General features: G+C 28.7%; 7 protein-coding genes and 1 non-coding gene across 8 annotated transcripts; 2 read left to right on the forward strand and 6 right to left on the reverse strand.

Annotated features, from left to right (window-relative positions):
* Positions 1 to 781: 781 nt before the first annotated feature.
* LOC100208395 (flagellar calcium-binding protein TB-44A) lies at positions 782 to 1,923 on the reverse strand. Its single transcript, XM_065818518.1, has 2 exons — positions 1,777 to 1,923; positions 782 to 1,385 (listed from the first exon to the last, which is right to left on the reverse strand). The coding sequence occupies exon 2, from the start codon at positions 1,374 to 1,376 to the stop codon at positions 849 to 851; it is 528 nt and encodes a 175-aa protein (XP_065674590.1). The 5' UTR covers positions 1,377 to 1,385; positions 1,777 to 1,923; the 3' UTR covers positions 782 to 848.
* A 5,375-nt stretch (positions 1,924 to 7,298) lies between these two features.
* Positions 7,299 to 22,990, reverse strand: LOC100198714 (uncharacterized). Its single transcript, XM_065818517.1, has 7 exons — positions 22,845 to 22,990; positions 22,201 to 22,450; positions 17,955 to 18,039; positions 15,338 to 15,412; positions 15,172 to 15,266; positions 14,906 to 15,017; positions 7,299 to 7,493 (listed from the first exon to the last, which is right to left on the reverse strand). Exons 1-7 carry the CDS (start codon positions 22,897 to 22,899, stop codon positions 7,356 to 7,358), a joined length of 810 nt encoding a protein of 269 aa, XP_065674589.1. The 5' UTR covers positions 22,900 to 22,990; the 3' UTR covers positions 7,299 to 7,355.
* A 4,498-nt stretch (positions 22,991 to 27,488) lies between these two features.
* LOC100202278 (putative deoxyribonuclease TATDN2) lies at positions 27,489 to 28,824 on the reverse strand. The gene has a single exon (XM_065817295.1). It carries the CDS (start codon positions 28,671 to 28,673, stop codon positions 27,729 to 27,731), a length of 945 nt encoding a protein of 314 aa, XP_065673367.1. The 5' UTR covers positions 28,674 to 28,824; the 3' UTR covers positions 27,489 to 27,728.
* A 4,191-nt stretch (positions 28,825 to 33,015) lies between these two features.
* LOC100201228 (zinc finger protein 208) lies at positions 33,016 to 58,517 on the reverse strand. Its single transcript, XM_065817726.1, has 8 exons — positions 58,200 to 58,517; positions 50,530 to 50,794; positions 50,078 to 50,296; positions 49,215 to 49,517; positions 43,725 to 44,000; positions 42,831 to 43,451; positions 34,071 to 34,297; positions 33,016 to 33,962 (listed from the first exon to the last, which is right to left on the reverse strand). The coding sequence occupies exons 1-8, from the start codon at positions 58,317 to 58,319 to the stop codon at positions 33,294 to 33,296; spliced, it is 2,700 nt and encodes an 899-aa protein (XP_065673798.1). The 5' UTR covers positions 58,320 to 58,517; the 3' UTR covers positions 33,016 to 33,293.
* A 12,414-nt stretch (positions 58,518 to 70,931) lies between these two features.
* LOC136090965 (uncharacterized) lies at positions 70,932 to 71,510 on the reverse strand. Its single transcript, XM_065817944.1, has one exon. The coding sequence runs from the start codon at positions 71,508 to 71,510 to the stop codon at positions 70,932 to 70,934; it is 579 nt and encodes a 192-aa protein (XP_065674016.1).
* A 21,052-nt stretch (positions 71,511 to 92,562) lies between these two features.
* LOC100198581 (small nuclear ribonucleoprotein F) lies at positions 92,563 to 101,283 on the reverse strand. The gene is made up of 4 exons (XM_065818593.1): positions 101,003 to 101,283; positions 98,730 to 98,855; positions 93,469 to 93,533; positions 92,563 to 92,817 (listed from the first exon to the last, which is right to left on the reverse strand). The coding sequence occupies exons 1-4, from the start codon at positions 101,006 to 101,008 to the stop codon at positions 92,745 to 92,747; spliced, it is 270 nt and encodes an 89-aa protein (XP_065674665.1). The 5' UTR covers positions 101,009 to 101,283; the 3' UTR covers positions 92,563 to 92,744.
* An 850-nt stretch (positions 101,284 to 102,133) lies between these two features.
* Positions 102,134 to 106,459, forward strand: LOC100203461 (mitochondrial intermembrane space import and assembly protein 40). The gene is made up of 2 exons (XM_065817146.1): positions 102,134 to 102,226; positions 105,914 to 106,459. The coding sequence occupies exons 1-2, from the start codon at positions 102,205 to 102,207 to the stop codon at positions 106,315 to 106,317; spliced, it is 426 nt and encodes a 141-aa protein (XP_065673218.1). The 5' UTR covers positions 102,134 to 102,204; the 3' UTR covers positions 106,318 to 106,459.
* A 29,372-nt stretch (positions 106,460 to 135,831) lies between these two features.
* trnai-uau (transfer RNA isoleucine (anticodon UAU)) lies at positions 135,832 to 135,924 on the forward strand. Its single transcript is given in 2 exon segments — positions 135,832 to 135,869; positions 135,889 to 135,924. It is a non-coding gene; the product is annotated as a tRNA-Ile (tRNA).
* Positions 135,925 to 144,179: the final 8,255 nt, after the last annotated feature.

Below are 144,179 nucleotides of genomic sequence, written 5' to 3' on the forward strand. Positions count from 1 at the left end.
AGACAAAGCCTAATTTGTAAATGGATTTAGAGAACAACAAATTCAACAAACGTTTTTGGCCCATTAAATTTTTTTGAGACTTAACTTAAAACCTAAACTTAAATTGTTTGTAACTATGATTGAAGCTGATTTACTACAGGTTCAGTATAACATACTAGTTAACTGCGTATTAATGTGGGTGGTCTATTGGCAAGCCGCAGAAAACTAAGAACACAAAAATGCAATAACATAAAATGTTTCAGACAATATTTTGGTAGAAAATGTCATAACAAAAGAAAAATAAAAAAGTAAAATGTTTGCAGTGCTCGCCACGCTGAACAACTATCTCTTGTACTAAGATTTGCTAATAAAAAACAAGAAATACGCATTTTTACGAGTTTTTAGAATTTTTTAAGTTAGTTTTTGAGAGTGTTTTATTTAAAATGTTTTTACACTAACAAGATTTTTTGTTTAATTTATAAACGTAATTAACTTATACTTAAAACCCAGGTAGTATGCTAGCCGGATCTTAAGTATTAGTTAATCACCTTTATAAATTGTGCGATATTATAGCTATATATGACAGGTAATAAAAACTGTATTAAATATATAATAATTGCACTCTACATTACAACTTTTTATGTGTACGTTACAGATTTTATTTAACATTGATACACACTATAGAGATTTATATACATAAAGACAAATTTTCTTTAAGCAAATATCTTATTACCGAATAAAAGTTTTTGAACCCCTTTAGGTTAAGATAAAAAGAAAAATTATAACAGAAACAACAAGGATATCCTAGATTAATTATCGTGCACAAAATTAATTTAACAAATTTTCGTAAAAATTACAACACATTTTACTTAATCAACGTCATCTTCAAGATCAAGACTCTTCTTGATTGCCCAATCACAGAATTCATCAAACAAAATTGATCCCCCTCCATTCTTGTCAATGGCATTAAACTCATCCTCGGGTGAAATTGGACCAACCCATTTCTCAATTTTTTCTTGCGCTTGTTTAAATTCTGTTAAAGAAATTTGGTGATTCGAGTCGCTGTCAATGCGTTCGAAAGCTTCGTAATACTCGAGGTACTGTCGAAGAGAAAGAAGAAAATATCTAAACTCACACCATTCAATAAAGTCGTCACCTGACTTTTTATTAGACTTTACCACACTCTTTGCTAATTGAAATGCCCTCATTATAGCTGGCTTAATATCAAACACATCATCTAACTGAAGCAAGTTTCCGATAGATTTATCAATTTCTGCTAACGATAAAAATCCATTACCATTATCAAATTGTTTGAACAGCGCTAATCGTTGTTCTTTCTCTTCTTCACTTCTGCCAATAGGTAGTTTAGAATTAATTGCTGCCCAATCAATTGACATTTTAAAAATCTAAATTTTAAAATTAAAATATTGTGAAAAATTTATTTTTACCATATTTTTGCAATAAGTTGCTATTTTGTTAATAAAACCATTTTTAAAATTTTCGAAACTTCTGTTTAAATATTTCTAATTAGAAAAATATAAATTTTTAGTATCATTTATATTTTTTTTGTTAAAACCTTTTTAGTAGTGTAACACATATATATACGAAGAATAGTATTCTTTTTAGTAGTGTAATACATACACAATGTGTACTTTGTCATACGAATAATAATGTTCTTATGTTCGTATGTGCTTTATGTGTATGTATTACTTACACATAAATGACATACGAACATAAGAATAGTGCTTATTTTCAATAAGAGCCTATCATTGATGCTTTTTTACACAAAATAAATACCTTTATTGCTCCTCTTTAGTAACTCTTGCTTTGCTATTTCACCGACCTCCTCTGCAACTTTTTCGTAATAAAATATTCAGTTCATATACTTTCTTTGATCTGCATATGAATACTTGCCTGCTAAATAATATACGTATACTGTTAAATAGAAGATTTTTTAGCTTCTTTTTTGATACATTGCTTCAATTATGTAACAACCAGATAAGATTAAATTTAAATGCGCATTAAATATTGATATGCAATTTGAATTAGTTAATACTTTTTGTCGTTTGCAATAAATAATAAATAGTTTTTAGAGCATTAAGACACTATCAGACGCGGATATCGCTGTTGTAACAATTCATTCTTTTCATCACTTGACTTGATAGAATTACCATTTAAAAACTTATCGTATATCGATATACCGTGTAAAAACCTACATCAAATAATCAGCCTGGCTAAGATATAAAAATAAGTTATCTTTCTTTTATATCTTTTATAGTAAATATCTTTTATAGTAAACTTGCCTCTGGCAAGTTTACTATAAAAGAAAGCCAGAGGCAGCCTTGGCTATTTCATAAACTGTTACTATATATATAAGATATAGCTTATAGGTATAAGCATAGAGCCTATAGATTATAGCTTATTGCATCTATAGCTATATCATAATGAGGCGAAGAACTCTTTTGTATTTACGTTATAAGGGCTGTTTAAAACAACTTCTTGTACTTTTAAGCGTTATATTTTATATTATAAACCTTTGGAGCGGTATCTACAAAACGTTATAAAGAATCTTTGGAGCTGTATCTACAAACAGTATGTTATAAAGCGAATTCAGTTCTATACTAATTTTACAAACATTTCTTGCACATTAAAAATAAAGATAAAAAAAGCGCTCGATGATGGGCAAAAAATTTTTTTAATCTTTAAGAAATAGTATTAAAAATATTGACGAATCCTTTTTTAATTATCATTTGAAATTTACGTAAAACTTTATTAAATTATTCAACTATTACTATTACTAATAAAACACGCGTAACAGATTTCAAACTTTTATCAGTTTCATCCATTTTTAATATTTACGCCATTTAAACGCAATTAAAATACAATTTTAACGGGATCGATTGTTAGTAAAATCCTTTTATTAGTAACAACTAAGGGGTCGTCCATAAAGTACGTACGTTCATAGGGGGGAGGTCTTCAAAAAGCGTACGAAAGCGTATGGGAAGGGGGGGAGAGGGTTCAATTTAAAAGTACGTACTTCGATTTTCTAATTTATCACAATTAACCAGCTAATCAATAGAAAAGTTACATTCTGACTAAAGATTCTAGTTTGCCAACATAAAAAGATGTATGGTATATGGAGTAGAGGGTATAGTTTTCCTCTATGCACACTAGGCCGGATCATAAAAATTAATTTTTTTTAGAATTTGTGAAAAGTGGCGTGATATAGTGTTGTTTAATATTTACAAAAAAAATATTTCTAAAGAATTGATTATACTTTGCATTTTTAAGTTTTAAGGTTTTATATGCTAAGTATATTTACTTTAGTACATGCATTAACTGAAACATGCATTTAACCCTAATACTAGATATAATCCCAAGTTTATGAAATTGAACCAAACCTATACCTACCTAACTAAATTAACCCTAATGATATGATTAACTCCAACGCTATTATAACTTTATATTATTATTATATTATTCCATTTTTATATGATTGTTTATTAATTTCTGCTTTTATCAACTGATTGCAGAATTTATCCGTCTCATCTTGTATTTTTAGAAATTAACTGAAATTCTGATATGTTATAAAATTGTAAAACAATAATGATTTCAAGATCTAAAGCTTCAAAGAATCGTCATATACTTTTTGGAGAAGGTCGTGAATTACCCAATTTTTGCTTGCCAACCCACAAGCAAGTAGGCAAAGCATACTTGTCTGAGAAGAATTATGAAACTGAACCACTACGGTCTGTTTGTAAGAGACTAGCAGAGAAACTTTCTCAGATATGGATTAAAGCATCAGTTCCTACTATAAGTCTTCGAGGCATAGAATTACAGCTGGAGAAGTACATAGGTAATGTTCAAAAAGTGATTCGATCAAAGTCTGCAACAGTCAAACAAGATGAAATAGAAAAAGATCTTGACACATTGTTTGACATTTGTTCGTGTAAATGCAAAGAACTTTCGTCTTGTTGCTGTCCAATGGTTCTGAAGCAATTGAGCATGACTTCCTAACTAATCAACGCACTATACGTGTTGGCAGAATAGCTGGAATCGACAAGAAAGAATCCGCACGTGCTGAGAGGGGTTTAAAACGAAAATCTGTTTCATTATCAAAGGAAGAGACTGCAGTTAAGTGTGCCAGAGTCATTGAAGCATCTGATAATGAATCAGATAATGAAACAGACAACAATTCTGACACCGAAACTTATTCCCCTTCCGTATCAGATGTCGATACCGAAGTCACATCTACGCGTCTGAAAAACCGTTGTTTAAAAAATATTGCTCTACAAGCAGATGGTTTTGGCATATCAGATAGAGCAGTTGCCGCGATTGTATCAGCAACTCTGGTTGATTTTGGTATAGAACATATGGGGCCAGTGGATCGGAATAAAATTCGCAGAGAACGAAAACTACTGAGAATATCCTGTAAAAATGCTAATTGTAGAATTACTGGACTGTATTTTGATGGAAGGAAAGATCAGACTTTAAAACTTGAGGGGGATAGGCAGACTGTGATTTCTGAGGAACATATTTCCATTTTATCAGAGCCAAATTCGCCAAAATGTTGATCATTGTACGCCAACAAGTGGATCAGCCAAATCCATTGCAGATTCAATAATTGATACTGTTGACTGCACGAACCTTGTTTGTATTGGTTCTGATTCAACTAACGTTAATACTGGTTTAAACAATGGAGTTATACGCAGAATGGAAATTGAACTTGGTCGACCACTGCACTGGTCCATTTGTCTTTTACATCTGAACGAGCTTCCTTTGCGACATCTTTTTCACTCCTTAGATGGTGCAACAACTGGACCCCATTCATTTAATGGACCAATTGGCAAGTCTATTTTAATGTCTGTTCAGAAACCCATAGTCAGCTTTGCCATATTTGTTGGTGAACCTATTATATGCAATAAGCAGTTGTTAAGCAGTGATCAACTGTACTTTTTCGAAATTGTTAATGCGGTGAAGACAGGTGTTGTACCAGATAGCTTTAATTCTAGAACACCTGGGCGACTAAACCATGCAAGGTGGTTGACACTAGCAAACCGTGTTCTACGCCTCTATATATCTACTGAAGATCCATCAAATGAACTAATACTTTTGGCTAAATTTATTGTGAATTCATATGCGGTTGTTTGGTTTGACATTAACAAACATTCAAACTGCTGGAATGCTGCTCCACACTATTATAAAATGATAGAAACATCACGATTTCTTCCTGTGCGTTATCGAATTATTGTTCAGCAAGTTTTGAAGCGCAATAGCTACCCGGCTCATATCGAGAGCATTATTCTGGCTATGCTCAAAGACAACCGTCAAGTGATCCGTAAGCTTGCGTTGAAGAGAATTCTTCGTGCTCGTGAAGATGACATACCAAATCGAAAATTTCAACTCCCTGAGATACGATTTCAAGCGACTAGTTATGAAGAACTGATTGACTGGCAAACACAGCCCCGCTTGGAACCTGTTCTGACAAAACATATTCCAACTGTACAAATATTGGCATGGCTTTCGTTAGTTGAAGACATAGTTATTGACATTGAGCCATTTCCATGTCACAATCAAAGTGTTGAACGTGTGATTAAAATTGTGACTGAATCAGTATCCAAAGTTTATGGTCATGAAAATCGTGATGGCTATATTCGCGTTCAACTGGAGCGCCGCAAGTTGATGCCTCACTTTGACACAAAATCTGAATATAAGAACATTTAAGTATAGTTTCTAATCAACGTTTGCTAATGATATATTGTTTTGACTGTTCAAATAATTTGAATTTTATTATAAATTCAATCAATAAATTATGTAACAAATGAGCGTTTTTAAGTTAATTTATTTGAAAAATTCAAAGGTAAAAATACAAAGTATAGCAAAGTAGTAGCGAAAAACGGTTTGCAGCATTGCATTCAGCGTATTTGAGAGCCAATTACTGGAAATTCCCGAAGAAATTTTCCAAATTTTTTTAAGTTATGATCCGGCCTAATGCACACACATGTTTGGGCGCCCTCAGAGTTTTTTGATGTTCCAGATAGGACACTTTCACACATCGTGCAAACTCATAACTTAAGTTTTTTTATACCTATGCCAAATGAGGAGGCCTTGCAAAATATCGGGATGGCGGAGGCCTGTGAACAAAAAGCCTTAAAACGCTTACCCTCCCCTGCCCATATGTGAGGGCACTAATATAGTAAAATTTTCAACTTTGCTATCTAAAACTAAGTTTAAATTTATTGAAAGATTTTAATTTTTGTAGAAAAATATTGTAAATTACAAAAGTTATGACTATGCAAATTTTCCGACCCCCAAAATGAAAGGGGTGTAAATTTTGCATGGTCATAACTTTTTTGCAATTTACAATATTTTTCTACAAAAATTAAAATCTGTCGTTAAATTTAAATTTAGTTTTAGATGGTTAAGTTAAAAATTTTGCTACATATTTTCCTCACGTTTGGGCAGGGAAGGGGGGAGGCAAATGTTTTAGGGCTTTTTGTTCCCAGGCCTCCGCCATCCAAATTGCAAGGCCACCTCATTTGGCATATTAACAAACTTAAGTTTGAACGATGTGTGAAAGTGTTCTATCTGGAACATCAAAAAATCCTGAGGGGGCCCATGCACACATGCCATCCTTTATATACTGGCCTTGAGTAAGACCTGAGGGCCGTGGTTGATGGGACGGAGTCCCCCCCCCCCAAAAAAAAACAACACAAAATTTGCTGTTGCCCCCTTCCACTGGGTTTTACCCTTTGTTTTCAATATTACTGTTCTCACGTAAGACTCGCTTTTTACTTACTATAGAGGGGTGCCTGAAAAAAACGTCCACCTTAAAGTATAGATTATTTACATTTGATTTGTTATTAAAACAAAAAAATGGATTACATAGATTTCACCGGGAATCGAACCTGGAACTCCGTCGACTATTTCCGCCGCATTAACCTCTCGCCCAAATACACACTAACCTTCGAAGTATTTTCAATTTATTTAAATTATTATTTGCATATATACTTGAAGACGTTTTTAAAATGCGCAAACAAAGGGCTTTGGGGTCGTATAAAGTATCTAAGGTACCCTCCGTCTTTTTTTTATTTTAATAAACTTTTTTATTAAGAAAAAAAAATAAAGGAGGGATGAGGGGGGATATTTAGGGGGAATGGGTATTTGAGAAACGTACGTACTTTTAAGGGGGGGGGGGGGCATAAAAGTACGCATGGCAACAGGGGGAGGGGGGTGGCAAATTTCAAAATTTTTGGCGTACGTACTTTATGGACGACCCCTAACAGAAGCAGCTCATGAAAAGAACTAAGGACCATTAATAATCTAATTGGGCTTTATACTGTTATTTAATAACCAACTAATATAAACAAAATTGCCTAATAAAGTCCTCTAGTAGCAGGAGACTTAGATATCTTTGGCGGAATGGGTTGTCGAGGCATCTTGAAATTTTCAACACTCGAGTACCAATCAGCAAATTCTTCCCCACGAGTTTTGCGTGCATATTTAATTCGTTCCTATGATAAAATTGTTACACATTTTATATTAGCTCAATATTTATTTTAATCATATTTACTGTAAGCAAATAGAAAATGATTTTCACGTTAAATGAGTGTCTGCATTTAGGAGACACGTATTACACATTACATTAACCTATAATAGAAAAAGGTTTTCCTTTTCTCGCACACTATTCGGTAGTTTTTCTTTCCTCACACACCTTTTTTAAATCAGAAAGTTTGCAACATGTTCTCTCGTTTCTTTAAGAGAACATGCTGAAAACTTGGATGGAATTCACAAGGACAAAGTTTGTAGGTGAGAATAAGACATATTCTCATCTTTCTATTAAAAAAATGTTATATCAACTACAAGTACAACAAATAATCAACAAGGTGTCAATATTATGTTGCATTTTTGTAGATTAAATTTTGTAAATTTGTGCAAACTAGTTTTTGAAGTTGTTGAACTTATTACTTGAACATGTTTAAACATGTTAGATTGTAACATTTTGAAGTAATATGTTGAACTTATTACTTGAACATGATTAAACATGTTAGATTGTAACATTTTGAAGTAACATGTTGAACTTATTACTTGAACATGATTAAACATGTTAGATTGTAACATTTTGAAGTAATATGTTGAACTTATTACTTGAACATGTTTAAACATGTTAGATTGTAACATTTTGAAGTAATATGTTGAACTTATTACTTGAACATGTTTAAACATGTTAGATTGTAACATTTTGAAGTAATATGTTGAACTTATTACTTGAACATGTTTAAACATGTTAGATTGTAACATTTTATCGCCTTGAATAACTCAGTTATAATAGATTTTTCTTAATTAAAAATATTCTGAACAAGTTTTCAGTTTAATGCAGTAAATTAAAATCATTTATAATTGAAATTTCTCTTGTGCACCATAGATACGTAGTAGTAGGCTATTAGTAAAACATTTGGCTCACAATCACAGCGATATATACTGTAGGGCTTGCCAACGTGCAAACCACGTATCTGACTGGGGGCCTATTTTAAACTTTTTTTAACTTTAATTAATTAAAATATTATTATTGTTATAAAGGGTGTTTTTTTTAGAGGTATAGAACTTTAAATTGAAATAAAACAACGATGGATTATTCGATTGACAAGAATTTTTTTTTATTAGAAAGATAATCTTGTGGCATTACATTTTAAATATAATTTCTGGCATATGACTGCCACGGCTGGCTCGGATGTAGTCCAATCTGGACGTCCAATTTTCGATGACTTTTTCCAACATTTGTGGCCGTATATCGGCAATAACACGGCGAATGTTGTCTTCCAAATGGTCAAGCGTTTGTGGCTTATCCGCATAGACCAATGACTTTACATAGCCCCACAGAAAGTAGTCTAGCGGTGTTAAATCACAAGATCTTGGAGGCCAATTCACAGGTCCAAAACGTGAAATTAGGCGGTCACCAAACGTGTCTTTCAATAAATCGATTGTGGCACGAGCTGTGTGACATGTTGCGCCGTCTTGTTGAAACCACAGCTCCTGGACATCATGGTTGTTAAATTCAGGAATGAAAAAGTATGTAATCATGGCTCTATACCTATCACCATTGACTGTAACGTTCTGGCCATCATCATTTTTGAAGAAGTACGGACCAATGATTCCACCAGCCCATAAAGCGCACCAAACAGTTATTTTTTCTGGATGTAACGGTGTTTTGACACACACTTGAGGATTATCTTCACTCCAAATGCGACAGTTTTGTTTGTTGACTTAACCATTCAACCAGAAGTGCGCTTCATCGCTAAAGAAAATTCGCTTATGAAAATCGGGAACAACGGCAATCTCGTTTTGGGCCCATTCGACGAATCTACGCCTTGCTTGATGATCGTTTGGCTTCAATTCTTGCACGAGTTGGATTTTGTAAGCACGCATACCAAGATCCTTCCGCAAAATCTTCCATACAGTGGATGGACACAGATCCAATTCCTGTGTTCGATGGCGGATAGACTCATTCGGGTCTTCCGCAATGCTACGCTCTACAGTAGCAATAGCTTCTTCTGTACGCACTGTACGGCGTCTCTGGGGATGCAAGTTATCAATAAGAGTAAATGTGGTGCGAAAACGTTCCATGGTTAATCGAATTAACTGCTCTGATGGATGATTTTTTCGAGGATAAAATGGACGTAGAGCGCGATACGTATTCCGCACAGACCATTATTTTCGAAATAAAATTGAACTATTTGCAAGCGTTGTTCAGGCGTGAGTCTATTCATGATGAATTGCCAAACCAAATAAATCACTTGTCACCTGTTAAATCGGTTGCCATTTTGAACAGTAATGCCAACTTAAAGTTCTATACCTCTAAAAAAAACACCCTTTACTTTTTACCCATATTAAAATATTAATATACCCATTTTCTTTGCAAAGTCATCACAGATGGCGGTCGTGTTTTTTTAACCGTCGAAAAAAAAAAGGAACAAAAAAAAAAGAAAATCAAAAACTGAGTTAATTGTCAATTGTTAAAATAAAGAATTCAAAAATATCAAAAGAAAATGAAGAGTAAAATAAAAAGCAAATCATATTATAAACAAAGAAACACTTAAAAAGTAAATACTCAAAATTAACACTTAAAAAAACTAACAAAAGAAAATTCGAACATCAACTTGTATTCTTAATACAAATTGTAAACCAAATTGTATTTGTAATTCGAACATCAATTTTTATAAGTCGCTACCAACCTTTCCACACCTTTTTTTTTGTCGAAAATAACAATAAATTATTTTTTTTATTTTGTAAAAGTTTTTATGATTGCATTTGGACATGGTTTTATTATTATATTTTTTGTTTGTTTATTTTATTTAGGTGTCACTCCAATGACTAGTTTTTAACTATATGAGTGACACCTAACCTAATTTTATAAAATTATAAGAAAAACATATAATTTTTCAATTTTTGGTTGAATAAATGGATTAAAAAATATATATATATATATATGGGTAAAAAATGTTGCATTTATGGCTGCACTACAAACTTAAAAGTAACTAATGATACTGTAGTTTAAAAATTCAAAATAAAATTGTAGTTTATGAGTTGCATTGGCCGATAAATTTCGAAAAACAAATAGTTAGAGGAAAATATTGTCCTAAATTTCCACCATCTGTTTGGCCTGGCATACCGTCTTGTCAAATTACCAACCATCTTCCTCCATTACATTCAACAACTCGTTACTCGCTTCTTTGTGTTTTCAAAATTTCTCTCAAGATGAACTATCAACTTTTTGAGAAAAAGAGTAACTTTAGCTGAAATTCTTTTAAATAATGAAAGGTGTTTTATTAGTATGCTTTATGATTAATAACACTATTCATTTACAATCACAAGTTTATTCAAATTGAGTTCCATGTTTTTTAATTAAAAGTTTTATTTATTAAAAGTTTTATTTATTAAAACTATATTAAACTAGATATTTGACAATCTACAAGATCTTGAATCTCTTGATACAAATATGGCTATATATATATATATATATATATATATATATATATATATATATATATATATATATATATATATATATATATATATATATATATATATATATATATATATATATATATATATATATATAAACAACTTTAAAAAGTATCCTACACAATAGAGTGCTCAATGTTCTTAAAAGAACAGAGCAATTATATTAGTATTAGAAAATCACTTAACAAAAATTTTTTCCATTTAACACTGTGTTTCATCAACAAAGATTCATCAGAAATGGATGATCAAATTAATAAAACTTCAATTTATACCAAAATTAAATTACAGGAAGTTGCAAATGTCTTAACTACTGTAAATTTTCACACATTTGTGGAATTTGCTGACACTATTATAAAAAGAATTCTTTAGAAATGATTACTTATGCTATTTTTTTAAAATGTTTTTTTAAAAAGGGTAGTTAATGTAAATATAATGAGTTTAAATAATATTTACATTAACTACCCTTTTTAAAAAAACATTTTAAAAAAATAGCATAAGTAATCATTTCTAAAGAATTCTTTTTATAATAGTGTCAGCAAATTCCACAAATGTGTGAAAATTTACAGTAGTTAAGACATTTGCAACTTCCTGTAATTTAATTTTGGTATAAATTGAAGTTTTATTAATTTGATCATCCATTTCTGATGAATCTTTGTTGATGAAACACAGTGTTAAATGGAAAAAATTTTTGTTAAGTGATTTTCTACTACTAATATATATATATATATATATATATATATATATATATATATATATATATATATATATATATATATATATATATATACAGTGGTATTCATAAATTTAGACGCACATATTTGAGAATAGAAATTTTTAGTTTTTTAACAATAAAACAATAACGAAAAAAGATTTCGGTTTAGTTTTTTTTCTATTTATTAGATAAATACGTACAGAATACAAAATTTTAAAAAAATTTACAAAAAAAATACAAAGACTAAGTAATAATTAGGTACAACTACATGGTATTAAAAAAATATAACAAAAAAAATTATTCGTAAATTTAGACGCATGATACATTAGGAGGCATAATTTATGAACCAATCAATATTTTGTTTATCCGCCTTTTGCTTTAATACAACTAAGAACTTTTCTAGGCATAGACTCAACAAGATTTTTGCACATCGCTTCTGGGACCCTATACCAAGTCTCCTTAAGGACTTCCTTCAGCTGGCCAAGTGTGGAATTTTGAACCTTTGCCAATTCACGGTCAATCCAAGCCCAAATGTTTTCAATCAGGTTGTTATCCAGTACTTCTACGTATATTCTGGAGTTGATTCTTCCGGTGTATGTTTGGCACATACCAGCATCTTTGTAATTAAAGCATGACCAGATTCCTATCGAGCCTCCTCCACTTTGTACAGTTGGTCTAATGTACTTGGCGTAATACTTTTCATGAGCCATTCTTTTGACTGTTATGTTAGATTTGCGATTGATAAGCTCAAAGTTACTCTCATCACTCCAAATAATGTTTTTCCATTGCTCTATTGTCCAATACCTTAGTTCACGACACCATTTTAGTCTCCTTTGTTTATCATATGGACGCAGGAGCAGTTTCTACAAATAAGAGTAGACTCTAATCATGTATTTGATAAGTATTCGGCGGACTGTGCTTTGAGAAATAGATGTATTTCGCGTTGTATTAAATTCTGTAGTCAATTCTTTGTAACTAATTCTTGGATTAGCTCTGACAGCTCTAAAAAGGGCACTATCGTCCTTTCTGGTGGTTGACAAGGGTCTACCTGGCCTTGTTTTCTCGCTGGCACCACCAGTGTGAAGAAAGTTTTGCTTCGTTGTCCGAACGCATTTCTCAGAAACTCTAATTAACCTGGCAATTTCTCTATTACTTTTGGCTCCTTCTTTGATTAGAGCAATAATATAGAATTCACTGTGTATATATATATATATATATATATATATATATATATATATATATATATATATATATATATATATATCAGGGATGCGGAGTCCCAAAAAGGACTCTGGATTTAAAAGTCACAAAAAGATTACTTCATCCTAGTTTTTGGTATCCAGGAGCTCTAAAAATAAAAATAAGTTTATGGACTACTGATAGGAAAAAAATTAGGACTTTTAGGTTAGAGAAACAATCATTTTTTGAATCCAGAGTCCGTAGGTATAATGGCGGCAAGGACTCCAGGACTTTAGGACTTCGGGATTAAAAACAATAAGTTTCAAGTCATTAAATCTCATGAATTTTTTTCTTATAATAGATCATAAGTCAACAAACATGTTTAGAGCTTCTGGACACTACAGACTTGGAAAAAGTAGAGATATAAAGCCGGAGTCCTTTTGGGACTCCGCATCCCTGATATATATATATATATATATATATATATATATATATATATATATATATATGCATACAGGTATTTAACTCGTAAAGATAAAGAACTACCAGAAAATGAATTGTTAGATAAAACCATGTTTTACCACCAAAAGTATGGACAATATATAGACTCAATTGACCACTTAATATTTCCACAGATAGTACCTGTCAACAGGTAATATTTTCTTTTATAGTTTTCAATGTAATTAAGGATAGAGTATGCAGAGTATCATTAAGCAATATTCTAATGATGGTTTCAGAGTCTTACAACTTTGAAATGCCATGAACACCATGTAAATACTCTTTCAAATATTTTTTTTAACAAATTATGTAAACTTTTGACTCCATCTTCAAATAACCAGCTTAAAAAATAATGAAATTGTTATGAATTCTTTGACAACATAAGACAAAAAATGTATACATTTATTTAAAGTTTACTGACTTTTTTTATTTATAGTTTTTTAATATATTTATTTAAAGTTTTTTTTGTCGATTATATATATATATGTATGTATATATAGATATTTTTTGTTTTAATTTCAGTTTGTAATTATAAATTAAATCTTTTTGAGAGAAAAAAGTTTAATAAGTTATAATATAAAATTGTTAAACAGATTTTGTTTTGTTTTTGCTGTTCATAAAATAGACCCCCAGTCAGGGGGCCTATTTTATTTTATTTAACAGCGTATCAGATACAGCGTATCTAATACGCTATTTGCATGTTGGCAAGGCCTATATATATAGGCCTTGCCAACATGCAAATAGCGTATTTGAACCTTAATTTTTGATTGTGAACATGGCTATCTATATAGATAGCCATGTTCACAATCAAAAATTAAGGTTCAAATTCACCTTTGAAAAAACTCTGTTTTTCTGCAGAGTTTAAAATGTTACTGAGTTTAGGATTGAGAGAGAGTTGAAAATAAAACAAAAATATTTTTCAGAAAATAAGCTTCCCTGACTGTAAACAATGGAGCAAATGGGAAGTGAATTTATAAAATTAAAAAAAAAATACAGTATACACACAATAAAAATTTGGAATTACCAAACTTGAAAACTCAAAAATACCCATAAAAACCAATAAACCCCTGGTTTTTTTCCAACTCTAACAAATCAAGGTTTAGTAAGACAATAGCAAAACATTGGTTTCAATACTTTTGCAACAACCTCAAAATATTGCAAGATCGATCCAGATCTTACAGACCAATCAAATTTAACTAGCTAATTGAAAGCAATTCAAGAAGCTAGTTAAATTTGTCAATTATGCCAAATAAATAATAATAAACATTTATTTTAAAAAACACTTTTAACTTTCAAGCCAATAATTCGATCAATTCGAATCAATAAAATCTAAAACTACAACAACGTTACAGATACATACATTTTGTGCTTATTATTGCAGATAATTCTTTATTATTATTGCTAATCAACATATAAAATTATTTTTAAAATATCTACAAAAAAAAAAGTTCCATATTTTACAAAACTTATTTACAACATAAAATTAAATTATTAAAAAATTAGTAAATACAATACCAAGCGTTGCAAATCATAATGCATTCTTCGCTTCATCAATGACATAGCATCAAATACAGATTTTTCAGCTTCTATCATCTCAATTTGTTCCTTGCTGAGTGGAATACATTGCCTAAAAATTAATATTTTTAAATATACTCCTAAAACAAATAATGTATGCAAGGCCGGCAAACATGTTCTGCGGAATGGCAAACGTGTTCTGCTGGACGGAAAACACAATCAACAATATTAAAAAAAAATAATAATAAATAAAACATGAACAAAACCTAATAGTTTCTGGCTTTACTTTAAACAAGCAAGCCAGAGCTTTTACATTCCATGTTTTAGGGCATGAGTTTCTTAATTCATCAGCTTCTGAAATCTAAAAAGCAGACTAATAAGTCAACAAGTATTTGAAAAAAATTTAAATAATCTAATTTTTTATATAAAAACCTGTTCTTTAGTGATCTCATATGAAAATGTGTCAAATAAATCTGATCCGGATTTAAACAGGTGCTCACCAATGGACTAATATTAAAATTAATAAAAATAAAGTTACTTTCACATTTAATAAAAACCTAAGTTTAAGGCAGAAAATGTAAAAAAAAACATTATGGTTCAATACAACACATCAATTTATCAAAAAAATTTTTACAAACTCAAAAGTAAAATTTTTTATAAATTACATATGAATAAAAGTGTTTAAAACGTTAGCTTTGGGGATTATTGTAGTCCACAAGCTTTCAATATGTATAGAAGACTTTTTCATTACCTGGCAGCACCACAACTTTAAAGTTTCTTGAAAAAATCTTTCAGAATAAAAACTCACCAAATGTGATGGAGCTGTAGTTTTGTTTTTGATGAAACTTCTTTAAAGATTAAAGACATTTCATCATTGATTGTGACATAAACAATGACAAGGCTATTGAAACTCAATCTAATGGGAAACCAGTGAACCAAGTTCTTGTATTAATGGTCTGCATCTCATCAACAAAATGGATCCATATTAAACAGAATTAGCTTGTTTGTGATCAAAGGTCTATTAATAATAGGGCTCTCGATTTTCTAGAACTTTATTACATTCAAATCATTATTAAATCAACAAATTACACATCCAACTAAAAGAGCAAAGTATATATAATACTGCATATATTTATATATATATATATTCACCATAACATTTTATCAGATTGTAAAATAACCTCATGAAAACATCTACAAGAAATCTTTAATTACGACAAGATTAATAATGTCTGATTTGCTCCAAAATTGACTAATCATCCTACAGATCCAAGATCAATATTGCCATGTGAGTAAAACTATTAACTCAAATACTTTGCAGTCTACATGATGTGACTTTTTTTATTCAAAATATTGATATTTTCTTTGACATACATTTTCGGCTACATTTGTGAAAATATTTTTTTCAATTTAATTAGGACTGAGTCTGTATTAATGAAAAAACATTTTGCATTAATGCAAACAAAAGATGTTGAAATGACAGACCAACAATTTTGAAATGACAGACCAACAATTTTGAAATGACAGACCAACAATGAAATGTATTCAAAAATTAATCTCTACGAATAAACAATTTCCATTTTCATTATTTATGAAAAAAAATTACAACCTTGTGCATTAAAAAATTCATCTTTAAACAATAAGTAACATGTTGGTAAGAACGTTTTTGTAAAAATTTTTCTCAACTGTAAAAAAAAATTCTACGTAAAAAGCTCTAAAAAGCAAAAAAATGACTTAAAAATATAAAACCTTGATAGATACTTTTTTTTACAAATCTGTCCTCTCAGATCTAATGGGGGGATGATCCATTGATGACGAATAATAAAGAAAGTTCTAATTTATTTTAGTAAAAAATTTTTAATTTATTTTATGAAAAAAGTTCTAATTTATCTAAAATGAGTTCAAACTTATTCAAGTGTGAAAGTGAAAGCATTTAATACTTATTGCTTACAGAACTTCATGAAATAAAAACTGATTTTAAATGAAAATAAAACTTTTTTTCAACTAAAAGAAATATTACACAAAAAAACTACCAAGATCTTTTTCCCTATCAGAGGTTGTTATTTTGTTACCTAGGTTATAAATATAGCAATGGCTATTTTTTCAAAAGTGCATGATGTTTCTCATTTCTCAGCATTAAATTTTAATTGCCAGAGCTCAGACCATTTAAAGGCTTGGTAATTTCATTTTGAAGCAATTTATCAGAATTAACTATTTTTCAAATAACTTGGTGTCATTTTTAAATTTAAATAAAATATTTTTTTCCTCCCTTCACAAAATAACCGATTTATGTAGCCTTTACATTGATTTTAACATACCTGAAGATTTTGCTCGAAAATATAAAAAAAGTAAATTTTAAATAAATCTTTAAAAACAAAATTTTTAAAGTAAACATTTTTTAGTTTTTATTGAATTAGAAAAATTTGAAAACTAGGGGTAGTTATAGGTGCTTGAAGTGCGTGACCACTGTGGGTTTAGACTTTTTGAGTTTAGACTTTATGACATTTATTAGACATTTGTGGGTTTAGACTTTATCATTTAACAACTTAGACATGTGAGTCTCAAACTATTTATAACTAAAAATTATGTTCACATGTCTATCAATCACCAATCATGTCAAGATTTTCAACAGTTTAAGTTTTAGGACTTTGAAATCTGCTTTTTAACAAACATTTTTTAAATCTCTCTTAATTATTTCATAAGTAACACCCAACCAATTAAATAGTAATTAACAACTTGTTTACTTTTAACTTCCTTTTTTTTAAATTCTACAAGATAAAGTGGAAGTCATAACTATGGGGAAGACAAGGTACGCCATAACTATGAAGAAGACAAGGTGGAAGCCATAACTATTGAAAAGACAAGATAGGCCACTACTCTTACTATTAGAAAGGTTACATAAAAAATTTATTTGAATAAAGTGGTTACAATATTTTATATATGAAGAAACTCTTTAGAAATATTATTCAGAACATATAAATTTTGATAAGAATATAACATAAAACATTAATAAAATATTAACAAAAAAAATCTAAAGAAAATGATTTACTTTTGTATACTCTTGTGGATAAATATGAGGTGGTGGGTGATAACATACGATTGTGTGACGATCTTTAGAAAGAAAAACTTCAGGTCTGAATTAAAAATAAAAAATAAAAATAAAATAAAAAAAGCTAAATAATAACAAACATATATAATTATATATGAAGAACATTTATTATGGCAAAAAAAATAACCAATTTTTTATAAAATGTACAACAGTGTATATATATATATATATATATATATATATATATATATATATATATATATATATATATATATATATATATATATATATATATATATATATACATATATGTATGTATGTATGTATGTATGTATGTATGTATGTATGTATGTATGTATGTATGTATGTATATATGTATGTATGTATATATATATATATATATATATATAAATGCAGTAGTGGTATAGTGGTAGAGTACTCGCTTCACAAGCGAGAGGTTCCGAGTCCAATCCCCACCACATTTTGACAAAAATAAAAAGTTAAATAAAAAAAGTGAAAAGTCATTTCTGAACTACAGACATTTTTCCTTTGAACATTGTGGGGACACTAGACCCTTTATATTGACCAAACTTTGTTTCACATTGTTGCAGGAAAACAGTCTTTATACCTATGTAGATACTGAAAAACTAAAGAGGTCTCAAAAACTGGATAACCGACCTTTGTCTTCTGAGGTACAGATATTAAAATTTAAAGTTTATTTTAGTTTTTTGGTTTAGTTTATAGTTAGTTTTAGTTTAGTTTTTATTAGTTTTAGCTTCAGTTATCTTTTTTCTTACTTTAGACAATTTCATGGAAGAAATGAGGGGAATAGGTAAAAAAAATTATAGTTATATATTTATTTATATGTAAATATAATTCTATCAATTATTCTGAGGTATATTTTGTCTTTAGTGTCTGGTAGAAGCATAACTGGTAGGCCTGTGTTTTAAATTTTATATATTTTTTACGGAGAAATATGTGCAATAGGTGAAAGAATTATTTAATATAAATATGACATTTTTAAACTGTTTGCATTTTACTCATATTTTTATTAAAATTAAATTTCTCACAAGTTTAACTCTTTTTAATTTACTTTTTTTTAATTTATTTTTAGCATCCTCTTCATCCTGTGAAAATGGTGAGGTTATGCTTTATATTTTGATTTAAAAAAATTGTAAATATTTTTAAATTTTATTATATCTTTTTATTTGTAATTTTAGAGTCATTAACATTTGAGGAATACCAAAGATATCGCTCCCAACACCCAGGGCCTCTCTCGAAGAGGTCCTTCAATAAGTGGCAAAGTAATGGCGGTATGGATGAGCCATCCTTCAAATGGAGGGCTCATCCATACCAGGGTGTTGGGAGACACCAAAGAAAAAACAGCAACCAAAAGGTTGTAAATGTCTTCTATCAGTGATGATATTTATAACTTTTTTGTTGCCGTTTTTTCTTCGGTGACTTATTTTTATTTTTTTTAATTTTGTAATTTTTTTTTTTAAATTTGTAATTTCTTTTTATAATATATTGTTGTATATTTGGTTTGTTTTTGTCTTTTTTAATTGAAATTTTATTTGTTTTTCACCAATTAAACTTAAATATAGTTAAATTGATTCACTACCCAATCATCATAATATGATGCTACATTCTATTTGTTAAAAATAATTAATTGGTAGTTTAATTTATTGAAAAGCCAAGACTATTTAGCTATATAAATGCAATTTATTTATATCTATTTGATTTTTTATCTTTAATGTTTTTAGTTTAACTCTTTGAAGCATTTGTTTTTTTGCTTTTTTTTAAAATATTTTAAATCTATTGTTATGTCTTTTAAATTTAACTAAAGTTTACAAAAAGCCAACGTGAAATAACGTTGTAAAACAACACCGACAAGTTACATCATGACAGCAGTTTAAGTATGACAACAGGCTACCGAAAAGCAGGTAAATTGTATTCCAGTTGTTTTTTTTGTTTTATTTTGTTTTTCTTTTATGTCTACTTATCTGTTACAATTTTTATTTTAGGTTTGTCATATGATGCATTAATGCAATATAAAAGATCAAAGTTTACATATTTTTTACACTTTGTTATACACATGTTTGATTGTAAATCAACTTTTTTTTGTTTGAAAGGTATTTGTACTCAATTGCTTAGTTATTTATAATAAATTTATTTAGTTGTGTGCATTTATCGTTTTAAAGACAATTTCCTTTTTTAAAGAAACATGTATCAAGGGGATACCAAAAAATTAATAGCTCATAAATAATTTACGTTCACTTCATATTAATCTTATTAATTAAAGTTCATGTTATAAAAAATATAACAAGAATTTAGTTTTAATCTTTCGTCAATTTAAGGCATGATCAAGTGTTATTATTTTGTGTCAGTAACTAAAAACGTATTGTGTTGAACTTAGTAATGTCTAGGAAAATGGTTCTGCCATACACTGATATGACCTATGTCGGTTGTAAATTACTCAAATAACGTTAAATAATTGGTAAATTAATTTATTTTAATTTTACAGATGGTTTAATTTTTTAATTTGAAGGCATTTTTCTTACAGGGTATTAGTTAAGGTTTCGCAACTTTAAATTGTGGAAAACAATCACTATAAATTAAGTAACAGACCAACCGTAACCCGTATTACGGGTTGCTTTCTGCTAGTATCTATAAAAAGTCTAAAAATGCACAATATAAGTCCCCCAGCAGAAAAAGTAAGCCAAAACAACACTGATTACTATTCTATTTTCCTTATATCATCCCAACAATTTATCACAACTCAAAATAAAATTTAATAATTTTAGGACAAAAATTACAAATTAATTTAATAACAATAAAAAAAGTCTATAAACACACAAATATGGTAAAATAAGGTCCTTTAGCAACAAATGAAGACAAAAATAAGTTTATTTTTTTACTTTTTATTATTATATAAATTATTCACACAAAAGATGTTAACTCATAACACTATTATTTTTTTAAAGTTCTTGTTGGTTAGTCTGCTGTACATACATAAAAGATTTATGCTAGTAGTCTATATTATATTATTTAAATGTTTATACCAGAGGTCAGCAACCTGCAGCTTGCAAGCCACATGTGGATCTTTCGATGTCAAGATGCAGCTCTCTAGCTCTATGCACAAATATTAATATAATATTGAAATAAAGATGTTGAAAGCTCTTTAAAAGCTAAAATTTTTAAAATTGTAACTTTTGGCTTTTGTCTCAAAAGGATCCCTGGTTTATGCAATTAGTAAAATATATTTTTTGTTATTGACACGGATTGTGACTCTGCACAGTTAATAAATTATGATAAATATGTAACACCATCATCACAACTGATTCATTCAGGTGGTGATAGTGGTGGTGGTGGTAGGGGGTGGGGGTGTCTCTGGAATTTGGACAAGTTGTAAATATATACATATATATATATATATATATATATATATATATATATATATATATATATATATATATATATATATATATATATATATATATATATATATATATATAAATATATATATATATATATATATATATATATATATATATAAATATATATATATATATATAACAGCCCTTGGATTTAGAGCCTGACCTGTCTGAGGTGGGCAAAAAAAGTTGCCAACCTAAAGAATGTTTAAAACTTTAATATATTTGCTATTTTAAACAAACAAAAAAAGGTAAAACAAATATTTTATTGAAATTCTAATTAAAATAACTAGAATAAAAACAGTTTTATTTTAATTCTAAATAAAATAATCAAATTAAAAACAGAATAAAGAACGTTTTAATTTCTAAATAAAATATTACAAAATACCAACAGAAAAGTTTTATTTAAATTCTCAACAAAATAATCAAAATAAAAATGGTAAAACAAATGTTTTAACTCAATTCTAAACATGAACTATATTTAAATAGTAAACAAAACAAATGAAATAATAATGTAAACACAAAAGTTATATTAATTCTTCATAAAATAATAATAACAAAATTGTTTGCAGACCTATAACAGTTTTAGGTAATAAATGCATCAAGGATTTATGTCAAAAGGAAATTATCTCATACAATGATTTATTTGATTGTAAAAATTTTTTTAACTTTTCCATTATGTCATATTTAAATTAAAAAATGGCATCATAGAAACTGTTCCAATTGCTCAAATATAAAACTATGGATATTAAACTTAAAAAAACACATAAATAAAGGTATATGCATACACAAGAATAATTTAGTTGACTTACTTTACAAGCAGTTTATGCATTACACTCTCATTTAAATTGTCATTAAGACGACCAGTTGTAAGAAACTCAACTTGAGGTTCTTGTCTTGCCAAAATCTCTTCTTTTTGTAACATGAATTCTGACTTACTTTCCAATTTCATCTTTTGCTCTAAATATTTCCGCCTTTCTGCTGCACGAACCCATGACTTTTTTCCAATTGTATGAGGGGTTTTCTTATTCAGAGGTGAACTTGTGCTCATAAGTCGTATTGCTAAATGTTAATATTATAAATAAATTAAGCTATTAAACAAAACTAATCAAAACTGTTAAAAAAAGGCACTGCTTTTAAAAAGATCTTTAAAATTAAGTTTGGACTAACAAATAAAATTAATGTTTGTTTTCACTATATATTTAAATAGTTTTTAACAGTTTTATTTTCAGTTTATATTTAACAGTTTTATACTTGAAAATGATTATTGTATAATCAAAACATGTTGTTGAAACTCAGAAAAATTTATATATATGTGTGTGTGTGTGTGTGTGTGTGTGTGTGTGTGTGTGTGTGTGTGTGTGTGTGTGTGTGTGTGTGTGTGTGTGTGTGTGTGTGTATAAACTACTTAAGAAATAGATTTATAAAAAATATTTTATAAAAAATGAAGGAAAACCTTGAATAACAGAAGTAAGTTTGTTGAAGTCAAACTTGTTGCGTAATTCCATCATTATTATCTTTTAACTAGACAATCATGCCAACCAAACTCATTTATATTCTAATAAGAAAATGTTCTACATATATATACATACTTCTATATAAAAAAAAAGTGAGAGATATTTGATAGAAAAATCAAACAAATGTTTTGAAAATTAGAAAGATTCTATATTTAATGAATCTTTGAGTGAAAGCAGTTGTAAATATTACAAATAATTTAATATTTTTTCATATAAGATACTTCTAGCTCTTTGATCATTAGGGAACACCAGAACTGTATAAAAAATTTATATTTGATTTTCAATCTGGGTTTCAATTTTTGTTAAATTTGAAAGATATAGTGCATATAGTATGTTTGCAGTAAAAGACATCTTGTGAGAGATGTGAGATTGTGTTAATTGAAGGATATAGTGTCTAAAATGTGATTCATGATTCATTAGGTTATGTGTGAAGCATTTTTTGCTTTACACATAACCTAATGAGCAAAATTTCACTTTTAATCACAAGATAGCAACAAGACTTTCACTTTTTATCACAAGATCATTCATATTTGACAGATCCTAAAAATATGACATCATATTAGGTCTAAAAATTATGGCAGATTAAAAAAATAATGGTTGATAAAATAATAATTTCAATAATAACAAACAAGCTTTTTTTATTTATATTTTTTCAACTGTAAAAAAAGTGCATTTAAGTGGTCTAAATTAAATTAACAGCAAGATTACTGTAAAATGCATCTATAAGATAAATTTATTGAATTGCTATTATTTATGGTCTTATATATATATATATATTATATATTATATATATATATATAAAAGTGAGATATAGATATATCTCACTTTTTTTTATGTATGTATGTATATATGTATACACACATATATCGTACACCCAGATCAAGGGTACCACAAGTCAAAAAGTCTCGAACTGAGAAAATCAGGGTTGAAGTTTTAAGTTTTTAATACTTTTTCCAACTAAGAGTGCCTTTGTACCTGTCATTTTGTAAACATTCATTTTAGACTTGTTGCATTTTGTCACCATGTACAACACATAACATACTATCAAATGACATTCATAACTCAATAACTCAAAATGTATACATATCGTACACCCAGATCAAAGGTGCCACAAGTCAAAAATTATGGATACATAATTTTTGACTTGTGGCACCTTTGATCTGGGTGTACGATATGTATACACATACACACACACACACACACACACACACACACACACACACACACACACACACACATATATATATATATTAGTAAAAAATCACTTAACAAAAATTTTTTTTTTTAAGTGATTTTCTACTAATTTTTTGTTAAGTGATTTTCTACTAATATATAATTGCTCTGTTCTTTTAAGAACATTGAGCACTCTATTGTGTAGAATACTTTTTAAAGTTGTTTAAATATATATATATATATATATATATATATATATATATATATATATATATATATATATATATATATATATATATATACACACACACACATATATATACATATAAATATATATTTTTTATTTGTAATCTTGATAATATTGAGCATTGTAGTACTTACAAAAGTCTTCATATTATTACACCAAAATACTTAACCTCAAATATATTTTATATACTTATATCTGTATAAATATTTATGTGTGTTTCTGTGTGTATATATTGCTTACTAGTTTTGCTTACCTTTATAGAATAAGGCTTATTTGGAAAAAGAAGAAAAAAACAAAGAATAATGAAAGAACAGATTGCTGCCCCATCTCAAACCCTCAGTCAATATAGTATATTACAAGAATATTTTTGGAAGGGACAATCCAAATAGTACAACTTAACTCAAAGCAAAAACCTTGTAAGAAAACAAACAAACAAAATTATAATCTTATGGTAAAAGTTAAGGAAAAAAAAAATTATACAAATTTTTTATATATATTTATACAATTATACAAAATTTAAAATATATATATATATATATATATATATATATATATATATATATTATATATATATATATATATGATAATATAGACCTTGAATTCAAAGATAGTAAACTACAAATTTTGAATTCAAGTTTTCCGTTTTTATCAAGTGGGTGAGATAGTTCCACTCATTGGTGCATTAATGCTTTATAGAGTTTTTGCCATACTTGAGCAACTGTGTTCAACAAATATATTTTTGCATGATGAAAATCTAAAGTGATTTTTACTATTTTGGAAGAAGAAGAAAGTGAAAGCATATGGGAGACCACAATGCAAGTAATTCCATACTAAGGTACAATTCATAAGTTTGATGTTTCATGTTGTTTTAAAACATGTAATAATTTATATAACAAAGAAACATTGTCAAAATGATCATTCTGAAAGTAGGTAATTTTAATGGCTTTATTTTGAAGTGAAATTTAAAAGGATTGATTTTTAGTTTGTCCACTGATCTGAAATGCATATTGTATGTAAGAGTAGCGTATGACATGATAAATCCTGGTTACAGTTTCTAATTGACTAACTTTGGCCAATATAATAATAGATGAACTTAATTTTGACTGTAAATAAGAGTGATGGAATTTAAAAGAAAGATTTTCATACCACATAATTCCAAAATAGATTACTGATTTTAAAGGAGTTAATATTTACCTATTAATAAAAAATTTAATTACATATCAATTTTTGATTTTTGATTTCAAAAAATACAATTTGGTTTTTTTAGCATTGAGTGAGATTTTATTAGCACCCAGTTAGTCAAGAACTGACGATATCATCAGCAAAATATATACATTAATAAAGCATGTGTTTAATTCATTGATGTATACCAAAAGTAGAAGAGACCCAAGGATAGATCCTTGAGAGATTCCTGAATTGATAGGTTGGATTGAGATGGTAATTTCATTTATAGTTACAAATTGGAGTCTAAAATTTAAATAAGATTCAAACCAGTTCAGAGGAACTCCAAACTCCATAATATGCTAAATTGGCGAGAAGGATATAATGGTTTACTGTGTCAAAAGCTTTCTGCAAGTCAATAAACACACCATAAGCAAATTTGTTTTCATCTAGTGCTTTTTGAATAACCTCTGTAAAGTCAATAAGAGCATAGGTAGTTGAATGTCTAAACCCATATTGTAATTTATAAAAAAAAAAAGTATCAAAAAACTTGTATAGTCTTTTGTGTTCATCATTTTCTCAAATATTTTTTCTATATTAGACAATAATGATCTGTAGTTAACAAGTTCAAGTTTGGGGCCATCCTTGTAAATAAGGATAACCTTTGCAATTTTGAAAGAGTCTGGGAAGACTTCTTTTTGCATTGCATTGAAGTGAGGGGAAAAAAACAAAATAAATAAAACTATTTAGAGCATGAAGGGACAGATATAGTAAAAACGATGTGACTTTACTGAACAAGTCAAATGAGAATGAGTTTTGGTTGATGGAGCTAGAGATGAATGCTCATTTTAGCAGCGACCATGATATTATTTGCAGAAAAGAAAAAGAAATGCAACCTTACAATGATGGGAGAATGGCTCAAGCTTGGCAGTTAGAGTAGGTTCAACTATGTTCACAATGCATTTGGACCTAGTCTAGAAGAGAAAGAGCATCATTAGAAGAACCAGCCCAAATATGACAAGAGTATTCCATACAGGGATGAATAATAGAGACTAGTAGGTAGAGAAAGGAATCAGTAGTAAGTTATGGTAAGTAAATTAAAGAGAGGCAACCTTAGCAGATGTCAACTTTGGAAAGGGTTGTATATATGGTTTCCATGAGAGGACTTAGATTGTTTTGTGTATGTGTGTATGTGATAGTTGAAAGGGTCAGAATGTTCTGTGTATGTGTACACATTAATATAGATTAAGTTATTAATACCTTTATTTATCATCTATTATTAATCATTATTTTTGCTTATTATCATTATGATGTACTAAATGATACATTAAAATCTCAAATATTGATTTTATTAAAAACAATTTTTAAACTTCAAATTACCATTTTTTTCAGACTACCCATATTTTTGAGTTATCAACTAATTTACAAGGCTTAAAGGAACTCTAAAATTTGATGGTTGGATGATACTTTGATCATTTTGACCACTTAAACAACATGGAACTTCAGACAACTCAATCAGAATTATACTTTTATGTAAAAGTTTACTGTCATAGTTTTGTTAAATTATTAGGATAAAATAACATATAGAATCATATAATACTTGATGTGCCGCATACCACCACACAGGATTGTATACAAAACAACATTTTTTGTTTTTACTCTAAATTGGAATAAATTTAGAAGAATTAAATTTTAGTTCTTAGATAGGAATTAAAATATGCTCTATTTTTTGGAACCAAAATTATTCATATAAAACTTCTATATTTATAAAATTGTTGTGCTTAACATTATTTTAAACAAAATTATTATTAAATGTATTTTGTGATTTTTTTTTTTTAATTAATTCATAAAGTTTATTGTAGTGTATAAAATTAAGGAGAAAATAGTAACAAAATATAATTTTACAGTATTAATGTGTAAAAACAAATTTTATATTATAAGGAAACATCTATATACTTTATAAAACTACCCTTAAACTAAAATATGTACAAATGATAAGATATACAATTAATAACTATCAATTAATAATATATACACAAATAAGTATCAATTTCTAATTACATTATGTTACATCTACAATTTAAAATTTTCTAATCAAGTAAAATAATATTATTTTTACAAAATATAAAATTTGTAATTGGTAAAAAAAAAATAATAATATAATTAATAAAAACAAAAATTGAGCAATAATGAAGCCAGTTTTATAAATTATTTTGTCATATAAATAATCATTTTTTTAATCTTATATTTTAAAAAGCTTTTCAACATTTCTGAGGCAATTATCCAATATGATATGAATATCTTTGTTTTTAATTTGCGCAATTTCCTCAGCCACGAATAAAACATAACCTGGGTGACTGAATCTACATTTATTTTTAAGCTTTTTGGGAACAAAATAGGGAGCATCAGTTTCTAATAATATTCTGTCCAATGGAACACATTTAACAACTTCATGTGTAACTTTTGCTGTAGAATAAGAAATTAGATTTGTAAAACCAAAAAACATGTTTGGAAACTCGTTTACAAAACGATGCAGGTGTGTACAGTTTCCTGTAAAGCAATGTATATGAATTGGCCATTCTCTCATATCCTCATCACATAAAATTTGGTACACATGGTCTTCAGCATCCCGTGAATGTACAACAATAGGTTTATTAGTCTGCTTTGCTATTTGAAGTTGTTTTATAAAAACTGATTTCTGATCAGAATAAGTTGATAATGGATTACATCGTGATAAATCTAAACCACACTCACCAACAGCAACAGCTTTAGGATGCTTTAAACATTGAAGCATAGTTTCATGAATGTGATCTGTAAAATACTTTGCTTGGTGCGGATGTAAACCAAACGACCCCCAAATGCCATCTTGACAGAGTAGATCTAACCATGCACTACAGTTGTTATAAACAGAAACATCACTAAATGACCCTATACAACCTTTAAAATTCGATGGGAAGAAATAAGATTCCTTAAAGTCCTTAAAACATAAATTATGATGCTTTAATCTCTTAAACACATAATCAATATGACAATGAGTATCATAGATAGGGATATCATAGTTACTCATATTCTTTTTGGATTCATTATCAGAATTGGCAAATTTTGAAGTAACTTTAAAGAATGGGCAATCTTGTATTTCATGATTTTGTGATTGACACTGAGAACATGCAGAATGCATACTTGCCATGTGAAGTTATTTTAAATTTTTCTATCGTTTTTGAATAGTCATAGTTGATAATCATTTAATTCTAAAAATATTAATAAATTAAATAAGCTATTTCGAGCATTTTTGCGATTCGTGATTTATCGTCGTGAACATGCTCGCGCACGACACACACATCGTCGCGTATAACAAAAACTTTATTAACTTACGATGTCCGGACATCATAAATTAATAAAGTTTTTGTTATACGCGACGATGTGTGTGCGCGAGCATGTTCACGACGATAAATCACGAATCGCAAAAATCACATTTTTACAACTATAATTGTAGAAATAATTTTTTAAAATTAACGTAGTTAGTGTGCGAATATTATGCTATATTTCTACAATTATAGCTGTAAAAATGTTTTTTTAGCATAAAATATGTTTAGTGTGCAAAACATAGTTGCACAGCAACTACGTTTTAAATTGATAACTGAATAATAACTTATAAAAATAGCGCTTCTGCTAAAAAAATTATTTTTTTTTAAATCAAAAACTATCTTCTAAGTTTATTACAAGACACTGTTTAATTGACCTATAAATTAGTCTTGTTATTGACTTCGACCAAATCGACTGAAAGTCGACTAGTCAAAAGTCAAAATTAGTTGACTGAGAAAAAACGAATAGTTGAGATAATCGACTATAGACTTCCTACTAATCAACTAAAAGTCGATTTAGTCGAGCAAAAATCTCAAAGTCTTTTTAGTTTTTTATTCGGTCTAGCTTTTCAATCTTTTATTTTTGTTTGTTCGTTCAAAAACAAAAGTATGTACAATTACAACTTGATATAACTAGTGTTATAACTGACACGGATAGTGGCTTTGCCGAATACCGAATATTCTGCTAGACGCTCCACCGAAGCACCAAAAATTGGCATCGTTAAGTCAAAAATTGGCAGTTTTGACTTAACCCCTATACATACTGGGTCGCGCCTTGAAGGCGCGACATAAATTTAATTGATTATAACTAAATTTTACAGCTTCTTGAACACACTTTTTATTGCAATCTTTATTCCCATTGTTTTGTTCAGAATTAATAGAAAAACAGAATATAATAAAAAATATACTGAGAAAATATGAGCAAATTAACGTGTATTTCTGCTGAAGATGCTATAGCTAATATTCTCAAATTTGTTGAGAACTCTGATAATGAAAGAAATGATTTGGTTGAATTGGATGGAGAATCAGGTATACAAAATTTCGATAATTATTCCATTTGTATCAAAAACCCGTTTAGTTTTAAAATTTGTTTAAAACTAAACGGGTTTTTGATACAAATTAAAGTTTATTTAGCTTATGAGAACAATGTTTGCATATAATATAAGTACAAGTTTCATTTTTAACATTTTGAAAAGTCTAGAGGTTACCTGGTAATTTCTTGTCAAGTTGATCAAAACTTCTTTTGGCAATGTTCTATCTGTGACTTTCTAGCCATTAAAAAATTGTTAATGTTGAACATAAATAGACAAATATGATTTAATTTAGGTTACTAAAGTTTTCAAAATTTTAAGTTCAATCGCTTTGTTGTTCCCAAGATATAGGCTTTGCGCTCCTAGAGCGCGACCCAGTATAAACTTGACCTCCACGACCTAGTATGAATAGGGTTAATGATACAGTATTGTAAAGTTTATAACCCTCTACAAACTGGCAAAATACAAGTCAAACTAAACATCTTTAAAGATGTTTAAATGTATTTTCATAACCAGAGAAATGCTTTTCTCTGGTTATAAAATTACATTTAACGTTAACTTATAAAACGGGTGTTTTATTTAGGCTAAAAGCTTTTAAATTAAAAAAAAAAAAGCTTTAACATCTTCTTTAATAAACACTTAACATTATGGCGTACTTAAATGTCAACACCAAATACAGTTAAATAAGATTATAAAAGTTTCAAATTGGAAGAAAACTTAAATGATTAATTTTACTTAACAAGGATTTTTGATTTTGTTTTTTTTGTTTTTTGTCAGAATACCCACAATATGTTGTGAGTATTCTGTCAAAAAAACTCTATTTGATTTAACTATAGTTATGTATAAACGTATCATACTCTTCAAACCACTCAAAAAGATTACAAAAACAACTCAGCTCAGGTATGCATTTCAGAGGTAATTTCAGAAGTTAATATAGATAGATTTTCACTACAACCTGAGCTTTAAAGATCATATAACGTTAATGGGAATGTCAACTATACAGTTGCGATAAATCGATGCGATAAATTCTTCTCAGTAAATGGCTGCTTGACACCGATAAATTATCACCGGCGACTAGTAGCACCGGTGACAATTCAGCTCTACTTCGTAAGAAAAAAAAATGTAAATGAATACGATCAAACAAATCTCTACTAAAAAATGTACACATATAAAGATGCGAGAAAGTATGATTCCAATTGGAAATGATATTAGTTTTTACATGAAACTGTACGCTTAAGGTGGCTACCCACTATTTAAATAAAATCTTTAAATGAACCTTTTTATCCCCCCATATTTAAACGTTTCAATTGCATTGGAATCAAATAAGACAAAAATATACAAAAAATTTATAATTTTAATATGACGTCATTAATTATACGCATAGTTAACTCAAAAATAGCATATTTTCTAACAAGGATAACTAGTTGCAGAGTTTTCCAAATTAAGTGAAACTTTTCAAAAACCTTGCTTCTTATATGAACTGTGTGCTGAGTCAAAAATAAAACTGTTACTTTTATTTAATTTTCTGAAATTTACAATTTAGTATAAATCCCTAAAAAATGGCCCCATTGACCCAAATTTTAGTTTGAATGGGATACCGTAGTATATATATTTTTGACTCAGCACATTCATCTAAGTTTTATTTCTGTAAAAAAATTCAAAGAAAAATATTGAACAAAACCAAAGTTATTTTTGTTAGAAGGTAGAAAATCTTTAAATAGAAAAACGCATTGGAAAAAGTAGAAAAACGCATTGGAAAAAATATTAAGCTACAAATTCAAATATGGTCTGATTTTAGTACTTTTGACAAATGTCATTTAGCTCGGGAATAACTTAACAGTGTAGATAAGAACTTGGTTAAGGTACAGTAAAAGTATGGAGAAAAAGTGCATATTAGTTCTGGAGAAAAAATGTTTCAACTGTCACTAAGGCCGTTGTTGAGGAACTTTTGGATGTTTATCCCTTTTTAAGGAACAAATTTAAGGCAAACTTTTAAATTTTTCTTCCATTGTTATATATTTTATTGTTTATAAAGGTTAAAACTTCCAAAAAATAGAAAGAAAAAATTTTTTTTTAAAGACTTTTAATAGTGGGTAGCCGCCTTAAATTGGGCAGCAAACCCTTACAAGTGTAGGTCAGCAAACGGAAAACATTATCCTAACAGAACTTGCTAAAAAAAATTTATTATTTGCCAGTGGCAGCGTGCACAGTGAATGGCTATTTTAGGAAGTATGACATCTCTAATTATAATTGTTACTTATTTTTTGTTTGCTCTTATAAAGTTTTATCTAATTCATAGCATATTAGCATTATTTAGGTTCTTTCCGGTGCTCTGTAATAAGATTGTAAGGACTTCTGGGAGCACCTTAATAACTACATAAAAAAAGGAAAACAGTTATACCTAATTAAACAGTCAGTTAAGTACTTCATTAATTTTTTTTTCTAAAAAAATTTTTTCTATACAATCATATTGTAAATATGATTGCAAAAACTTTGATATATAGCAAGTACTCAAGGCAGTCCCTAAATCATTGGGGTCTGGGAATAAATTGTCCAGTTGTCGGAGCGCCCGTTCTCTTATATTGTTTTGCTCTATAAACATTTAAATGATATGACGTTAAAAAAATAGAAAGCGAAAATAAATTACATTATTTATATGAGGATTTCAAAAAAATAAATTATTCTCATATTTCGACTAAATCTCGACTTTTAGTCGACGTAATCAATTTTTAAAATCTATTAATCAATTTTAGTCGACTAAGAAAATATATTAGTCGACAGTCGAATTATTTAACTGTCGTAACAACGCAATTAACAATACTTATTTTATTTCTACGCTTCATTATTATTTACAGGTACTCAGAATGAATGTCATTAGAGTTTTTTCTTTCTGCAATTGAAAACAAAAGAAAATAATTTAGCATCTTAAACTCCTTGGCAAAATATAGCATAAAATTCAAATAAATAATAATAATATCAAGCCTCTCCTGTAAAAAAGGAATTATTTATTTATTTGGATATAAGGTTTACAAGATAAGCCATGACACGTTTTATTTTATATTCGGATTTATATCAAGCTGAGTATAAACAACTTTTACCTATTTTAAATGAGCATACGAATAACGAGAAAAATATATAAAAAACTTTTATGAAAATTTATTCATTAATAATTTATTATACATTTATAATGGCTAAAAATATATTCAAACAATTCTTTACTAAAACGCAATCAACTAAATCATAAAATAAACTTCACGAGATAAATAGATTTATTTTATGAGAGGGAAGGGGAGTAATGACAGCGGTAATGTACTATCGAAATTTATATAACATATTAATGCACTACCGATGTTAAAAACAAAAATACCAACTGAAAAGTGAAACACAACTTTTTTTGCAAAATTTTCAGACGAATTACTGAGTTGGTCCATATCTTTGTTGAAATATTGGCATTCCGTTTTGACTTCGTATAACAGTATCACCAATGGCTACTAAATCACTATTAAGTAAAGTTGTAAATTGAAGATTTCCCGGGAGAACACCTTGTGTAAATAATTGCAGCCCGCGATTTGAAACTGGTATATTTCCTTCCGCTTCCACTGTGATGCCATGCGGTAGATCTTGCTGGTGTTGCGCAGCATCAATCTGTCGTCGAAGGCTTTCACTATTTAATTGCGTAGACTCAAGCTGTCTATCCAATGTTTCTTGGAGATGATTGGTCTCTTCAGTAGTTAATTGACGAATAACACTTTGTGAACTTTCTCGTAAATTGGATTCTCGGGCTAAACTTTCTCTAAGAATACTTTCGTTTATTTGTCTCACAACACTTTCAGGTACCTGTCTTGCAATTTGAAACTGAGGAGAATTGCCTGAATGTTGGTTGATTGTGTAAAGTGTTTCAAGCGTAGTACGGGTTTGTTGTTGATCACCACTTCCATCTTGAGAATTAGGCGAGGTTAAGTAAGTGGATCCGTTAACTGTTTGTAGCGCGAGGTTACTCATTGTGGCTAATGTAATGTGATGTTGACTTGGATCAATACAATCTTGTGAATCTATGTCATCTTTTCGATATTTATGTTGATCCTATGTCAAATCAAAAAATTTTTTAAAGACTTTATTTATTTTAAAACTTTAATAGTAGAAACAAAAAAATTTACAACAAAAAATATGAAAAAATAGAACTAAATATACCTTCTCTCTTTCCTTTTTTAAATTTGAAGCAGCTCTGGCTAATCTTGCAGCAGTCTCAGCTTCAACTACAGCTTTGTGCTGTTGAATAAGCGGTTCAGGAGCAAGTTCTTCAAAAGGCTTCGGTATTTCAGGATTTTCGACATTATGTTGCTTGTACATATGCTGAATGAATTTTTTTGGACCTGGCTGCCCTTTTCCACAAACAGTACAGTAATAGCGAAAAACACCTGATAAAAATATTAAATTATAAAAATCTGCTATTACTTTAAAAGTTCAATTTATCTTATTTTAAGATTATTTGAAAAAAAAAAATGCTAGGTACAAATCTTCTACAGCTTTATATTATACTACCTAATAATAAATGTGCACAATTTTTATACAAAGTACACAAAACATATACATATAATCATATATAATATTTTGATTATATTATTATAAATTTATATAAATTATTACCTGTTAGTGGGGCAAAACACAAGAAAATGGAATCTCAATATAAAAATGGAAGGTATCTCAATATTGTCATATTTTAAATCAAAATTTTGACTACATCTTTTCAAGATATTATTAAGAACATGAAAGTAGTAATTAAGAAATCATAACTAAGAAACAATTGAGAAACACATCACGTAATTTAGAATTAGTAATATGTAATTGGGAAACAAATCAAATCAAATGTATTCTGAAATAGATTTTACATTTCATGGAATATTTACATATAGTACAAGTATTAATTTTAAGTAAACACCATAATAAGAAACTAAAACACCAAATTAAAAAACCCTAAACAAAATAAAACGTAAAACAGTACAATACTTAAACGAAAAACTTTATGGAATAATAAAGTAAGAATTTTTGATAAATTTAGGACAAAATTCAAATTACTTTTATACATCTATCTAGTATAAAAGACTTTTATATACCTAACTAAAATTTTTTATAACCAGTTATTGGTAATAATAATCAAAATAATAATACTATGATAAAAATAACAATTATATTAATAATAATAATAATAATAATAATAATAATAATAATAATAATAATAATAATACTATTATTATTAGTTATAATAACAACAATAGCAACAACAATAATAATAACAATAATAAAAAATAGCAATATTTATAATAGTGAGAGTTGGAAACAGAATAGTGATATTAATTTGAGAAAAAGTTAAGAAAGAGCAAGTATTATTAGTAATAAATCAGCATTAAAATGAAGAAAGTAGTAGAAAAGAATTTTAGAAAAGATGTATTAGTAGTCATAGACTAGCATTGAAGTGAATAAGGTTAAGATGGATATTAGATAGTCAGCATAGAGTAGAGTAGCATAGAAACTAGGAAGAATACTTGTTTAATAAAAAATTAAATAGAATGTTTTTGAATTTGGAAAATGTAGAGTAAACACAACATATAATTTAGAATGCATAGCATGTAATTAAGAAACACAATATGTAATTAAGATTTTGTAATATGTAATTTAGAAAAAAAAAACATGTAATTTAAAAATTGTTATATGTAATTAAGAAACATAACATGTAATTAACAATTCGTAATATGAAATTAAGATACATAAATTGTAGTTGTGAATGCATAATGTGAGCTTTATATGTTGTTATAAAAGGTCTTCTATAAAAGGACAATTCCAATTGAGTGTGGTAATGCCCGTATATATAAACCAAACAAAAAATATATCCATATGACAGCGGGTTTTAGGCTACAGAAAACGTCACTAAAGCCACATTATATTAGAAAAAGTACAGTTTTTTGCTAAAAGATACACAGATAGGCTACACCGTTTTCTAATATAGTGTGGTCCTAATCTTCCATCGGTCATAGTGAGTGTATATATATATATATATATATATATATATATATATATATATATATATATATATATATATATATATATATATATATATATATATGTATATATATATATATGTATATATATATATATATATATATATATATATATATATATATATATATATATATATATATATATATATATATATATATATATATATATAATGCGGTGGTGGGGTACGGTAGAGCGCTAGTCTCATAAGCAAGAAGTTCTGAGTTTGATCCTCACTACAACCCTGGTAGTACTGCGCTCAAATTATTTCTCTGCACAGTAGCCTTTTTCATCAAGGTTTGTGTTTCGAAGTTATAGAGTTGAGAGAGGGTTTTAACCACAACTAAAGTAGCTTTCTCAACTGTATATATGTGTATATATATATATATATATATATATATATATATATATATATATATATATATATATATATATATATATATATATATATATATATATACACTAATATATATATATATACAACTAAAGTAGCTTTCTCAACTGTATATATGTGTATATATATATATATATATATATATATATATATATATATATATATATATATATATATATATATATATATATATATATATATACATATACACATATATACACAAATAATTTTAAATGTATTCTACAAAAGAGTGCTCAATGCTCTTAAAAGAACAGAGCAATAATAAATTAGTAAAAAATTTTATACGTCGTTTTATCTATAAAGAATTCTGATGAGTCTAGATAAATAAAACAGTGTAAAATCAAAAAAAAACTAATTTATATATATATATATATATATACACACATGCATACACACACACATACTTATATATACACATATTTATTAGGGTGCATCAAACCCCCCCATGGGTTAAATTCTTAATGGTCCTACAATAAACATGTTCCTTTGGTGTTAAGTAGTTTTTGTGTGAAATATTATAAAAATATAACTATTCCTAATGGGTCCACATGAAGCACAAAATACTATGGCATTATTATGGTATTATTGCAAAATTGTATCTCTAACTTAGCATGAATGAAGAGTTTTATAATTCATATCTCCTTACTTACTGTAGAATGTTTCAAACTCTACTTGTGTTTTCAGGAGCTAGCAACCACTGTAACAATAGCATGGCACAATCCGCTGTGAAGTTTATGCCAAAAAAGACTCGTTAGAAAAGTTCAGTGTTTGGAATAGGAACTGGTATTACAGAAGCAGATGCGGAGATAACTGGTTGCAGATTACCAACAAGTGAACAAGTGCAAGTACATGTTTCAACAACAAACTGGCCTGTCTATAAAACGATCAAATTGTGACAATGGCAAAATTTTGTTGAAGCAGGTCATTCCTTTCTTCAAGAAAGCAAATGTTCCTATAATAACAAAAAAGAAGGCCTGTGAAAAAATCATTGCACCGTCTGAAAAGAATGCAAAACATCCTTTCAAGACTTCTGAAAAGAAACTGGTAAAAATGGACCATCAAACCACTTGCACTGGAATGGCAGCTCATATACCTTATAATATTCTCAAATCTCCAAGAATTGTGGCTTTGACAACAAGAATGAAAATTTTTCCTGCACAAGTCTGCACTCACTGAAGCCATTATTGAAGAATCAGGAGTTGATGCTAGCAAAATTGCTGTATCATATGCCACAGCAGACAGGTCTAGGTGTATGGTGAATGAAAAAATTGCTTCTGAAGTTAGGAAGTCATGGGTTCCAGTAAAGTATGCTTCCCTGCACTGGGATTCTAAACTGATGAAGAGCCAGGCAACACATGTCTTACAGGAAAGACTTGTGGTTGCTGTTGGCAACAACACAAATGTCAAAATTCTTGGCGTACCTGTTTATCAATCTGGAACATATCAACGATCTGGAGATATCATCACTAATGCTACAATGCAGTTGTTGCAGTTATGGAACTGTGCTGAGTCAATAGTAAACATGACTTTTGACACTACGGCCAGCAATACTGGACCTGTCAGTGCCACGAGTGTGGCCATGCTGCAAAGAATTGGCTGTGCATAGCTCTGGTCTGCATGCCGTCATCATGTTGGAGAAGTTATTTTAACACACCTTTTTAATGAATGGCACATTGAAGCATCAAAACCACCAGAAGTTACTGTATTTAGCACATTTAAGAAGCATTTTGACACAGTTCCTTGTGGAAGCGATGAGATACTCAGTCCATTCATCCTCTATCTTTTTCGAACGATTCACAAACTGTTTCTCAGGTTACTATGGAACATCAGTGAGAAGACTATAACGAATTTAGTAAATTGTTTGCTATACCTTGATCCAGAAAACACAAAATTTCATCGACCGGGTGCAGTCCACAAGCACGGTGGATGTCCAAAATATTGTACTCCATCAAAATGGTCCTTCTTGAAGAGCAGATCCATTTGTTACCAGCAGGAACAATTACCACTGCTGCACAGCAGAAGAAGTTATGCAGCTTCACCACCTCTATGTGTCTGATATACAGTGCCTGGTAGACAACATGTAGATCTCCAGTTGACGCCCCATGGCATCTCTGCCTTTATCAGAACCTTCTGAAGTACACGCAAGTGAGTTCTGAAAAATCTGAAAGCGCTATAAAAGCACTGAAGCGTCATCTGTGTTATCTATGTTCTGAAATGGTGCTCCTTGCTCTATTAAGTGACATTGTTTCAAAGCCTGAATTGCAGTACTTAGCCTAGAAGCTTCTGGTAGCAAGGCCTAGTGATGGAATGGCTCTGCCTCATGATCGCTACGGTCGATCGAACTACGATCTACTGGCTACTGACTACTACGATCGAACTGGCTTCAGAAAACCTAAGTTCCTAACTGAAATCACTGCCACAATAAGACTTGGAGATTTGGTTACTGCAGATTCATGATACATTTTCAGCCTTTAAGAGATAAACCTGGATTTTCTTAACAATAACGTTCACTGGCCAGTTCAACCTTTGTTTCTGTCATCAAAGATGAAGACAATTTCTGTCAATGTTATCAATGACAGTGCAGATCGCGGCGTGAAATTAAGTGCAGACTTTCTAGATGCAGCCGAAACCCAGCCAAGGTGAATTATCAGAACATTCTGCAAGTTGTTGAGGCTAACAGAAAGTTCCAAGTCTGTGCAGCTGTAAGAAGAAACAAGCAGCACCAACAGTCAAAGATCACAAAGATGACAACTAACAATATTTAACTATATACCCATAGTCCCAGCAGCTAAAAGCTACCTATTTACTGTGCTCTGTTCGATAATGTAAATTTTGTCATACTTGTTTGGAATATTTGAGTATTCTTTTGCCCATTTGACAGTCTTTGCAGTAATTTCAGGAACTATAAGTAATTTTGTGTATATTCATTGTTTAAATGTAACCAATGCCAATAATAGTATAAATTACAGTTTATTGCAAAAAATACAGATATTTGTGTTCGTTGTGGACCCATTAAATTGCCACAGAAAAATCTAAAATTTTTCTGTGGCAATTTAGTGGCAATTTAATGGCAATTTTGTCCTAATTTATGAAGTGGAACACAGGAATCATAGGGCCGAAACTGAAGTAAATAGTTCAAAAAAATTGTTAGGGGTTTGATGCACCCGATTATTTATTATACAACTTTTATGTAATTATATAACATAAATAATTATATAACAATTATATAATTATATAATATATATAATATATATATATATATATAATATATATATACTTTATGTAATTAAATGAATAAAAACAACTAGATAGCGGGACTTTAAGTTTCATGCCCGAAGGCAATCATCAGCCGTGAATACGTGGTATTTTTCAATGAGCAAAAAATATATAATTTGTTTTACTTAAATCCAGATTATCTCACTAAACGAGGTAATGTGAGTCGATTAACATTGAAAACTACAGTTAAAAGCTTTAAACTTAAAGGTTGTAACAACCGATTGAAAAATTTCTTAACAATATAAAAATTATAAAAATATATTCAAAACCTATAAATAAAAAAAAGATCAACAATAGATATCAACAAAATTAAAATTCCTGTGTCATTGTGCCATTCCTGTGTCTACTCTTGCTTCAGAGTCTGCCTTTAGTACAGGAGATCGTGTCCTTGACTCCTTCCGTACTTCATTGACTCCAAGAATGGTGGAAGCTTTAATCTGTGCACAAGATAGGCTAGTACATCTAATTAATATTGAGCACTTTCATACGAACAAGAGTTTTTGTATTTTACACCGCAATACTAACCTCACTTATATATATATATATATATATATATATATATATATATATATATATATATATATATATATTTATATATATATATATATATATATATATATATATATATATATATATATATATATATATATATATATATATATATATATATATATATATATATATATATATATACATATATACATATATACATATACATTTGTTTGTTTATTTATTAAAATGATGTGTCATAACAACTACATCCAAAAAAGGATATTTGAAGAATGCTGTTACAGAAATCATTTAAAAGGTAAGAGAAAACTAAAACAAAAAAAGCATCAACCGAGCTGGTAAAGGACATTAACACAGCAACTGGGAAAAATGTCAGTTCTTTTATTCGGCGGCACCTACTTAAATCGGGATTAAGGTGTGTTGCAATTAGAAAACCATTATTACGGTGTGGCAATAAAGAAAAACGATTTATATATGCAAAACAACACAAAGATTGGGCTCAGGAAATGTTTAATCGGGTTCTGTACACCGATTAGTCCAAATTCGAAATTTTTGGAACGAAAGGACTTTAATATGTTTGAAGAAGAATTGAAGAAGCCTATCAGCCTGAGTGTTTAAACCCTACTATTAAACACATAGGAGGCTCTTTACAAGTTTGGGGCTGTTTATCTTCATCTGGAGGAGGTGATTTGATCAAAATAGGGGGTGACTCACCGGGGAACGTTATGTGGATATCCTAAGACATCATGCTGTATCATCCGGAATGAGACTAATAGGTCATAATTTTATTCTGCAGCAGGACAATGACCCAAAACATTGTTCCCGAGTGGCAAATAATTATTTAAATGAAATGGGAGAGGAAGGAGTATTGGAATTGATGACCTGGCCTCCCCAGAGTCTAGTTTTGAATATAATTCAGCATATTTGGGATTAATTGGACAGAAAGAAGGTGGAACATGCTCCCTGAAATGTTGAAGAATGTTTTGAAGTACTTAGAAGAGAATGGCACAACATATCCCAGGATTTTATAACTAACTTGTATCTGTTCCCCGGCAAATATTGGCTGGGATTGAGGCAAAAGGAGGACATAGTAAATATTAAGAGTTTTTTATGAAGTTTGACATTAAAAAGTTCCATATTTTGTGTGAAATACATGTTTGACATTAAAAATGAAGTTTGACATTAAAAAGTTCCATATTTTGTGTGAAATACAATGTGTTTTAATAAGTTTATAATTTAGAATTATAAACTTAAATATTAGAGAATTCTCCGGGATTTTTTGAAAAAATGTAAGTGGTCTAAAAATTATTCACAGTACTGTGTATATATATGTGTGTGAGTGTATATATATGTATGTATATATATATATATATATATATATATATATATATATATATATATATATATATATATATATAATATAATTATTTTGAAATGCCACAAGGATAAACACTCTGTCAGTTAAATCTATATCAACAATTTTTCTTAGTATTTGACATTTTTTTCAACAAAATTAAATTTTTTTTGTTATAATTGTACAACTCAATTCGTCAATATATGATTAATTTTGATGCCTATATTTATTGTGTTTTAGCTATAGAGTTTTTTTTCAAAAAAATTTTACTTTTTGATATTTTTTTATAAATTCGGAGCAGAAACTTTTATATTTCATTTTTGTATGCAAGATGTACAATTCAAAGCAATTATGACACTTATAATGTAAGTATTGATTTATTCATAATATTTTTATTATATATTATATAGAAAAAATGTAAACGTAATCCAACCATTTACCATTTAGAGCCAATAAGATTAAAAAAACAAAAAAAAAAACACTGAAAATTACAAAAAGATAATCAAAGAACGAAGACAAAAGTAATGGTAACTTTAAACTTGTTTACTTGAAAAAATTAGATATTTTTTTTTTGTAATTCATCTACCCAAGGCTGAGAAGGCTACTGCAGATGAGGAGGCTACTTGTGGTTATAACCCTCTCTCAACTCTAACTTTGAAACACAAACTTTAACAAATAAGGCTGCTGCGCAGAGAAACAAGTTGAGTGCTGTACTACCAGGGACATGGAGGGAATCGAACTCAGAACCTCTCGCTTATGAAGCGAGCGCTCTACTACTACTGCATATTACTTAAAAAATCAGTAAAACAAATGAATTCTGAAGCACAGTTTCATGCTAGTATTTAATTAAATATAAAAAGTAAAAGACTATAGGATTTAAAGTTTTTCTACAAACTCACAGTTAAAATTCTATGTGTCAAAAAATTTATGTGTCATAAAATTTGATGTCGTAAAATTTTAACAGTGAGCATGTGAATCTTATGCAAAACATATTGACTCTTCTAATGATGCAAAAGTAGTCTAGAAACAGTATTCCACACAAGTATAGATAAAAGATTTATAAAGGTAAATGAGAACATGCATTAGATTACAACAAGCACTAATAAATTAATAAGTAAAACTACCAAGAAGATAATTATTCATAGATTCCCATAACTTTTTGCTATGACAACAAATATCAAATCTTTTATTTAATACTTAAATCATTCAAAATAATATTAAACATTTACAACTAAATTTTGAAAAATCGTTAAATATTTATTGTTAGTAAAATATTACTAACATAAATAATATATTTCAAAAGGAAAAAAAAACGTCAACAAAAAGAATATCAATAAGAAACCTGTGTGAGAACGAATGTGCTCTCTCAAATTATCAGTCCTTGCAAAACTCTTGTCACATTGTTCACACTTGAATGGCTTAACTTTTGAGTGAGAGTACAAATGGCGTGTCAATTTATCTTTGCGATAAAAGGTTTTTTCACATCCTACATGGTTTTTAAAAGGACATGGAAATATAGGTCTGTCAGGGGCATGAATCATTAAATGTCGTTTCAGCTTTTCTCTCCTTGAAAAACCTTTACCACAAACTTCACACAGAAAGTCTTGTGTAGCACTATGCATACCTAACATGTGATTTTTTAAATCGCGTGGTGTTTTGAATGATTTGGCACACAGCTCACATTTTTGTTCTTTATCGCTATGCAAGAGCTTGTGACGGACAAGTGCTGCTTTGTTAGTAAAAAGTCTTTCACATTGATCACAAGGATAGCTATGTGTTTCTTTTGTACTATGTCTCTCTAATTTGTCCTCAGTATAAAATCCTTCATTGCAAATTTTACATTTAAATAATTTAGTATGTTTACGCCTGTGTTCCATCATAGTTGTGCGACTGGGAAAAAGAAGCTGGCAAATTGGACAGCGATGCAAGGGATGCCGTGATCTACCTCTTCCTCTACCACGTCCTAATGGTTATAAAATAAACTTATAAAAAAAGTATTTAAACTATAAAAACAACTTGAAATTGAATCAAATAAAAAAGTACTTTAAAAAAAATTGTTCTTTACAAAATAAAAATCTCACAAACTAGCACAATCTCTGGACCTTTTTTCTGACTTGTCATAACAAATTACAATTAATAATAAAATTACAACAAGTTTTATAAGAATACTAAACTTCAATATTAAAGATCCCTTTAAACATCTAAACAAATTTAACCAAAGAAAAAATTTTCTCACCTTTGCTAAGTGAAAAAAACTTATGTATATTTTCAACCGTTGGTAATCCAGAAACATCATCTATTGTTGATAACATAACAGACTCTTGTTGTGTTAAGTTACTTGAATGAGGTGATGGGTCCGGATTATGACGACGCGGTGGGCGTGATTTTCGCTTAGCTTTAGGTGGCATACTCCCTCCCTCTTCCATTTCTTGCATACTATCAACAGCAGTTATTTTGTCTTTATTTGTTTCAAAATGCAAGTATGATTTTCCTGGTGGGCGCCCTCGACCACCTAAAAATTTTACAGAAATTAAATTAAAAAAATTAAACCAGTTTAAATTCTAAGTTTATTAATTAATTTATATAATTACATAATTAAGTTTGAAAAAAGGCTCAATTTCACTAAATTTTTATTCTGGGGGAAGTGGGGCTCATAAATAAATAAAAATTAACCTTATTAAAAAAACTGTTATTATAAAATTGTTTGATTAAAACAAGGTTTAACACTTAAATTTATAATTTAAGAATATTCTTTGAAATCAGCAGCTATTATAATCTTTTTCACTATGCTACACACTATGCAAGAATTCTATAAGATTATATATAGGATTATAAGATATTTATATATCTTCTTGCTTATTCATATTGGATTTGTCCCACCCTATATGAAGTTCCTTTAATTTTTAATTCAATTTTGTTATCGGCACAATCCAATGTCGAAAAGCATTACTGTAATTATTAAAACATTTTTCTTTTGAGTGAAGGAAGATATATATATATATATATATATATATATATATATATATATATATATATATATATATATATATATATATATATATATATATATATATATAAATCTTATATACAGGGTGATTTAATCAAAAGTATAAACTTTAAAATTGAACAAAAATTGTAGATCAAATCGGATTATTAAATCCGATACACCATTTTAAAGATAAATTAAAAGGAAATTGGGTGATAAGAATTTATTTTTTATTAATATGACCTCCATTTTTTTCAATTAATAAATGTCATCTTTTTGTAAAATTCAAAAACGTTGATTCCAAAGCCAAAGTGTTTATTTTTTGGATTTCTCTCGTGATGTTCTCTTTTAAATCATCCAAAGTCTTCGGTAATGGCTTATAAACTTTAGACTTAAGATAACCCCATAGGAAATAATCACATGGATTGAGGTCTGGTGATCGTGGAGGCCATTGTTGCTTGGTAATGAATTTCTCCCCAAATTTACTTTGTAACCACTCTTGAACCTTATTAGCCATATGCGGAGTAGCCCCATCTTGTTGAAAGTAGTATTTTTTGTGACTCTCAACTCTATAGTGCTTAGGCCAGAAAAAAATTTTAAGCATATCCAGGTAATTGTGCTGATTTACCGTTCCTTCGAAAAAGTAGGGTCCGTAGATTTTTCGGCAGGAAATGGCACACCAAATCAAAACTTTCGCATCGTGCAACAGTTTCTCTATCCAATCCTCAGGTCTCTCATTCAGCCACATTCTGTTATTTTGCTTGTTGAGCGACTCAGTAAGGTAAAAATAGGCTTCATCTGTAGTGATCAACCATTTGTGAACATCCTTTTCCAAGTCCAGCCACCATTGAGCAAAAAGCCTTTTTTCATAATCAAGTGGCAATAGTTGATGAGCACTCTGATATTTATACGGTTTGAGTTGTAAATCTTTGAGAAGAATATCATGGCAAATGCTGTATAAAATTTCAACATCAACTGAGGCTTTTCTGATCGACAATGTAGGATCTTCGAAGAAGAGTACTTTCAGCTTATTTCTGGCATTAATTCGAATGTCTCGCTCATTCCTCGGTTTTGGTGGCAAATCAAGTATTGTTCCGGTTGTATCAAATTTTTTAGATAATTTTGTGATAGCTGTTGCCATTGGACATGGTCTGTTCTTAAATTTACTTCTATAAGCTCTCTGAACCAGACTTACGCTCTTCAACTCGACCAATTCTTTTGTTAAAAATATGCGTTTTTGAATATCGTATCTCATGGCAATGCTGTTATTTTAATTTTTTTGAAATTATTAACATTAAATTTCCTTTTTAATGAGCTTTAAAATGTACTATCGCATGTAATGTATTTGCAATCAAAAAATTAATTATGTTAATTTAAAGTTTATACTTTTGATTAAATCACCCTGTATATCTTTTATATATATACAGCGGAGAAAATAAAATTAGCCTCACCTTTATTTTTCGTTCTAATTTAACAAAAATGGCAATCAAACAATTATTAAATCTACCCTATTTCTTATTATCTTTTACTACAATTAAAAAGTTTACTACAATTAAAAATTGGTATGTTTAATTTATTACAAGTGGAAAAAAAATTAAAAGTATTCGATTTGTGGAGAAAATAGAATTTATATACAAGAAAATACAAAAAGTATTTTGTTTTATGCTCATTTAATATTTAGTATTGCTTCCTTAATTTTTAATGACTTCAAATATGCAACTTGACATACTAGTCACAAGATTTTGGATAGTTTCTATAGATATTTCATTCCAAGCTTCTCAAAGCCCCCCAAACCATAACAGTTCCACCACCAAAGTTACAACTCATTCAAGTTTCTTTTTCTTTTCGAAGATCGCGCCAGTAATATTGATAGCCATCAGGACCATCTAAATTGAACTTTTTTCATCACTAAAGAGAACTTGATGCCACTCTTTCTGCAAAGACATGTGTTCTTTTGCAAATTGTAATCTAACTTCTTTATGACAACAGTAAGTTTTGGTCTTGGTTTACACTTTTCTGAACTGTGTTTGGATCTTCATGTAAAATTTGTCTCACACGTTGAACAGTTACTGGTAATTGTAAATCAACACGAATTTGAGATGTCATGTGCTGAGCAGCAACACGACATACAATGACTCATTTAGTACGATTATCAATTTTACGTTTGCCACCACTTTCCTTATAAGCTCCATAATTAATGCCAATCTTGAAGTAATGATTAACCACTTTGTAGATCTTTTAATTTTCTTTGTAATTTCCCAATTAGATAAGTCTGTATCTTTATATGCTTTGATTACTGCTTATACTTCATTCATTAGGCGCTTACCACGTCCCATTTCAAATTCAGGTATCAAAAATCAAATGTTAAAAACTTTATGAGCCATAATTTCAAAGTCTATGTTTAACTTACAAATAATAATAAAAAATTAAGTCAAAAATGCGTATCACCAGATCAAAATATGCAAGTAAACTGAAAATAGTTATTGATGAGGCTAATTCTATTTGCTACCGCAAATATTAAGTATTACACATTTTATGGTTTAATCAAATGTACCACAATTTAATTATGTTATATTATAATTTAAAAAGTTGTTGTTTGTAACAATAATTATATAAGTATGGATGCAAAAGATGCACCGCACAAGTTTGCTTAGAGATTTACAAAATATTGGATCAGTACATGGTGAGACTAATTCTATTTTCTTCACTGTGTGTGTGTGTGTGTGTGTGTGTGTGTGTGTGTGTGTGTGTGTGTGTGTGTGTGTGTATGTGTGTGTGTTTATATATATATATATATATATATATATATATATATATATATATATATATATATATATAATATTAATAATATATAAAGACTTCTCTAAATCATCGATCATTCAGGTCATGTTTTAAAAATCCGGAAAACTGTTTGGATAAAATATCCGGAAAAATCTGGAATATGTTTTCCCTTATTTTTCTTTTAATTTTGCTTTTAGCTGAGTTGTTTTCAAATTTTTTTCAAACTTTTCATAATTTTTCTATGAGTGATAAGTGAAAAAGCTTAAAAAACAAATATATTACAAAAATATATACCTAAACTTGTATGTATAGAAAATATTTTGGATATCCAGAAAAAATAAAAGTTAAAAAAAAAATCTGTAGAAAGATAATCCTGCTAAATTTAATTGTTAAAATTATCATAAAATTTTTAATGTTTTTATCATGTTAGGGCCACAGTTTAGAACTTCATTACTCCAAAGTCACCTTTAAAGAAAAATACAAAAAGATAAAAGTTTAGCATAAGCAGTTTATAACTAATCGATATTTATTTTTATACAGTGAACATAGAGCACAGTATGAATCAAGGTTTTTAACCATACTATTTATAAAAATAATAATGAATTCTTAACATGTTTGTAACATTTGGCAAAATATTAGTTTCTGTTACAGTAAACACCATCATTTCCATGAAACTACATCATTTCCATCAATACATGTTTCTTAAACTAATAAGTTTAAGAAACATGTATTGATGTGTATTTTATTCTACCCGTACATTTAGGGAGAATGAAATATGCAAGTTGATATTTAACTAAAAGAATACTTAATTAAAAAAGCAATCCAATAATAACAATTAAAAAGCAAAAGAATGATAAAAAATCTTTTGATCTTCTAGTGATGAAGTTGTGTCATTGAGAGTTTTTGGAGGTCGAGTTGAGTTGTCACTTGTGTTTGTACAAACTCATGGTATTTTGAAACCCAGTGACAACTTGGGTGTGTGTGAAAACTTCACCAAATCTAAAAAATTTTGCTTGCAGTTGACTAAAGCATTTTTTTTGATTAATTGCTGAACTTTGTTTGCATGAAACAAAACACAAGATGTTTATTACCAGCACAATTAAAACTTTTAAAACTGTACAACTGATTTTTTTATTGTTGTAACAATGAAAAAATTGCAACTACCATTCAGTACCAAAATTGTAATTGCATTAATCATCAGAGGAATTTCCTCAAAATTCTGAATGACATAAAAAGTCTATTTTAATTTTACTTCATTGAGTTAACTATGCAGTATCTTGAAATAGTTTGCTACTATTTCTTGGATGAAAGAAGCCGCTCTGAGTGATGAAAGACTATGACGTACCATTGGAAAACAGATATGATTGGCCATAGTATTGCAAATAGTTGGTAACAAGTGTAATGCCACCATCGTAAATTCTACCAGTGTCATAATTGGATTTAATTTGTTGAGCATATCTATTGTTAATTACTAAATATTATTGTTAATTGTTAGTTAATTTAAGGTTGCAGCAACCCCATGTTTGAACTACTGCAAGTTGTTTCACCTATGCCATGGACAATTTATAGAAATTGATTGATCAGTTTAGACATAATTATTTAACAAAAATTACATTTACTAAGTTAACAATTGGGTCATTCCAGGCTAACTCAATTTATGCTCGTCACCATACCATCTCAGATTTTGATGATTTTTGGAATACAAGCTTAAATTAAAGAAAGAAGACTTCACTCCAAATTTTAGTGTCTGACACCTTATGGTTTCCACAAAGGTTGCTTTTATGAACATTAATAATCCACCATAATAGACTTGTATTTAGAACGAGACTTAATATACATTTTTAATTAAGCAAACATACAAAAAAAAAATCAATTGGTGACAGTCAAACAACAAAAATCTGTAGAATAATAGAATAAAAACTAGTGTATTAAACAACAACATCTTTAAAAATAACTTACGCTTTTTAACTTGAATAGTTTGGTCAAATTTTGATGTTTCCTGTACAGGTAACTGTTCATTTTCTTTAATTTGAGTGTCATCTTTTTGCTCACTTTCCAGAGACATAAATGAATCACGAAAAATAGTGTTTTTTGCAGCAGCTAATAATATATTCTGATTCTCAAGAATAATTGAATTATGAAGAACAGATTTGGATGAGTTTGAGGGTTTGCAAACTTTAGATGCTTTGTGAGAGATGTAGTCTTGAAGTTTTTGAAATATTTGTTTACATCGACCACATTGATGTACATCCTCATCTTCACCTGCAAAATCAAATTTCTAAAAAATAATAATTTATTTGAATGATTGACTTCAAGTTGAATGAAGAAGACTGAAATAAATATAAGTCAAAATATAAAAAACAAATTGAATACAATATGAATCAGATCTTGTATCATTTTAATCATTAAGAAATCAAAAGCTTGAGTTACAATAAATTAAGGTGTAACAAGGTAAAAAACAGATAAAACTGTAATAAAAATTGTGCCTCGAAAAAATTTTTTTTTTTAAAACTTTAAAATATCAACATTCTGATTTAAATGAGTAGTGGGTCTAGCTTCACAAAAATTCAAATTAATTTTTCTGTCAACTTAGTTAAGTAAGCTTTTTTAAAAATAGTATGAGAATAAAAAGGCAATGAGATGACAGTTAATTCTATATTCTAAACACAGATAGTAATTCATAAAACAGCCCTCATGTTTCACGTCATATGTCAAGAACCCTAATTGAAGAAGTTTACCTACAGTAATGATATTATAATAAAGATTTATAAAATGCAAAAATTAAACTTTTAGTTTGTTTATTAACTAAAATATAAGGTAACCTGATAAATCATTTTCATCAATAACTTCTTCTTGATCTCTTTTATCTTCTGCAGTGATTTCATCATTTTCACTTACATAATGTTGTTCAAGTTGATCAGAGTTTTGCAAGTGACTTACTGATATGTCATTTGAAGTACTATCATAGTTATTAATGGAAGGTGTAGCTGTTGAAACGAGTTTTGAAAAATCAAACATACCTGCATGTCCTCCAAACGTTGCTAAGTAACAAAAACTAAGCTAAATAACTATAAAATTATAAGATTATAAATATATAATACAAATAAACTTTAAACTAAAACAATTCAATCAATTTCTGTATGTGTATGTGTCTACACACACACACACACACACACACACACACACACACACACACACACACACACACACACACACACACACACACACACACACACACACAATATTTAACAATATTTTTTACAACAATATATACCTGATGTGTATTGGAAACCGCCATTACTCGTATAGTTTTGACCAGATGACAAATAAGACTCAGAGTGTACATACTGTTGATCTGACTGTTCAAGACTTCTTGACCAATGTGGAGAATATATATGAGAATTACCTTGCTGTATTGAATAACTTTGTTCAGAAACTGATAATAAATGTTTTTGTTTTTGCTGGTTATTTTGTGAATAAACAAGATTCGGCAATGAATTGAATTGTCTATCTAACTTATGATTTTTTTTATGTTGATCCTAAAATATAAAAAAATTCATAAAATTTTCTGACTTTTTCTGTAGAAGATTATTGTTTACATTTTAAAATCTGAGGGTTGAAAATTTTTGATACTACATAAAAAAAGGAGTATATATATATATATATATATATATATATATATATATATATATATATATATATATATATATATATATATATATATATATATATATATATATATATATATATATATATATATATATATATATATATATATATATATATATATATATATATATATATATATATATAGAACCCTTAGATGTTGTCCGAAAGTTTTTTCCATATTTTGTTGACAAAAAGTAAAAATTAAAATGCAAGACCGGAATTTTTTTTTTTAAATAATGATAGACTGCCTGCCCCAACCAAACCCTCAGTCGATGTAGCAGCACTCCCTTGCGGGTCAGGCTATTTGTCAGTCGATGTAGCAGCACTCCCTTGCGAGTCAGGCTATAAGATAGTCGATGTAGCAACACTCCGCGCATGATTTACAGTAAAAAAAATAAAAATAAAAACATTTTATTAAAAAAAATTAAAATAAAAACATTTTATTAAAAATATTAAAAATAAAAACATTGTTTATATTGTTAAAAACATTCAGAATGTTTTAAAAACATTCAGAATGTTTTTAAAAACATTCTGGTCAATTAAATTTGCGTTTTTGTGGTTTTTTTATATAACAATTAATTTGTAATTAAATTAATGGTTTTGACTTTCGTCCAACACGAAAATGTTGGACGAAAGTCAAAAGTAATTAAAAGTGACGTATGTGGTGGCGTAAGAATCACTTTTTTCCTTCCACACATCCAAAAGCCAACAAACTAAAGATATAAATATATATATATATATATATATATATATATATTATATATATATATATATATATATATATATATATATATATATATATATATATATAAAGAGACTTTTTTCAAACCTTGTCCCGGCCTCAGCTAAACTATAAGATTTAGCAGGGGTTGATAGCCGGGGCTAGAAAAAAATTTATAACTTTATAAATTAATACTGACACATATTTATATATTTTCAAACTCTAATTTACTTGCAACAAGATTGCAAGCAACCACTATTAAGTTATAAGTTACTTTAAAATAGAGAATAAGTAAAAATACTAGGAAATAGTTGACTGAAGACTTCAAAAGTTGTAGGTCATATATAAAAGAAAAACATAAAGATGGCTAATAGTCATAAGGTTTTTAGATCTGCAAGGAAAAAAACTGGATTAATAAAAGTTTTTATAGCACGAAGGGAAAGATACAGTAATAGGATGCAACTTGTTGAATAAGAAACAAGCAAGAATGAATTTTGGTTTATCGTAATAGAGATGATAGCTTGTTTGAGCATTGACCATGATTGTATTTGTACAAAAAAGAAAGAAATGCAACCTTACAATAATGGGAGAGTGGCTCAAGCTTGGCAGATAAAGCAGGCCTAATTTATTATTATTAATTTTTTTATGTTAACTCACCTCTCAAAGGCTGAAAACACCACTACAGATGAGGATGCTACTTAATTGTGGTTATAAGCCTCTCTCAACTATAACTCCAAAATATGAACCTTTACAACCAAGGCTGCTGAACAGAGAAACAAGTTGAGCGCGGTACTACCAGGGACATGGTGGGGATCAAACTTGGTACCTCTCGCTTATGATGCGAGCACTTTACCACTACACCACAAACGCATTACATTTACAATGTGCTTTTAGATTTTGTCTGAGAGTAAGGTTTTAGTCCAGAAAGAAAGATCCTGTCTGATGTTAAGCTACACTCTTCTTTCTTTCAAGTAATTTTAGGGGTACAACAAGATATCTTGTGGTACCCTTAGAGTTACTTGAAAGAATGAAGAGTCTAGGTCTTCAAGAATAATTTATTACTGCAGTTAGTAAGAAATAATTTAATAATCTCAAAACCTTTATATAAAGAAACTAATAACAGAGGGAAGCTTATCGTAGGATAGTTGGAGAGGTCAAAGTGTTTTCTAGATTTTTTAAAAATTGGAGCCACTTATTTAGCACTTTTTAGAAATGAAATATTAAATATTATATAATCAATAAGATTAAATGTTAGACTTACTTTAGTTAATGACATTGTTTAAGACTAACCAAAAGTCTCTTGAACCAAACATCTGATATAAGATACAAGATTTAGTAAATTGAGAATAACAGAGCTTAACATCAGACAGGACCTTTTTAAATTGGGTTCTTGGAATAATAAAAGGACATTTGTTCTTAAGAGAGATGTTCTTGTAAAAAAGAAATAAATGATTAATAAAGCAACTGCTCAAGATGGTGAAAAATATGGAGTAGAATGAGGTTTGGTTTAAAATAGAAAAGTAGGAATAAAAGCTTCTAAATTTTTAGTTCTGAAGGAATATAAGCTTCTGAAATGCGCTTTATGCGTACATTTTAGGGATATAAATATATATGTTTGCTATTTATTTAGATGCTGGCATACAATATCCTTTCATATTTATATAAACTTTAGTATTTATATGGTGTAGTATTTGCTGAAAGAGATGATGATGATTATGATGATGATGATGGTAATAATGATTATGATGATCATGTTGATCATAATGATGTTTATATATGCATATTTATACAAAATATAACATGAATTTTGAATAGAAAAAAAAACTTTAGGATGTATAAATGTTTATGCAGCCCCAGTCACAAACCCGGCCCCGGTCAAATATCAACCCCAATCATTTAATATATATATATATATATATATATATATATATATATATATATATATATATATATATATATATATATATATATATATAAAAGTATATATATATAAGTATATATATAAGTATATATATATATATATATATATATATATATATATATATATATATATATGTATGTATATATATATATGTATGTATATATATTCATATATATATACATATATATATATATATATATATATATGTATATATATATATATATATATATATATATATATATATATATATATAGATCTATAGTTTGTTGTCTTTGGGAAGAGCGGAAGGAAAAAAGTGATTCTTACGCCAACACATACGTCACTTTTAATTACTTTTGACTTTCGTCCAACATTTTCGTGTTGGACGAAAGTAAAAACCATTAATTTAATTACAAATAAATCGTTTTTTAAAAAAACCACAAAAACGCAAATTTAATTGACCAGAATGTTTTTAAAAACATTCAGAATGTTTTTAAAAACATTCTGAATGTTTTTAAAAACATTCTGAATGTTTTTAACAATATAAACAATGTTTTTATTTTTATTTTTTTTACTGTAAATTATGCACGGAGTGTTGCTACATCAACTATCTTATAGCCTGACTTGCAAGGGAGTGCTGCTACATCGACTGACAAATAACCTGACTCGCAAGGGAGTGCTGCTACATCGACTGACAAATAGCCTGACCCACAAGGGAGTGCTGCTACATCTACTATCTTTTAGCCTGACCCGCAAGGGAGTGTTGCTGCACCGACTGAGGGTTTGGTTGGGGCAGGCAGTCTATCAATTAATAAAAAAAAATTCCGGTCTTGCGTTTTAATTTTTACTTTTTGTCAACAAAATATGGAAAAAACTTTCGAACAACATCTACGGGTTGTATATATATATATATATATATATATATATATATATATATATATATATATATATATATATATATATATGGGCAATTCCGCAAGAAAGAGAAGAAAAAAAAAGAAAAAAAGTTATGAAAACACATTTCTGACTAGGTGAATACTTTTAGTGGTGTACCGCAAGGGTCTGTAATTGCAGCACTTTTATTTGCTTTATACATTAACGACCTTCCATAAAAATTGCATAATGTAACCAAACTATATGCCGATGATACTAAAGTGCTTTCTCAATTATCTTCAGAACAATGCGCTACTAATCTTCAAAATGATCTAGATATTGTCTACAAATGGTCTCAAACCTGGCTTCTTTTGTTTAACATATCAAAATATGTAGTTATGCATTATGGTCATAATAACAAAAAATATTCATATAATTTAAACAGTATTCAACTGAAAGAGTCAGATACAGAAAGAGATCTTGGAGTGCTTTTTAATGCATATTTAAAATGGAAAAATCAAGTGATTAATGCTTCTAACAAAGCAAATCAAATGCTTGGTCGTATCAAAAAGTAATTTGCCTGTTTCGATTATAAATTACTTTGTTTGCTTTATATTACTTTTATTTGCCCATTGCTAGAGTTTGCAGTTCCGGTATGGTCTCCATATTATAAATCTGATATATATATATATATATATATATATATATATATATATATATATATATATATATATATATATACAATGTTCAACCTTACCCAGTAAGATTTTATTTTAGGCAGTTAAAATAACAATGTCAGTCAACAGGGGAAGCAGATCCTGACTTCCCATAATTGCTAAATTAATGTGGCATGGAGGAAGAGATAAATGTTTCAAAATAATTAAATAAAGGGAGTTAATAAATAATTATTAAATAAGTTATCAAAAAGTTATTAAATAATAAAAATCAAGTAAAATGGTATAGACTTTAAATTAAAGTCACTATTGAAATATATAACTACTCTTCTACCTGCAATGCAATTAAAAGTACCTCAAAAATATTGAAGGTAATTATTATTAATGGTGTAAAATTATTGAGTCGCAATAGTCAAACTTAATTGTCCTGTGCATTTATGGAAAAAACCTCAGTTTCTGTATAGGGGAGAGTGGTGTACCTTAAAGGTGAGTGTACCTTGGAGGCACGTCAATTGTGCTGCCATCTTGAGTGATGAATTCAAACTGAAATTTTAGTTGCATGTATTGGCCTCTAAAGGCTCATAATAAGTTGTTTTACCACGGCTTAGCACATTTGTTGTTGCAATAAAAATAAAAGTATGTTTCCGGTACCAAAAAGTAGTTTTTATAGAGTGCATTCTTTTTTTTCTACAACTGTAGGTATAAACTTTGTTTTAAAACTGATTATCAAAAATTGTAAAACATGTTTTCAGGTGCATTTATGCATGCTTGAAACTGCTTAACTCCTAACATACAATAATATGGTAGCAGTTTTGTAAAATCTGTGGTAGCGGTGTACCTAGGAGGTAGCTAATGTTGTGTACCTTGGTGGTACCATCAAGGTACAAACTTGCATGATTTTGTAAATATTATTATAAGTAATATTTGTTATGAAAGTATTTTTTTAATGTAATATATTATTATAGTTTATTATGATATTTTTTTTGTTTATTAAGACTTCCTTTAATATAATATGATGTTTGTATTTCTTTGTTAAATTGTAATTATTTTTTTCAAATTGTTATTTTCTCTTTGATAATTTTTTTGAATTATCAAAGAGATTATAAAACTGTGTATGAGTTGGACAAATTAGATACGGTCTTTTAGTTGCCACATCCCTCTATTAGAGGAGGTTCAGCACGACAGGTGGAAAAACTCATTTGGCTTTAACTTTGATTACCTGAATGTAGAGTAGACAAATGCTAAATCAAAGTGAAATACTTATTATTACTAAACTTTAATGTAGATATTTGTTATTACTCTTTTCTTAATCAATATAATTTCTTTTGTAAGTTTTTAATACTTCTAAGTATAAATTAGTATAAATTTATAATATATAATTACAACTTATGTTGAAATTATACATCATTATAAATTTAAATATAGTTATCAATTAATACATAGTTTATATAAATCTAACTAGATAGATTAATATTATCTCTGATGTGTCAATTATCCTTTAAGTAAACATTATATAAAACATCTACCATGTTGAGTACTTAATCTGTTAAAACAATAATACCTCCAAGATAAAAAATACATACCTCCAAGGTACACCACCGGTGGTGTACTTTGGAGTACCTTGGCTGTAATGTAAGCTGTTTTTTAAACTTAAAAAAATGAATGAAAAAATATGTCTGGATGTTTAATAAAAAATCCTAGAGTAACTAATATCATAAAGTTAATGAAAATATATTACAGAACATATTGTAAGTATTTTTTTAAATATATGTAAAAGTTTGAAAATACCTCAGAGGTACACCACTCTCCCCTACATATGCTATAATACTTATGTTGAAATGTTTTTTGCCAAACGTTTATTCTCAAGACTATACAAGTCTAAATCAAGTGACTTTTTAAAATAAACTGAAGGATTTTGGTAAGAGCAAGGTTTTAATTTTTTTATTATGTATTCAATAAAAACCTGAGTGTAACTGTTTTTGGATAGTTAATAATCATAACAGTGTTAAAAAAGATGGCTTACACTATTATTTCAAGTATATCTTTTAAAAACTACTTAAATCAAAATTAGAGTACTTTCCTTTCAGTTTCAGAATATTTTAATTAAATTTTTAATCACCATTACAAAAAATATATGTATACTTAAAATGTCAAATTTTTACATCCTCACTGTTGTCACAAGATAAATCTAAACATGCATAAATTTCAACCAATTTTTTTTTAATTTCATATCAGAAATTTGGTAAACTGTATGTATGTACATATGTATGTATGTATGTATGTATGTATGTATGTATGTATGTATGTATGTATGTATGTATGTATGTATGTATGTATGTATGTATGTATGTATGTATGTATGTAAGTATGTATGTATGTATGTATGTATGTATGTATGTATGTATGTATGTATGTATGTATGTATGTATGTATGTATGTATGTATGTATCTATATACACACATACATACATAGATATATATATATATATATATATATATATATATAATATATATATATATATATATATATATATATATATATATATATATATATATATATATATATATATATATATATATATATATTAATGTCTGATATGAAATTTAAAAAAAGATTGAGTTTTAAGCACATTTTTCTTATAACATACGATATAAAACAAGAGTAAGGACGATCCTTTAACTAATTTGGAATTGATTTTTTATTAAGTCACATTTGAATGGATTTATTTAGTTAAAATAGGGGGTGCAGCCCAAAAATGCTTCCCTTTGAATAAAAATATTAGGCAAGAAAGCATTTTTAGGACCAGAATAATATTTGCCAGTTCGTTACAAGATAAATTTTATTAAATGACTAAATACTTATTTAGAAATTTTTCAAACCGATTCAAATCAATATATCTGCTCTGCGTTTTATGATTAGAAAGTTTAAAATGATGGACGCCCGAATTTCTCCAAGCTTGGTATATACACAGGGGGCTAATTAAATCGAAATTGTAATGATACAATGATCGCTTTATATAATAATAAAGATTTTTTCTCTTAAGAAGAAATAGTTTAACGTATGTAATGATACTTTTCTAAATATACGGTTAAAAAACTTCTTTTACCTCATTCATTATTGGTTTCACTTCATCCATTTCTTCGACATGATCTCCCAAAGAGTCACCATTTTGAATTTGAGGAAGGGTGCTATCAAAATGTATACTAACGTTTCTTAAACTCTCCATGCTATGTTTTTATATGACTTTTAAATAAATAAATTTAGAGAAAAGTAAATTAATGTTTTAAACAGCACCAAAAATAGATCCGGCTAGAACATTTTGTTTGATTTCGCTTGTTACGATAAAACTTTTATCAGCTGCTTTTCTCGCAAGAGCAAAATTCTTTACCAAACCTCCTGACGTAAGGTTTAGATTTTGACAATTGCGGGGGGTTGCAAAGTATGACTTAATAAATATTTATGTAATAGTTTTAGAAGTTTTATGTAATAGAATAGAAGGACATATTTTAGACTCAAGTGTTTGTTTCTTTTTGATTATCTATATCTTTCTAAACGGATTTATAAGATGTTTAGTTTTAAAGATCTGTACATTTTTTTCAATTTGATCATAAATCTATTAATTGTACGGTATTATATCTCTTGTTAACGGTATATATATATATATATATATATATATATATATATATATATATATATATATATATATATATATATATATATATATATATATATATATATATATATATATATATATATATATATATATACTAGTATTAATATATATATTAGCATTAAATACTATATAATATATTTTATATTATTAAATACTAAAGCATTGTAACTTGAGCAGCCGTGGTGCAGCGGTTAGAGTTTTGGCTCAGAACCCAGAGGTCCTAGGTTTGACGCCAGCTCCAGCCCAACAAGCGACATTGGTACGGAAGGAGGCGTGAACTTCCCGTTAAATGCTCTCCCGCGGTGCTCTGTGATAAGACCGTAAAGGCTTCTGGGAGCACCTAAAATAAGTACAAAAAAAAAATAATAACTTGTGATTTCAGGTTTCGGGATAAATTTCTGCGATCTTTTAGAAGTGTCCTACAATAATATACTTAATTTAAACTGATTTCCAACATATTTTTCTAAAAAAAAAAAAACAAGAAATAAAAAAATAAATGCTGTCAGCAGTAAATACAAAAAGGGTGAGGGGCGGAGTGAACCAAAAAAATACTAATCATCATGTAATTTAAAAACAAACTATACGCATAGCTATTTTTGAAATTTCTTTTTATGAAAAAAAAAAAACAATTTACATAATACAACTGCAGAGAGGCTGCGTATGCAGCCTTTCTACTATTAAGTTATATAAATTGGTTTTTTTCATAAATAAAAACCATTTGAAAATTTTATATTGTTTTTCATTGTTTGTTTGTTTTATCTCTATTTTACATAAAACTTTGAGATAAAACTTCTAATAATGAGTACATACATAGTAAAATGTAAGTAATAAGGAAAAAAAAGCCAGTTTTGAAAAAACAAGGAAAAGTCAAAGAGTTATTAGTTTGAGTCTTGCAGAATATTTTACAATAAAAATAAGAAGTATTCTATTGAATGGTTTGCAACAAAGCTGATAAACGGCATAAATATTCTCGATTCCACTTTTCTTCCGCAGAGGCGGCTGCCTCCCGAATAATTTTTAGCGGAAAAATTTTCTTTATTCCACCTCCAGTGGTTTCCGCCTTTCTGTTGGCGTCCGCAGTCAGAATTTTTTTTGGAGGCAAAATGTTTTGGAGGCCAATGCCAAAAGAGAGAAATGAAAGCCAATGGCGGCCGCTTCTAGAAGAAATTTTGGAGGCAAAACCATTTGGAGGCCGCCTCCAATAACTTCTGCCTCCCACCTGGCTGCGGCCGCCAAATTGGAGGCGAAAGTTTTTGCGAAAATTGTAACGAAAAATAATTGCACGTTTGTCTTTAAGTTAACGAGCAATTAAAAGATTAACTGAGAACAAATGTTAAATATTTGACATCAAAAGTTCATTTTATATAATTTATTTACTATTTAAAAATTTTTTTGAAAAAAAATTATAATTTTGTCAGAGTGGTTGTTTTTCTAGGACTATCAAATAAAGTTTTAACTTGTAAACGTTTTAAACTTTTAATCGCTTAAAACTTTAAAACGTGTAAAAGTAGATGAGTAAAATATAAATAATGCTTATAAAAGTATATATATATATACTAATATAAGCATTATTATATATATATATATATATATATATATATATATATATATATATATATATATATATATATATATATATATATGTATATATATATATATATATATATATATATATATATATATATATATATATATATATATATATATATATATATATATATATATATATATATACATTTATATATATTTTAAATTTATAAATTTTGTTGTTGTTGTTGTAATTTGGCAAAACTATGAATGTAATACAGCGTGGTCGCAAATTTTAAAAAAACATTAGCAGAAATTTTTTCAATAACTTTTACAATATCCAATTATTAGAAATAAGTATTTAACGTTATTGCAAATGATAAAATAGATAAAAATTTTAGCATGTCGACTTGTTCTAAAAAACTTTGACCAAAATAAGTCAATTTAAATACTTAATATATATATATATATATATATATATATATATATATATATATATATATATATATATATATATATATATATATATATATATATATATATATATATATATATATATATATATATATATATATATATATATATATATATATATGGATAAAGGTTTATTCGCCAATGGTATAGAAGTAAAATCTCCAACTTTTAACTTTTGTTTTGAATAAAAAAACTACTAATTTATTCTGCTTTATTTATTAGTTTAACAAAAAAATTAGAATTTTTTTAAATACTCAAAACTTTTGCAAATAATGATATAAAATGGAACTTGATGTCAAATATTTAACATTTGTTTCTAGTTAATATTTAGTTGCTGTACAGCAAACGAGCAATTATTTTTCATTACATCCGCCGGCGGGAAGCAAATATTGGCGACCACAGCCAGTTGGAAGTTATTGGAGGCGGCCTCCAAATGGTTCTATCTCCATATTTTTTTCTGGAGACGGCCACCAATGGCTTCCGCCTCCCATACGGTGTCGGCCTCTAAAACATTTTGTCTCCAAAAAATAACTTTGGCTGCGGCCGCCAATAGAAGGGAAGAAGCTTCTGGAGGCGGAAGAAAAAACATTTTGCCACTAAAAATTGAATTAGAGGCCACCGCTAACAGCTCCGTCTCCCTAAAAAGTCGGCCTTTCGGAAGAAAGTTACTTTGCCGCCGGGCGGCATTATCAACTCCGGATGAGACTATGGCCATGTTTTATTATTCATTATTTTTCTTTTACTTACAATGAAAATGAACTTGCAACACCCATATGGTTCTCCATATGAGTGTTTAAGTTCCCATATATAAAATATTTTCCTCATATTTATCACTAAAAACTATAAGTGATTAAACATATTTAGCTTATAATATATACGCCATATATACTCATTATTTACGGCATTAACTACGACATTAATTGCGACATAATCAGTTTAAAGAATAAAATATACAGATCATATATAACCTTTTAGAATAAAAAACATATTATAAATATTCGTTTTCAATTGTTTTCGTCTCTTTTTTCTTTGAGACAATCATGAGTAACAACTATTGTTAGCAACGTAGCAACTGTCACCACCACGTTTTGAGTTTGACAATCATTTTGACAACTGTCTTAAAAGTGTATTGACAATTAATTGAATAAAAACTATTTTGAAATAAAATAAAACTGCACTATATTTGCAATAGAGCTCAAAATGAAGTTTTAAACTCTTCCACAAATTTCAAAATTCAAAACTATTATGATAAAATTGTTTAAAAATAATAAATTTATATTATTCACTATACAGAATTTGACAATCCAAAATTTAAACATTTTTAAGTATTTTTTTTCATAAAAAAGCGATTGTCATTTTGGTTTCTTTTTAAATAACTTTAATCATTTTTGTCCTCAGCACGCCTTCGACAGATTTCATTAAACAACTACGGCCCTACCAATCCACCATGAAAATTTGATACAGATTATGATCTTCATTAAATTGACAAAACTTCTGCATCTGATAATATAACCAATTTTTATTTTTATTTTATTCAGTGATAAAATAAAATAAAAAAATTAAATATATTTATAGTCGATGATGAGGTGTTACACCAGGGCCCTTTATGCTGACGAAAATAAAAACACAGACGCTTCAGGCAAAGCAGAAATAGTTTGTAAAAGTTAATTTGTCATGCTGTCTTTGAAAACATTTATTGATGGAGCGTTTACTGCTGCTCGGGAAAGCGTATTACATGGGACAACAACTCTATTTGAAAAAATTTATGCTGTTCTTCACAATTTCTTACTAGCTGGCGTTCTAGTCTATGCCTTCTCAAAAAACTTGGCTTTACTGTTTGAAAGAAAAAGTTCGTGTTGAAGAGTGATTTTTAATTGCTCAATAAGGTCTGCTCTTTTACGGCATTTTTGCAAGTATTGTTAGACTACGCCGTTGAAGTCAATTTTCATTGGGCAGGTGTTTAATAGTGATATTGTTAGACTACGCCGTTGAAGTCAATTTTCATTGGGCAGGTGTTTAATAGTAATATTGTTAGACTACGCCGTTGAAGTCAATTTTCATTGGGCAGGTGTTTAATAGTGATATTGTTAGACTACGCCGTTGAAGTCAATTTTCATTGGGCAGGTGTTTAATAGTGATATTGTTAGACTACGCCGTTGAAGTCAATTTTCATTGGGCAGGTGTTTAATAGTGATATTGTTTTTATTGCTTTTTTTTTTTTGTTTTTTTTTTTTGTAATTATTTATTTTGCCGTTTAAAAATGTTTACATTGCAAATACATTTATATAAACTATTTGCTGGAGCAAGAAGAAGGCGTATTCAGCCTTATCGCCGAGCCCCATTTAAAAAAAATCTGCATTACCGTAACGTAAAAATATATATAAAATAACAAATAGAAATGAAAACTGAAATATAACTAATATAATTAGAAACAAAAAATAGTTTTTTTTTGTTTTTTTTATAAGAAGTGTAGAAAACAATTGCTAAAATGTTTAACAAATATATTAATAAAAAATAAAAAAGTCAAAAAAATAAAATTACTTGAGGATAAGAGACAACAAGAAATGAAATTTCATAATTAATATAATTACTAGATAAATTATTAGCATCATCAGTGATATTATATATATATTTTTTTTTATTTTAAATATTTTGTATTAATTTATATTAATCACTGATACAATTAAATCTATTTTTTATATGATTATTTTTAGTTTAAAATAAAGTTGGATATATCCATGAATAATAATAATCGTTTTGATTCGTCCTTAAATTGCTCTAATGTAGTCTGTTTATTGTTAACAATATCTGGAAACTTTTTCCACAGATTTGGTCCGCGGTATTTAATTGAATAGTAAGTTAATTTTAATTTATATTTTGGAACAATAAAATTGTTATCTGAAAACTTTGTTGAGTATTTATGGTTAATTATATTAAAATAAGATTGAAATATTTTTGGAGATAATCCATTTTTTGTTTTAAACATAAATAATAAAACTTGGTGTAAATTAAGTTTATACACATTTAAAACACCGAGCACACGTAGAGGTGGTTCGCAAAGAACACTTCTGTCGGCTCCAAATATTATTCTGCACGCATGTTTTTGTTTATTGTAGAGTTTCTTTAGCTTTGTATGGTTAGTACTACCCTACACAATATTACAATAAGACAAAAAACTATGGATAAAGGCAAAATACAATTTTTTCAGGGATGATATATTTAGAAAAGGTTTAGCCCCAAACATCATTGCAATATTTTTTGAGATTTTTTTTTCAATACTATTTATATGTGAATACCACTGTAAATTTTCATCCAATTTTACTCCTAAAAAATTTATGAATGATTCTCTTTTAATAAAAGTGTTATTAATTTTAAGATCTGGTAATTTAAGAGGAATATCTTCAGATTTAGATCAGATGCATATATATGTTGCTGTACTGAGAGAATCTCAGTGCAGCAACAAGATGGTGGTATTGATTGTGGTTTGTTTCAATAGCGTTTATTGAATTTATTTTATCACAAAACAGGTATCCGATAAAAGATATTTGGTTTAATCACAGAAAGTTAAGAAATCCTTTCCTGTTAAATAAATAATTAAATAGCTCCTTTTCCACTTACAAATAATGCAAGCTGTAGATGCTCTCCAAAGGAATTTAAATTAAAACTGTACTGTTCTTGCAGGATGATTTGGATTCCATCAGATAGAACAATATGTGGAAGGTTTTGTATAACATGTTTCATGCTTGTTATGGAATTTACGTTTTTTTTTTTTTTTTTTAAACATCTTCGCTTCCAACAAGGCTGCAAGCAGCCACTAATTAAAGTTGGAAGTTACTGAAAGAGAAAAGATGAAGATTGTAGAGCAAGAAAACGATTGACGGACGACTTAAAAGATTGCAAATTATATGAATCAGGAAAGCAAGATGAAGGAAGCGAGTTCCAAAGAGCTGATGCCCGAGGAAAAAAACTAGACGAATAAGCGTTTTTGGAGCACTTAGGAACAGTCACAGAAAAAGGATGACACTTAACTGAATGACGAGTAACAAGAGAATGAATTTTAGTAGATGGCACAAGAGACGATAGCTCTTTAAAGCAGTGCCCATTATAGTATTTGTAGAAAAGAGAAAAAGAAGCAACATTACAATGATGTGATGATGGTTGGAGGTTGGCTGCAAGAGCAGGTCCAACTATGTTTACAATGCATTTTTGCACATTGTCAAAAAGAGAAAGGACATCATTAGAAGATTCGCCATAGATATGGCAACAGTATTCCACACAAGGACGGATTTATAGAGATAGAGAATAGAATCCGGAGTAAAAAAGTGTTGAGGTCGATAAAGAGATGCAACCTTAGCAGATGCTAATTTTGAAACAGATTTGATATATGGTTTCCAAGAAAGATTGGAAGTAAGAGTTAATCCTAGAAGATGAAGAGTAGGTGACTCATCGAGTACATCACCGTTCATAAATTTAGGAAGATCTAAATTATTGCAATAACGATTGGCTGAAAAAAACTGAGTTTTATCTGAATTAAAGTTCCAGCCACTGTGAGCCCCATGCTGTAGCAGAAGTGAGATCCTTTTCAAGCTCAAATGCCCCCTCCAAGCAATCAGAGGGTGTTGGTTTCTTATCACGACAAGAATAAATGGTAGTATCATCAGCAAACAATGCCACCTTAGATGTTAGAATATCTGGAAGATCGTTAATGTAAATTAAAAAGAGTATAGGGCCAAGGATAGAACCTTGAGGAACCCCTGAAGTTACAATAATAAGAAGAAGAGTGTTGTCCATCGAGGACAACTTTTATGCTACGATTGGAAAGAAAGGATTTAATGATCTTAAAGATGTTGCCGGATACACCATAAGCTTATGGAGAAGACCAGCATGCCAAACTTTATCAAAAGCTTTTGAAATGTCAAGAGCGATGGCCTTAACCTCGCCACCTTCATCTAATGCACGATAAAACCTGTCAGTTATTACTGTTGGCAAACCAGTTGTTGAACGAGAAGATCGAAATCCATATTGATGGTCAGAAAGTAAGTTATTAGATTCAAGATGAGAAATTAAGTGTTTGTTAATTAAAGATTCAAAAACCTTGCTTATGATAGGAAGAAGACTTATGGGACAATAGACAATGGGACAATAGACAATAGACATGGGATATAGACAAATCAGATCTCTCTCCAGAATTTTTGAAGATAGGGATAACAATGCCGCTTTCCAGCAGGCTGGAAAACAAGACTCTGATAAGCACTTATTGAATAGTTTTGAGAGTATAGACGACAGCTCCGGAGAACACTTCTGCAAGACAATAACAGGTATGTTGTCCGGGCCACAAGCTGTAGAAGAGTCTAGACAGGAAATCACTTTAGATACAGATGCTGGAGTGATATTTATGTCAAGCAATGGATCAACCTGTAAGTTGGCAATATCAGGTAGAACGCATCTAGTGGAATCAAGAGATGGTATTGATGAAAAGTTTTTAGCAAACAATTCGGCTTTGTCTTTAGGTGAGATGACAAAGTCTGAACCATACAAGAGAGGTGGAATTATAGATTTGCCCTTATTATTGATACTATTAAAGATTCTCCAGAAGTCACGAGAGCCTAATTTTCGAGATGAGATACAAGATTTTCATGACCTGAGAATAGCGGGTTTTGACGTTAGACAAAACCTTTTTACAATTGTTTCTAGCAGTAATAAACAGACGTCTGTTTTCTGGAGAATTGTTTTGCTGATAAATACGGAAGTAACGGTTTCGATTGGCAATCGCAGCAGCACAGTGTGAGGAAAACCATGGAGGAGAGTGAGGCTTGACCTGAAATCGTTGAGAGGGAACAAAAGATTCCATGCCAGCCTGAATCCACAAAGTTATGTAAGAAGCACATTTGTCGACAGGAAGACGAAAGATTTCTACCCAAGAGTCATCACAAAGAAAATCACGGAAAGAATCCCAGTCAGCTTTACTGTAGTTGTAAGAGGTTCGATAATAGGGGGATTCAGGTGATGAAGAAGAATGAGATATTAGTTTTAGAGAGATCAAACAGTGATCAGAAGCACCTAAGGGTGAATGTGGAGAAACTGAGCACTGACTAGGATCAGAAACAAGAAATAAGTCGTGTAGAGAAGGTAGATGATTCGGGTTGTCAGGAAAGCGAGTTGGAAAGTTGACTATTTGAGTTAGGGATTGAGAAAGGCAAAAGTTGTGGGCTTTAATGCCTGCAGAGTCACTGAAACAAGAGCCAAGCCATTCAGAGTGGTGAGCATTAAAGTCACCGACAACAACTATATTAGTTGATGGATAAAGAGAGAGGGCTTGGTCAATATGATCAGAAATAGCGTCAAAATGAGTGCAGTCTTGAGATGAAGGAGAGCAATATAGAACAAAGAGAAAGGCAATAGAGTGAAGTGGTGCTAAACGAAAGCACGTGAAAGAAAAGTCTGTGGATTCAAACATAGTTTCACGAAAAATAGGTGAATTCTTACGAATGTAAATGCCCAGGCCAAGCATGTGACTATTGAAGTCTTTACGAATTAAAGGATAACCATCAACACTAAGATCGCACGATGAGACAGCCGAACTCAAATTAGTCTCACAAAGAGCAAGTAGGTCTAGCGAACTTTGCAAAAGATAAGACTCAACAGAAGAAAAGTTACTTTGAAGACCACGAATATTAGTGAATGATAGGTATAGAGAACTTGATGATGATGATGGTTTTTTGTGTTTTATAGTTTTTGGTACTTTATTCATTTTTAAATTAGATTGAAGAACTTGACTCAAAGCATAGATAGTACTCAGAACACCGTTTAATAGCCCAAGCAATTGCGTCATTACTACTAATAAAACCTAAGCCGTAACAAAGGGCTCCAATATGGCCTCCGCAATGCACACCAAAAGTACAAACAGGGACACCATCCATGCGCAACATGGCACTGTTGATACTTTGATATTTTTTAGCTGTTGATGGAATCAGCCTCTCTGAGAGCTACCACAGAGTTCGGGAAACCTGACTACCAGCCGGCCTCAGAACCATAAAACTGAGTTTTAGAGCTGTATCCTTATTAGGAGATAATAGAATGAGTTGCCTAGTCATAAAAACAGAGACACAAGTAAAACCCATGCATTGAGTCAAGAAGATCCAGCATTCAACATCCTAAACTGGAAACAATGTATTAAAAATACGTCTGCGCCAGCCTAATAGATGAAGAAGGGGTGCGAGGCTGGTCAACAGATAGAATCTGTTTACCCCTTAAGTCTTTGCCTAGGAGGCCTTCTACAAGACAGTAGCTGGGTGCATTTAACATCTGCCCAAGATGAGTATTTTTAATCGAGACACCATCTCTAGCCTTTACTCAACCAAGAGCCCCAATGCAGGGGGTTTTTTAAATCGGAGTTGGCATCTCCTAGCCTTTGCCTAAAAAGGCGTATCCTACAAGGCAGCAATTTCTGGGAGTGCTGCCCTCAATATAATGCCTGATTGCTTTGGTTGTGTCTGTGGCTTTGTGTAATTTTATTAACTCAGAGGTGTACACTGGATTTTTAGATGTTTGAGTTTTGGCACTTATAGACATTGTGAAACTTTAAATTTTTGTATGTTCATGCTTATGTCAAATAAGAATCTTTTGCAAAGAATTGTGGTGATTGGAGCTTGGGAGCAAAAAACCCTTAATTTTTAGGCTCACCCAGCCCTCAACGTGGGAGCAATGAGTTAGTAAAATATTTTCTTTGCTATTTTTTATTATTTTATCTAAATTTATATTCATCAACAAGTTTCAAATTTCATGCAATAACCTTTTAATGTTTATTTTTTATGAGCCTGCAAAGTTTACAGCCCCTCAAATTGAGGGGGTTAGAATTTTATATAGTTATAATTTTTGAAAAATAAAAGATTGTTGCATGAAATTTGAATTTTATTGATGAATATAAATTTAGATAAAATAATAAAAAATAGTAAAGAAAATATTTTACTAACTCATTGCTCCCACGTTGCACACTAAAAAAAAAAGGTAGAAATTTCTACCTTAGGGTAGGATATGTGATATACCCTTAGTAAGGTATAATTTTCTACCTTTTAGGGTAGAAAATTATATTAAAAACAATTATTTGTCATACAATTTTCTAACTTAAAGGTATAATTTTCTACCTTATAAGGTAGAAAATTATACCTTACTAAGGGTATATCACATATCCTACCTTAACTAAAAATTTATACCTTTATTTTTTAGTGTGTGAGTAAATTTTCATTTTTTGAAAAAAAATTTTGTTTTGTTTTTGACTATCCATAATGTTTTATTCGTTTTTAAAACTTGTGATATTAGTTATGTGTGTTTGCTAAAGTTTCTGGTCTAATCTATTTTTTTTTTTTCATTTACTCGTGTAAAATTTGACAAATCAACATGAAAATGAAATTTGTAAATTTAGTGGACAATTTTTGTTACATTTGTAGTGAAATAACATTTTCCTCACAGAAAAGAACAATGACACATCTGCTTACCAGCATTACTTCGATATGAAGGTAGGGGACCAGGATAAGTCTTGGGCTTCACATATATGCTGTAGCTCTTGTTCACTTACACTAAGAGAATGATTGAAAAATAAAAAAAGATCTTTGGCTTTTGCTGTTCCTATGGTATGGAAGGAGCCTAAAAACCATACAGATGACTGCTATTTCTGCTCGACCCCATCCATTAAGGAAGGTTTATCAATGAAGAAAATAGGAACAGTTAAATATCCGAATCTAAAATCTGCCATTCGATCTATTCCGTATTCGGATAGTTTACCAGTTTCTACTCCACCACAAAGTTGTGAGTTAGAAGCAGAAAATGAAGTAGAAATAGAAGAAAACAAGCCTTCTGCATCAAATCGTCCTGATTTTGTGTTAACAGATGATGTGTCACACAGATTGAGTCAAGCAAATTTAAGTGATCTTGTTCGAGATCTGGACTTGTCACAGAAAAAGGCAGATCTTCTAGGGTCAAGACTAAAGCAGTGGAATCTTCTCCAGTTTGATGTCAAGGTTTCACATTACAGAAAACGGCAGCAGAATCTGCTTTTTTTTTTTTGAGAAGAAAAATAATCTTGTTATTTGCATTGACGTCTTTAGATTAATGTATTTTCTTGATTTAAACTATGATCCAACTGAATGGAGATTATTCATAGACTCATCTAAGCTAAGTTTGAAAACTGTATTACTGCACAATGGAAACCGTCTTCCTTCTATTCCTATTGGCCATGCAGTTGACATGAAACTGCATGTTTCATGTCAACTGCATATAAACATGAGACTTATATAAAAATGAAAGTTCTCCTCAACACAATTAATTACAATGAACACAAATGGAAAATTTGTGGTGATCTAAAAGTCATTGCTATACTTTAAGAAATGCAATTAAGGTATACTAAATACTGCTGCTTTTTGTGTATTTGGGACAGTAGATTTTTTTTAGATATTTGTTCACATTATAAAAAAGAAGACTGGACTGCTAGAAATCTCAACACAGATGAAAAAAATGTTATTGCTGAACCACTCGTGGATCCAAAAGATGTTCTTCTTCCACCATTACATATTAAATTGGGTTTAATGAAAATTTTTGTCAAAGGTATGAACAAATAAGGACAGGCTTTTTTTAGGTATTTAAAAAATAAATTTTCAAAAATAAGTGATGCAAACATTCAAGAGGATATTTTTGTTGGGCCACAAGTACATCAACTTATAAAGGATCCTGCATTTGGCGAAGTTTTGAAGGGACAAGAAAAAGAAACTTGGAAGCTCTTAAGGGAGTAATTTGTGGATTTTTAGGCAACAAAAGAAATGATAATTACATTCAATTGGTAACGTTACTTTTGGAAAAATACCATCAACTTGGATGTAACTTGTTCCTCAAGATTTATTTCCTCCACTCACACCTGGGCTTCTCCCCCCCCCCTCAGTTATGGAGCTGTTAGTGATGAATATGGGTTTCACTAAGTTATTTCAGATATCAGGGTCGTTTAAATGAGGCTATGCTTGCAGATTACTGGTGGTTTGTGTGTATGGATGGTCCAGAACTAATCTACAAAATAAAAGTAGTAGAGAAATGTATGTTCTGGACCATTTTTATTTTCGACCATTTATCCAGCCACAATTTTATATATATTTTAAGATGTCCAATTGACCACAACTTTTATGAGTCTTTCAGACTTACTCTGCATGGGTTCGAAGAACCTACTTCTTTTGGATCTGAAAGATCTATCAATTCTTTATTGTCAACCCATGAGTTAAACGATTCAGGATATCCATACCACTTTACTAGTGATTTATTTTTGAGTTTGCGAATCACTTTTTCAATTCTAAGTATTTTTTGATTCGTTTTTTGCAGTTCTTGTTCATAAAAAGTTCCTTGTATTTCTTCACCATTTTTGTCAGTTATTTTATAAGTTGGAGGATCTATGTACTGAATTTGTGATATAGTAAGAACTTCTTCTGTCCATCTTGGTGTGTATCCTTTTTCAAATGTTGTCTTCTTTTTAGTTATCCTGACTCTATCATTAATTGAAAACTTTGGTCTTACAGACTCTGATCGTGCATTTCCGTTCAAGTTTAACCAAACAATATTCTTATTCTTTTCATCACTAGCTTTAACTGGTGTCATTTTAATTGAAGAATGTTTTGTGTTGTTGTATTTATTTACCATTTCATTTAAGACGTCAATATATTTTCTAGTAGAATTAGCTGAAAAGTATTTGAACATTTTCTCTTTCATTGTATAACTCAACACATAGAGCTTTAACATGGTTATTATAAAATTCTCGACCTTTATCTACCCATAATTTTTGGCACTTTCGTTCTTTAAAAATTTCATTTAAGCATTTTCAACATCAACTCCAGTTTTATTCTTTAATGGAACAACCCATCCATACTTTGAAAATACATCTATTACCATGAGTAAGTATTTTATACCGTTGTTAAATTTAGAGAAAGATTGCATGTCGACTAAATCAGCAGCCCATATTTCATCGATTCCATTTGCAATTACTTTTTTTTTTCTGAAATGTTTTATAATGGGTCTATGAAGTTCGTTCGCAAGTTCGTCAGACCATTTCACATTTTTTTCTTTGACTTTTTTGCTGATTGATTGTAGTTTTTTTGAATACCGACTTTGCATGGAGCTTCAGACCGAGTCCAAACTTTGCTTTAGAAGCGATGATAGGTTTTATAATGCCTCTTTCAATTTTTTCGCGTGTAGTTGGATTTTTTATAGCGTCCATTTCTTCAATCATTATTCTGTCGACTAAGTTTCTATTTGCAGTATCTGTAAAATGTTGATATGCGAGATCATGATGATAAGCAGCACTATCAACTCTATCTATAGGTTTACTCCATTCTTTATATGCGTCAGTAGAAGTGAGTCTCTCATTTAAATTGATACCAGGACCAGCAAAGTTCATTCCAGGTAAGTGCATCTCACCTGGGAATTTTGCCCATGGTAATTTTACTTTTTTAGTTATTGAATTAATAGAGTTGACTAAGTCTCCTCCTTTCTTAGTGGATCCTTCGGATCTGACAAATTGAGTTTTTGTTGTTCCGCAAATGTCGCAAGTTCCGCGAATTATATTTCTATTGTTTTTGCTGACAAAGTTTTGTTGATTTAGTGTATTTGTATTTTTTTTGCATTTGACACAGTACATTATTTTATATATAAAAAATAATTATATATAAAAATGGATGTTTTCGATTTATTATGGAACGTAAAAAGAAATAAACGAAATAATAGTAAGTTGTTACCTTAAAGTATAAGAGGAATTATTGTTGGAAAGTCAGGTTGTGGAAAAACTACTTTATTATTAAATTTACATTTAAGACCTGGTTGGTTAGATTATAATAATTTACAAGTTTTTGGAAAATCTCTATTTCAGCCTGAATACAAAATATTAAAAAGATCTTTTGAAGAAAAATTACCAAAAAAAGTTATTCTTAATTTGTTTAAGTATCAGGACAAAATAGAAAATCCTGAAGAAGTTATTGAAGAAGTTTCAAAAACGTTTAATGAGAAAAATAGTAAAGTTGATATGGAGTGCAAATTTTTTGAGACAGCAGATGATGTACCAGATCCTGAAGATCTCGATGCTAATAATAATAATTCAATGGTATTTGATGATTTGCAACTGCCAAAGCAAAATAAATGTGAGAAGTATTATATAAGAGGGAGGCATAGTAATGTAGATTGTTTCTATCTTGCACAAAATTATTTTATTTTGCCTAGACAGACTATAAGAGAAAATGCAAATTTTATTTGTTTATTTCCACAAGATTCAAAGAATTTAAATCATATTTATAAAGATCATGTATCGAGTGATATGTCAGAGGATGAGTTTAAAAAGTTATGTAGAACTGCATGGAAGAAAAAGCATGGATTTGTTGTAATAGATTTATCTTCTAAAAAAGATGATGGAAAGTATTGAAGTGGATTTGATAATTTTTATATTACATCTGACTATTTTAAAGATCCTTAAGATCTATAGAAAATTCTTTGAATTTTTAAGGATTCTTGATAAATAAATTTTTTAATATATAAAAATGCCTTGCATATATGTAAACGAAAACAGTAGTGAAATAATAACTAAATTTAATTATAGTATTAAACTGGATAAGAATAAACAATATGAAATGGCTCTAGTTGGTTTAGAGACATATTATAGTTTTCTAAATATTGATTTATCAAATAACAATTTTAGATTCAGTCCTGATAATGGGGTGACTTGGTTTGATGTTCTACTTCCAGTAGAAGCATATGAGATTGATGAATTATTTTTAATTAAAAACGGTGATGTAATATCAGGAGTTCCAGCTATAACAATTGGAGCTAATAACAATACATTACGTTCAACTTTAAATATTCAGACAGGATATAAAGTAGATTTTACAACTACAAACTCAATTAGGACTATTTTAGGTTTTAGTTATCAAATATATTCAACAGGTTATTATGAATCTGAAAGTATTGTGAAAATATTAAAAGTGAATACTATACACGTTACATCTAGTATAGTAGAAGATTCATATGTTGATGGAAAAACACAAAAAATTATATATTCATTTTTTCCAAATGTCGGTCCTGGATATAAAATTGTTCAAGAACCGATTAATTTAATATATCAACGTGTATTGTTAGATTCGATTTCAACATTAGTAAATACAATAGGTGATCAAGATTAATTCAAATTAATTTAAGAGGTGAAAAAATTTCTATTAGATTTCACATAAGAGAAAAAAAATAATCTTATAATAAAATGACAAATTATACTAATGTTAAAATACATCTTTCAGAAGGACAATTGAAAAAATTGAAAAAGTAATAAGTGAAAAGACTGGAGTTAGTATTGAATTATCACATTCAGATTTTAATGGAGAACATGCATTAGCTGTTACAAATACACAGATGAATAAAATTTCAAAAGCATATGAAGATGGTAAAGGAGTAGTGCTAAAATTAAGCAAAAAACAACTCATATACAATGCTAAAATAAAGAAGGGAAGATTTCTAGGAGCACTTTTACCTTTCTTAGGATCAGCTGGAAGTTTTTAGCATCAAAAGTAATACCGTCTCTAGCAACAGTACTTCTTACAGGTGTAGGAGCTGCAACTGGGAACAATCTGATTAATAAAATTGCTGGAAATGGTATTGGTAAAAAAGGATTTTATAAAGTTAGAAATAGAGAAGGAATTAAGTTCACTAAAATGGGAGGTGGATTATTTATGAGTCCATGGAAAAGTGGAGGATCATTAGGAGATGGACTATACTTAAGTGCTGGAAATGGTTACGTGAGAACTGGAGCAGGTCTATTATTAGGGTCTAATTCACCATTTGCTAATATACCTTTTTTGAATTTGATTTTGTATTTAATGACACTTTTGATAATAAGCAGGAATTAATAGTTGATGGGTCTAAATATAAAATATTTGCAAAGGAAGATATTAAATTAGCATTTAAGTCACATAAAGTTATATCTTTGCAAATAGGTGTAAAAATTGATGATCCTAATTTTGTATTAATTTCTTTAGAAAATAGTTTAAAATTAAAAATGCTAAGTTTAGATAACAATATTGTATCAGAATCAGTTGATGATATTGTTGTGATTATTAAAAACAATAATTCAATTGAAGATATAACAATTAAAAAAGGTGATGTATTATGCTATGTTAATTTAGTAAAATAAATAATTTTATTTTGCTTTATAAAATTGAGTATTTAAATAATTCAAATATGAATAAATTAGAGTCTAAATAAGATTAGTGAAATTCAAAAAGAAATAGAAATTGAGAGAGAAAAGAGTTTTGTTTTTAATTAACATTAACATTAATTAACATTAACTTAATTAACATTAAGTAAAAAGTATCATAAGGCAATAAAAGTAAGTTCTGCAGTTGATGTAGCGTTAATTGGAAGTACAATGGCACTAGGAACTGCTGGAATTGGTTTTTTAGCCACAATAGTAGCAACTCCAATAGCTATTGCATGTGAAGGTGCAGCATTAGCGATTGGAGCTCTTTCATTGATAGGAGGTCAAGTGAATAAAAAATTAAATTTAAAAGCAGAAAAGCATGAAAGCATTAAAATACTTGCTAGTTCAAAATTTGAAAAGTTTAAAGTTATGCTTGAAGATATTAGGACAAAAATTAAAAAAGATATTGATGAACAAACTAAGATATCATTAATTAATCAAGGAGGAGAAGAAGCGATTAATTTACTTCAAATGAGATTTAGTAAATCTGAAGGATCAATGCGAAGTAAATCTGAAGGATCAAAAAAATGAAAAAACAAAATAACTATGTATAGGTTAATATATTTATTATTTATTAATAAATATGTTTTATCCTTTCTTTTTAGAATGTAGTATGCGTGAAACAGATTTGAATAAAAAAATATCTTTAGAACTTTTAGGATTTTGAAAAGCAGGAGCTGTTATTAAACCATGTGTTACTGACTTACTTCGCATAGGTCCTTTGGATTTAAGATATGATTCAAAATGTCAATATAATTATAATCTTATTACTGAAAAAGGTAATTTTCAAATACCAGATACTTATAGTGATGGTGAAAGAAATAAACTTTATAAACTTATTTGGAATGAAGATAGTGATTTTTATAAAGTAGAAAGTGAAATTAAAGATCATAATAAACAATGGAGTAATGTTAAAAAGAATTATAAATTGAGAATGATAGATAAATATGTACTTCAATTAGAGTGTGACTTTAAAGAAAAAAAATTAATAAAAAGTATTTTATCAATTGCAGTACTAACAGGATTATTAGAATCAGATGACGTCACTTATAAAGACTATGAAATTAAAAATATAATTAATATTAAAAAATATAAATAAAAACATAACATAAAATTCTATGTTGTGTAATGTTTTTTTATTTTTGCATATTAAAAATGTCGTTTTTAGAAATTACTGATCCTGAAAAGAGAAATCAAGCTATTGAAGAATACAAAGCTTTGAAAAAAATAGTACAACAAAATGCTCTTAATGAAAAGATTGGTGAATCTAATTTTAATCAAGACAAAGTTGTATAATCCACTCATTGAGAGTCAATCTGGTATAAATAAAGGGATATCAAAGTTGAAAGATCAATTAGCACTTACTTTTCCAAATACTGACATACTTCGTATGGATCAAAAGGATCTATTCCGTATGGATCAAAAGGATCCTTATGCATCTAAGATTGGGTTTGATAGTTCAAAGTTATTAAAGTTAGGCAAAATTGCAACGGATTATCTTAGATTATATACATCAAGCAAAAAGTCTACAGATACAGTATTTGGAATATATTCAAGATATGGAGAGTTATACATTGGTAAAAACCAAATAACTATTGATGAAAATAATATAAATATTGATGGAAAAGAATATATTGGTACAAAAGGTCTGTGGGAATTGATAACAAAATTTAATCCAAATAAAGAAGTATATAATAATGAAGGTAATAAAAACTATAAAGATATATTACTACAAACAGATGCAATTACTTCAAGTAATCCAAACAAACCAAAGTCGTCAAGAAGTGAAAAATACAATGAATTAATATCTCCAATTTGGAAGAATATGAAGGGAGCAAGGAGAAAACTAGAGTATGAGAGAAAAGGAAGTGGAGTTGGAGATAAGAGAAGAATTAAAACTGTAATTCAAACTGTAATTCTTCCAAGCAATCCTAATGTATTAGTTGAAATGTTAGGATTGCGAATAGCTGCTTGGGAGGCTGGTAATAATTCATCAAGAAATGAAGCTGTAGCAATTAGCGATGAATTACTAAGGCAGGGTATATTAAATAGTGAAGAATATAAAGCAATACAAAATATTCTAGCAGTATGAATAAAAAAAATTGTGTATATAAAAATGATCATCATTAAAAATAAGAGATATATTAAGAAGCATGTTATTGGAGGAAGTGGACTTTTCGATACTCTAAGAGAGATATTTAGACAAGCAGCAGCATCAAATGTAAATAAAGTATCATTAGCTATGGTTAAAAAGCTTGCAGCTACTGATTTAGGAAAAAGTGCATTAACTGCTGCTAAATCAGCAGGAAAAGAACTATCATTATCAGCAATAGAAGCTGCTAAAAATACTGCAATAGAAAAAGGAAAAAAATTTATTGATAAAGTATCTAAATCAAATCTTGATAAAAAAAGTGAAGAGCTATTATCAAACTTGATTAGATCTGGAACACAAAGTAATGAAGCAAATCTTACTAATTTAGCATATGAATCTTCAATAAAACCAAAGAAATCAATTCGAAGTGAAAATGCTATTAGAATTGAAGAATTAGTTAAAAAAGGGAGTGGGCTGAGATTATTTTAAAAATTCATTATCAGATAAAATTTTTTTTTTAATTTTATATAAAAAATGACAACTTCTGAAGTATTTAATTATGATGAGCCAATGAAAGATGTAGGAATTGAAAGATGTCAATATTATGCCTTAAACCCGATAATTGGTACAAATCTAAATAGCGGAGACATAAGAATTACAATTGATCAAACTGATTTATATACACTACCACCTAAAGCTTATATTTTAGTTGAAGGGACATTTCTTTAAAATGTTGGGACAGCTTATGCTAATACAGATGTAGAGACAATTGATAATCCAGGTGTAGCTACAAAAATGCTTGGATTGTTAAAATATTCTAACAACTTTCAAGTTTCAAAGGGATTAAATCAATTATGGTATTATAAGATTTCTCAACAACAGCATCGCTAACAGATAACGTTGGATTTGCAATTAGGCAAGGAGTAATAATACAAAAACCATCTACAAAGGGAGCATTTTCATTTCGTATACCTTTAAACCACATTTTTGGTTTCTGCGATGATTATGACAAATCTGTTTTTGGATTTATACAAACATTAACTCTTACTAGATGAAGTGACAATAATGCCATATTTAGAGCTAATAATGTAGTTGCTGGTAAAGTTGTTCTTGATAAAGTAGCATTATACATTCCACAGTTAGATCCATCATTTGAACAAGAATCTAAACTTCTCAGTATGATATCATCAAAAGTAACTATTCTTACAGAGAGCGCCGTCTTAATAGTATGGCAGTACCACAAATTACATCATTTAATTGGCAACTTAGTCCAAAGGCATCTTCTGAAAGACCTAGATATGTCATTGTTGGATTTCAAACAAATAAGTTATTAGATCAAACAACAAATCCTTCATTATTCGATCATTGCGACTTGCAAAATATGCAAGTTGTTGTTAGTAATAAAAATTATCCTGAACTTAACTATAATCTATCATTTCCAAATATGAAGTATATAAATATATAAAAATATAAGTTAGCTTATGGTTCTGCATCTGATTTTAGTGAAAAATTTTATGGAACTAGTGACTTGATTACAAATGGACACATTCTATATACTGAATATAGAGATTTATTTCCAATTATGGTTTTTGATGTTAGTAATCAAAGAGAAAGATTAGATTCATCAATAGTAAATATATCAATTAATGCAACATTTAATACTGCAGTACCAGCAAATACTATGGCATATGCTCTTGTAATATCGGATAAATTATTAAACTTTCAATCAGATGGAAACAGGCTTACTCAAATTCATTAATTTTATATAAAAATGAATTAAAAAAATTTTTTTCTTTATATAATAAAAATGTATTATACTAGAAAAGATTTACAAAATCTAATGAGAGAAAATAATATAACAAAAACATCAGACAATTATGTAAAATTATTAATGCTAGCTATAGATAATAAGTTGATAGATAAAGATAAAATAATGTCAAAAGTAGTAGAATCAACTGATGAAAAAAGGCCTGTTGGTCGTCCTAGAATTCATAAAGTAAAAGGAGAAAATGTAGATAAAAGACCTGTTGGTCGTCCTAGAATACATGAGATAAAAGCAAAGAAAAAAGAAATAGATCCAAAATATGAAAGATTGAGATCAATTAAGAAAAAGCCAGTCATTATTAAATTAACAAACGTAGATACAAGGGAAGAAATAGTATACAAATCATTATATAGAGCTATGAAAGAAACTAAACATGGATATAAATATTTTGAATCAAAATTTCGTGATGGAAAGGTTAATATGGATATAAGATTGAAGTATTCAATTCTGAAAAACTAAAAAAAAATGTAAAATAGAGATTTTAAAATTGATAAACTTAATGGTTATTCAATCTCATTTGTATGTGATAAAGAAAAATCTGATGAACAAGAAAAGTTTATTACAATGATTGAATCTATTGAAAAATTTTGTAGAGATCAAATTGAAGTATATAAAAATAAGATAAAAAAATCTAAAGTTAATCTTGCTAATTTAAAATTTTTAAGATATAATGCAGATAAACCTCCAATAATATATGGAAAGTTATTTACAAGTAATAAAGCTTTTGAAACAACTACAGTTTTCCGTCGTAGAAAAACTAAAAGTGAAGTAAATCCTTTGGATCCATGCAAAGTAAATCCGAATGATACTGTAAAATCACTTGTTATAGATTCACCTTATGATTATATTAAACAAAGATGTGAAGCTATTGGATGCTTAAAGATTGAAGGTATTTTTATTGGTTCAATGATAGAGTCAATACAAGTTAAACTTCAAGATGTAGTTATTGTTAAAATGATTTCTAATTTTACTAGTATTTAGATTTAGGCAGTGAATCAGATGATGAGTTGTAAAGTATTTAATAATCTAAGGATTTAAAAAATATATAAAAATGGGAGAAAAAGCTATGGAATTTTATAGAATGTATAAGCCTACGTCATGCAGTTTGTATTGGAAAAGAGAAAAAATAAATAATAATTTAAAAGATTTAAAAAAATCTTGCTATATAAAAAATGGAAAACATAATTCTTATGGATCCAAAGGATCTAATTGACGAACCGATTCCATACATATCATCAGAAATATTAACTCCTGAACCTTTTGTATATAGAATAACAACTGTTCAAAATGAGAGACAACTTGAAAAACTGCGAACAGTAGAATATTGCTGTAGAGTTAGAGGATGGGGGTGTGTATAATCGGCCACGTGCCTCTGTAGCGCCAGTGGTTAGAGCGCCACGTGCGGCCATGGCGCAGTGGTTAGAGCGCTTGCTATATAAGCAGGAGATCCAGGTTCGAAACGAGCTCTGGACAAATTTTCGCGTCACGGTAAGGAAGGAGGCGTGAACTTCCCGGTTAAATGCACTTCCGCGGTGCTCTGTGACAAGACCGTTAGGACTTCTTGGGGCACCAAAAAAAAAAAAAAAAAAAAAAAAAAAAATTGTATATAATATATCATATGAAATATTTTAACAAGAAAAAAAATTTTGAAAAATGATATAAATAAATTTTTTATAATAAAAAATATCTTTCATATTTAAAATGGAAAACGATATTAATAGCAAAAATGTAAAAGAATTAAAAAAAATCGCTAAAGAGCGAAAAATTAAATATTATTATAATATGCGAAAAGATGAACTTATTAATGCATTATCTCAGAGACAAAGACCAGTTCCTGCTCTTCGTCCTATTATTCAAAGACCAGTTCCTGCTCCTCGTCCTATTATTCAAAGACCAGTTCCTGCTCATCGTCCTATTCAAAGACCAGTTCCTGCTCCTCGTCCTATTATTCAAAGGCATACTTCTTATGGGTCTGAAAGGCTTATACTTGATGAACCAATTCCATTATCAGTTCAAGCACCTGTTTTAGAACCTGAACTCTTTTCAAGGTTGACAACAGCTGCAAAAAATGTATTGTCTTACGTCGTCAACAGCTATAATGATGTCTTAGAGTGGGTTAAACCATATATTTCAAATCCAATTAAGAAGAAAGTAGAAGATACAGGATCTGATATTAAAAGAAAAATAGAATCAATAAAATCTATAGTTTCTAATACAAAAAATAAATAGAATTTAAATAGTCACAATCAGCAGTTAAAAGTGTGACAAAACAATTTACAGTTAAAGGTATAGATGGATATGATGTTTCTTCATTCATTAAAGATGCTAAGAAAAATGCAATTAAAATACTAAATAAAAATAGAGGATCGAAAGTTAATATAGTTATCACTTGTGAAATGGAGAAGACGAGTATTACAACAGGAGAAACTATAACTGCAGATGTGCCGTATATAACTAAGAGTTTAAGAGTATTAGAATCTATAAATTTAGATGAGTTTTATGAAGAAGCAAAGTCTAAAATTTTAGAAAACTTATCATCATTTCAACAGCTAGGATCAAATTGGAGATTTGTTTCTATTATAAAGATGGATATAAATATGATAGAGTATAATCCTTTTAAAGCAAAATCGTATATTCCATTAGATAAAGATTTAGCAGCTAAAAAGGCTATTATTAATATAAAAAATGAAAATAATGATCGCTTTAAATGGTGCATAGCTAGATTTTTAAATCCAACAAATAATCATCCTGAAAGAGTTGATAAAGAGCTTAAAAATGAAGCTGAAAAAATAAATTGGGATAAGATAGATTTTCCAGTATCTTTAAATCAAATTACACTATTTGAGAAAAATAATCATAATATCAGTGTTAATGTATATGGATATGAAAAGGACTATAAATGCGAGAATTCAGTTTACCTTTTACGCATTTCAAAAAATAATGATCGCAAACATTTATTAGATTTATTATTATTTTCAGATGGAGAAACGAATCATAACTGTTTATTAAATAATTTAGGCAGATTACTTTCATCACAAACATCAAAAAGAACAAATGTTAAACACTATTGAAGAAATTGCTTACTTGGATATAACTCTGAAGAATCACTATCTAAACATAAATTGTATTGTAATACACATGATTCAGTTAGAATTGAACTTCCTAAATCAGGTCCAACAATGCAATTTGTCCATTATAATAGATCAATGAGAGTTCCATTTGTAGTGTATGCAGACTTTGAAAGTTTTATTAAACCTATTAATACTTGCGCGCCCAATCCAAATGAATCCTATACTAAGCAATACCAAAAACATTTGCCTAGCTTTTTCTGCTACAATATTAAATGTTTTGATGAGAGTTATTATCAAGGTAAATTAGAAACATTTACCGCAAATAGTGAAGAAGATGATGTTGCGCAAATATTTGTTGACAGATTAGAAGAAGATATTAAAAATGTTTGTAATAGGATCAACTTTAAAAAGGACATGATATATACTCATGAAAATAAGAAAGACTTTAATGAAGCAACTGAATGTCACATTTGTGGAGAAGATTTAGGAGAAGACAAAGTGCGAGATCATTGTCACATTACTGGAAAATATAGAGGTGCTGCACATAATAGTTGTAATTTAAAATATAAAATTCCAAAATTCATTCCAGTATTATTTCACAATTTATCAGGTTATGATCGTCACTTATTTATAAAGAAATTATCTGGAGGAAAATTAAGTTGCCTCCCTAACATCGAAGAAAAGTGTATTAGCTTTTCTAGAGAGATTAAAATAGGAGAATTTACTAATAAAGAAGGTAAGAATTTTAAAATTAAGCGTGAACTTCGTTTCTTAGACAGTTATAGGTTTATGCCATCTAGCTTAGATGCATTATCAAAAAATTTAACAAAAGATGAATGCAAAAATATCATAAAGTTGTATTCTGGGAAACAATTACATTTATTACTCAAAAAAGGTATATACCCTTATGATTGGGTTGATTCTGTTGATAAATTTAATGAATCACAATTACTACCAAAAGAATCGTTCTTTTCTAAATTGAACGACGAAGGTATTAGTGATGATGATTACTCACATGCACAAACTGTATGGAATGAGTTTAATTGTAAATCTTTTAGAGACTATCATGACTTATACAACGTTTCAGATGTGCTTTTACTAGCTGACGTCTTTGAAAATTTTGAGACGTTTGCATGAAAAATTATAACTTAGATCCAGTTTGGTATTATACATCACCAGGATTAGCTTGGGATGCTGCAATGAAAAAAACAAAAGTAAAATTAGAATTGCTAAGTGATTATGATATGATACTTATGATAAAGAAAGGTATAAGAGGTGGAATCAGTATGATATCAAATAGATTAGGAGCTTCTAATAATAAGTGCATGGATGACGCATATGACAAAAGCAAAGAATCAACATTCATCCAATATCTAGATGCTAATAATCTATATGGATGGGCAATGAGTAAACCACTTCCAACACATAGTTTTAAATGGATGGACGAAAATGAAATAGAAAACTGGAAATCAGTTCCATGCATACTAGAAGTAGATTTAGATTATCCAGAAAGTCTTCACGATGAACATAATGACTACCCACTTGCTCCTGAAAAGGTGAAATCGGATAAAGTCGATAAATTAATTCCAAATTTAAATCATAAGAAAAGTTATGTGATACATTATGAAAATCTAAAATTGTATGAACGATTAGGATTAGTTATTACAAAAATTCATAGAGAAGTCATGTTTGAAGAAAGCGCTTGGTTGAGCAAATACATTGAACTAAATACTAATCTTAGAACTAAAGCAACAAATGAATTTGAAAAAGACTTTTTTAAACTGATGAATAATTCAGTCTTTGGTAAAACAATGGAAAATATTGAAAACAGAGTCGATGTTAGATTAGTAATGAACAGAGATGAAGCTGTTAAGTTAGCATCAAGACCAAACTATGAAAGTAAAACAATATTTGACGAAAATTTAATAGCGATTCACATGAAAAGAACTAAATTAATGTATAATAAACCGATTTACTTAGAAATGTGATATTAGATTTGAGTAAAACTTTAATGTATGAATTCCATTACGATTACATAAAGAAAAAATATTCAGATAGAGCAAAACTATTATTCACAGATACTGTTTCATTAGCATATGAAATAAAAACAGAAGATTTCTACAATGATATTAAAAATGATATTGAAAGTAAATTTGATACAAGTTAATTTAATCCAAAACATCCATCAATAAATAATGGATTTAAAATTGATCGAAATAAAAAAGTAATTGGAATGTTCAAAGATAAAGCAGGTGGAGCACAAATTAAAGAATTTATCGGACTCAGATCCAAGTTGTATTCATACAAAATTCATAGAAAATAAAATAAAAAATGTAAAGGAATAAAAAAAAATGTTGTTAAAAAGTATATAACACATGAAGATTATAAACATTGTTTATTAAATAAAGTAGATCAAGTTAGGAAAATGAATGTAATTCACATGAAGTATATACTGAAGAAATAAATAAAATTGCATTATGTGCAGACGATGATAAAAGAGTTATTTTAGAAGACGGAATTCACACTTTAGCATACGGACATTATAAATTAGGACGATAGGCATTAAGACGATAGGCATTAAGACCATAGGCATTAAGACGATTGGCATTAAAGAAACACCCCCTCCCTTCACCCAAAGTCATACTAAACAAGATACAAAAAATAACATAAATATTTTTTATTTATTTAAAATGAGAATAAATAAAAAACGAAAAGTAACATTAAAAACTTTATTATTAGACGATCATAAATTAAAATTAATAAAGATATACACAAATAATATTAAAGAAGTTAATCAAAAAGTAATAAAAGCGGTAAAACAATATTACAAATACTACGGTGAAGAATGTATTAATAATGTTGATATTTCAATCTATTTCATACAAAATACTGATAAATATGATCCATTTTTAGACTAGTATAATATTATAGAAGTGTGCATATAAATTTACAATAATATTTTTTTATAAAAATAATATAAATAATTTTCTTGTATATATAAAATGGAAAATAGAGAATTAAAATTAAAAACTCTTTTACTTAGTAAAAATAATTATATTTGCTAATAGAGCTGATAAAGATTTAATAAACAAAGATATAAAAGATATTGTAAAAGACGCTTGCTATAACAATGATAACGCAAACTTAGAAATCCATTACATCAGAAACATTGATAAATATGACTTAATTTCATATTATGATGATATTATAATATATAAAACTGGACGTATTAGTAAATATAAAATAGATGAAGAGTCAGATAAAGAGTCAGATGAAGAGACTTAAGAGACTGAAGAGACTGATAATACTAATGTAATTATGAATATTGTAATTAATTCTAAGAAACTAAAGAATCTAACAATTAATCATTAATATATATAATAAAAAGTTTTCTATATATAAAATGGACAAGTTTATTAATGTTGAAGGATTAGTCTTACCAAATGAACATCTTACTAATTATCAATTGATAGAAGCCGCAAAAAAACTAAAAATAAAAAATTTTAGAGGTGTATTTGTTAGAGATCAATTACCAAATAGAACAATAAAAAAAGAATGTGGAATATTAAATACAGGAGACTCAAGTACTAATGGATTTCATTGGATTTGTTGGTATAAAGACGAAAAAGTAAAGTACACTTTTTACTCTTATAGCCAACCTCCACTATCTGAATTTGTTGAATACTTACGCTATCCTGTTTATTATAATAATGAAAGTGTTCAATTTGGAAATACTTCTTATTGCGGCCACTTGTGTCTTTACTTTTTAAAGAAATTAGATGAAGGATACGATTTTCAAGATATTATTGAAAACTTATTGTATACAAAAATATAAAATATCAAAGATTTTTCATGAATCTGAAAGATTTAAAAAAGCTTTCATATATAAAATGCCTGTCGATATATTCGGAAGAACTTCAAACTCAAATACACAATCAATAGTAAACGGATTAACAATGTCTCAAGCTAATAACACATTTATTAGAAGAGATGGACTAAATAATATGACTGATAAACTTGATATGAATGGTAATACAATAGAAAATGTGTCAGCTCCTATACATCCAAATGATGTTGCTACAAAAGATTATGTTGACTATATAGTACCTACTTCTCACATTTTAAAAATAGTAGCAGATTCAAGTTTAACATGTCTCGGATCGAAAAATCAATCTCTTCCACCAAGTACAGGTGATAAGGGAACAGATGTATATATTATATCATTTAATAATAACAGTGATATCCTAAGAAAACTATGGCTAGCATTATATAAATCTACTACTACTGGACTACCTGTCGCAGGTAACGTATTTTTTAAAATATACGCAGATGACGAACTTCGCATAGGAAATTTAGCTTATACTTCAACTAATACTGGAATGGATACTAATGGTCTAGCCTGTGATTTTTTGTGTTCTCCACTTGGAGGCCCATTTTATGCTAACTCTTTGCAAGGATGTAATATGCATACTCCTACTCAATTTGGAGGATATTTTACATTTGATATGCCATTTAAACAAACTTTAAAAATTGAACTTTATAACGCTACTGGAGTTGTTCTTAAATATTGGATACAACCTTTTGTTGCTAGAAATTCATCATTACGACCTTACATCGCAGATCTTACTTTACGATCTGATGTATTTAGATATACTAACACATCTTACGGAAGTGAATATATATTGATAGATACTGCAGGAAAGGGTAATGGGGCTTATTTAAAATATATTAGAATGCATATTATTGGTATATCTGGAAATTGGTGGAAATAAAGAGTACGAATGTATGATGGTAGCGCTCCTCCTAAACATGCTAACAAAACTATAACACCTTGGACTCCATACAACTATGGTAATTATTCATTATCTAGTGGATATGTAGATGCAAATAATCAGTCTAGTAATAGTACATGTATTTTCATGTCATCTGGATTAGAAGATTTTTATCTTACATCGTTAAATAGTGCTAATCTTACTTCATTTAGTAATGAAGAATCTGGATTATTAGCTCAAATAAACTCTAATGGTACTACAGCACCATCAATTGATTCAGCAACTACTATCTCATTTTACAGAAATTTTAAAGATTCTATGGCTAGTGTTGTTCAAGGAAGAAAATTGGTAGTCACATTAAACTCTGGTGATGAACAAGTTGGACAATCTGGAAGTTTTCATGTCATTGGTGTAGCTTACTATTACAGTTAAAATTTAGTGATCATAAAAGTTGTGGTCAATTGGACATCTTAAAATATATATAAAATTGTGGCTGGATAAATGGTCGAAAATAAAAATGTTCCAGAACATACATTTCTCTACTACTACTAATGAAAGCAAAAACATCACGATCTCATGGCGATACCCCATAATTATCTTTATACCTATTAGCTTGATGATCATGATTTCTTTATAATTGAAATAAAAATTTATTACTATTATATATCTCAGATACTAGAGCTAATATAAATTTTCGTTGTCATTTTCTTTTTTCTCAGCCCAAAATTAGTATAATTTGAATAAAATTACTAAAGATACAAAAAAAAAAAATTTTTTTTTGTTGCCCATTGTAATTAGAACAAATCCATATACTAATTAAACTAGTATATGGATTTGTTATAATTAGTACTTGATTTCAATTTACTTATTTTTCTTTTGGTTTTTCAGATAAATTTTCCTGAACTAGTTTTACAGAATATTAGTAACCAGGGCCGCCGAGAGGGATATCCAAGGGGCACCAAACGAAAAGAAGGTTCCCAAAAAAAAAGTCCTTTATAATATAGGGAAATTTCGATGAATAGGGGCGCCAATCAGGGTTGCTGTTTTAGGCGGCGTGACAGCTATGGCTGTCCTGTTAGTTACCTTCCTTTGTAAATTTAAATGTATTTAATTTTTGTTTTTATAATTATTAATATCTGTTTTATTTTAGACTTCAATCATACACTGATCTTAATTCTTCATTGAAACCTTAAAAAACAGCAAAATCACGAGAATCAAAATAAAAAAGTATGACAGACAATGCAATAGAATAAACAATGCCTTAAAAAAAACGGTTATTTTCATAGCCACATATATTTAAAAACATTATTTCATCTGAACGTTATGTGTTTGTTACAAAGTAACTGAAGCATGTTGAGTTTTTTATGTAAATAATTTTTACATTATAATGCAAACCTATATGATACTCTTCTAAATGTGAAGATACCTAATGATAATGTATATATTATAATATTTGTTTTAATTGCGTACTCTCCTTTGCATAAAGAAGATTCATTGACCAGATTAAGAAAAAGTTACAGCTACTGATTAGCTAATAATAAATCTATAAAAACAAATAATTCACGATAGATTTCTTTTAATCAACAAAACCTTTATAACTTTTTTCTGCTGAACATCTCTTCATATCCACCAACATTATTTTATTTTAGTTTGGATACTGTTGAGAAACAGTTTGTTGGATACTGTTGCAAAATGGTTTTAATTTAGTAATTTTCAAGATTTGAAATTTACTCTATTGATCATTAACGAACAGTTTAGGAAAGAAAACAAAATTAAATGGTAAGAATAATTTTGTTCATCGTTCACATTTAAAAATGGTTTATATATTTAAATATGTAAATGTAAGATTACAATTTTTACCTAAGAGTAAAAGAACATATTCCTGGTGATATTAAAACTCAAACCCAAGTTATTTCCTTTTCATTCTATGGTAAGATGAAAGCAATTAGTTTTTATTTGTGTGTGTATTTTGAGCACAAAGTTTTATCGCTACCATGTGAGATTTAAACCATCCATACATGTGAAAGAAAAATAAAATAAAAATAAAAGAAACCCTTCAGTTGCAACAGAAAAAACTTATCACTAACATCAAAACCCACAACAGACATACCTAATCAGGTCCTTGAGAGGGATGGCCCAGGAGCTCAATGCCAGTGGTTTTACAGTTAAAAAAACTATATTGTTCTTTTGGTGCTATATTGTTGACTAAAGATAGAACTCTGTGTCAACACAACAAGCAACGTTAACGCTAGGTTAAACAAAATTCGTTTTAACAGTCACAAATTTTCTGGCAATTTTTTGTCCAAAACTGCATTCAATTTTTAATAACTGCATCAATTTTTCTGTTCTAAACTGCATTCTCTTATATTTAGAGTATACTTTTTTAAAATATATGAAGTGATAGAAAGGTGTATTGAGTCTTTTCTAGTTAAAGAGGTAGTTAAAGGCGAGATACTTGTAAAATCCAAGAAAGTTTTGAGTAGAAAAACGTCTTTCTGCCTTTCATTTTAGTTTTTAAGCAAGAAAAGGGTACTGTTTAAATTTATTTTTTCTGAACCGTAACTCATGTAAAGTGCAATTTGTAGATAAGCAATAGTCTATTAATCATTTTATACAATTGTTTTCTATCTAAAAAATTATCTATTGTATTTTATTAATTAAGAAGAAAGGTAAAAACATTCTGGTATCAATTGAGATCGACATTGTTTTCGTTCATTTATCCCCTATAAGGATGGCTCCGAAATCTCGTACGCCAAAACCACCTTCACTAATAAAAAAAAGTCACTAATAGTGAACTTTTATTTTGTAAAAGTTACAGAACTACCATTTATTTGCTAAATAAATAAATTATATATATATATATATATATATATATATATATATATATATATATATATATATATATATATATATATATACAGTTGTAAAATGTGTTCTACAAATTAGAGTGCTAAGTGTTCTTAGAAGAACCGAGCAATTATAAATTTTTTCTGATGAGTACTGATGAAACATTGTTAAATGAAAAAAAATTTGTCAAGTGATTTCCTACTAATTTATATATATATATATATATATATATATATATATATATATATATATATATATATATATATATATATATATATATATATATATATATATAATTTGTGATAAACGCAAACAGTCTGAGTCAAGCCACCTTTGTTTTACTTATTAATGCGGCAAAATATGATAATAGAAACTTTACTTGTTAATGCGGCAAAATAAAATAAAAATATGGTAAGCGAAAACATCGACCTACTTTTGATTTATGTTAACATCTGCTAACCTACTCCATTGCAGTTAACTAGAATTATGGAAAATAGATTCTATGGAAAGGAGGTTCTTTAAAAATGAGGTTTGATAAAAAGGAGTTCGAAAACATTTTGATTTAAATTGTATTGTATTCAATCTCTTTTCCCTTTTTACACAGTACAAAATAGAATTCAACTAAGTAAATATAAAAAATGGTCTTACTATGAGTTTAGACACATTATTTAAAATATTAAACCCCAATGGCTGAATATACATTTTGGCTGCATGCACAAGAAAATTCTACAACCTAATTTAAACATTTTTTAATGCTGTTGATAGTTTGAGATTTGTGTGAACATTCAAGTCTTTAAAACTGTTGAAAATTTGAGATTTATATAAACTTACTGTTTAGAGTTAAAGGAGTATGTATTGACGAATTAGCTTTTAGTTCAAAGAATATGGAATATCAAAAAAAAATTTTAATAAAAAGTTTTTATTTTTTTTAAATAAAAAGGCGCAATTTTTTTTTTAAGTTTTGCGAAAGCTTTTATTGTGAAAAAAAGACGATTGAGTATTTGTGTTACAACTCTCAATAACGATATTGGATCTAAATAGCTTTTTTCAAGCAAGTAGAACATTTATCAATCATTAATCTTATACAAACTATTAAATACTTGCACACAAGATTATTTTACCACCGAAATCTAGTAAAGAATGTTTTATCAAAAACATTTAGATGTGGTAGATCAAATGTTATAAGCACTTTTGCTCTTGTATGTATAACTTGTTATGTTATTAAAATCTAAAAATTTTAAAAGTACTGATTAAAAAATCAAAGTTGTCTGTTAAATTTTTAAAGTTTGAGTAACTTTCAGAAAATATAGTGCTTTAGAGCAAAAATCAGAAAAAAAAAAAAATGAAGAAAAGGAAACTATCTTGGTCCGCTTATCACAATTTTATTTATTAGTCAAAATCTATTGCTAAGGCGTTTATTATAGACAATATTAAAGCAACCACATTCTAAACCCCAATTTTTCATCTTTATAATTTTTAAGATTTATCAAATATATATCATTGGGAGTAGAATAACCTTTCAAAAAACAAGAAATACAAAAAAGAAACTTTTTTTATAACATTAAATTGATTGTTTAATAAACACTGATATCTTAAGCATTGAGGCAGTATATTTAACATCTAGTTATTTAACTAATACTAGTTAAAGTGTTAGCTAATTTTAATATTTTGTGAACATAGTTTAGCCATAAGTTAAAAATACAGATTCGCGATATTACCATGGTTTTACTTTAACTTGTCTAGAATATGGCGACGAAGGGCATCCCATTACCCAATACGCGTCCAATCACACACGTTTAAATTTTAGACAGTCGGGTGATTGGGGTTTTTGTCCAGCCAACTTAACCCTTTCGCGACTGACTTAAAAACAGCTATATGACTGCGCGTAAAATAACGATCTTGGATCATGATCAATTAAAAGAGTATAAAATAAAAATTACTAGTCAGAATTTTACAAATAAGACCTTGTTTTTTTTGTCAAAGAATTGGCTTTCAGAAAATTAAAATACTAATAAAAATTTTTATTGTCTTAGTAAAGTGATCAAAATATATCATGTTCACATTAACAAAAAAATATAGTTTCTCTATGTAACCTTTAACAAATAAAGAAGAAATACATAAACATATCGTTTTTGATATTAAATAAATGAGACATTTATTGGTGTGATTAAACAAAAAAAAATCTTCACCACTATCATCGAAAAAAATATCAAGGTTCTTATTTATGACAGTATACTTTTTATCTTTTTTTGTCATTTTTTAAAATTGATTTTTGAGCGATCTATAAATGTATTTAACAAACGGTTTGAAGCATTAACTTAAGAAATTATTCACATTTCAAAAATAAGTTTAAAGTTTTCCCCAATTGCTATAGACAATTTGAAATATTCAAAACTGTTTATGTACCGCCATGCAGGTCACTCGTCATTTAGAAACAAATTTTATGAACCGCCATACGGGTCACTCGTCACGAAAGGGTTAAGCAAAAAACACAAATGATGCAGTTGGCGGGCGGAGTTTACGTTGGCGGTTACTTTTCAACGAAGCCACCAGCACTCGCGTTACTTAAATCATATTTAAAACAACGTTCGACAACTTTGTAAAAATAGCAACAAATCCAGTAAAAAAGCATACATTTTTTCTTTTACTTTAATAGCGCCCCATAACGAACACTAAGTTATTCTCTCAATGTTAACTCGTGGTACGATATTAAGGTAAATTAAAAAACTATTCGCGATAGTTAGTAAAAACTTCTGTTTTAAACAAAAATGCCTAATACCTCGACACCAAAAACGCTACCCAACATCTATTTACCCAAAAATACAATACAAACCGGTCAACATTATGAACGTTAAAGCAGCCTGTATAATTAAAATCATATTTTGTAACACTATATCAGATAAATTATAAACAGAACTAACAATATATTATCGCAAAAAGATCTTTTTATGTCAAACGTAGTTTTAACCATTCACTAGTTATAAAATTTGTAAGCTTGATCTTATAAATGTTTGCACTTTTTTATTTCATCGATGTTAACTGGATTAAATAGCAGGTAATAACGATAAACGGGTTAATTACGCGTTTTTTTTTTGTATAGACTCGTATTAAGTGTTCATGCTCGCATCTTCACCGTCGTCTTCATCTTCAACACCACGAATATATAAAACATTATTACACCTGGAACAAAGAATAGAGATAAAAAGTTAAACTTTATACAAACAAAAAGCCAACGATAATTTGAAGTAACCTAATAAATACTATTGCTACAAATATTTTCTGTTATTATCGCTTTTTATTTTTCTTTTGAAACTTTTGTTTCATTAAGTTAAAATAATAAGTTATATCTAGATAAATATAAAAATGCAGAAATTAACGCAAGAAAAATACAAAAATAGGTTGCCATGGATAGGAGCAATAGAATAAACTAGAATCGCAACATTCAGCTATTCTAGTTTTGCCATTACTATTTATTTAAAGCTTATTTATAATAAGCTTATTATTTAGCTTGAATTTTTAGTGTTATTATTGTTAAAAACTTTGTTCATCAAGAATAAGAACACCATCTTTTGTTTAGTCTAACCCTTTAAAACTGTAGGTAATACCCAGCTTTTCATTATAGTTAATACCCAGCTTTTCATTATTGAAAGTAATTAATACCCAGTTAATACCCAGCTTTTCATTATTTCATTATGTAGTTAATACTCAGCTTTTCATTATTAAACAAAATGAAAAGCCTTATTCCTAATCCTTATTTGATTAAAACATAATAAATTTTTATTTTGTTAGAAGTATTTTTATTAAAAAAACCATTGATCATAATTTGCATACCTAATCAATATTTCTCCAAGGTTACCGGTAAATGTTCCATCAATAAACTCTTCAGAATTAGCTAACTAAAAAATAAATAAATCAATAGGACATTTTGACTAGGATCCAACACGTCAAAATTGGATAAGAAATGCTAATTTTGGAAACTTATCTATTATTATAAATTAAAAATCTATTAATTTAAAACAATAATATTAAAGATAATGAAGTAATTAATATAACAATAATTATAGTATTGATTTGCATTATTAAGCCTATAAATAAAATTGGTTATTGATCTTAGTGATCTACTATTGCATAATTAAACAATTATTCAATAGTACAGTATAGTTTTAACACTGCACATTGATATACATTATAAATAATACTGTACTCAGTGAGTACAGTATAATTGTACTATTGTGAAATACTCAGAGAGTACAAACAAATGTGTGCAGCAAAAAATCTGTTTGTACTTTCTGAGTATTTCACAAATAGTACTATTACACTGTACTCACTGAGTACAGTGTTATTTATAATGTATATCAATAATGTATATAATGTAGTGTTGTCACGGTACCAAAATTACAGTATTCGGTACCGATACCAGTGAAAATCCACGGTACTCGGTACCAATTTCGGTACCAAACCAAAGTTTAATTTAGACTAAATTTGCCAATAAAAATTCACGATTCTTTGTATCAAAGCAAAACACAAAAACATGCTAGCTGAAAAACACAATATTTTTATTAATAAAGTTAAACAATGCCATTCTTCATACTTGTTTAAAATTGTGTTTCAACTTTTTCCACAAATAATAAATGAAAAATTACAAACCTAAAAAACGCAATTTTTATAAATTAAACAAAATATGCCATGACCAACAAGTAATAAACTAAAATATTATTATAAATGTAAAAAAACAATGGCATAATTTAAGTATTTCAAGCCAAGGATTGTAAACATTTAAGTAATTAAATAACTAGATAAATAACAAAACAATAAGCCATGACTGAATAATCACTCTTATTTATAAACTTTAACATTTTTATAAATTAAACAAAATATGCCATAACTGAACAAATTGTAAGTTAAAATATTATTATACATGTAAAAAAACAAAACAACAACGGCATAATTTAAGTATTTCAAGCCAAGGATTGTAAACGTTTGAGTAATTAAATAACTAGATAAATAACAACGATTTTCACCCAAATTAATACTGGTCTACACAGTTATTCCTTAAGTTACTTTCTTTGCCATTTCCAGATTTTCAGATAGAAACACTAACATATCAACATGTTCCTGACTCAGTCTTGAGCGTCTTGGGCTAATAATGTACCCTGCAGTACTAAACACTCTTTCAGATGAACAGCTAGATGCAGCAATGCAAAGGTACTTCCTGGCAAACTCTGATAGTTGAGGTAGAGTACCCATATTTGTTTTCCACCAGGAAAGTGGATCATCCTCAGCACTGACCTCAGGCATCTGACCGTACACCAAGAATTCACCATTTATCTCATCACTTGCAGAAAGAGGTGCATGACTTGAGGATGCTGGCTCTCCTTTTTCTTTCTTTTCCCCTTGTATGGTGAAAAGCAGAAACTTTAGGTCATTTTTGGATTTTTTTGATGGCCTGACTTCTTTACTCGACAATCCTCTAGACACCCGAATTGCAATTCCTTCTTTATCATTGCCCATTTTTTTACCTCATCCAGGAGACTTTGCTTCACATCATCCTTTAGAGAGACAAAGCTGTTCTTAAATCATGGATCAAGGCAGGTTGCAGTGTTCAAAAGAAACCGTAGCTGCAGGTCATCATAGCGATGCTGAAGATACTCGTGTATCTTTTCCTTCATCTCTTGGGCTAATGCAGAGTCACTTTGTTCATGACTGAGACACTCAAATATCTTCCAGAGTAACGGCAAGACTGAAGACAGGGTGGTATGTTTTTCCCCGCTAAGTGCATCAGTAAAGGGACTGAGTGGCTTAAGAACTGCTTTAACAGTTTCTAAAACTGTAATATCTGAGTCTTTTGGCATCAGATGCCATTTTTTCCTGTCTTCAGCCAGGACAGTACAGACAACCTGCTGCTGCTTCAAGAAACGTTCCACCATATCGTATGAAATATTCCAGCGAGTGGGTTCATCATGAATGAGTTTGTGGTCTGGAGAGGACAGATCTTTCTGTTTCTTGGTCAGCTGGCGTGAAAGTTTTGGGGATCTTGTAAAGCCAGAAATAGTTTTTCGAAGCCTTGACAGCACTGCAGACACCCTGTTTATGTCTAATGCCTTATTTACAGCAAGGTGGAGATTGTGTCCAAAACAAGGAATCCAGGTGTAGTCCTCAAAGGCTTTTTTGTTATTTGTGGCATTGTCTGTTGTGATGCCTGACATTCTTGCAATGTCAAACTTCCAGTCTTCAAGTTTTTCTTCAAAGGCCTCCTTCAAACTTTCAGCAGTGTCGTCTGTGTTGAGACCACAACAGCCAAGACACCAGGATTGCAATTCCCATGATTTAGTAATGTACTGCAGAGTTAAAGACATGAAAGTGTCTGCAGTTCTACTTGTCCAAAGATCTGTTGTGCAGCTGTAAAATGATTTGTCTCTGAGATGCTGGATTACGAGGTCTCTGGTGTCATTGTACATGCGGGGAATCTCAGTGTACATAAAAAAGTTTCGACTTGGAAGCTGGTATTTTGGGTTGAAATGATGGAGCATTTGTTGGAATCCACATTTTTGAACTGTATAAATGGGCACTTTATCAATACATATGAATTCAGCAACAGCTAGGTTCAGCTTTCTTGCCTCAGGTGAGGTTTTGTCATATTTTTGTTGCCACTGAAAAGCTTCTGTAACTGTTACCTGTTTATGAGTTTGCGGGGGTGTTCCATGGTCTTCCTCAGCTTGCAGCTGTAAAAGGAAAATATAATAAATATACTTTATAAGTATAGAAGTCAAAAATGGGCTGAGTCTGAACATATGAAACATTAGTTTTTCTCTAAATAACAAACCTCAGCTTTTATAATAGCCTATATAAAGCCTATATAAACAATTTTAATAAATAATTAGTACTTGTAAAAAGATTAAATATTTTACATTTTGTTAAAAAATACTTTTTGTATAAAATTGTTTAATCCTTTACACGGTAGGTAATTACATAATTTCTATTAGTAGCACCATGGAAGTAAAAAAGTAAAGGATTAGAAGGATTTTCCCAATAATTAAATATAATATATGTAGTTTTATTTATTTTATAAGTATGCATTTTTTATAATAAATTTAAAACTATTTCTATAACTAATTTTATTTCCATTTTTATAATGCGATAAAAACCTTTAATACTTTAATCGAAAAAACTATACATAAAACTTTATTCGCTAAAACGTTTTCTTCGATAAATATTTTTTATTTTTTTGGAATTTTTTTATTTATTTTTTTGAAGAAGGAAAGAATCAGCAAAAATATATATTTATATTATCTTTTACTAAATTATAATTTTTTTCATTAATTTAAATCGTTTAGAACTATTTTTAATATTGATTTTATTAACAACAACGACTTTATTCAAAACATTGAACATTGTTCAAAACTTTTAATGCTTAAACGTTTTAATTAGAAGTCACTTAAAAAGTTACATTTCGCTTTTGAAGTCACCGATTTTATTTTCTCTGTAAAGTCATTCTATTAAAGACGTCAAAATCTTTTTTACAAAAGACTTTTTACAAATAACTTTTTACAAACGACTTTTTATGAGCGACTTTTTAAAAACAACTTTTTACAAGAGACTTTTTACAAAATCTTCTTTCGAAAAGACTTTTTACAAACGACTTTTTACAAATTACTTTTTGAACGGGTCTTCGGTACTACCGGTACTTAAGAAAACTTGGTACCGTGACATTTACATTTTTTCAGTACCAACTTGGTACCGAAGTACCGGGTCTTTTGACAACACTAATATAATGTATATCAAAACTATAAATGCACTAAAATAGTCAGCTGCTGGGGGTTTAGGTGCATACTATCTTATAGCCTGCTGCTGCAAAAGAATGCCCCAACATTAAAGGAGGGTTTGGCATGGGGCAGCAATCATTTCTTTCATTATTCTAGATATCAAAATTAGAAAGCATTTGCTTTTATAACTTTGCAATAGCTTTTAAGCATTAAAGTTGAAAAATATTATTGCAACATTTGTATAAATAATTATTGTAAATACAGTGTTTATTTACAATGATTAATTGTATAAACATTATTCTCTTGTATTCACCCTTTCTATGCAACATTATAAACCCTGTTTTATAGGGTTATTATATTAGAAAATTTGCAAAATCTCACAAAAAGATGCTGTTTTTAGCTTTTCAGGCTGGCAAAGAAGTTAACTCTAATTTAAAGTAGCCCTCTTTTTGGGGTTCTTGGTTAAATAAGGGCTAGAAATGGTGTCTTAACAAAATCACTCAACCTGGGCATATGTTGACTGCCTCTGGCTTGTAAAGGATTTCCAAAACTGAGACTTTTCTGTTGACCAGCCTTGTACAACTTTATCTAGCGTATGTTTGGTGTAGATGTAATCCTGTGCTACAATCTTCTGCCTAGAATGAACACCAGATCTTCTTGACTTTACTCATATGCTTTTGCTTGCGCCTCTATAGCAAGTGGTTCTGAGACAGATAGTAAAGATTTTGCAGATTATCTAAAAATATGATTTTTTTACTGAATATTTTGTAAGCTTATAACTAATAATTGTCTGGCGACTGACTGGTATTTCTGTTATAAATAAGTTGTCTTTTTGAGAGGATGTACTGTACATTGTACCATCGTCATTTTACTTAACATAATACTACACCACTGAAATGTAAACAATGAATAAGATGTTGAGAAGTTAAAATAGCATTTTCATCAAAGAGGGAGAGATGCAATGCTAAAGATCTTTCTTAAGGAATTCATGTTGCTTCATCAAAATGATGTACTAACTTTTCTTTTTTAAGTTCCTGCAAATGAAGTAATACTTTTATAGTACTTAGAAATCCCTTTTAAAAAGCTACCATTATGAGGTAAATGATTTAAGAAAATCTTTAATTCTAATATCTAACCAATCAAAAAATGCACATAATTTAAATATAAGTAACAATAAATACTATCAATATTCAACATTTTACAGCCAAAATAAGGCTTTAAATGATATTCTTGTCAATTATTTGTATACTTTTATTTTACCTACAGTTTCTAAAATCCAACAATAGCTTGCTTAATATAAAAGAAATCTAAAAAGATAAAAAAGCATACCTGCATATTCATGTAGCCATCAACTGACACAAGATAACCTTTATATTCCATTCCCCACTTTAGCTTTATCATAACTGGTTTACCAGTCAACCCATTCAAAAATGGCTTTGGATTTAATGGAAGTTGCTAAAATAAATTGTTAGAAAAATAAACTAGGCAATTTTGTAAAAACAATTTGTAAAAAAATTAAAAAGAAGAAGTACAAATTATCACTCAAAATAAAGAGTAAATGCTGTATCAAAAGAACTCAAAGAATTAAAAAAGAAAAAAAGAATTTAGAGAATTTTATAGGGGCAAACAGCATATTTTAGGATGCATCAAAATCACCCAAAGAATTATTCACTTTACATTATTTATGCGGTAGTAGTATAGTGGTAGAACACTTGCCTCATAAGCAAGAAGTTTAAAGTTTGATCCCCACTACATCCCTGGTAGCACCGCAATTGTTTCTTTGCGCAGTGGCCTAGTTTGTCAAGGTTTGTGTTTTGGAGTTATAGAGTTGAGAGAGGGTTATACAACCTTAAAGTGCTTAAGGTCAGCAAAAAATCGCCAATCTCATTTCTATGTTTTATGATAACCCCTTTCTGTAAAACTTTTTTTGACAACCTGATGCCGACCTCTAACAGTTTGAGGTCAGCAATTTATTGTTGTAAAATGATATTTTAAAAATTTTGTTAAGTCCAACACTGCACATGACACAAATCTTCTCTATTTAATAAGTCTATAAAAACAATCAACAAATATGTTAACTATGATCTTAAAATGCAACTGGCTAAATGCAAACAAAATTTTCCTTAACTACAAAAAATTATTATTATTTAAATGTCGCCACAAAAAATTAAATTAGCAGATCAAATTTAATGGGAAAAACCCATGGTGCTAGGAATTTGTAAACAGTGTTGAATATATTTCGGTTTCACCAAAATTCAGAAATTGAGGATTTTTTTTCTAAGACAGCAAGTATCATTTTTTTCGCAAAAAAATGACTACATACAACAATGGTTCTGCCTAATTCCATTACAGCAGGCACTGGCACAGGGGTACCACCACCCAAATTATTTTCTTGGGTATAAAGCTAGACAAAAACTTAGTTTGGACTTTAAAAACTTTAAAATCTATCTACTATGCTTTATTTCACTTGTCTCACATATTGACTTCTATCATGGAGTCAAAACGAGTTTTGACTCCATGATAGAAGTTCAAATTCCTGCTATGCCTATGGAAGTACAGTGAGCACTGTACTATCTATTTATCTGCACAACAAGCTTTTTAACATTTTTTAAAGATTTTATTTTTAAGCACAAAGTTAGAAAGTTGCAAAGAAAAAAAAAAAAAGTTATGTAGCATCTAGAGCCATGAAAGATTACCTAAAAAAAAATTTACAAAATTTGTCTTACTATTTGTCTACATTAACTTTATGAGGGAAATTTATAATTGCTTTTTCCTCAAGATAGAAGCAGAAGCAGTGCAGGAACATTTTAAACATTCAAAAACGTGCAATTAGTGTCTTAAGATATCATACATAGCAGTAGATCACCTTTATACAATGATACAGTTTAACTAAACTATAAGCGAACATAAAACTGAGTGCAATGAGTATAACTATCAAAAAATACTATTAAAATATAACTTCAAACAAAATATTTATACTAATTTCTCTGCAATCTTTGCAAGTTTGCTTCAAATATCAATAAAATGCAAATGCTGATAGTCTGTACAAAAATATCAGGACAGGCATAGCCCATTTTTTTTTTAACTGTTTTTGAAGGCATTTAGTCTCAACAAAGCCTGCTTGTACCATATGAATTTTGGGAAACCAGGAAATCAATAAAGACATTCTTAAACTATTAAATTCAAGCAGTGATAGATTTAACATTTTATTTTGCGGAAAAAGACAATCAATTTGTAACTAATAAATAATCCAAATCAGCAACAATGAGATTGATTGGAAATCATGGTTAATCAACTTATCAAGAACATGAAAAGAGAAACATTTTCATAATATGTAAACTTGTTTAATTGAATGCATGCATTGAAGTCTTGAAGATTGGGTAGAATGAATTCTAAGTAAAGTCATCTATTTATACATACATATATATATATATATATATATATATATATATATATATATATATATATATATATATATATATATATATATATATATATATATATATATATATATATATATATATATATATATATATATATATACATATTTGAAATAAAAAGTTTATTTGGTATTTGAAACATAAAATAGAACATATGCTCACCGCCATTACCACTCTTTGATGCGATACTGTTCCCTCAGATGAACAATATTAGCCCTACGGCAAGTGTACAAACTGACTCAGAGTCAGGTTAAAGATTTTATTGATAATTTTAAATTTGTTTTAAATTAAATTCAAAAAAGTACTCAAAACATTATAAGTAAACAGTAAATATTTATTTTAAATAAAACTGTAAAGACTTAAAAAATATTTAAATGTTATTTTTATAACTTAAATACAAGTTTATAAGGCAGTCTGTAATATAAATTATATACTTATTTAACTAGTCATCAAAATGTAAAAAAAACGTGCGCATTTACTTTGCGCGATCAACTATCAGTTTTTAAGTTTGCCTAATGTTTTAAGAGAATAGACGTGATTTAAAGTGATTTAAAATTAACAGAGTGATTTAAAATTAACAAATAAAATTATATGATGATATTATTATAATAAATAATAATAATTATAATTATATAATAATATTATTAATAATAACAAAAATAGTGTTTTTATTAACTGAAGTTAAACTAAATACACACAAATTACGAAAAGTATCTAGTTTACAATAAAAAAAACCTACATTTGTATATAACTGCAATATGTCTTCTTACGAAATCTAGCAATTGTTATTTTGTTTAGCATTAATACAATTATTAACTAGTTTTTGTTGCTGCAATTAACTTTTGTATGAATTATATAGTTGTAAAAAATGTTTTCTAAATTTATTACTAAAAATTTTGAAAGTTCTTTTTCAAAGAAATTTTCAGCTTTTGATGTCATGATTTATTTTCTTTTTATCTCTTTTTTACTTTGGTTGAAGCATGTGGAAAAGGTGTTCTGATTCAAAAAATTTAATATATATAACTTTCAGCTCATATATATAAAAAAAAGAAGATATATAAACACATTTTCAGTAAAAATATATTAAACTTAAAAAAATGGCATTAGTATTTGGTTTTAAATTTAAATTTTTTTTAATTTGGTATTTAAGTATTTGATCATTTATTTTTTGAAATCACTCAAATTTCTCATCAGTAAGAAAAGTAATTTAGAAGTTAAATCAATTGAAAATAATTTTAAAATAAGTTTTATACAAATTTGTAAGAACTTTATTCATAATACTTTATATAATATATCTATATATACTTTTTCAGAAATATTTTTTTCAAATAATATAAACTGACAGAAGCATTTGCAATCTGCAGATGTCGTATTGTAAAGAAGATGGTATGTTTAGTTATTTATTTATGTTCTCTGTATATAAATTTTTTTTTTGTTTTCTATTTTTACAAGTACTTATTTATATTACACAATAATATGGTTATAAATTATACAGATATTACTTAATGCATAAAATATTTTTCTCACAATAAAGTGAAAAAGTGTCTTTTTTATAATTGAGTGGCAATGCAAATGGAAATTACAGATTTTTTATGAATTTGTTTAGTTTGACATTTTTGGCTTTCAGTTTCATTTTATTCAGATGTGGCTCCCAGCACAGCAGTGTTTATTTTTTATTTATATAACTTTTACATCTAAAAATTTATCCTGTATAAATATTTTAAATAAATAAAATAAATATTATCGCTCTTATTCTCTTAGAAAGTTGTACTGTAAATAAACCTCATTGTATTGCTTTTTTGTCTTTTAACTAACATTAAATATAACTTATCAAGACACTCTTGTTTTTAATATATAATTTTATAATAGATAATGTTGCAGAATAGCTGTGTAAAATAATTTTATTTTTCCGCTTGTTGCGCTTTCGTGTTGTTGACTTTATTAAAGTGGAGACTATTTAATATAAACAAATGGAATATTTATTGGCTTCAGTACATAGACTATCTTATAGCCTGCTGCTGCAATAGTGTGCTGCTACATCAGCTCTTTTAGAGCCTGCTACTATAAAAGAGCTGATGTACCCTTAGTTGATGTAGCGGCACTATTATTTCTTTTATTATTTCAGTTAACATTCCTAATGTTTAAAAAGCCCTCACTGTCAAGAGTGCAACAAGCGAAAAAATAAAATTATTTTACGCCGCTATTCTGCAACATTACCATTATAATGATACATTTTAAATAAAATATTAATAAAAATTCCTCATGTTTAAGATGAGTGTAAAACATTTTAGCAGTATTGAAGTAAAACAAAAAATTGAAGTTATAGATTACAACTATGTTTGCAGATAAAATTAATAAAGTATGATACTTTATTAAAAATAGATTCTTTTTCAAAAATTGAAAAAAAAAATTTAATTGTACTTTATATACTGTATTTGTCTCTTCAAGGTTATGTAGTACTGAATTATTTAACACCAATAAAATAAAATAATAATAGTTTTTGATATTTAAAAATATCTATTAACACTTTGTAAAACATAAATACTGACTAAATAGGAATAACATACAAGAAGTGCATCTATATTAACTAAGGATTTGGGTTGGGCAAGCTAAAATATTTTTCAGTAATCTTTGTTTTTCTTTTAATTCTGAAATTTTTTGTCTGAATCTTTTTAAGAATTAAAGTACACAAGTATATTAGGAAATTGTGTTCTTAGATAAATACTATCTTTTGTATATACACACCTATATGTGTTAATTAATTATATATTAATATTGAATTTAATGCTGCCATTACTCATTTGTCCGTGTTTGACACAAAACTCACTACAGCCATCACAACCTAGTTAATAACAAGAAAGTGTTATTAACTCGGTTGCACTTTTTATAAGAAAATGTGCAAATATTTAGCTTATGTAAACTTCAAATTATGTAATGGTAAAAATCATATTAAGTTTTACAGTTTTACTTTTACTTAAAAATTTCGATAGGTTTGACCATATTTGGGTGCCGTCCAATTCAAAATTTGAGAACTTTTTTTTTATTATTGATTTTATGGCAAATATTGTTTGTTTTATTTTCACGAAAAAAATGCAGATTTTCTGCTAAAGTTCGCCAGAATGATGGGGTACTGCTGCCCAAATTTTTTTCCTAGAATAGGCCCTGTAAGGATGTTGTATTGGGGCGATATCTCCTTAATTTTGATTTAAAGCATTAATTTGCTGTTTTATAAAGTAACAATATCTTATGTTTAGTTAAAAGTATTAAAAAAAGTTGGTACAGTATGTCTTAGCTGCGCTTCTTAAGTGCATTGTGGGGGTTCAAATTCTTTTGCTAGCACTTTATTTTTTTAAATCTTTTCTAATTTTCTAAAACACAAAATAAAACATTTTTAAAGTTTTATAGATATTTTATACATAGCATATATAAGGAAATTATATACTATAGCATATGAAAGGGAGAGAAATTTTAAAAAAACTTCAAATTTCTAAAAACATCAAAACACTGAAAGAAATTTGTTTTGTATGTCGCAACAAATTTCTTTCAGTGATACTTATGTTACTAATGTTAAAAATTATCTACCAAGACTTATTATACCGGTCGTGGTAAGTTCTTTATTCCACATATTTTTAAGTCTATTTCCTACTTTTAAACTTTTTATATTGATTGTAATTATTTAAAGCTGGTCTTTTAAACAATATTTAGACGGGTACTAATATCCGAATTGCAGATAAATTCATACAGCTGCTATTGAAGTGTTTAGATTTTTTTAAAGTTAATTAAGATCGCTCGATTAATGACCACGGAAATAATATTTAGTTGCGAAAAACTGGCCAGGTCTTAAAGTCGTTTTGAGAACATATAAATTTATGTATGTCGGTAAAACAAAAATTACTATGAACATGGAAACATACATTAACTTGAATGTTCGGACATACATGGAAACATACATTAACTTGAATGTTCCAAAACATCTTGGTGTGGAAGAATAAAAAGAATATTCGCAAACACTAATAACCCGCCAAATCTATGAACAAACTAATTCTATTAGTTCAAAAAATACGCTGACTAAGCATAATAAAGTTCAAGAGTTTTCTGTTGAATTGTTGTAAAAATTGTATTATTCCAAATTTGTTGAGTTTAGATATTTCTTGCATAAATTGTTTTAAGAATATGCTATCGAACGAACTATTACTTTAGTGGCTCATTCTCAGAGCCACTAAATGCCGTAAATCTTTTAAACTAATATTATTTGTTTGCAAAAAATAATTTCTACAGTAACTCAATGATTTAATTATTTGATTTGTTCATCTTACTAAGAAGAGTTGTTTAAAATATGTTAGAATTTTCACGCGAAACATAGAATTGTTATTAAAAAATTTTTATATATATTTCCTACTGCTAACTAAAAAACATTGAAGTAAGGAGTAAGTATAGAAATGGTTGGTATGGAACAGACCAAGACCTGTATTTTGCAGGTCTGGACAGCTAGTAGTTATTAGTTTTGTTACTTAATCAGAAATAAAGTTTGCATATTAAATTGTATTTTTTATGTCATCATAAAATAATCTTATTTCAATAAAAAAAATTGTGTTTTCCTGAAAATTGAGTCTTGAAAATATTAATGTCTTTTTTAGTGGTTGCATAAAATGCAATTTATGTAATAGTTCTGTATTTTAAACTAAAATTCAGAACAAATTTTGAAGAAAATTTATACCTAAATAAGTGTACATTGATTGAAAATAGGCTTAATTAGTTTATATATTAAATATCAATACAAACTATACCCAGTGGACACAAAGCGTGTTTAAGACATCTGAAACATGTATTAAAGCGTAAACATGTATCAATACGATTTTAGACATCTTAAACATGTTTTATACTTACTGAGTAACATCAAGCTTACATCATAATATAATGAAAATAAGGCTCCAAATAGTTCTCAATTTAAATTTCGGTTGAAACTTGAATAAATAAAAAATTCTTGTTTTTTAATGATCAAATTAGTAATGCATTATCGTAATATAGCAGTTATTATTTAACTGTTTTTCATTTAATATTTTTCATATTTAGGAAAAGATAAAATAATCTTTATCACTGAGGAAGACTATAAAAAAAGCAGCGAAAATCCGCTTTTACCTAGTGGTGAAGAAGCCCATGGATTAATTAAAGAAAATGGTGAGATAAATTGGGATTGTCCTTGTTTGCAAGGAATGGCTGATGGTCCATGCGGAGAAGAATTTAAAGGGGCGTTTTCGTGTTTCCATTATAGTAATACTGAGCCAAAAGGCATGGACTGTTTTGACAATTTTAAAACAATGCAAGAATGTTTTTTAAAACACCCAGACGTTTATGGCACTCTTGATGATAATAATGAAAATAATGACACTAGTATTAATGAAGACACGAATATTAATGAACACACTAATATTAATGAAGAAATAGATAATAATAAAGACGAAAATTCTAGCACATGAAAGTATATAAATTTTGTTTTTTTAAATCTAGCAACTTTTTAATTCATTTTTTAATTCATTTTTTGTTTTAACAAAAAACTTTTCATTTCTTTATGTAAGCTTTTACTGTAACATCTATGAAAGTACTTTAACTTCTTTGTGTGCGTATTGTCTAACATTGGGTATAAAATGCGTTTATTAGGGAAGTTGCTTTTGTTGTACAGCTGTGTTGTACAAATTAAGAAAATGCTTCGTACTAAAGCCTAATTGTTGTTCAACTCTGCGTAAGAAAGCTTGTATTTTTGTTTTGATTTTTATTTATAAAATATATTAAAACCTTTAGATGCAAATCGTGTGCTAACGCAGAGTTTTAAAACCATGCTCAGTTTGTATTTAATATAGTTTGGGAGACGAGTGTCAGTTCGCGTTTAAACATGCTAAAACAAGTTTCTTAAACTGAAAACATTTTGAAAAGGAGATAGGGTAATCTTTACTCTAAGACATGCGAAATTATCAAAATAGTTTTCCTGAGGGCCAGAAGCATTTAATGTTTAAAAATATAATCTGAAGTTATTAAATACGCAAGGGTTTTTTGATAAAAATGTTTTCTGCTGCCTTCTTCATTTATGCTGTTCTTATGGGCCAGTCATCGAATTTCGGACCTTAAAGTATGTTCTTGTCTAAATATAATATGACCTTGACCAATATAAAAATTTATTTACAATCAACGAATATATATATTTTTGTAAGAATTAATTTTACATCTAAATTAAATAATGATATTAAAATGAAAATGGGCTCTAATAGTCAAAATAACCGCATTTGTGGTGATGATTTTGTCCAGTTGAGGTTCAATGATTATTAAATTTAAATTCTGAGATATACGAGATATTTAGAGTTCTGACTTGGTTTCTCTAGGTTCTGACTCAGAACAAAGAGGTTCGAGGCTTGACGTCGGCTAACCCATTAAACAACATTGGCAATAGAGGAGGCCTGAACTTTCTAGCTATATGCTCTTTCGCGGTGCTCTGTGATAAGACCGAAGAGAGTTCCATGAAAACCTTAAGGTGGTAGTATACCATTAAAAAAAAATCTTGCATTTCAACATTATTTCAATTTTTAATAGTACATAACATATTATATGATTAAAATAAAAGTGAAAATTTAAAAATTTTAAAAAAATTAATTATGCGCATAATTATTGATAGACAAAAGCCTAAAAATGAATAACTGGCGACAGGGTTTTTTCAGTAACCGTAAATAAATTTGAACTGAAATTTTGGCTTGTGATCCTTTACTTATGCAATTACAACATACACTAAAAGTTTTGGACTTTTGACCAAAAAAAGTCAAAATATATGCATTTTAGTCATATTTGGAAGTTTTGGTGTTATTTGAGAACACAAAATAACTCACAAAAGTAGAACACAATTAGCTGTAAACATAATTCTAGTAGAGGTTGCAAATACATGTGTTACAAACAAGTGTACCAAATTTCAGATCAAATGGATTATCGGTTTGAAAAATATCTCCGTCGCCAGGCTATAAAATATGATTTTGAGAAAAACTCAATTTAAAAATTAAAACAAAAAAAAATTGTTCAAAACTCCCCACTTCCATAAACTGCACCTTCTAATGTTTCGTTTTGATCACAAAAACCTTTTTGTATAGCTCTTAGTTTCTTGCGTCTTAATTTCACTATACTTGTGCATTGCTTTTCTGCTTTAGAAATGCGCTTTGAGTCATTTATAAGACAAAAGTTATGTTGATTGCAACCTACTATTATTTCAAGCTTATCAAATAACGTCTCTAAAAATTTTAGTCCATTATTAAAGTATAGGACAGCTGATGCTACTCCAACATATAAGGCAGTTCTTTCAACAAATATATCTTTGGGACACCGCTTCCAAATCAATTGATTCAAGGATTCATTAGGATTTTGTGTTTTACCGTGCAAACATTTTTCTAAAAGAATATCACTTCCAAGATCTATAAATATTGGTTTTATAAAATCTGGAACAGCAGCAGGAATACAAATATTTTCTTTGTATGTTTTTTTTCCAGTTACTTTTTCAGCCTGGAATTTGCACCAAGAATCCTTAGTGCGCAAACAAAATTGATGGCGTGTTTCATTGTCATAACTTTCAGAACAGTGAAAAAGAACAGCTGCTACACTTTTTTTCATTGCATATAAACTACCAATGTTCTGTCTGATTGCTTTGCCATAGTAATTTTGCAATGTGTTAATAACATTTTCTGTCAAACGACCTGCTCCTCCTAGTGTTTTACCATCACTTAAAATTTCTTTGCTGCTTTTTTTTAAGTTTCTTAAACGCGTGCCAACTCGTTTTTGAATACGACCAATGCACTCTGCTTTTTTAATTTCTACATTATGTCCATAAGGTTTAGCAGCAACAACACTGGTATAAGAACTACTATCTCAGTCACCAAGATATGTGGTATACCTTTGTTTTTCTTTTCAGAACGATGAAAAAGTTTTAAAACACCACTTGATTCCATAGCCGATGATAATCCAGTATGACTAATTTTACACTTTTGGTAATGTGATGACTGAAACTTTTCATATTCAACTGGGTACGTGTATTTTTTTAACTTCCATATTGAACATAATTTACACGTTTTTGTTTCTATTTGAAAGTCAATACATTTACCCCTTTCAACTGAAATTGCAGAAACAACTCCGTTATTTGAAGTAAAACCACGCTTTCGCCATGAACCATCAAAGCTACACATAATGTCTCTTGATGTTTTACTTGCAGGGATTAATTCATCAGCAGCATTTTTCATGTTCTGGTCAACTAAATTTTGATAAACATCTAACAGGTTATGTAAAGTTTTTTTGTAGCTTTTTTTGTTCGTAGGTGGCTTCATATTCATTATTCCATAAAATTTTTCTAATGATGATAACCCTTTACCCATTTCACAAAAAGCCACAATGACACGTGTGTTAATATCAAATGGTTTTTGTCCACTACATTTGATTTTACTAGGCTCTTGTTGTTCGATTAAATTTTTTTTACAAAATGTAGCAGATGAAAAAAACTCAGTTTTCCAATTGCAACTGTTACAACATATTTTTAATCCAATACTTAAACCAAACTTTTTTGAGGAATCAAACATTAAATAAACATTATCTTCACACAAATTCGGGCATTTCAGTAGCGATATAACGTTTTCCAACAGACTAAAGTTCATGACAAAGTTAAAATCTGAACTTTGAAAATCTTGAAAATCTCTATCAGCAATAATTAATTTTTTTGAAGAAGCAGAATGTGTGGCAGATTCAACAAAAGATAAAGTTTTCGTTTCTGAAGAAGGAATCTTTGTATATCTGTTTCCACGAAGTTTTGCTTTTTTATTATTGTATATTCTATTTAATAATTGTTTTCTCTTTGATCCACCCATATTATTTTTATTTTAAAAGATAAAAGATTTACTATAGCATAAATAATAAAGTTTGAATGCAGCTTGAACCAAGAAGCAAATTACGTCAATTAAGCCATCATACTTAACTAATTAACAAAAAGTCGTTGCAGTCTACAACTTTGCACTTAAAAGAGTTGACTAAGTAAGTATTTTATGGCTTTTTTATGGTTTTATTTTGTTTCTAAAGCGCATAACAACGGAATAAACAAAGCGTTGCTAGGGGGGAAAATAAAAAACATTTATACCGATACATTATAAACAAGTTTTAACATGTCAAGCTTTTTTTATTTAGTTAAATCAACTAAAAACTCGAAATCAACGATGATTATATTGGTTAAATAATCAAAGTAAAAAAAAAATTTTTTTTACTTTTATTGGTGTACTACCACCTTAATAACCACCAAAAAAAAAGTTGTCTGTAAATTTTTCAAAAATTTAATAAGTTTTTAAGAGGTCGCTATCTTGAAAACATTGAAAAAATCTTCATCTTTTTTGACTTTTAATATAAATAATTTTTAAAATAGATACTTTTATGTATGTTATTTGGTGCATACATTAACTGTTATCAGAAGAATATTTGACTAAATTTTTATAAAAATTGGTTGTTGTGCGGAGGTCACCGTATTAAAATACGGTGGTACAAAAATAATTTTGTTTAATTTTCATGGCTAAAAATGTAATTAAAATTCAATTAGACTATAACCTTTATTTTTCTTAAGTATGTATTGATTTCAAAATAGATGGGTTTTGCTTTCCACGTTGTTCATACGGTTGTATGTAACTTTACAGGCAGGTAACCGGGCACCCGGATAACCGCCCGTTGATTACTACCCGGGTAGCATTATCAAGTGACGGGTAACCATTCTTTGATAAGTTTAAAATTCATTATATTTATCTTTAAAGTTTAAAATCATTAATCGTCGTTTAACAATTTAACAGCATTAACTTGGCATGTGAAAAATAATCTTGAGGATCCTTTGATTAAATATTTCGATATTTTTTTATCCCCATCAACATATTTGAAATCATTCAACGTAACGAAATTTATCTAAGTTTCAGATTAAGATGCCTACTTATTATTCCTCAAGGGGTCATCCATAAATGATGTCAGTGTTTTTTCTCAATTTTTCGACTCCCCCTCCCCCCTTTGTCAAACTGTCAATTTTTGACCAACCCCCCGTTATACATGATGTTAGTTTTTGTGTACCCCCTCCCCCCTAAAAAACAATATAAATGCTTAAAAAGCATTGATTTTTTTTCTGACTAAATTATACATTTATATAAAAGTAGATCTCATCAAATTATATTATATAATAGTCGATATCTCATTAAATAATCAACTAAGCAAATAGTATTATATATCTTTAATATAATCTTCCTATGGGTTGTTAAAGTGATCATCGATTAAAACAATAGGTAGTGAATGCTCTCCGCGCTCTAAAAGGATATCGTATTCTTGAGGTACAATCAAATTCGTTGCGTCAACTTCATTTTCATCTAACCATTCAGCAGTTTCCAAACTCTTCTGCAAGGCAATGACTGCCAAAAATTCTGTCTGAGGCTTGAGAGGCAAAGTAGATATTGCACTTTTTACAGATTCTATCAGCTTGGCTAGACTGAATTGATGGACAAAACGCATCATACGGCAAAATTGGAAATCCTTTGGCAGTACGAGGAAGAATGCTTTCAATATTTGATGCGATGAGCATAATGATGGATGATGGAAACAATTCTTTTGCTTCTTCTGAGATATCTACTGCTTTGAGCCCGTCTCTCGTTTGGTTAACAGGGACAGGTGGCGGAAGAAATCTTGCTCTAATTAGAGTAAAGTAAGAGCTTCTAATAGTCCAACAACAAGAACGATTTTCACATTTCATAATTTGTGTAAAATATTGACTTGTACGAAGATGATCGGCAATCCAACGTTGATCTTGTAATAAAAGGCTCCTTGACTCTGGCTCTGATTAATTTTCTGAATCAATATACTCTGCAATGGTTGGATAACCGTCAATTTGTAGATCAGACCAAGTATCAGCCAAAGCATGTCCAGCAAAACCAAAGTTCTGTTTTTCTAAATTTTCATATATTGTCTTGCCTTACTTAAAAAGATATGTTGGTAATTATAGGTTAAAAATTGTATTAATATTTTTACAAATTAACTTTTGTCAATGTAATTACCTTGAGAATCAAGATGAGTTCCGTAATGTTCTATCCCCGCCACGTTCCTGGTAGTACCGCGCTCAACTTGTTTCTCCGCGCAGCGGTCTTGTTCGTCAAGGTTCGTGTTTCGGAGTTAGAGAGTTGAGAGAGGTTTATAACCACAATTAAGTAGCCTCCTTATTTGTAGTGGCCTTCTGGGCCTTGGGGAGGTGAATAAACAAAAACAAAAAAAAAAAAATGTTTGTGCGGAAGAATCACCCCAGATAGTTCTTTACTTAGAAGTGCCATTCGTCGCTTAGCTCTGTTGAATGCACTGAGGCCTGGAGCGTTCGTCATGATGAAAAGAGCGTCAAGGTTATTCTTCAAGAAATGGTGAATCCCGATTTCAATTACTTTCTGTTATCAGGGATTTTCGTTGGGTCCTCCATCGACGCTAAACACAATGATAGGCTTAACCATATTAGTTTGAGGATCTCTGGTAATAGAGTCGAATTCTATGATATCCAAGAGCCGCTGAAAGTCTAATCCATGAGCGAAGGCGGTCGAGTATGCGTGTTTTTCTGATCAAACAGCAATGTAGGTAGGTCCAGAATAAGTAACAGCATCTGTTTTGCCGAGACTATCTTTTTTGATCGTAATTCCAGCATATACAGATGGTATAAGCTTGTGTTTAGCAGCCACGACCCAGTCGTGGCCCGGGACAGTTACCCGGTACTCCAAATGCATCAACAACGGCGCCTGTTTTTTGGCTGCTGTGATTCCAATTGAGACTCTAGCCTTGTTGTCTTGGCTAATGAAACACACTTCATCTGGCCCTAAAATAGAACAAACTTCTTCCACATATTTTATAGTAGAACTGCAAAAGAGTCCGTCAACATGTTTTAAATGAGATTCATTCTGAGGACTGATCAATCTAACAGGGACTGTTTTGACGTGTCTTTTGCTTTCTAATGTTCCGTAACTTCTCGGAAGTAGACGAGTATAGAGGGCGCTCTTGCTGATTGCAAATCCAATTTTGTTCATCTCGGATGTCAATTCGTCGAGAGTTTTAATGCTCTAAATAATAAAGAAATATATTTGGATATAATTAACTTTTTTACAGAAAAGGGGATTTATTTCGTAAATTATATTCAAATCAAATCTTGAAATTAGTTGTTAACATTTCAAGGATATTTACAATAGTGCAAGTACTAATTAAGAGTAAAATTCTAACAAATACAATATTAACAAACATAGCTAAGCTATCATTACCCGAAGAACCTCTGACCGACGTCTTTCATCAGCGGACGAACCATGGAGAGCAACATCCATAATCGCCTTCAAAAGAAGAGGTTGATCTACTTCTAATGAAGGTCGACCAGGTTTCTTTCTGATTTTTAGTTTTTTTTTAACTTCTGGATGCTCCAAGCAGATTTCCTCCATTCTAGCTTTTTCAGTTCTCTAGTTTTCTTCTGTTGAGCTTGATCATACTTTTTTTTGGCCAGTTCTTGACATAGATGAGCTAGTTTATTCTTTTTCTTTTTCAAATCATCCTCTTCAGCTTCAGCAATGAACCCACCTCTCTTTCTGGTCTTCAGTCCAGCAACTTCACAATTTATAGCTGTAATCTCAGAATTGAGTCGATCTTGAGCCACTATTCTTGCATTTTTTTATTTTTCGTGGTCAACAAACTCAAAGTTAATGCACTTTGTTGATCATCAATAACAGATAGCTTACTGGTGGGCTCAACAAACTGTGAGGAATTCTTCTCAAATTCAAGTGGAGTATACGTGCGGGCAGACGGTTTTGGAGTATTGGCCCAAAATGATAATTGCTTGCTCTTGAACTTCATTGCCTTTTCATTAAATAAATTGATTATATACATTACTCTTGATTCAAGATCTTTATGCACCAGTTTCTCTTTTTTTAATGAATTCCATATACTATGGACTTCTTTCTGCATATTAGTCTTTTTTTTATCGGGATGAGCATTTCCATACGAGACCATCAATAAGTTAAGTAATGCGGTTTAATCCATATTTTAATATTGATTTATTAGTATTGTTTACATCACAATCAGAATAATGATTTTGCTCATCGTTAGCGCAAGCTTTTTAAAAGAGTTTCATTAACCCGCTAGGGAAAATTAGCGTTTCGAATTTTCAATAGACTTTATGTGTTTGCATTGCATCACGTTTTACAATCAACTAGAGAGCAATTAGAGTTTCGTATTTGAAATAACGACAATTTAATTTCAAAAAATGACAAATTTATGAGTTTACTTTGAACCACATTTTATAATCCGCTAGGAAGCGAATAACAATTGTGAATTTTATATCCAAAGAGTTAATATTTCTTACATAACTTGATTCGCAGTCAAATGGTAATATATTAATTAAACGATAGTAATTTTTATTTTACGTTAGTAGTTGCTATTTATTTAGTGTCTCTGGGAAACTTATTATATTAATTTATAATATTATACTATAAATAATTTAATAAAATATAATATCAAATTCCCCGCATTTAATATTAATTTCTCCACAAACAAAACTGTTTATTATTGACATCATTTATGGATGACCCCCAATGATTATTTTAGTTTTCCTATGTTCAATATGTTTCTTTAATAAATCAGAAAATCTTAATTAATTTGTAAAAAAAGAAAAACTCATTCGAAACCTGGAAGATAAAAGTATGCTATTTTAGCGCGCAAATACATGTAAATATCTGCAACTTAGGTGCATTCGACTGCTGGGCATGTAGTTAATTAACGGGTTGTAGTTTTGGCGCCCTTAACAAAGGGCAGGCTAGTATTTTTAATCCGTAACTGGAACTTGTGTAAATTGGTCATTTAAAGTAAAACAAAATTTAAATATAAGTGAAAAAGAATCTAATGTTTTTACCTAATATCTACCTCTTTATGCATTTAACGTAATCGTTTTTAAGAAATTGTTGAAAATAAAACACTCTAGCATTGCATCGATTTGTTCTTAAAAAAATTTTTTCATTTCTTTTTTATAAAGATTTTCATTTCTTTTTTAAGGTTTTAGAAGTTGTTACTATTTTGTTAGTTATTATAAGTTACTTAATAATATAACTTATACTTAATAATGAAAGTGCTTGTTGATAATATTTATTCAAATATTAGTCGATAAATTTGGGCGTGCACTCCGCAAGTTTGGACCTTTTTGGGAGCAGTTGGCAAATGTCAGTAAACAAGGACCTTTTTTTTACGTATTTAGTCGGTAAAATGAACAACAAGATCAATAAGAACTCCTAAAAACTTATAGTACCTTGTTTTTTTTTTTTTTTTATAATAAATTCTTGTAATTTTATAAAAGGTTTTCTTTTTACGTTTTTTTGCGGAGATGTTATTGTGTTTTGTTCAAAGTTCAAAGAAACTTTCTTTGACAAAAGTCATTTATTTTCTTTAATATTTGTGTCTGTGTATAGTTGGTTTAAATTGATACTACATAAAAAAAGATTGGTATCGTCTGCAAACACGATTGAACATAGCTTTACTGATGCATTTATAAAATCATTTAGATAAATTAAAAGTAAAAGCGGGCCTAGAATCCATTCTTGAAGCACTCTCTTTTATCTTGAATCATTCTTGAAGCACAAACAGAATATTCAGCATTCCGGATTTCTTATTTTACAAATATTTCTTTCCTATTAAAGTGAACGCTCTATCTAAGCAACCTCTCTATAAGCAACATTCTTTATGAGCAACCTCTATAAAAGCAACTTTTTTTAGTTCACATGTTCTGTGTAAGCAACTTGTTTTTTTTAAAGCTAAGTATTTGAGTTAAGTTTAGGCTAATTCAGAATTAAAATCAGCTGTTTATAACAACATAACCTCAAATTATAAAAAGTTCTGTTATTGGAATACGTTTGTGTTTTTTGCTGCCAGTATTGAAGTGAATTTCTGTTAAATAGAATAGTTACTTGAATTTTGTTAGTTTTTGTTGATTAATAAATTAACTAACTCAACCTCAAAGTTGTAAAAAACTAACCTCAAATTGTAAAAAAATAACCTCAAATTGTCAAAAATTATTTGAGTTCTGTTAGTTTCTGTTAGATAATAAATTAATTAATATTTTTGTGCTTTAAATTCAACCATAAAATTTGAATCAGAAGAAAAATAGACGTTCAATATTGTTAAAAGATAAACTATCCATTTTAAAAGAAATTGAAAATGGTGAGAAAACAAAGGACATTGGTAACGAAGTTGCTAAATTTACAATAAGTAGAGTAAAAGAAAATAAAGAAAATTTAGAAAAATATGCAACCAAAGCTTATGTGAATCAGAGTGTAGTAGCAACCGAAGCTTATGTGAATCAGAGTGTAGTAGCAACCGAAGCGTATGTGAATCAGAGTGTAGTAGCAACCGAAGCGTATGTGAATCAGAGTGTGATTAAGCAAACGAAGACAATAAAATATAGTGAAATCAACGATTCAGTGTTTTCTTGATTCTTGGAGCGGCAACAGTTAAACGATTTAGTTTCAAATGAAATGATAAAATTAAAAGCACTCGAAGTAAATAGATTAAATAATTGGACCTGAAATATTTTTTGCAAGTGATGGATGGTTAACGAAATTTAAAAAATGCTACGGTTTACAGATTTTGTCTGCTTGTCTTGCAATCTGGAGCAAGCTAATTCATTTAAAAATAAATTTTAAAATTATATTGCTGGAAATGGCTTTTTGCCTAAACAAATATATAATTGCGACAAAACTGGTCTCGTCTATAAAAGCTTGTCCAATAAAACCAATGTTACAAATTTTGAAAAATCTGCTGCTGGAAGAAACGCAATGAAGGAAAGAGTAACAATTATGCCATGCATAAACGCTACAGGTATGCATAAATTAGATTCGATGATGAGAGGGAAATCAAAATTTCCTCATTGCTTCAAAAATATGAATTTGCCAGTATATTAAAAATCATCCAAAAATGCAAACATACATTGGCAAACATACACTTTTTAAAGACTGGTATAATGATATATTCATACCTTCAGTAACTCGACTCTTCGAAACTAAAAACCTTCTCGTAAAAGTCCTTCTCTTTGTAGATAGTGCAACTTTCCATGGGTCTGAGAATAATTTTACTGATAACACGAATTTCAAAGTTATGTTTTTCCCCCTAATAACACATAATAATAACACTCCATTATTGCAAACACTAGATCAAAATGTTATAAAATTACTAAAACGACGCTATCGCAAACATCTACTCGGATGTCTTGCAGCCTTAGGTGTAGAAGTTGGAATAGTTTCAGCACTGAAAAATATGAATTTGAAAGATGTTATTTATTTAGTGGTGTAGGCATGATATGAAATTTTCATGTCAGTTTTTTTTTTTTGCGTAAAGCTTTCTTCGAGATAAGACGCTCTTTTTCTTTAAAAAAATGGCTAAAAGTTTAACAATCTTGCAAGTGAAAGAACTATTAGAAGCCCATGAAAATACTTTATTAAAATCTTTGGAGAGAAAATTGACAAACTTGAAGGAAAAATAGAGCAATTAAAAACGAAAACGTATCACTAAAAAATAAAATTGCTTTAATGAACAACGGGATGAATTTTCAAAACGAATAATACGAAAAAACCTTAAAGGAAACGAACGAACTTAATGAAAAACTAAAAAATTATATCAAAGAAAATAAAAAAAAAATTCAATCGAACTTTTTATCGATAAAATTGCTAAATTAGAAGATCGTAGCAGGAGAAACAACTTGAGGTTCGAAGGTTTTGAAGAAAAAGAAAACGAATCATAGGAAGAAAGCGAATCGAAAGTAAAATGTTTTATTAAAAAATATATATTTACATAAAAAATGACATTCAAATAGAAAGAGCCCACAGAGCTGGAAAACAAAAAGAATCTGGACAAAAAAAGCGACGAACAATAGTTGTAAAGTTCCTTAACTATAAAGATAAAGAAAAAATATTTGATCATTATAAACGACTAAAGCTTTGGAATGAACCGTCGTTCATCTCAACGACGTTGATTCATGAATGAACCGTCGTTCATATCTCAACGACGACTACAGCGAAAGAACGATTGAAAAAAGAAAAGTACTCTTTGCAAAAGCTAAAGAATTAAGATCCTCAGGTAAGTATGCAAAAGTAGTCTATAACAAACTGATAACATGCGAATAATAATAATAATAACAAAAAGAAATTAAACCTGTGCACATGAAAAAATAATTATAAAAATGAATGACTTTCAATCGCTAACCTATAATTTTTACGAAAAATACATTATATCAGATGAAAAAGCAGACCCAGATGTAAATTTTTTTAGTGATATGTACACGGATAGTTTATATCATTACCCCAGCACCATTAAAGAATTTCTTTTTAAAAATGTAAATGATATAAACAGTGAAAAAATCAGAATCCTCCACATTAATATAAGGAGTTTAAGCAAAAATAATGAAAACTTTCGGCATTTTCCAGAAGAAACTAAAAACATTTTTAATATTACATGTGTTTCGGAAACTTGGTGCTCTACTTTCGAACTTGAAATTAATTCTAATTTTCATCTTAAGAATTTTGAATTAGTCTCATTAGAAAGACAAACAAATAAACGCGGTGGAGGAGTTCTGATAAACGTTAAAGAAAACATTGCATATGAGGCGTTGCGAACGAAAGGGGCACACCAACCAAAATCAAGTTTTGAGTAAATCGCGTTTGAAGTTTCTAGACTGAAATTTGCAAAGGGGCACACCAACCAAAATCAAGTTTTCTCTTTCGGACGAACGTTTTACTCGTTACAAAGTGTGTTTCTTCAAATTTTATCACGTGTAAATAACAAGGGATTTTCAGTCAGAAAGAGGCCCACTGACACGTTGATCTTGTGTTATATTGTAGATAACAGACTTAAGTAAAAAATGTTTAAAGAAAACGGATTTTCGAAAATTGGTTGGTGTGCCCCTTTCGTTCGCAACGCCTCATATAAAGTTAGAAGCGATTTGAGCATTTTTGACGAAGATAAAGAGATCGCAACAATTGAATTAATTATTAACAAAGGATAAAAACATACTTATAAGCAGCTGCTATAGGTCACCTGACGGCGCGTGCGAAAATTTTAGCTTTTATTTGCAACGTAATATAGTTCAAGCTGGTAACAACGAAAGAAAAAAAAACTTTATAATTGGGGATTTTAATACAGACTGTTTTATTTATAACGACGACAAAAAAGTAAGAAGTTTCTATGATGAAATTTTTTTAGCAGGGGCAGTTCCCCTAATTAATCATCCAATTAGAGTAACTAAGAATTCTGCTACCCTCATTGACAATATTTTTACTACAGACATCTTTAATAACTCCATCCAAAAAGGTATCATAAAAACTGATTTATCGGACCACTTCCCTATTTTCTTACCCTTTAACACAACATTATCTAATAAAATTAAACAAAATAGAACTGTAAAAAAACGTATTTACAACGACAAAAAAAAATGATATTTAACATCAACTATCATTACTTCATTGGGGGCATATCAACTTTAATGAAGATGCAAGTGCTATTTAAAATAAATTCTTCGAAACATTCTACTTAGTATATGACGCGAACTTTCCAGTATGTGAAAAATTAATAAGTACCTTTAACAGTCCTTGGATTACAAAAGGCTTAAAAAAATCTTCGAAAATAAAGCAAAAGTTGTATATAAAATATTTAAAGACTCAATCTTCTGCAAATGAAAAAATATATAAAAATTATAAAAATTTATTTGAAAAAATTCGTAAAAATCTAAAAAAAAAATATTATTCTAATCTGATCAATAAATTTAAAAACAACTCAACGCGCACCTGGCAAATAACAAAAGAATCACTTAAGTTCTTTACCACAAACTATAGAATTTGAAGATGTAAATATATGTGAACCGAGCAAAATTGCAAACATTTTAACAGATTTTTTACTGAAATTGGAACCAATCTCTCTAAAAAAATTCCTATGACCGAGAGTTCGTTTGAAGACTACTTGTGTCCTATAAATAAATCTTATTATAACAATGAATATTCTTCTGAATTATCCCAGGACGAGCTTGATAGAACCTTTAAATCTCTAAAAAGAAATAAAAGTATTGGTGCTTATGAAGTAAGTGGTAACATAGTTGTAGATAGTTATGAAAGTCTGAAAGATATTCTTTATAAAGTATTTAATGCATCTATAAAACAAGGAGTTTTCCCAGATCAATTGAAAATTGTGAAAGTTATACCAATTTACTAATTTAGGCGATAAAACAAATATTAACAACTATCGCCCAATTTCGGTTCTTTCAACTTTTTCAAAATTATTAGAAAGAATAATATATAATAGAATATTTAAATATTTTGACCAAAATAGTATACTATATACCAAACAGTTTGGCTTTAAAAAAAATATTTCAACTGAGCACGCAATTATTTAATTTGTTAGGGAAATCTCAAAATCTTTCAAAAAAAATCAATATACCCTAGGAGTCTTTATTGATCTTTCGAAGGCTTTTAATACCGTTGACCATAAAATATTGCTTAAAAAGCTCGAATACTATGGAATTAATAACAACATGCTATGTTTCATAGTTACTTATCAAATAGAAAGCAATTTTTTGCCTCTAATGATGGTCTTCAAAATGACTATATTGAAATAACCTGTGGTGTTCCACAAGACTCTATTTAAGGTCCTCTTATGTTTATTAAATTATATTAATGATTTAAGTAAAGCAGCTAATCTTCGGAGTATTATGTTTGCTGATGATACGAATTTGTTCTTATCAAACAGTAATATTAATGAGCTGTTTTCTGATATGAATAATGAACTTAAATGCGTATCTGAGTGGTTTAAATGTAACAAATTAACCTTAAACCTTGATAAAACAAAATACATTCTGTTTTACCCTATATCTAAAAAACGTTTTTTACCAACAACCATGCCAAAAATTCTTACTGATGAACTTGAAATAAAAAGGGAAACTTTTTCTAGTTTTCTTGGCATTTATCTTGATGAGAATGTTACACGGAAACCGCATATTGACTACATTTGCACTAAAGTTTCTAAAAATATATGAGTCCTCTATAAGTCAAGAAATTATTTAAAGAAAATCATTTTAATTCAACTCTATTACTCATTTATACATAGTTATATCAACTATGCAAATATTGCTTGGGGAAGTACAAGCAAAAGTAAGTTGCGTACTCTTTATCATCGTCAGAAACATGCAATATGCTTAGTTTGTTTTGAATATCGACTTACGCATTCAAGGTTTTTATTTAAAAATATAAAAGTACTTAATATTTATGAAGTGAATGTATATAAAATATTATGTTTTATGTTTCAATGTAAAATCAATCCGTCATTACACATTTTCAAAGATTTTATTACCTTAAAAACAAAAAATAAGTATACACTACGAAATGATAACTCACTCTATGAACCCTTTATTCGAATAAAATTCAATCAGTTCTGTATAGCTTATCGTACACCAAATCTCTGGAACAAAATCATTTTACTTAATTTTGATTTATCAATTACCTTCCCAGTCTTTAAAAAGAAATTAAAAGAATTCATTCTTTTTAATGACAATATTTTGAAATACTTTTAAAAATAAGAAATTTATATAAATACGCTCTTATGTTTTTGTATTTTGTCATATTTATTTGTTTATATTTATTAATAGCTTAAGTTATATTTTATTATTACGATTTATGGTTCTGGTGACAAGATCATTAGATCTTCTATCAGATACCAAGTTTTTATTTAAACTTTCTTTTTGTTATTTTATTTTTAATCTTATTGATGTGGTGATTATATTCTCTATTATAATTTATTAAAAGTATAAAAATTCCAATATTTGTAAATGTAAAACTTTATATTAAAAAAAAAAAAAGGACAATTTATACATACAAAATTTATGTATGTATGTATGTATGTATGTATGTATGTATGTATGTATGTATGTATGTATGTATGTATGTATGGATGTATGTATGTATCTATCTATGTATGTATGTATGTATGTATGAATGTAATTATGTATGTTTGTATGTATTTATGTATGTATGTATGTATGTATGTATGTATGTATGTATGTATGTATGTATGTATGTATGTATGTATGTATGTATGTATGTATGTATGTATGTATGTATGTATGTATGTTTGGCTGGATGTATGTCTGGATGTATGTATGTATGTATGTATGTATGTATGTATGTATGTATGTATGTATGTATGTATGTATGTATGTATGTATGTATGTATGTATGCATGTATGTGTGTATATATATGTACGTGTGTAAGTGTGTGTATTTATTTATGTGTTTACATACAAACAATAAAAAAAAAAAATTAAAAAAAAAAAATTTATCAGACCGGAATTGGTCAAAACAGCAGTTTCTTAGTACCTACGTCTTTATTGATTGTCAAGAACTTGAGACGATTTAAAAGAAGAACAAGAAGAAGAAGAAGAAGAAGAAGAAAAAAAAAAGAAGAAAAAATGAAGTGTTATTTTACTAAAACTGAAAAACGAACATTGCGATGAAGGGAGAAAAGATTCATAATTTCTTAAAAAACTGAAGATTTGGATGTTTAACAACTAAAAATAATTGTGAATTTGAACAAAATTATAACCGGATATAAAAACTCGAAAAACAAATTTCTAAGTAAAGGCACACAAGTTCTGCAAGTAAAAATTTTTACCACAAACAAGTTATAAAGATAAAAATGTAAACTATGTAAACTATATTATGGAAATATAATAAATAAAAACTTAAAAAAAAAAAAAAGTTATACAAAGTTCATTTAAACATCTTTTTTCGTCAAGTAATGAAATTCAATACAACATTCCTTCCAATTGCTTTTCCAAAGAAGATGATATTACTTTGGCAAGATTGTATAACTCGATATTTAATTATTGTAATTTAGCAGATACTGAAATTATGGAGTGGGCAAGTGGAACAAGCGAAGCAAATCATCCATTTAACCTTGAAGAAAATCCTGAAGCAGAAAGTGAAACTACTTCTGTTGAAGAAAATGAAAAAATGTTGGATGACTCCAATAAAAACATCAATGATGTTATAAATTCTTTTAATTTGGTGAATGCGCAAACGAAAATGACTTACCCTGCAATGAGGTTCTTTTGTTACTAAAAATAAGAGAAAAAGCTATCATGAACAAATATATGTAACCGTTTTTGTTTGTTTTGGCAATTAGTGCTGTGCAAAACCAAAGATTTATTAAAATTTGATTGTTTAATTATTTTTTTTTGATAAAATTATTTTTCTTTTGCAAAATAAAACTGAATTTATTTATTCTACACAGTTTAGTTAGTAAAAGAAATAAGTAGAAATATTTTACTTATTCCTTTTACTAACTAAACTGTAACATTTTCGAGGTAGTATATTTTCAACTTTGATAGACTGACTACAGAAAGAGATGCAAATTTATGTAAGTTTATATCAGATATATCTGGTGCTTTAAGACCCTCATTAGTTTGACAGACTGGAATTGGTTGGGGGATAAATCTGTTAGCAATAGTTTCAAAATACGAGCTTCTATTCGCTTGGCAACAAGTTAAATCACAGCATTTGATAATTTGTAGAAAATAGTGACTTGTTCTTACATGGTTTTGGAACCAGACTTGATCTTTGATTGTTAAACTTTCAACTTCAAGCTCAGACTTTTCAGGCACAATATACTCTGCCACTGTTGGAAAAGTATCTATACTTACTTGCTTTCATACTTCTGACAGTGTTTGCCCAGCATATTTGAAGTTTAATTTTTCCAATTCTTCGTCAACTGTTCTACCTTGTGTGTCAAGGTGGCTTCCAAAATTATCATGCGACAAAATTAGTCCGGACAGTTCTCGACTAAGAGGAGCCATTCGTCTTTCTACTCAATTAAATGCACTTCTACCAGGCTACAAACATTGCATCAATGTTTTGCTTTACACAAAGATGGACAGCAACATCAATAACTTTTTGATACCTTGGATTTTCATCAGGTCCACCATCCACCGACATAATAAGAATCGGTTTGATCAACTTGCTACTTGGATCTTTTGTAACAATGTCAAACTCCTCCAATTCAAGAAGCCTTTCATAATCTAGTTCATGACTATAAGCTGATGATGAGTATTGCTTGCCTGATCTGATGGCTATATAAGTTGGGCCTGAATATGATACATCTTCCGGTTTACCTAAACAGTCTTTTTGGATTTCAATGCCAGTATAAACAGATAGTACGAGTTTGTGTTTAGATGCTACAACCCAGTTGTGATTAGGCAATGTAGCACGGTATTTGACGTGCATTAAAATTGGAGCTTGCTTTTTAGCTGCTGTCAATCCTATGAGGACTCTGGCTTTATCATCTTGACTGATGAAGCATACTTCTTTAGGTACAAACAAAGAAGCCACTTCCTCTAGGTGATTTAAAGTAGCTGTAAAAAATCGACCATCAATGTGTTTTGAGTGTATTTCATTTTGTGCTGGAATTAATTTCGCTGGTACAGTTGTTATATGGCGTTTGCCTTCCGATGATAAACTTCGTTTTGGCAGGAGCTGAGTATAAACAGCACTTCTACATATTTGAAAACCGTTTATATTTAATTTTTCTGTCAATTAATCAAGACTTCTAACACTACAATACACATCACTTTGTCTTTTTCCATGAGCAGCAGACCCATACAATGCAAGGTCAACGATGGTTTTTAAAAGTAGCGACTGAACTTCTTCAATTGTTGTTCGCCCAGCTGTCTGTCGGATCTTTAATTTACTGCTGATGTCTGGATTTTTAGCACAAATTTCCGCTAAAGTTTCTTTTTTCTTTTTTCAAAATATCATATGCTTTTTTTGCTCATATTTTTTTCTTTTGTATTTTTTTTCAAGTTCATCAACTTTAGATTTCTTTTCTTTTAGTTCCTTTTCCTGATCTGAACTTATAACACCACATTCTTTTCGTTTATACAAGCCAATCAAATCGCTCTTGAAGATGCTTATCTGACTCTGTAATTCATCTTGTGCTTTTGCTTTGTATTTTACAGATTTTTCATTACAAGTGGTACTAGATGGACCAGCTTCAAAATCAATTTCTATGTGGTATTGTTGAATGCTTTGTGTTTGCTGTTTCACAACTTGTAAAATTTTTACATTTGTTGCTACTTTTTTAGGAAGGACACTTCCAGTCTTCATTGAATGGCCTGCCCAAAAGGTCAACAATGTTGCCTTATTTTTCTGTGCTAAAGCGGAATAACTATTCAACAACAAATCTATTTTTTTTGGTAAATCGTCCTCTTTTTTCAATTTATTTCAAATTTCAGTAACCTCTCTTTGACAGTCTTGCTTAAGCTTGTTGGGAAATGCCTTTATATATGCTTCATACAACGACTTGTGAAAGTTTGGTTTGTCCATTGTAAATCTAAAAAAAATATAATAATTCAAAAATTGACTTAGATTTGATTTAACTTATATCTAAATCAATTGGTAATAAAATTGTTATTTAACACAAAAAAACATATAGACCTAGGCCTGTTTAACAATTATTTAATGGTTCTGAACATTCTAAACATGTAATGTATTAATAAGATATTTAATAAGTCCTAGATAAGACTGTCGAAAATCGTAAAAATGCTTGCCCATGTACCCGTCAAACGAATGGGCAGTTACCGGCGAAAAATAAACTTTATATAAAAGTTGTACCTGGAAAAAAATCCATATAAATTAAATGGGTAGTTTTTTTTTTTTTTTTTTTCAGATACAACTTTTATATAAAATTTATTTTTTCCCAAATCTTCACTAACATTAACTGTCGACATGTTAGTTTTTCTCAACCGTAATCGACTTAGATTTTAATGATGTTATTGGTTTAAAGTTCTTCTTCTTTACTCATATTAAAACTTTATTTTGTTTAAAGTTTTCTTATTCACAAGTCCCAAATACGGTTGAGAAAAACTAACATGTCTACTGGTAATGTTAATAAAAAAGTGTTTGTTTTTTTGAAAAATAAAATACCTTTTTAAGAAGAATTTTAAACCTTTGATATATAATTTGCATAAACTGAAACTTGGATTTTTTTGAATGACCTTTCAGATAATTATGTTTTCCACCTTCCAAGTTTTAAGAGAAATTGTTGAAGAGACTAGCTAATAAAGGAGTCGGAGGAGTTCTGATTTATGTACAGGAAAACATTGAAGTTAACGTAAAGAATAATAAGTGGGTTTCAAAACTTTCAGAACGTTATGTTCGATGTTTTCAGAAATTCTTATTATGATAAAGAAATCGTAACTATTGGATTTTTTTACAAGATCTTCAAAATCTTCTTTCACATTATGAGAAGAAACTACGCTACAAACGCATCCTAATTTTTTGTTTTGGGAGTAATAGAATTAAAAAAATAAAAATTATTGACGTCAACTTTACTTGACCTCCTACCCCTCCCCTTGTCAACAAATGTCATAAAATTTCAGACACCTCCCCCTTATTTTGTTGACGTAATTAGTGGACAGCCCCAATAACTGAACCAATTAAAAACACAATTCTTAGACGGTGCTTAAAACTTCTAAATTTTCACACAAACCATCAACTGTATAATTTTAATAAAATAAGGCTGATTAATAAAAAATATATATAACTGACAGTTATTGCTAGGCATCAGGTTTTAGGCAACATCAATCAGTTGTATTTTTTCTGTAAAAAATGTTGCTTAAATTATAATTGACATCATGCAAAATCTATATTTAAAAATATTATGTTAACATATAAAAACATCACAACAGCAATATTAAAAAACTATGCTAGCAGTTTGTACTTTACTAAGATAAGCATATGTTTTTAAAATAATACTAAGATAAGCATATGTTTTTAAAATAATACTAAGATAAGCATATGTTTTTTATATTGATATCTTTTTTATATTGATATATATATTTTTTTATTAATATATAGAAAATATATCTATATAAAAATATATATGTTTACATATACAAACATAACAGCAGGATTATCACAAAACTTTGTAGTTTGTAATTCACTAAGCCAAGCATATGTTATTATAATGTAACAATAGGCGAAAACAAATTATTGTTTACTTTTTGCAAATTCATAAAACTGCAGATAAAGCAACAAATTATCTTCACTGAAGATAACTGTTGCTTTATTTCATAATAGCATAAAGTAAATAAAACATAAACGGTTATAGCTTTCTAAATAGGTACAAGTTTATCCATGTTGGAGCTTTAGATGTTTGTTTCTGAACAGAAATTTTGCCTAAGTTGAATGCAGTTTTCCTTTATACAGAAAGCATAAAGAATTTACTTTAAAGCGATTTCTTGCAAATTTTATTTAATAAAACTACATCGTTTTGCTCTAAAGCCATTCGTACATAATAACAAATGTCAGATATCATAAATAGAACTTTAAGAACTTTACATATGCTAACTGCAAAACCCTTATGCAATTTATCGGCTTATTTATCAAGTTGAACAATTAATTTCCAGACTTTTTATCTAGACCCAGATCATATTAGGCGGATTGACCACTTAGTTCCATACTACTTTAGGCATAGTTTAATATAATAGTTTAAAAAAATACACACCTCGTACCAAGATTAGACCAGGCAAAACTTATTCTTTTTTTTTTCAGGGGGCTTCTTATATTAGGAAAAAATGCAGAATAGTGCCTTATTATTATTAAAAATGCCTTATTATGCATCTTAATATGAGAAAAAAAATCATTATATAGTTTACGATTAACTGTTGTTAATTATACATACTCTTTGGACAACTTTTTCTCCGAAAAACCAACAACTATTTAAATTTTTTTCTTTAGTCGTCAAAACCAGATTCTTGATTTATCTTTAAATAACTTAAAAAAAATTGATTTTATCTGTTTAACAACAACAAAAGTAAAAAGCTATTTTTTTCCGAATGCTTGATTTTGAAAGCTTAGAAAAAAGTTTACCGGAAAATCCCGTCAAAATTCCCGCCGTGTTGTTATAATTGAAATAAAAACAAGTAAAAACAATTAATTCGTGCATGCATAAACCCTGTTGCAGCATGTGGAGTATAATTATTCATTTTCTTTCTGAACTTTTCAAAGTTCCTTAAATATTAGTTTTTTTTTAACTGAAAAAAAAAAAAAAAAGCAAATTACGACTTTTAAGTTAACTTGTTAACTTGCCAGCAGAGTTTTTTCTCCTATTATGAATTGACTTTAAAAATAGTTTCACGTGACAGAATTTGTAATCATTTTTTACAAAGAAAATTTTAATAAAATATTTATTCAATAATTTATTTTCTAAGCATGCGAATAACTATTTTTTGAATAAAATACCTTTTAACTCTTTTTTTCTTCTTCTATTTAGCCGTACAAATATTTACAAGTTCCATGTTTTATAATATATATAAAATGGCAAGGACGAGAAGAAGGTAGGTTTGCCTTGTCACCAAGTCCCTTGTTTTTTCTAGACATTTATATAATTACGTTTTAGCTAAAATTAAAAATTAATAATGAGAGAAAAAAGCAAAATGTTTCAAAGAAGTTTATTTAAATGCAAAATAGTTTAATAGAGTCTTTCAAAGTTGTTTTTAATAAAAATTAAACAAGTAATTTAATTTCAATAACATGAAGATCAATACGTTCATGCAATGCTATATATATTCAAATTTCAAAGTCATTAAAAGAAAATTTTAAAAATTCATTCAAGAAAACAAAAACCAACAGCAACAAAAACAAAAAAAAAGAAAACATGAAAAAATGAAAACATAAAAGTTAATTTATAATCAGCAGGTACTATATATATGTATATATATATATAAATGTATATATATATATATATATATATATATATATATATATATATATATATATATATATATATATATATATATATATATATATATATATACATACACACATATTCATTTATACATACATACATGCATACATACATTCATACATACATACATACATACATACATACATACACACATACATACATACATACATACATACATACATACATACATACATACATACATACATACATACATACATACATACATACATACATACATACATACATACATACATACATACATACATACATACATACATACATACATACATACATACATACATACATACATACATACATACATACATACACATACACACATACATACATACATAGATGCGTGCATAAATGCTGTAAATCTATATAATTACTTTTTTATAATATAATTGAATATAATGTATATAATTAAAGACTTTAGACCTTTCCAGACAAACAAAGCATGCACTAATAGATAATTTTCAAATATAACATTTTTATAGATAGATTTAAAAATAATTCTCTGTTTGTTCATTATTTAAAAGTAATAGTTTTAGCTTTTGTTTAAGCTGTTCAAGAGTTGGAAGTGTTTTAATATCATTACTAATTATTTTATTCCATACATTAGGTCCTCTAATAGTTATTGAGAACTTGGTGGACTCATATATAGTTTTGGGTTGAACAAAGTTGTTACTTGAATATTTAGTCATAAAATTGTGTTGAATTTTATTAAATAACGGTTTGAAGATATTTGGTATTGTATTATTATTAGTTTTATACATAAAAATTAGCAGATGGTCCAAAATGTGAGAGGCGGTGTGCATTTGATAATAATTTAATTGCATGTTTTTGTTTGCTAAATAGCTTTTTTGTCTTTGTTTTATTTGTGCTGCACCAAGCAATGTTTCCATAATTCAGATAGGAATGAATAAATGAGTAATATATGTATTTCAAACATGATTAATCTAAGTATGGTTTTGCTTTATAGAGTAATCCGATATTTTTAGAAATTTTATTTTCAATCATGTTTATGTGGTCTTTCCAATTTATGTTTTCATCTTAAATTACACCTAAAAATTTTATTGAACGTTCTCTTTTTACGATGTATACTCCAATAATAAGTTATAATAATTTTATCTTTTTTTTGGAGGCAATCTAAAAATAATATACTTTGTTTTAGTTAAATTAATTGTAAGTCTATTCATATTAAACATTCTGTTAGTTTTAGAAGTTCAATGTTGAGCGTTTAAAATAATGTTGTTACATCACTTTTAGAATAAAATAAATTTGTGTCATCAGCAAATAAGATAGAATCTAGAATATTAGAAGCTTTGCTTAAATCATTAATATAGATTAAAAATAAAAATGGTCCTAATATAGATCCTTGAGGAACGCCCCAAGTAATTGTTATACTGTCAGTTTTTTCATTCCCGAATGAAATATATTGTTTTCTATTAGATAAGTAGCTTTCAAACCAAGCTATGTTTATATTTTTGATTCCGTAGTTTTCTAATTTTTTAATTAAAATACTATGATCAACAGTGTCGAACTAAGATCTATAAAAACACCTAAAGTGAACTTGTTTTTGTAAAAACCTTGAAAGAAAATCTGAATGAGATGAAAAATTGCATGATCAGTAGAGTGCCCTATTTTGAAGCCAAATTGTTTGTTATAAAGAATATTATTTTTTTCCAAAAATGAGTATGATTTGTTATACATAATGCGTTCTAGTATTTTCGAGAAGCATGGAAGAATAGAAATAGGTCTGTAGTTTGAAATATTAGAATCATCTCCAGATTTAAAAACTGGTTAACTCAGCATTTTCCATTATTGATTTGCTAGGAGTCAAGTATTTCTCTTTGTTAAACTCACTGTGTTTTAATTTTGATGCTAAATTTAAACCTGCATTGACAAACACCTCATTAAATGTTTTAGCAATTATAGATTATTTTGTAATATCTTGATGATGATAATTTAGTTTTTTTGGAAGACCATTTAGCTTAAGTGTTTTTTTTCCAATTACTTCTTTGATAACTTGACACGTTTGTTGAGTATCGCCTTTTAAATTTTATTATTTTATTTGAATTGTATAACTTCTTTGAAAGCTTTATAATTGATTCAAAGTGATCTTTATATTTTTTATACCTTAATTCATTTTCATAAGTTTTTTTTTTCAGAAACACTTCATACAATCGTTTTTTTTTTTTTTTTGATGATTTTATTATTCCTGGTGTAAGCCAAGGATTTATAAATGTTTTAGTTTTAATAATTTTTGTTACCACCGGGAAAGCTTTATCATAGTGTTTTTTGAATATCCAAAGAAAACTGTTACAAGCAGTATCTGTGGTTTGAATTTGTAGAATTTCGTCCCAGTTTTCAGAAAATAGAGAACTATTAAAAAGTTCCATAGAAATGTCATTATATATTCGAATTTTTTTTTGAGGGGTGTGTTTGACAACTTTATGTGCGATTATAAATATTGGGAAGTGATCCGATCAGTTATTATTATTCTAGTTTTTTGTTTTATATTTGTGTCGTAATCAAGCGCATTATAATTAAAATCCAACACAAAAAAGACATGTTTGTCACATAAAATTTTGTTTTTAATTAAATTTTTAAAGTGTTTTTCAAAAAATTTGATATTGCTAGATGGCGGTCTGTACACAACTTGTACAATGATGTTTTTAGTGATTTTATTTATAACTTCGAACTTTAATGATTCGCAACCATTACTAGTTACACTAAATTTGGTTAGCGGTTTAAAATTTAAAGAGTTGTGGATAAAAATAGATACTCCTCCACTTTTTCTCTCAGAATTTTTGACTTGATGAATTTATATATGAATATATGAACTTTATAGTTTTGTAGTTGAAAATTTGAATCTTTTTCAACTTGTTTATCTCGACACCAGGTTTCTGTGAGACGAATAATTTTAAAATTAGTTTCAACACTATATAAAAAATCTTTAAATTTATCAAAATTTTTTTTGAAAGCTCCTAATATTTAGGTGTAAAATAGAGAACTCATTATTATCTATATCAGCAGAAAGATTAGAAATATCGGAATTATAATAAGAAGGGCATATGTTGCTAATTATTTCATCAGTGTTAAAAAAATTAACATCTGGATCTAAATGATTCTCTAAAAGTATATTTTTATTTGTCTGGAAAGCCCTAAAGCTTAATTCACGTAAATTCATACCTTCCATAATAACAAGAAAGACTCCATAATAACAAGAAAGGTTATAACCTTTAATATTTATATATTACTAACAAAATATTTATATTACTAACAAAATATTTAAAGTATAAAATAATTAAAGTTTAGGTAATTTCCTGAATTCTTTTACTATTAATTTATCGTAAATTACAACCGAAAAAATACCATTTTCCCTATGTATCTTCATTTGCTCGAGTAGTTTTTTCCTGGTAGATGCAGTTTCCAATGAATAACACTAATTAATATACCCGATCCTTTTAATTTACTCGCATTTTTTTAAACTTTTACTTTATCTTTGTAATTTAACAGTTTCATTATTATTGGTCTTGGTCTACCTGCTTCAATTTTTCCTGATCCGTGTGCTCGTTTAATTACAATTCCTTTTAAATTAAGTTTTTATTCAAAAATATTTAATACCTTCAGTTCGATGTCATCTCAATTTTCCTTTTCATTTTCCGATAAACCCTCTATTCGAAGATTATTTCTTCTTTGTCTACCCTCAAACTGCCTTCCGTATCTCTGCTCTCTGATTTTGATATGATTTTTTTTCTAATTCAAGATTTTTTTTTTCTTGCATGCCTTGTGTAAAGTTCAGACTTTCTTCTATATCTTTTTGCTCAATTTCAAATTTAATATGTTTTCTTTTTGGAGTTTTGCCCACAAATCTTTTACAGTACTTATTTCTTTTAACAGACCATCAATTTTATCGTTTGTTAATTTCAGATTTCCGCTTATTAGTTTTAGAATATCATTTTGTTGCTTAATAAACATTTCGTTGAATATATCTCGTACAAGCTTTATTGAAATAATTTGTTCCTCGTTTGATAATTTATCGATGATGTATTACTTTATTTTATTTGTGTTCTTTTTTCCGTTAATATTTCCTATTTTTAAAGATATATAAATACTAAAACTTAAAAATACTACGATTTATTTTTTTTAATTATCACGCTCGCAAAAACACATCTGCTCATGAAGAAAGTATGCGGTAAAAAAAAAAAAAAAAATTATAATTCATTATTTTAGATTCTTGTAAATCAGCACTAAAATTAATATAAAATTGACTTGAATCATTGTATTGATATAAAGTCGGGCAAATTTGTCTAATAATTTTGATTTATATTTTTTATTTAATTATTTTTTGAATAATATTTTAGGATTTTTGATGGGAGTTTTAAAGTTTCTAAAAAAACATTAAAGTTAAACAACGGAGCCCCTTAAGCTTGCCAACAGCATTGAGTGTCTTTTGATTTATAACTACAGAACATCTGGTTTTATTAATAATATACTTTAATAACACCTAATATATTACCTTTGTTAAAGGTGAATTTTCATGGTAATACAAAACGCATGTATTGGTATGTCTAATAAAGTATACTACTATCCTATAAGTTTTTAAATGGTGCAAAAAAATGTAAAACTTAATTTTGCAAAACCACATATATGTACTTTCGCATCATAATTTTTTATATTTAATAGTGTCTCCATAGTCTAGATTCTGCCAAAACTTAATTTAGGTGTCATGAAATAATTCTGTTTTTATTTAATATTGTTCAAAATTCACCAATATTTTTGCTGATAACTTTTAATTTTATTTAGTATACAAAGTGTTAACAACACAGGAAAATTATTTCTTTTAATCACTTTTTATAAAGCTTTGTAGCCCAGCCGGCATCTCTACGTTGTTTTAACGTTGAAATTTGTTTGAAGCATCGTTTAAACGTTGTTCAACCATGACACAACGTTAAACTATGACACAACGTTGTTCAACTATGACACAACGTTAAAACAACGTTACGGTTTAAACGTTGCTTATTTAACGGTGTTTCAACATTAAATCAACGTTTACAAAAAAACTCAATTAAAAAAAAACCGTACGTTGAGTTGGTGCTTAAAATTAGTTAAAACTTTTTAAAGTAAAATTAGTTTAAGCGAAAAAAGTAATTAAAATAATATTTTAGTATTTAGAAATTTTTAATTTTTAATTTTCAAAAACGTTTTATTTAGTATTAAAATTTCACTTGTTCTTACGATAAAAGAAACTAATGGCTTATTTAAGGAACTGGCGAAAATGCCACTCTAATGTTCTAGCTCTGGCAGAATCATCTTTAAGTAGTGAAGAAGAAAAACTCGAGAAAAATATTAACAATTCAAAATTTACACAAAACATCAGTCAAGTGAAGAATTTCTTTTAGATTATTTGTCTCGAAGTGACAATGACACTGTGTTTTTCTCAGAAGAAATTGAAAAAAATGATTTTCACTTAATCATAAACTGGCGAAATGGGCAGTAGAGTACTGCCCATTTCGCGTGAATTTGTAAACCAGCTGTTGGCTATACTGATAGCAGAAGCCCTCTGCTATCTGCAGAAACAGCTTTTGTATACCAGTCTCAAGACCAAAGTAGTATTATTGACCACCTCAGTTGCTTTCAACAGTAACTGATTTTGGAGTTTGAAGCAAAGTTCTTTTATCTTTCGGCAGATGATGCCCTTCTTAGAAGGGCATCGTCTGATAAAAGAACTTTGCTTCAGACTCCAAAATCAGTTACTGTCGAAAGCAAGTGTGGTGGTCAATACGATTACTTTGTTCTTGAAACTGGTATACTAATTCTGTTTCTGCATCAAACAAAGGTACTTCAATTTTTATAAAGGAAACAGTACTTATTGGTATAAATATTGATGGTTTACCATTATTTAGGCCTACATCAATGAACCTTTGGCCTATTTTATGTAGAATAGTAAATTTTACCCTTTTTTTTGGGATTATATTATGGAAAATCTAAACCATCTAATATTGATGATTTTATTTTTTATTTTTTAAATGAATACAGACAACTTCAGTTAGATGGGATATTTTTTAAACAAAAAAAGTACATTTTAGTTAATTAGGGCATTTTGGCAAAGACAAAACACAGTGACCAAGCCTGCTTATATAAGTGAATTTATAAGCCATTATTTTTTTTCATTAGTATTAATATTTTTATCATCAGTAAATATTTTTTTTCATCAGGTTTTATTTCATCAGTAGCTGAATTTGATGAAGTGGACAAGATACTAGATGACGAAAAAACTACAATCATCATGGGTGAGTTTTAATAAGTATTTTATTAAATAGTTTTTTAATATATCCTTTAGTTTCAGAACTTTTTTTAATTTTATGTCTACAGCTTTATGTCAAGACTTATAAAAACTTATAGCTGTATATAATATATACAGCTATAAGTTTTTATAAGTTTGAACAATGGCTTTTTTTATAAGTCTTGTTTTAAAAGTCTTGTTTGAACAATGGCAAACAGCTATAAGTTTTTATAAGTCTTGTTTGAACAATGGCTTCTTGTTGGGATGTACAATTTCAATGGTTTAAGGGCAATTAATGTTTAATGTCCACAGTTTCATTTTCATTAATATGTTTATAATACATTGTGATTGAGGTTAGGCAACTTTTACAACCAGATGCCATTCCTGGTGTTAAATTGTTATTCAGATCAGGACAGATTATTTTTTTCTTGTTATACTACCAGAAGATTACCAGACCCGGCTTACAAGCTCCTCATACAATGAAATTTAGAGTTTTATATCCAATTTATCCTTCTCCAAGATAAGTCTTAAAGTTTTAGACCCCTTCCCCTTAGAAGGGGTCTAAAAGCCAGAAAAAATCACTGGCATAATTTATGAACAGTGGCTGTCCATATATTATACAAGTTGGCCCCAAATAGGTAACAGCAGGAAAACCTTGCTAAAGAAAAATATTTTTAAAATTTTAATTTCATGATGCATTCTTGAATTAATTACTTGACTAATACCTTTTTACATTTATTCTTAATCTTTCAATTAGGATCAAATTGATTTTTTTGTTTCTCCTTGTTTTATGCGAGAGCTTTGAATATAAAATTAATTTATTTTGAAACTGACAGCTCCGGTGGCACAGTCGGTTAGCGCGTCGTACTTATAAGTCAGTATCGACATAGAAATGCGAAGGTCGAGAGTTCGAACCTCTCCCGGAGCAAGTTTTTGCATTTAAAATTTTTTTTACATTATCAATTTCAAACAATTCAAGTTGCAAATCTCTAAATGAAACACGGGTAGATATTATCAATATATCAATACTTTTTTAAATTTTTTTTTGGGTTCCAAATCGTTTAAAAACTACAAAGTTTTTTTTTAAATAAATGTTCTTATAATTCGAAAATACTTAGGGTAGATTAGGGTATTATGAGCAAAAAAAAAAATTATGCTGGATCCAAAATTTTTGCGAATAAACAACTTTTAGGGATCCCTACTCATGATTCACTTAGATATTTGAGCACCCGAAATTTTTTCTTAAAAACACAGAGATTTTAAAAAAGTAGCTAAAGTGCTCATATTACCCAGATTACTTGGTAATATGAGCACTTTCAGATAGCTAAAATAAAATTAAGTAAAAAAATACCAACTTGACAAATAGAACTAATTTTTCGAACACAATGATTCGTTATTAACAAAACCTATCATTAAAAGATCAAGTTTTAAGCCCCTTTTTGTTGAAGCAATATTCAATGTTTACTACTATATTTTCCGAAACAAAAAAAACAAAATTATTTCGTTATTTTCAATTTAAATTACAGAAAAATTTTTAGTATTGTTAAAATATCAACAATTTTTAGTATGTTTTGTTTTTATTCAAAAAGCAACTTAAACCGCTGCTATTTTAGGACTTTAAAATAGGTAATTTCAATGAAAAACACTGGGTAATTTGAGCATGCTCATATTGTATATCGAACATGCTCATATTGGATTTTATTTTTAACTAACATATTTTTCTTTATGAAAAAATTATTTTCATTATTTTAGCACCAAAATTTCAAGCCACAAATTTATTCATGCGTGATGATATTATTTTAACAACGCAAAAAATTTAAAAATTTTAATTAGATGAAAGCCGCTATTTACTGCATACTTACTTACATATAAATTTACGCTAATTGTACTGATTCCTGTAATCACCACTTTTTTTTTTTTTTCGTTATTCACCTCCTCAGGGCCGAGAAGGCCACTACAGATGAGGAGGCTACTTAATAGTGGTTAAAACCCTCTCTCAACTCTATAACTCCGAAACACGAACCTTGACGAACAAGGTCGCTGCGCGGAGAAACAAGTTGACATAAGATCGATTCAAAAAATACAAAGAATCACTCGACTGATCATGCGTTAGTCGAGCTAATAAATTATATATCCAATGAGTTCAATAATGATTGCTATACATGAGGAGTTTTTATTGATTTGTCAAAAGCATTTGCCACTGTTAATCATGGTATTCTTATAAAAAAAAACTAGAACTGTATGGAATACTAAACAATAACTTACTATGGTTTAAAAGTTACCTGTCAAACAGAAAACAATACATAATATACGCAGCAAGTGAAACAGAAAAACATATTGTAACTTGTGGTGTTCCCCAGGGATCAATCTTAGGCCCGCTATTATTTCTACTCTACATAAATGATTTATATTTAGAATCCGAAATTTTTTGTGTTATTTTATTTGCTGATGATTTTTTGTTATTCAAATAGTAATATAAAAGACCTGTTTAGAATATCCAATTTAAAAAAATTGGCACAAAATAAACACAAACAGTAATAGTACAACTAAAAGTTAAATGATCAAAAAATATTGTACAGAATATTAAATAATATATTAGTTTTTTATTTTCGGGACTGCAATAATGATATCTCGCCATTACGTCGTACGGCATCAACTTTTTTTTTTTTTTTCATGTTCACACATGCCTTGTACAAGATTTTTATCAATTTTTTTTTAAACAAGAATGGACTTTTTTATGCAGCTGATCTTCACTTTCAGCTTCCCAATTGTTTTCATACACGTAGCCTTTAAGGATTGACCAGAAATCTTCAATTGGTCGTAATTCTGGGACACATGCTGGATTATCAAATTTTGTTACATAACGGATATTTTTCTCATCGAGGTAATTGGTCACACTTCTAGCATAATGTGAAGAGGCCAAGTCAGGCCTGAATACATAATTACCATCACTGTGATGTTTGTTGATAAAAGGAATCAATCGTTTGATAATGCAATCATTTTCGTACCCTGTTTGGTTAATTGCCAGTCACGCAAGAGCAATAAATGGTTTCGAGATTCCACGAGGGGATATGGTAATTCACACAAGAATTTTTTTTTCAAATTTGCTTTTGCGCTTATATTTTACATTTTTTGGTGCATTTTTTGCGTCATCTGAGTAAAATCCAACATTCGAATGTTTATTTGTATGTTTAAATGTAAAATAAGACTCATCGTCAATGACAAAGTCGCGTATTCTGAATTTGCGACAAATTCTTCCACACTTCAGTTGCAACTGCTTTAACTGTTTCTCAGTGCGATCAGGGATTTGTTTTTTCTTAAAATAACAAATGTTTGTTTTGTTTTTTATTGTTTTTACAATGTAGGAATGATCACACTTGAATTTATTTGCAATTTTTCTTGTTGAAGTTCCAGACCGGTTGTTCAAAAGACCTTTCAGGCAATTGATATTCCCAGCAGTCATAATTTTTGGTTTTCTGCCTGATCCAAGCTTACGAGACTTTGGCTCATTGTTCTTCCACTTTGCCATATAACATTTAATGGTTCTTTCGGGATGATTAGAGGCAACAAAATACTCTATGGTGCTCTTCGTTTTAGCGTTAGGATGCAAATTACAATAGTTGTACGCTTGTTCAATTAATGTAGCCGACTTCATTTTTGGATAACTTTTTTATTAATTAATCTAAGTAAACAAAACTTTCAGTAAAAGATAAGTAACACTTTATAAACAAAATAACTAAATAATTAAGACTGGATAACTAAAAATTGAAAAAGTTTTAGCTTATCAAAGATTGGGCCAAATTTTTGTCACCAGTGGTTAATAAACTTTCAGTAAATGTTAGGAAAACTAAATTTATTTTATTCCACAAACCTAGTAGGAGAGATAACCTTTCTTTAAAATTACCTAATCTCTTCATGAATAAAACAGTCATTAAAAGAGAGTCAACGGTTAACTTTCTAGGAGTGATTATAATTGAAAATATATCATAGAAATATCATATTAAATCTATTGAAAACAAAATCTCCAAAAATATCTCAATGTTATACAGGTACAAAAAAAGTTTAGAATCACTTAACAATTTTGCGTAATTTCATTATTTTTTCAATGTATGAAACTAATATTGAACTTTGATGATAAATTATATATATATACGACATGCTTTAATTAAAACCTAAAGGAATTTACCCCGCATTCAATTGCATACACATTAAGCGATCAATAAACAAACACACACAAATTAAGTAATTTTATGTCAAAGGATATTTAACAATATCATCACATAAACTAATAATTCTATATACTGTAAGCAGGTTTGTCATTATATTATATCGAATTACAATTTTATTACAATATTCTAGTATTTTCCAATGGGTAAAAGTAAAGAAATACCAATTGAAGTTCGTTCCCAAATTATTGTTTTATATAACCATACTTCCAAATCGCATAGGCAAATAGCGACAGTTTTTGGAGTTTCCCATAGCTCTGTGACCAAGATTATTAGACTTTATAAAGAAACAGGGGAATTTACTTCAAGATCTTGAAGCGGTCGGCCGAAGGTTGCTTCCTCGAGAACAGACTTAAGAATACAACGAGAGGTATTAAAGTCCCCTTTTATAAGCGCAAGAGAGATTAAGGAAAGGTCGACTCCAACATGTAATTAAGTTAGTGAAAGAACAATTCAAAGTCGGTTGCGAAATAAATTTAAAATGCCAGCAAGGAAACCAATTAAAAAGCCGTTGTTAACAACAAAGATGCGAAAGGATAGAATTAGCTTTTGCAAGGAACATATTTATTGGACAGTCGAAGATTGGATGAAAGTCATGTTTTCAGACGAGTCAACCTTTTTGCAACAAGATTGCCATCAACAATATTTCCGACGTGATCCTAATTCCTCAAAATATGATCCAAGATACACCATTAAGACAATCAAATATTCTCCAGGTGTAATGGTTTGGGCTTGCTTTACATATAAGGGTGCAGGAAGTATAGAGTTCATTGAAAAGAACGAAAAAATAAACAGTGCCCGATATGTTGACATCTTGTCACAAAACATAGAATGTTCTTTGAAAAAGCTTCACTGTTCAATATTTCAGCAAGATAATGCCACTTGTCATACCTCTAATCTTGATAGAACCAAATGTACATCTACAGAATCCTTGAAGGATGAAATCAGACGAGTTTGGTGTCTGGAAACTAATAAAGATCAGTGTTCAAAGTTGGTTGAAAGTATGCCTAGAAGACTTCAACTGGTGATTAAAAACAAAGGTTATCCATGTAAATATTGATATAAATATTTACATTGTTTAGTTTAAATGTATTTATTAAAAAGTTTAAATGTTTAAAATGTATTTATTTTCATTTGAATTCAATACATTTGAGTGTGTTTGTTTATTGATCGCTTAATGTGTATGCAATTGAATGCGGTGTAAATTCCTTTAGGTTTTTTATTAAAGCATGTCATATATATTTATAATTTATCATCAAAGTTCAATATTAGTTTCATACATTGAAAAAATAATGAAATTACGCAAAATTGTTAAGTGGTTCTAAACTTTTTTCGGTACCTGTATAAAGTTAAACCATTTCTTAATATTAAGTCTTTAAAAACTATATATTTTTCATTTTTTCATGTTTATAAACTTAACATTTTTTTTTTTTTTTTTTTTTACAACAATCATTATTATATATTTCAAAAACAAATAATATTTACATGTCTCCAGTTTATATAAATGCCCACCACAAATATTTACAATATCTAAAGAGCGTTAACAATGCTGTTTTACGCATGCGCGTTTGACATTTTAGCTCATGCGAGTTAAAATAATAAACTTAAAAATTCGTGGTTTGTAATATAAAGTGCTGGCTATTAACCCATGCATTTAAAAAATATACGCAAGTCCGTCGCACCACAGGGCTACTAGGGACTTACTTGTCGTTGTCGTTGAAAATATATGTTATTTGTTAAAAATATATATTAACATATATTAGTAGTACTATGTAGTTGAAAGGAAACTCGCAGAAGACTAAAAAAGTCTTTTCATCGAGAACCTTTAAAATACAAAATAAACTAAAAATTTATAGAGTAAAGACACACATTAATTTTTTGAGGTCTACTGTTCAGTAATATTTTACTATGTATAGTTGCTAACAATTTTTATTTATTTATTACTTTTTTAATTAATGTTATATTTCTTTTTTATCTATTTTTATAGCTTAAATTGTTCTTTTTACATTTTATTATATTAATTGTTCTTTTATATTTAATACATATCGATAAAATTGGTTTTGTTAATTATGAGATTTTTTAGTTTTTTCTTCAAGGCAATAAGATTATCCAATTTAGTAAGTTCTATATTTTGAGGTATTGTTTTGTTGTATAAATAGGGGCCACGGTATACAATTGAAAATCTCAAAAGTTTTGTTTTTTTATGGGCAATGTAAAGTTTCCGGTTCCTCGTGTCATATATCTGTTGGCATTGGTTTGAAAAAAGTTATTAGTAAAATGATTTGGGACAAGTCCGAGCTTATATTTGAGCATAAATAAAACATTTTGGTAGATGTTAATTTGATAGATATTTAAAGCATTCAAGTTTTTAAGTAAAGGATCGGCATGAGTAAATTTATTTTTATTATAAATCAATCTTGATGCGTGTTTTTGGTGTGTATATAGAGAACTTAATTTAGATTTATTTTTACTTTCCCAGGCAATATTAGCATATGCTAGATAACTTTGTATATAAGAAAAGTAGAGAATTTTCAGATTCTCCAAGGAAAGTATAGTTTTGACTTTTTAAAGTATGCTGATACTTTTTGATATTTTTGTATTTAATGTTTTTATATGGGCTTATGCTATTAACTAAATCTAAAATTGCATGTTTTGTTGAGTCCTGTGCTTGAAAGCCGAGTTGTTTTTTATTTAAGAACTTGTTTTGAATTAGGTATTCATATAATCTATTGTAGATTATTCTTTCAAGTATTTTAGAAAAGGTTGGAAGTATTGAGATTGGTCTGAAATTGTTTATTGGAAATGTTTCACCGGTTTTAAAAATAGGTACAATTTTAGCTACTTTTAATTTATCTGGTACAGTTCCTGTTATAATTGATGATTTAAATATTTCGAAAACAGGTTTGCGTATCTCCGAAAAGACATTGACGACGATATTACTGCAAATGTCGTCTATACCTGAAGACTTGTTTGTTTTAAGAGAGTTTATTGCATTTTCGAGTTCATCAATTTTTAGTTAACACTAGTTCGTAGTTAACACTAGTTAGATAAGTTTCAAATGAGTTGTTTGGACAATTGACTTTTGAAGCTAGATTTGGGCCTATGTTGACAAAAAAACTATTAAATTTTTCTGAAAATTGCATTATTATTGTCACTCTTTATCATCTATGACAATTTGAGCAGGTAAACTATTTATTTTGCAGGTTTTTATCCCAATTATTTCTTTCATGATATCCCAAGTTTTCTTAATATCACCATTTGTGATTTTTATTTTATTTGAGTAATAGTTTTTCAACATATACCTAGTTATGCTTCTAATGTTTAAGTCAAAACATAGTTTACCTCCTAATATATTTCCCTCTTACTTCACCGAAATTACTCATAAACACCCCACCAAGTTGTTAACTAACAACTTTGTTGTTTCAAGATCTTATTTAAAACTCAGTTCATTTTAAATTCAATACCGTGGACCATTTATATGGAAAAGTTTTTTGAAAAATATTATTAAAAATACAACTCTTCTAAACTTCTCCCCAGAACAATTCAAAAGAGAATCTAAACAATCTCTATTAAAAAATAACTTTGATCTTAAATTTTTTTTTTAAAGTTAGTACCTAAAATAGTTAAACTGAAAAAAGTCATCATTACTCACTTATTTTTATTTGTTTCTTATTTTCTTCTCATAAAAATGAAAAATAATTAGCTAAAAAAAAAATATATATCTCATTATACGATTTAATATTTGTAATATATTGTGTTTTACTATATATCTTCAACCAGTAAATTTTTAACTTTTAATTTTTCGTTTGTTTCATAAACTAATGGCGACAAATTAAACAGGGTTCGGCGATAAGACAATATGCGTCTTCTTCTTGCTCCGGACATTTATTATATGTGAACAATCTTTCTTACAATTTACAGTTTTATTAAACGGCAAAGTAAAATAATAAAAAAAAAAAGCAACTTTAACTTCACTGCTTACATCTAAAAAATCTTTAAGTATGCTTATATTACTAAGGTGCTCATATTACCCTAATCTACCCTATAGACTCATTTACAGATCTTGTAACCTCTGAATCTTCAAGACCTAAATAACTATTTCTGAAGGTATGCTGATGCAGGCCTGACATACAAAAATTTTTATAAATTATAGACACACTTACTGTAATCAAGAAGGTATAATAGTTTTTTTTTTGACGATTTATTTATCATTATTTGATAGTTTCAAATCATATATATTCATTTATTCGTTGATTAACAAACTTTCCCCACGCAGTTGCTCAACTTACCCCGCTGGGGTAGGGTGAGCAGCTCAGTAAACCGAAATCAGGTTAAATCAGTGGCTTCGCTCGGGGGTAACATAGTGGGGTGAACCCAAAATGAATAAAAAGCTAATATGCCAGTATTTTTTTTCTAAAGGACCTTTTTTTTATTTTAGAAATTTCAAGTTATAGAGAACTTTTTTAGTTTCACTCTGCATCTGTATCGATATGATATAGTTATTATGATTGAAAAGATAATTTAGCTCAGTGGCGTCGCTGAGATTGGTGTCACCCAGAGTAAAAACCTTTGGTGTCACCCCTCTAAACTAAGTTTAGAAGGGTGACACCTCTATGAACATTGGTGTCACCCCTCTAAACTAACTAAGTTTAGAGGGGTGACACCAAATATTTTTGCTCCGAGTGACACCAACCTCAGCGACGCCACTGGGTTGAATTATCTTTCCAATCATAATAACTATATCATATCGATATGATAAATCTTTGGTATATATCTATACTATAGATATATCTATATTAAGTTGATCGAAAGCATGGCAATAAGTCGGTCCTGTAGTGACAGTCCTGTAGTGATGCTTTTTTCAATTAGTTATTTTTTTTTTTTTGATCTTGTTTTAAAAGAAATATTTAAATTCGAAGTTTTTTTCTAATAAGAAACTTTTACATTCTCTTTTGAA

The sequence above is a fragment of the Hydra vulgaris genome, chromosome 14 (assembly GCF_038396675.1).
Source record: "Hydra vulgaris chromosome 14, alternate assembly HydraT2T_AEP".
NCBI lineage: Eukaryota > Metazoa > Cnidaria > Hydrozoa > Anthoathecata > Hydridae > Hydra > Hydra vulgaris.

Excerpts from the sequence above, each read along its gene's own strand:
- LOC100208395 (XM_065818518.1), bottom strand. The coding sequence starts at position 1,376 with ATGTCAATTGATTGGGCAGCAATTAATTCTAAACTACCTATTGGCAGA.
- LOC100198714 (XM_065818517.1), bottom strand. The coding sequence starts at position 22,899 with ATGATGGAATTACGCAACAAGTTTGACTTCAACAAACTTACTTCTGTT. Across the intron at positions 15,413-17,954 it reads ATCCACAAGAGTATACAAAA|TCCATTGGTGAGCACCTGTT; the intron begins GTAAATCATTTT and ends TTTTAATATTAG. Across the intron at positions 7,494-14,905 it reads ATTATGATTTGCAACGCTTG|GAACGAATTAAATATGCACG; the intron begins GTATTGTATTTA and ends ATTTTATCATAG.
- LOC100202278 (XM_065817295.1), bottom strand. The coding sequence starts at position 28,673 with ATGGCAAGTATGCATTCTGCATGTTCTCAGTGTCAATCACAAAATCAT.
- LOC100201228 (XM_065817726.1), bottom strand. The coding sequence starts at position 58,319 with ATGGAGAGTTTAAGAAACGTTAGTATACATTTTGATAGCACCCTTCCT. Across the intron at positions 50,297-50,529 it reads CGGTTTCCAATACACATCAG|CAACGTTTGGAGGACATGCA; the intron begins GTATATATTGTT and ends TTTGTTACTTAG. Across the intron at positions 43,452-43,724 it reads GTTTTTTTCACTTAGCAAAG|GACGTGGTAGAGGAAGAGGT; the intron begins GTGAGAAAATTT and ends TATAACCATTAG.
- LOC136090965 (XM_065817944.1), bottom strand. The coding sequence starts at position 71,510 with ATGAAAGAGAAAATGTTCAAATACTTTTCAGCTAATTCTACTAGAAAA.
- LOC100198581 (XM_065818593.1), bottom strand. Across the intron at positions 93,534-98,729 it reads ATGGCTACATGAATATGCAG|TTAGCTAATTCTGAAGAGTT; the intron begins GTATGCTTTTTT and ends TTTATTTTTTAG. Across the intron at positions 92,818-93,468 it reads CTTGGAGAAATATTGATTAG|GTGTAATAATGTTTTATATA; the intron begins GTATGCAAATTA and ends TCTTTGTTCCAG.
- LOC100203461 (XM_065817146.1), top strand. The coding sequence starts at position 102,205 with ATGTCGTATTGTAAAGAAGATG. Across the intron at positions 102,227-105,913 it reads GTCGTATTGTAAAGAAGATG|GAAAAGATAAAATAATCTTT; the intron begins GTATGTTTAGTT and ends TTTCATATTTAG.